Source organism: Cebidichthys violaceus, unplaced genomic scaffold (genome assembly GCF_023349555.1).
Source record: "Cebidichthys violaceus isolate CVI_PGR_0920_01 unplaced genomic scaffold, fCebVio1.0.p SCAF_10, whole genome shotgun sequence".
NCBI classification, from domain to species: domain Eukaryota; kingdom Metazoa; phylum Chordata; class Actinopteri; order Perciformes; family Stichaeidae; genus Cebidichthys; species Cebidichthys violaceus.
Genome location: NW_027176263.1, coordinates 5,727,853 through 5,872,031, shown reverse-complemented (window position 1 = coordinate 5,872,031; position 144,179 = coordinate 5,727,853). Strand labels below are relative to the sequence as shown.

At 41.0% G+C, this 144,179-nt stretch overlaps 7 protein-coding genes and 1 pseudogene across 14 annotated transcripts in view; 6 read left to right on the top strand and 2 right to left on the bottom strand.

The window, feature by feature from the left end:
- Nucleotides 1-45,265: 45,265 nt before the first annotated feature.
- On the bottom strand, nt 45,266-48,850 carry LOC137880826 (arginine vasopressin-induced protein 1-like). Of its 2 annotated transcripts, none has more exons than XM_068722372.1 (3): nt 48,389-48,850; nt 46,949-47,339; nt 45,266-46,831 (listed from the first exon to the last, which is right to left on the bottom strand). In XM_068722372.1, the coding sequence occupies exons 2-3, from the start codon at nt 47,269-47,271 to the stop codon at nt 46,570-46,572; spliced, it is 585 nt and encodes a 194-aa protein (XP_068578473.1). In that variant the 5' UTR covers nt 47,272-47,339; nt 48,389-48,850; the 3' UTR covers nt 45,266-46,569. The 2 variants fall into 2 exon arrangements, with proteins under 2 accessions (XP_068578473.1, XP_068578465.1); XM_068722364.1 differs by having other exon boundaries at nt 46,949-47,312; nt 48,389-48,849.
- A 387-nt stretch (nt 48,851-49,237) lies between these two features.
- On the top strand, nt 49,238-50,118 carry marveld1 (MARVEL domain containing 1). Its single transcript, XM_068722352.1, has one exon. The coding sequence runs from the start codon at nt 49,591-49,593 to the stop codon at nt 50,086-50,088; it is 498 nt and encodes a 165-aa protein (XP_068578453.1). The 5' UTR covers nt 49,238-49,590; the 3' UTR covers nt 50,089-50,118.
- Nucleotides 50,119-57,391: 7,273 nt separating this feature from the next.
- On the top strand, nt 57,392-61,662 carry LOC137880790 (phosphoglycerate mutase 1-like). Its single transcript, XM_068722325.1, has 4 exons — nt 57,392-57,683; nt 58,568-58,842; nt 59,601-59,781; nt 60,013-61,662. Exons 1-4 carry the CDS (start codon nt 57,545-57,547, stop codon nt 60,180-60,182), a joined length of 765 nt encoding a protein of 254 aa, XP_068578426.1. The 5' UTR covers nt 57,392-57,544; the 3' UTR covers nt 60,183-61,662.
- Nucleotides 61,663-62,116: 454 nt separating this feature from the next.
- Nucleotides 62,117-73,718, top strand: slf2 (SMC5-SMC6 complex localization factor 2). Of its 3 annotated transcripts, none has more exons than XM_068722293.1 (21): nt 62,117-62,244; nt 62,946-62,980; nt 63,937-64,583; nt 64,697-64,945; nt 65,268-65,313; nt 65,638-67,022; nt 67,126-67,205; nt 67,295-67,408; nt 67,506-67,673; nt 68,221-68,326; nt 68,476-68,563; nt 68,659-68,800; nt 68,909-68,996; nt 69,116-69,292; nt 69,614-69,708; nt 69,824-69,911; nt 70,015-70,137; nt 70,296-70,373; nt 70,622-70,708; nt 72,304-72,372; nt 72,462-73,718. In XM_068722293.1, the coding sequence occupies exons 1-21, from the start codon at nt 62,210-62,212 to the stop codon at nt 72,915-72,917; spliced, it is 4,356 nt and encodes a 1,451-aa protein (XP_068578394.1). In that variant the 5' UTR covers nt 62,117-62,209; the 3' UTR covers nt 72,918-73,718. The 3 variants fall into 3 exon arrangements, with proteins under 3 accessions (XP_068578394.1, XP_068578386.1, XP_068578402.1); XM_068722285.1 differs by having other exon boundaries at nt 65,635-67,022; XM_068722301.1 differs by lacking the exon at nt 62,946-62,980 and having other exon boundaries at nt 65,635-67,022.
- Nucleotides 73,719-74,460: 742 nt separating this feature from the next.
- Nucleotides 74,461-85,224, top strand: washc2c (WASH complex subunit 2C). Of its 4 annotated transcripts, none has more exons than XM_068722256.1 (31): nt 74,461-74,584; nt 75,766-75,909; nt 76,084-76,248; nt 76,426-76,494; nt 76,612-76,785; nt 76,901-76,994; nt 77,081-77,142; nt 77,240-77,296; nt 77,391-77,507; nt 77,636-77,720; nt 77,900-77,959; nt 78,086-78,207; nt 78,296-78,386; nt 78,478-78,531; nt 78,615-78,815; nt 78,920-79,068; nt 79,216-79,326; nt 79,881-79,973; nt 80,058-80,165; nt 80,262-80,369; nt 80,468-80,637; nt 80,791-80,908; nt 81,195-81,611; nt 81,702-81,830; nt 82,027-82,128; nt 82,288-82,362; nt 82,650-82,709; nt 83,181-83,402; nt 83,510-84,199; nt 84,301-84,472; nt 84,561-85,224. In XM_068722256.1, the coding sequence occupies exons 2-31, from the start codon at nt 75,766-75,768 to the stop codon at nt 84,704-84,706; spliced, it is 4,365 nt and encodes a 1,454-aa protein (XP_068578357.1). In that variant the 5' UTR covers nt 74,461-74,584; the 3' UTR covers nt 84,707-85,224. The 4 variants fall into 4 exon arrangements, with proteins under 4 accessions (XP_068578357.1, XP_068578349.1, XP_068578366.1 ...); XM_068722248.1 differs by having other exon boundaries at nt 78,083-78,207; XM_068722265.1 differs by lacking the exon at nt 77,900-77,959 and having other exon boundaries at nt 78,083-78,207.
- An 803-nt stretch (nt 85,225-86,027) lies between these two features.
- On the top strand, nt 86,028-97,446 carry zfand4 (zinc finger, AN1-type domain 4). The gene is made up of 10 exons (XM_068722239.1): nt 86,028-86,259; nt 87,860-88,164; nt 89,276-89,351; nt 90,039-90,106; nt 90,255-90,441; nt 90,792-90,942; nt 91,383-92,618; nt 93,090-93,141; nt 95,895-96,012; nt 96,596-97,446. The coding sequence occupies exons 2-10, from the start codon at nt 87,981-87,983 to the stop codon at nt 96,729-96,731; spliced, it is 2,208 nt and encodes a 735-aa protein (XP_068578340.1). The 5' UTR covers nt 86,028-86,259; nt 87,860-87,980; the 3' UTR covers nt 96,732-97,446.
- A 1,299-nt stretch (nt 97,447-98,745) lies between these two features.
- On the bottom strand, nt 98,746-105,083 carry LOC137877546 (uncharacterized; annotated as a pseudogene).
- A 3,245-nt stretch (nt 105,084-108,328) lies between these two features.
- The window catches only part of marchf8 (membrane-associated ring finger (C3HC4) 8), a 69,872-nt gene continuing 34,021 nt past the window's right edge, over nt 108,329-144,179 (top strand). The window contains exons 1-2 of one of the 2 annotated variants that reach the window (XM_068722219.1): nt 108,329-108,412; nt 126,262-126,470. In XM_068722219.1, coding sequence (XP_068578320.1) covers nt 126,363-126,470 — 108 coding nt within the window. In that variant the 5' untranslated portion in view covers nt 108,329-108,412; nt 126,262-126,362. Of the gene's footprint in view, nt 108,413-108,460; nt 108,690-126,261; nt 126,471-144,179 lie in introns of those variants that run through there. The other variant, XM_068722227.1, reaches the window with a different exon arrangement.

The window sequence follows — 144,179 nt, the reverse complement described above, 5'->3', positions numbered from 1 at the left end:
GCACATTTAAATCTCCCTTCCACAACTCTAAGACAACAGACTTATTAGTTTCAGCGTCTCATTCTTTGCCCGTCACATGTTGTGTCTGCATGCCCCTAACTGGCTGTTGCCGTCAGCAGGGGTGATGTGACCCTAAACGGCCCAGTAGCGACACATTTCCACTCTGTTGCTCTGCTCCATGCAGCAGGCTGCTCATTGTCAGAGCCTGTCAGAGCCTCCCTGTCAAAAATCATTGTCGCCATCACAATATTCAGCCCCACAGCCCTGGCTGGCATTTTAGACAGAGGATCACAGGCTGGCGGGTGACACGAGCAGCCAGACACATATGCAGCATATACAGCACCGAACACATCTGCATAAACACCAAAGTACTTTGCTGGTGTGCTAATTGTTTAAGACAGCGATGGGATGTTAAAGCAGCAATCTAACATCTCTGCAGAAATCCCTGACCTGTTTGGGTTGATTTATTCATGAAGGGCTGCAGGCTGACCTTTGACCTTGCACACTAACTATCCTGTTAAAAGGTCAAGGCAGCTGAACCAGGTGGGAAGTGAGACCGAGAGAATAAAATGTTCCGTTGTGGATCACTATTGTCACAGATGGGATACTAATAAGCTGAATAATTGGTACTAATAATGGGTAACGCTTGAGCTAACCCCTCATAGTTTAGAAATAAATGGGTTCAAATTTGTCACGAAACTTTTTTGTATTAATCACTTTAAATTCTGATAAGAAAGTTATAAAACTTAAGTTGGTTATTTCCATCATAAGACATTAAATAAGTACTTTCACTAGAGTCTACAGCCATGTTAGACGCTTTGTAGAGCTGCACTACAGTGAGAATTTGAGCTAAATGCTAACACCTGCATGCTAACATGTTCACAATAACAACGCTAACATGCTTATGTTCAGCAGATATAAAGTTTACCATGTTCACCATCTTAGTTTAGCAATTTGGCATGCTAACATTTGCTAGCTAGTACAAAGCAAAGTGCAGCTGAGGCTGATGGGAATGTAATCAGTGTTGTAAGTATTGGACAAATAAAAATGTTGGACTGATGCTGAAGCCAATATAAAAATGAGGGATCACCAAAGTTGAGGGGCATAAATGTGTGGTCCAAATTTAATGACAAGTAAAAGTCAGAGGATTACCAAAGTCATTAGGATTCATCCTCTGTGGACCATGAATGTTTGTTTAAAATGTCAATCCTTGCAAAAGTTATTAAGATACTAAAGTCTGCTGCCAAGTGGTAGACAGACGGACCACAATTGCCATCACTAGTAGGGATGCATGATATCGTGCCCGATAATTTATCGGCAGATAATGGCAAATTCATATTTTTAAATAAATAAATATAAATAAATATTCCGATAATTAAATTATAGCCTATAAATTGTCGGCTGATAATATGAAGCCGAATTGTTTTAGTTGACTTAACAAGCGCATCAGTATGCCCTTTGGTGGTATGCACCTTTAAAATTGGTTTGCGATTCGCCAATAAAAAGATTGGACCTTATGGACGCATAATTTTATGATCCTGTTTAAATTGTGCCATGAATTATACATTATGATGTTTGTCAATGTAAAAGATAATTTCGTATGTCAATTTTGCATTTTGTTGTATAGCTGTTGAAGTATAAGATTGTGAACATCCAAAATTAAAAAGACTACACACTCAAAAGTTGCGTATGCTCTATTTCTCGTTGAAGCTATGATGCTTGTGTGTTTCGTACTGGGATGTAACTCAAATTGACAGATTGTCTTGTTCGCTATTTGGCTTTCTGGCTGATAAAAAGAGTCGTGGGATAAAACGCATCAGGTAAGAGAACGCTGTTATGCGTTACACATCACGGCAGCATAAGTGAGTCCTAAATCTAAATCCAATCCCATCGGCAGATTTCAGAGATCCAAGACTCAGCAGTGGACCGAATGGTCGGAGTGACTCAAACAACAATTTGTGTTCAAGGTCAACTGAAATATTAAAGCTCGGTAAAATAGCAATACTAATGTCAAATACTGTGTTTACATGAAAGTCCCCGTTGTAAATGTGTGTCCTTTCTGCTTTTGTGGTTACATAATAATGAAATGATATCATGAGTAACCCTGACAGAGTGCTCCAGTATTTTTAACCTTGTTTAAAGCTAAAGACAACAAGGCTGTAGCTCCAGTCAAGCAGAGACATTGTTTTGGCTTCTGCTGTAATCCAAATCTGCCTCTTGCTGTTTTTGAAATGAGAATGCTTTGCCAATCGCCAGACACTCCTCTAGTAAAAAGCTTTTTGCTGTTCCTTCTCCACGGCTGGACAGAGAAGCTTTAATTAAAACTCTGCTCTGACTGTTTCACCTCTTGACTGCAACAGTGTGTGTGTGTGTGTGTGTGTGTGTGTGTGTGTGTGTGTGTGTGTGTGTGTGTGTGTGTGTTTCCAAGCAGATGTCTGTCAACGTGTGTGCAAATACAGATGTTTTTGCACATGTATGTATATGTAAATGTGTATGTCCGTGTGTACATTTGTGTTTGTGTTGAGATTTTAGTTTTGAGATTTATGTTTATTAGTGTTTGGGAAACTATCTCTTCCAATGTGCATGCCGTGCACCATAAAAAACTCATTACAAGATGCACACTCCACCTAAAATCTATTTCACCATCTGGAGACTTTCATGATAAATCAATCTTGTTCGTTCTACGGAAAAGTCATTCAATTTCAATAAAACGGGGCAATCTTCGCAAACCGCAGACAAGTTAACGTTTGATACAAAAAAAGTACAAATTTACTGTCGACCGAAAACCAATTTACCTAGTTGCTCCTTTGCTCCATGATGTAGTTGCCAGTTTGTGGCTAAGATTAAACAAAAAAAGAGTGAGTGTAGAAAGGGATGTCCCACAACACCTACACTCTTCCAGAGTGTAGGCTTGCAGAAACTGGGCCAGTGAGGCAGGATTTGGCCTCATACCGTATGTATCTGGGCCTCGACTCCAGAGGGGGACAGGCAGCGTAATAAGTCGGTCTGTCAGCTGACGGCTACATCTGATAGTTTCCCCCCTGTGACTACTGTCATCTCAGCATCCTGCTCCCAGGCTGCAGAGCGCACCCCAAACCAGGCATCTAAATCCGTAAGCAGCATGCAGACATACACACAGATACCTGCACAGACAGCCTGTCTGCAGCTGAAATTAGGTTGTCAAAGCTAACAGGCAGCTAACAGACAGCTAGTCAGGCGCTTTGTCTCACTGTCAACCAAATCCAATCAATAACCACAATTGCTGGAGCCCATGTGCAATGGCCTACACTTACTTATGAACATAAAAGGGGGAAATTGTCTCATCATATATGAAGTCAACATTTTTTTAAGGGTTTCTGTAATTCATTTATTTTTTCTCCACTGAGAAGACACTAAGGCTTAAAGAGAACTATGTTCGGGGACATTTTCGTTTTGACTGACAGGTGCTTGTTTACTCGCCGCTGTTCAGCTGCATTTAGTTTACTCACTCACTGTCTAAATTTAGCTTTCTGACAAGATGGCAGCAAAACTCTGTATGAAATCCAGATTAGGCCAGTACCATTCAGTACATACTAATCTTCATACTTAAAAATCTTAATAGTTAGTATGGGGGAAATGAATATGTCTCATCAAGTTAGACATTTATACAAAGAAGATGAGCATCAACAGACTGCGGCTTGTAAATGTGCTCTGATTTATACTTAAAGCAAATGTTTGAGTCAAATGTGTTCTGATCTTTCTGGAGCTGTCTCACCACTAAGTGCTATTTGTCTTAATCTTTTATCTAAAAGCAGCTGCTCCATTTTCTTAATTGAATTGGGGGGGTGGGGGGGGGGGGAGTCAATCAACAACACTCTCAAGAGTCAAAATTGCGTATGTTTACGGACATCTTTCAATTCACTTAATTTTGTCAGTTTTCAAGTGATAACGCTCTGAATATAAAAATCAGAATGAGATTATACCATCAAATTGTGACACAGATTGAACTTTAAAACGTCCCTTCAGAAACATATGGGCGATGTCAAACATACCATGTCCATGTTTTTCTATACGCGGTGCATATAATACACATGCTACATCTGGTTAATGTACCGAATGAAGATTATATCAACGCACACCCGTCCTGGTTTGATGACTTTGCAAACAACAAAAAATCCACAGTTTTAATCAAGAGTTCCAGCTAAGCAGAAAATTACCTTACAATCCCGAACACAGCCAAATTAAAAGGTGTGCACAGTAACAGAACAACGCACCAGGTTTTTTAATAAGTCAGCATTATGAGAGTGCAGAGAGAGAGAGAGAGAGAGAGGCAAAATGGGGAAGAGAAAGAGAAGGCCTAGCTGTAAAAAACGTCTGAGCAACAAATACAGATCCGTCAGTAACTAAAAAGACAGTGACACATCTTCTACTTTTTGGGGCTTTTGTACTCCAGCACATTACATTTGAATTTTTAGGTAAAGTGCTTCTGCTGATGTCCATGTGTAGACGTAATCATTCACTTAATTATTCACTACAAAGGATATGCAACCAAAATTGTGGTTTTATTTAAATTTGTCTAATTTTGCTGGAAACAAATTTTACTCATCTGAAGTGAATATAATCACCCTCAAATTAAAGCTGAAAGTCTGTACTTTGACCTCAGATCTATAGTTGTATCATTCAAAACCAAATTTGTTGGAGTACAGACTACAACAGAAATGTGCCACTGTGTCTACTGCTTACAGTGCTCACTGTTACTGAGCAGCAACAATGAAACTGTTCTCTGGAGCATATTATTAAGTCCATAACAAATGTAATAAAATGAATCATTACATTGACTCAGTGTGAAGCCCTTTACTATATGATGCATGCATTTAAGGCCTTAAAAGTAGCATGAAATGAATAATTAAACTCTGAAACGGATGAACCCTATGTATCTAAAGATATACAACCCCGCTCCTCTTTAAAGCAGAATATTAATGGGTCTTGGCCTCAATCAGCCACTGTTGTAAAAGTGAACCGGATGAGACGGAGTATAATGTAGAGCCATTAGAACACTAAAATGCACTTAGCCTTCATTAGAGAAAAAAGAGGGAAATGAGTGCATGGCAAGCAGACTCTTTTGTGCTGGAGCTGGGCCTGAGAGTTAACGGGCTGAGCTCCCCATGAGGAGCGATATATAATCTTTTAGGTCACAAACCAGAGGGCGGCTGTCATCACAATCACTGCGGGATAAAAAAAGAAGAAGCTGCAAGCGTTTGAATACACTGCTAATGCTAATACATCTCAGATCCCAAGGGTGAAGGATGTTATGCCCAAATCTGCAGCTGAGTTGACGTCGAAGGAAGTTGACAATTCGTACATGTGAATCACAAACCGTCAAACCAAAACAAGGATGCTGATTTGGTTTCTCATGTTATCCAAATGAAAATGACACTATTAAGCAAGATCACCTTGAAAAGTTTCCAAAAGATTGTCTTGTTTCAAAACAGTGACAACTGATATGAATGAAAACCTGCAGTATGGTAAACATCTTATTCATGCACTAGCATTCACGCTCATGTCAACAGAAAATGCGCGCGCACACACACACACACACACACACACACACACACACACACACACACACACACACACACACACACACACACACACACACACACACACACACACACACACACACACACACACACACACACACACACACACACACACACCATGACAGGTGCCATCTTTCTGAGTCAAAAGATCCTCAGAGACTAAATGTGAACACGTCAGCTTACAGGCATTACGGCTTCCTCACTGTTCAAAGCTGTAACAAGGTCCCCCTGACCTTAAACAACAGCTGCAGTAACATTGAAGCTGAACTGAATCTCATGTGTGACTCATTTTAAATGATCTTGTTAGACAATCGATTAATTAAGGTGTTTTTCATGCACTGATCAATTCTGTGACTTTTGAGCTATTTTGCTTTTAAGGTCTTCTTTCAGACTAGGAGGAAAGAAAACAGCCAAAATACACATTTAGGTTTTTATTTTGCTACATTGTCTATTTGCGTCTGAAGAGTTCTCCTAAATTCACCAAAAGTTAGCATTAGACAAAGGCTCATTTGCATATTTAAAACTTGTTCAGAAAAGAAGAGGCTAATTGTCTTTATCTAAGTTTGAAGATGATATCTATGAGTTAAACATTTTAACTCTTCTCGTCTATTATTATATAAACTGATTTTTTTATGGCTGTTGACAGTTGATAAGAAGAGATACCCAAAACCCCTCTAAAAACATTTGACTTACATTTCAACAAAATTAAACAAGAATGTTGAACCTGGCTTTATCCAACGTTCATATGTCAGATCTGGAAATGTATGTGAATTCGCACATTTGCCTACTTTACATATTTACACATAACATTTCAGAAAACTTGCTATAAAGTAATCAGCTGGAGAAGTATCCCAGTGAAATCTATTTGTCATTTTATTTTTTGCCCTATACACCAGTAGTGTCTCGCCTTAATGCAAATTCTTACCATAATTTGTACCACAACAATGGTAAAACAGCTCATCAGTGACAGCATGTTTGTGTGATTACATCTTCTTCCCAGAACACAAACGGCTAATTGCAAGCATCTTCCACCAATCAGGCCTTTCGTTTAAAGACAACTGTTTGCCAACAAGCAGTAAGCAGATGCATTCATCTGAAAAGTAAATGAGAGGCTCGTTACTCTGGCTCTGCAAATGCATCTCCATCTGAAAATTTGCATTAGACAAACACAGCGTCCTACATAGTTCTCAGTAACAGCTTACTTAAAAATGCTGAGCACGGAATTGAGGGAAATTGCATCATTATATGTGACAGGTGACTGAGCGGCAGAGAGACATGGAGGCAGGCGGACGGACGGGGACAGCAGAGGAACTGTTACTGATTGGACCGTTTACCCCGTGGGTACAAATAGCAGCAGAGAGCGAGCGTGAGAAGGGAAAGGAGAGTATGTTTTCAAATTACAGTTCTGGACACACACAGGTTTTCTATTAGATGACAGATGACACGCTTCACATGCTGCACACTGCAGATATCACTCAGCACAGCCCTTACCTCCTCCTCTCTCCCTCCTCCCTCCTCTACCTCACCCCTCCATCTGGCTACTGCTTCATTCGCTACCCAATTTTACCCCCTGCCATCCACCGTAACCACCGTCCCACATACATTCATGCATTGTCTATTTCTCTATCAGCGTGTCTTCCTTTCCAGCACTGAAGCTCTAGCCAGGTATGTTAATTAAGTAAATCGGATAGTCGCCTGCGGGGAAGCAGCGCAACTTTCACAAAGTTCCCAGTTAATTTTACCTTAATTTAATCAGCAGTTGCCTGTCTTCCTTCCTGTTGTGTGTGCGTGCATGGAGGGACATGGGGTGTGTGAGTCTGTGTGTTTCTGTCTATGCCTTTGGACAGAGTATTTTTTCTCCCTGAGCCGCATTACCAGCAGTGTGGCTGAAATCATCGATAATCATATTTGCCGCTCTCCCTCTTCGTCTGCCGCGAGCATAGATGTGGGACAGAATCAGCAGCAGGTTTCCTTCCCAGTAATCTCACGCCTGTGCTCAACTCTCCTGACAAAGAAGGCAGCTTAAGTGTTGACAAAGACTACTCTTCAGGGATGTGTAAGTGCTGATGAAGACACTCTGAAACTGACACTGTATATCGCCACAGAATTGCCACTCAAGACATTTGGAAATCTCAAATGTGATGACCTTGTCTCGTCTTGTCACCGCGGCTACTCAGTAACAACATGGACCAGGTGTCAGAGGTTGCTGGCCAGACAGCGGCATTAGCTCCACCATGCTGCCATGCTTGGCAATGACGGAACCCCCCCCCCCCGGGGATCCTGTGGCCCAGAGAAAAGGGTGTCACATATTTCACTCGCTCACAAGTCACCAACACATCCACACTGCATACCATTGTCTCAATGTGGTCCTTCACCCTGTGGCCTTGGTCCCGACTGTGTGAATGTGTGTGTGTGTGTGTGTGTGTGTGGGCATGACTGAGGTTCCATATGTGCCACAGATTTTAGAAGGACTGTCAGGTCTCTACATATTTATTCTCCCCTGACAGTGACCTTGCTGCGCTGTCTCCACACTGTCCGCCCCCCAAGTCTGAATGCCAGTGCTGTCAATCAAACAGCCTCCTCACTTCCCCCCAGCGCCACCTTAGGGGCTATTCTAATGAGGTGCATGTTGGCATTAAGGGACAAAAGGCTGCCTGTAGGGCTGTTTCGTACAAGGGAAGTCATTACAATGTGTGTGGAGAGAAAAAAACGAGACAGTGATGGCAACTTTAGTTTAGCCGTTAGCATTTATTTTTATTTTTAAGTAGTGTAAACAGCACATAATCAGAGGGCCTATGGCATAGTTTTGTACAGCTTTCTGTGTTTGAACTGAACAATGGAGAATTGGGACTCATTTTCTTTAAAAACATGTTTATGTTCATATTTCTTATAATAAAGTATTGATTGAAACCAGAAAAATCTAAATTGGTGTGCAAGTAAATGTTTACCTGCAGTGTGCAGGTAAACATCTCATCCGTCCATAACTATCCAAAGTTCAATTTGTTGTCACTTTGTCTCCTCTAAGACTCAATTTCTGCTGCCAAACGCTGTTTGGGGAGACTTGGCATGCATGAGTGTTAGTGGATCCACATCAACAAACGGTGAAACAGTGGTGCCAGCTGTTTGCAGTCCTGGCATACAGAGGAACAAGCTTCCTGGGAATTAGTGGTTATACTGTTCTCGAACACACACACACACACACACACACACACACACACACAATCAAATACGATTTACCATTGGACTGCTTCCCATTTCTCTTTTTTCTGATCTCTCCACACACATGGTTCACATGCATGCTCTCTCTCTCTCACACACACACACACACACACACACACACACCATGAACTGCATCTTAAAAGGTGGTCGATCAAACATTTAATTTTCCTCCAGTGCTGACAAAGGCCTCTCACCAGTGAACAGAGACGAGCCGTTTTTATCGACTGGCGTCCAGAGGGCCCCAACAGCTATTATAGCAGCAATGAGTGACTGGCCCAGTCAATAGACTTTCTATTAGTGGACTGCTCCCTCAGCCCCACGCCAGCACACGCGCGCGCGCGCACACACACACACACACACACACACACACACACACACACACACACACACACACACACACACACACACACACACACACACACACACACACACACACACACACACACACACACACACACACACACACACACACACACACACACACACACACACACACACACAGAGAGAGAGAGAGTAAGGAGGAGAGACTTGGGAGCTCTATGAAGGTCGGGGAAGGAGCAGCAAACCCCCTGAGGGAAATGTGTTGTGTGAGAGAGAAGGGACCATGCAGGAGACGATCAATAAGAGGAATAAATAGGCACCGACACCAGGTTCAGATATCAGAGACATGGAGCAACTCCTAAATACATGGACAAGTCTTTGTTCATCACACATGCATGTAAAAACAAACAGATTACTCCGTTATTGACACATTAGTGGAGGATGAATTTTATCCACCCACAAAGTCATGTTTATACTGCAGCCCAAAATGGTAACACATGACCTTCGCTCTTATATATAGTAAGCAGTATGCGAATGTGATGGCAAGGCTTTACTGACCTTGGTCCTGACTGCCCGAGGCAAATTTAGACTGATCTAGATGAGCTGTGAGGTACTCGTACTGCTTCGCTCTAACAGAGGGAGTAATAGCCAAGGATAACACCCACATTCATCTCTGAGCCGCTCTCATAATACCACCCATCATCAATGATGCTACACTGCTCAAACAGACGAAGATTAATCTGAAAGATTTGGAATGAGAGAGTGAGTCAAACCAACTTTGAATCAAGCTCCATGCATTGGAGTTTCAGAGAAAGTTGAGATACATTGTATTCTGTAAAATGTGCTCTCTAAATGTAAATTAAGTTGTGTCTGGATTCACATGAAAACACAGAGATTCAGATTTGAAATAACAATCTCTATATATCTCTAATAACTAAATGAATTTCAGATAAGATAAGATGAAACCTCATTCATACTGAGGGGAAATTTCAGTCAGTAAACTCATGGAACAGATTATCATGTGAATCATTAATAACCATTGTGGAAAATCAACAACAACAACTCTTGAATATATAAACAACTCTGTTAAAAATGAAGTTGTTGAGATAAATCAGAAAATTAACCAGAACATTTGTGAGGGATGGACACTATTGCACCTTACCACAATAAACCTTGGCTGAGTATCATCATTCATCTAATGTGGCTGTGCTAGCTAATAAAACCATATTTGGGTCCAATAATAATAACAATAATAATGTAAATGTGCCATGAATTCTATGAGTAATTTTCTCTTGTTTTTTGTTATTCTTTTCATTGTATTTCTATTTGAATCAAATCTGTTGAGAGAGAGAGTGAGTGTGTGAAGATGAGTATGAAGGTATGAAGTCAGCAGCCTGGCTCAGGCACACTTAAGGTGGGCTGAACCTTAAGGTGGACCAGCTATTCTCCTTTAAGTGGCCAGCCGCTCCTCCGAGTTGTGTTCAGTTCAACAATCAGAAAGTGAGCAACATCTGGTGAAAGGAAAACATGATTTCAAAGTTATTCGTAGAACTGTAGTGGTATTATTAAGTACTTGTATTGTTCCTCGGTATTGGCAAGTACTCAAATGTATCGGTGCATACTATTTCTTTATTTACTTGTTTGAATTAAAAAGAAAATGTAGCAGTTACTTTAAGGGCTGTTTCTCACTCACCTACTACGGATTTTATGCTTACAGAAGTTAGCACAGTATTTGTTAATACAGACAGTTATGGATAATTGAGTCACAAAACCAAATAATAAGTAAAGATTTAAAAAAAAATATGCAACACAAGTTTCTTAAATTTTGGAACATCATCCACTGTCATTACGTTACCTTAAAATTTGCTTTTGAATCAGGGTTCTATGGTATTGTGATCTATAGTTCATGAACATCAGACATTTTGGCTTGCCGAAAAAGCACAAGCGTTGCAGATAACATTAGAGGTCTGTTCAGTGAGCCTTAACAGTGCAATAGTGAGGCAGCTTGCACAACACCACGACTCTGAAACTAAAGCAGCCGAATAAACAACTGAATCATTTCAAACCCATCAAATTTAAACTCATGTGGGCAAAGCCAAAACATTTATGGTTTGACAGTGTAGCAGATTCAATGTTCATGCTCCATTGTGCTTTTTTTTTTTATCCAAACAATTCAATTAATAAAACATAATAAAAAGAAATGCTTCAGCAAAAGAGACAGAAAAACCCAGGGTCGAACACACAAATTGAGGAGGCGAAGTAGCCAAGGTCTTTAATAAATACATAAAAAGGCCTTGGCAAAAAAGCATTCATCTAAATCAAACATTGAGACTCAACATAAAAAGCTAACTATGTATTAGAAAAGCAGTAAGCCGTGACTAAAACTGTCAGAGGCTAGTGATAGAGAATAGATGTGAGCATTTGGAGAAGCACAGATCGCTGAATCGTTGTGAAGCGGCGGCCTCTTTAAAGCCTCTTGATCTTTCAGCGTTCCAGACAGATGACCAAAGTCTGACCAACGCTTTCAGTCTGAAGATGTAACATGTCAAGCTGGGATTTAAATACAAAGAAACAGACCGTTACATTTCAGACTTAATCTTTGTTCCTTCTGTGATGTGGTGCTTCAGAGCAATGACCACACTGATCATTGATGTGTCACTTACGACTTTTGGAAGAAAAAAAAAGAGCATTTCTTATCGTCTTATACTTAGAAACTGCTGTTTACTATGCAGCGTGTGAAGTGTTCACTCTAGTGCTGAAAATTGGAGCAACACAGCAACTTTGTTCTTGATGTAATTACAATGAATATGCATTTACTTTCAGGGCCCATGTATGTTCCTTTTACACATAATCGAATGGGGCAGCAAGGCAGCTGAGCACAAGGACAAAATAAACAGAAGCAAAATTAGGAAAGACGTAGAGAAAGCTTCCACTTTCATTTGAATAAGTTGTGACAGTAACCCAGAGCTCAGATGCTGTGTGCATACAGCTGCACACGGCACTAAAATAATAGTCCTCCTCAAAAATGAAATGCAGTCATCAGTTCAACGCTAAATAAAGTGCTTGAACCAATACATTCAATCACAGTGTCCTGAACTAATGATACAATGAGGAAACATTTGAAATAATTAGATTTGTTTAAGTTACAAAATATGTTTGAAGAAAAGTAATGAACAGTTTTTCCCATTTAAAAAAAGGCTAAAATGACAGCTGAGAATGTACAGAATGTAATGTTTGTCCATGTAAAAAAGTCTTTGTCAGATATTAGAGCAATCTATATTTGTGACTTGACTCCCACTTATTTGGACAGGGCAAGGGTGGACATAAAAGGAACTAGGGAGTACAACAGCTGCTCCTTTGCACTGAAAGGTGCCAGTTGAGGTTGTTTGGGAATCTGATAAGGTATCTATCAGATGGCTTCATCCAGAGGTTTCCTCACTGTGGGATGAGACTCCGGAGTAGACCCAAGGAAACATTGGAGGGATTACAAATGTCATTTAGCCATGGGAACACCTCCGGATCCTCCAGAAAGAGTTGTGGGCTACCTAACCTGCTACCACCAGGACCTGGACTCAGGGATGGAAATGGATGATTGGATGTATATCAAGAGGTTTTTGAGGTTTTCTACTGACTTTTAGCACAGTCTGAGTCTGTTCATTGGATGTGCCCAAATATCAAGAAGGCAATGTACTTCATTGCTTGTCCGGTTAGCTGATGGCAATTGTTGATTTCGCTCATCTGAATCCCAGAATAGAAAGCCCACCTGGATATGGAAGTCATTTAGCGCAAACCTGCAGAGTACGTCTTGTAGTTGGGTTAGAACAGTATACAATCACGTTCCCACCACAAATAAGCCGCTCAGAATTTATATTGTATTGTGTTCAGATCTGCCCACAAGAGCAAAGTGGAAAACACACCAGAGTCTGATTCAATCAGACTGAACAGCGCTCGTGTGATAACAGGTATTGGTTCTTGTGGCCCAGATCAAGTGGCCTTTAGTGGAGCAGCATCAGAAGGCCACTCCGAGATGGAACTAGTTCCAGTTCAAGGGTTAAATCTTTTATTTTGTTTGTTTGTCTCATACATTCAAAGCTAAGTTTCAACAGAACTGTGAGGTGGATGATAATGAGAGAATAAGAAGATTTATATTTGTCATGTTCATTTCTTTTTGAAATTCTCACCCAATCCCTTTGTATAATGTACATGGGAGCCTGGATTGACTCTGGTCTCAGAGGGGTAAAAAGCAGTGGTAATCTGCTGAGGTGTTTGGTACTGTCTATGTATTCAGCTCAGCATGATGACTCAGATATTTAAAAGGGAGAAACTACATGGGAAATGAGAAGACAGACAGATATCATGCCACCTGACTCTGGAGAAGAGTTTCTGTAGGAGGGCAAGGCTGAAGATTACTGTCAAGTACAACTTTATCTTCCAGGTTTTGTTCATTCAAGTGGCATTACTCAAACACTCGTATTATGGCAGAAACACACACACACACACACACACACACACACACACACACACTGAAGGCAGGTGCACAAATACAACACATTCTGAAGTGGTGTGATTGTCAAGACATAAAACATTAGCATTCAGATGGAATTCACACACCCACTAACAAGAACAAATCACACTGTTTCAAACACCATGCAGCTATAGAATTGAGTGAGGGAGATGTAATGTTTTTCATTCACTGGCGTGCTGAGAGGAAAGAGTGTACACACTCACTTTGTCCTCCTTTTCTCACATGAACACACTCTCTTACCTTGTGTGCATATCCCTGCAGGCAAAGACATTAGCAGCAACCTTCTGACAGCTTAATCGTGCTTTTCAAAAAAGTGACAGACTCAAATTAGAGGGACAAGTCAGGAGCACTGACTTCACACGACATTTCGACATGTCGATTTCTTATGCTTCATTAACGGCAGGCACCTTACCACACACACACACACACACACACACACACACACACACACACACACACACACACACACACACACACACACACACACACACACACACACACACACACACACACACACACACTTTAACCCCTCGCTTACTCTGTGTGCATGAAGCGTACTTCTAATCTCAAGGACGCTGAGCCCAGTGCTCTCACCTTTAGGTGGTGTAGAAGATTTAAGTTTTGTGCTTTAGAGGTTCATTAAGGTTGGCTTGTTATGTAGAGGGTTATTTAAGATCTCTGGGTGTTGGGACAGTGGTTTATGACCAGCGTGCCATCGCAGACTCGTGTGCCTTCAAACATAAAATCTAAATTTAAAAAAGTCACACAATGTCATCTCATAGCACACCTCATCACTTTCTCCTTTTAACTTGATGCAAGTTAGCACAAGTTTCTGCAAGTTTTTGCAGAATCATCATTTCAAGTGCAAAGTCAGCTCAAAAAAGGCAGAGCAGGACAGTTTGAAAATCAAATTCAGTTATCTAAATTCAGCCAATTTTTTGGGTTGTGTGGAAAATAACACCCAGCCAGACAGTGCCATGCATGTATTACTGTTATGATTCCCTGTTTTATCTTTCCTAAATCTAACAATTTAAACTATTTTCAAAGCTGACTTGAAAGCATCTATTCTTTAAAGTGATTATCTAATACAGGGTTTTGGGGGCTGAAGCTATCCCAGCATGCAGCTGAGTGACAGGCAACAGAGTACACCATGAGCACATCACCAGTATATGGTAGGGGTAAAAGATACATGATGATGCATTCACACTCGCATTCACAACTATAAGAAATTTTGATCTACGTTTACCTAATTTATGTCTTTGGACTTTGGGGTGAAAGTGAAAGGCTCTGATGAATCCAATGCAGACTTAGGGAATACTTTCTAAATCTAAAAAAAATAAACAACCTATTCTTTAATCCAACTGAGACTACTCACGTCTACTCTGTCATGTGCATTGTGGTCGGTCTCCAAACACATCAATCAAACAATGACAATGGGACAAAAAACTGTCAAATCCTGAGGGGTGTCATGGAAATGAATGTGGTTGATGACAGACTTCCCAGGAACACAAAGACGAATACAAAGAGTGCATATTTAAGCCCCGAGTGTAGAACCACAGAGCTCAGCTGTGACCACGGCACTGATAACATTGACAGTAGTTGGCAGTGCTGCTCCGAGAGGCATACGCCATCACTAATCGTAAATACCACCTCAGCAGCTCTCTCATTATGGGACACTAGCGGCTGTGCCCTGCTCAGGAAAGTTGGGGCTAATTATTGTGGGTGTGGGGGTAATCCTTGTGCTTTTGAGACAATTTCCAAAACCCAGAGTGGCTTGGCAAAGAGATGGGAGACACTGTGAGCAGCAGGGAGTGTGCACGAGTCGGTAAGAAAAGGCGTGAAGGAGAAGACAGGGAGGAAGAGAGACAGAGGGATGGAAGAAAGACGAAACATGGGCTGCAGAATAAAGAGAGAGAAGAGAGAGAAGAGAGAGAAGAGAGAGAGAGAGAGAGAGAGAGAGAGAGAGAGAGAGAGAGAGAGAGAGAGAGAGAGAGAGAGAGAGAGAGAGAGAGAGAGAGAGAGAGAGAGAATAATGGGAGGATGAGGCATCCACCAGATGGATGGGAGAAAGTAGAAAGACAGATATGAACAGGAAGTGAGAGCATGTGCCATACATGCACGTGCCAGTGCATGTGAAGTGTGTGCATCTGTGCTTGCTTGCCTGCTCTAGTGTGTGTGTGTGTGTGTGTGTGTGTGTGTGTGTGTGTGTGTGTGTGTGTGTGTGTGTGTGTGTGTGTGTGTGTGTGTGTGTGTGTGTGCACCAGACTGAGTAAGCCTCCCTTTATTTGCTGTAAGGATTAAGAGGACAGCTCCAACACATGCACATTCTCCAGCTTAACGTGGTGCCAGACTCTGAGGCACACTCACAACTGTGAGTCTGTGAAAAAACTGTACACACACACACACACACACTTGCAGAAATGATGAGCACATTCAACAACTCTTGTTGAAGGCTCCACCACAGGATCAGAAGTAAAGACAAAGACAGTTTAATACACGGAGTGGGACGCTTTGAAGGCAGAGACATACTGTTGACACTTACAGAGGGCTGCAGTGTGATTAGCATTGGTGTCCTGCGGGAATTTCATATCTCCATTTTTGAAATTCGGGGGCCATTGAGCAACGTTTCTCCTATCAGCTGATTCTGTGCTTCCCTGAGGCAGTGCCTGTGCTCCTGCATGAGGAAGCTTAACCCAGTATGGTCACACAGGTCAAACACTATCATACCAATTCCCTGGGTTTGAGTAGCTGCTAATCTCAGCTGGCTCGGGACTGGATTATCCAATTAAAAAACCCTGACCCCTGAAATGACCCACTCAGCACCAAGCACAGAAGCACATACAACTGCCACTATGAGAGATAAAAGCACCAGGATTGGATTTATTTGGGGGGAGAGAACAGGTAGATATTAGAAAGATTTTCAGTAATTACTTTCTGCACCATCTTGAAGATAACGTGGGTGAAATTGCATCTAAATTTGTTTTCTTGAAAAAATTATTTTCTGAAGAAAACTAAAATATTAAACATTTAGAGCTGAAACGATTAGTCGATTTAGTATAATCAACAATTAATCTGCAACTATTTATTATCATTGATGGATTATTAGAGTTTTTGGACTATTGGTCAGCCCAAAGAAGACATTTGAATCAACATGGTTATGAAATGATGGGCCTTAATCGCCATTTTCTGACATTTTTTTAGATCAACTAATTGATTAATCAAGAGAATAATCAGCAGATTATTCAATACTAAAACAATCAGTTGTAGCGTTACATTTTCACATTTAAAACTAAATCAATCACCACAACCATTTTGATAACCATTTATCAAGCATAGATGGTTTCTGGTTCAAGTTTTTAAAATATAAAGGATTTGCAGTTTTTCTCCATTCTATATTATTGTATCTGGCATAATGATTAACTATCGATAAAGAAGGGATTTGAAGACTCTTTTACATCTTATGGCCTGAACTACAATTGGCAATCCTTGAGATTTCAGTCCTGGCTGATTTCAATTTATATTTGAGTGAAAACAAAGGAAATGCGCTCAGAGTTTAGCAGTCTGGAGACTTGGGCTGCGTCCGACATTCCATATTAATATGCCATTTTTCAGAATAGTGTGCATAGTTCCATTTTTTAAAACAGCCTTCTTTCCGGCAATGTCGCCACAGACACCCATTTCTTAATACTGCAAATACATAAATAATGCAATACTTTCATCAGTGAGCCATAGGCTCACTCACCATTGTGTTGCCTTCCCCGGCGATAGATAGTAACTTAACAGACATTTATTTAAATGAAAATCTTCAAGATTGCCCCTAACTTAGACTAATCGTCAGTTGCAGCCTTACTTGTTATTCCACAGCCATGGGAACCGTTTTATTGAGCTTTCACTGCAACATTTGATCTTTGATGTTATCAGTGTGCAGCTTTACCAACTATGAAAGGATAAGAAAGACAATAATCCTCATAAACAACGAGCAGGCTGATTTTGTGTTTGTCACATCCGAGTCTTGAACTTCAGATGTCAAAGCCACACACTGCTCTGTTGATAAGACAAGCTGCTGTGGTTACAGATGGAAGCTGGTTACATTAGCTCTGAAGTCTGTACTTGAATGAAATAATTAAAAAAAAGTATGCAGTGACATCAACTAATAAGGAATTCCAATACATACCATCTAATCAATGTGCACCAGGCTCAAACTTCAAACATTTAAACACTTATGCTATTGGTTACATTATTAGTTCAACTTATTTATTTGCATAATTAAAAATTCCATCTCTTCTTGTTCATTATTTTCTTTTGGCCAAGTAGACAGCATCAGTCAACTGTGCCCTTGCTGATTTGATCAGAGGAAATTGTTTTCATTTTTATAATCAGAAACCAATTTCAGAGGCTTCCAACAGATTCACTGCAAGGCTGCTGCATGCCTTCACTGTGCACTGATGTTTGTTTACTGCAATCACTTCACAGCGCAAGAGATTTGTCAGTCAGACACACACATCCTCTTCACATAAACACAAACTCCTGTCTGTGACCTATATATCATTTGGCAATGCAGCAACTCCTTCACCTCAGAATCCAAACAGACTGAGCCTCTATTCTACCTCGTGGAGAAACAACATCACTGTTTGTAAAAGCCTTCCTTATATTAGCTATTACTAATAGATTAATTTCCCTTAGAAATACACAAGAGTAAAAGAGTTGTACTTTCTTCACTGCTGCCATTTCGGGACAATGCTTCTTCTGCGAGGCATTGTTGTACCGTGTCAAACAAATTAAAATTAAAATCAGTCTTGCATTGTCTAAAGAAGTGGATTGTTTTTACAGATATGTCCTTCAGCTGCTATCTGACCTGACTCACAAATTAAGAATAATTGAGTGTATTTACATAAAATCTGTGCAAAATGTAGAGTTGGTGCAGTTCCACGGTCTGGCAAGAATCTGAGTCTCATCTCATTGTACTCCTCACACATGCAAATATCAACGGCCGCATGTTGAACACTCAGCCCACGTATTCAAACACAAATTAAAAAAGGCACTAGGTAGAGTGCAAACCTCCGCCAATGCTGAACACTACACAGCAACCCAAAACAATTCATGAGTGCTCACTATTTGACTTCTGACAAAACAACGCTGGACTGAAACGCTTCTTGGCAGCAGACTAAAGATTCTCTGATGTCAAACTCCCCCCCCCAAGCAGACGCAGCACGATAGTAACGGATACGAAAGCGGTAACCACGTCACAGCAGCAATCCGATCAGTTGTTCTTTTAGGCCAACATTAAAGGATGAAAAATGTACGCATTGTGTATGTGAGCACAAATAGAAACCCAACACTCGGCCAAGGGCTCGGGCCCGATCACTGTGAGAGAGTGAGGAAGTTAGATGTGCGCATGAGAGCGTGTCTGTGATGCAAGCAGGATGTAACCAAAGTTTCCTTTAACTCAGAGTGTCACGCTGGCTTCTTGTCCCACACCTTTCTGCATCAAAGGCGAGCCAAGAAGAACAGACGCATGAGATGATAGGGATGAGAGCCAAGCTGCAAAAAAAGAAAAAGAAAAAAGAAAGACAAGGAAAAAAGAAAAACAGATGCAAAGCTTTCTCTATGATGGATAGCTTAACCTCTTTCTGTGACTACTGCCAATTTTAGAATCACGCAGAACAAATACATTTGCTTTATCCTCAAGGTCAATGTAACTGCAGCTTGATAATAGATTTGAAAATAAAGATTTTTCTTGGTAGTTTTTTGAAGAACAGCACAAGCACAATAAAAAAAGGTGAGGAAGCCTTTTTTGTATGAGACACACAAACAGAATATTTGATTAGAGAGCAGGACAAAAACGTGTGCACTTTCTTTGTTAAGGTTCTCCTGTGCCTTTGATTCAGCACCTTTATAAAAGATAGTATTGTAGTGAACACAGCTTGCCAAACTGTTTACAACTAGCTGGTCACAAATGAAGCTCTAGTGGAAGTTCAGTCAAAAAGACTATACTCTTGCATGCTTAGGCCCCTAGTTTACTTATCATACATCTGCCAATCACTCCTCATGCATGCTCACTCCTTATTTACAAATCTCCCTGTAGAGTCAAGACTGTATCATCACATATCTGTTAATAATAAACAATTATCTTTTCTTCATCAAACATGTCTCTCCTGATTGAATTGGAGAATACCTTCCAGCAAAATATGTCTGCCATTAATCCCTGACTTTCATTGAATGTCACACCGCTCAGAATGAGTTCCAGCCACCTCACAAAGCCCACAAATAAAGACAAGTTAAGGTTTCTCTGTTTTTTGGGGGTCAGTGCTTTTATGAGAGCAGGTTTTTGCCCTGGAGAGAAAGAGATGTAGGTAGTGGACCTTTGTACAAAAGAGCCAGAGAACAAATGAATAGAGGAGCTGAATAATTTAATTTGGAGAACAGAAATGTCATCTCAATTAGACCGTGAGATGAACTCAGCACCTCACACGCATACCCGTACACACACACGCCGAGTAGTATGTTGTGGGAAATAGAGGTGACCTGAGTCGGAGCGATGGATGAAAACATGAAAAGATAAAGAGATGGAAAGAGCCATCTGCCTCTCGCATTAGTGCATTAGAAACTGCAGACTGGCTTCAAGAGAGGAGTGCTTGAAGATAAAAAAAACAAACCTCACACGCTCATCACTCTCAACTGAGCCCCACACACTAGCGCATGCATGAACACAGACACCCACACTCACGTTGAGAGACCTGTGAAAGAATGTCCAGCCCTCCATTAACACGCCTCTATTTGACAGCTCAGAAACCACATTTACACCATCCCAGTCTCTCTCCATCCCTCCCCGGCTTGCAGAGCTCGATGCAGTACATTTTAGGCAGAGGGATGAGAGAAGCAACAGAGGATGAATCCTCTGATTAATGCAACTTTCATCTCTAATCCCTGATTCAAGCACCTGTCAAAACAGGAGATTTCACACGCACTTGTGAAAACCTCCACTTATGTCACACACACACACACACACACACACACACACACACACACACACACACACACACAAGGTGCATGAAGGCCACGGCATACTGGCTCAACCAATATACAGGACTGCACACCAAAAGACATGGGCTAAGATTAAAGGCTTTGTACAGAGGAGATAACATGGATTCACATCTTGGGGCCACGAGTTCACCCAGATGTCAAAACCAGCTGATCCTTTTAACCTGTGGCATTACTTTTACTCACTTCATGAATAAGTATTGACACCTTTATTTCCACTAGTCCACGTCTCATTAACTAACCTCAGGAGGTTGTGTGTGCAGAATCCCAGGCTCTGGGGCAGATTAGTGGCAGGTTACGTTGGCTTCTTGGTGGAAAGGCATTCACAACCCAGCAGACACATGATCTAGATCAGAAATGGCCTAGCACAACATTTAGTTGTGTGGGTGAATCATGGCCTGGCATCTCAACAAGCAATAGTGATGGGGAGTAGTGTGCTTCGTTGCTAGTGGTGCAACGAATCATTAATATGCGTTTCACATGCGTGCCGATCCGTGAGGGGGGATCCGTACGGATCACGAATCGACAACCGTCCTTTACACCACTATTTGTTTCCCTGCTCCACTAACCCTTACATCTGATGGAGACCCAGATAAGAATGCAGGATAGGAACGCCATCAGAAAGAGGTTAATGAGTATAGAAAACATGCAGGGCATTTACATACAGTTAAGCAACCTGGTTATTGTCAGCATACTAATGTACCGATTTCTTAAATGTCGTGAAAAATCTAGTTCAGGTTTAGTGAGTTATTTAACATTCTGAGTAAAACCCAGACACACACACACACACACACACACACACACACACACACACACACACACACACACACACACACACACACACACACACACACACCAGGAACATGAACTGATGAACTTTCGTGTTGGGGAAACATCACAGAGCAGCATTCTGGAAACAAAGTCTTGGACTGACAGATATTTCCCTCCCGAGGGCCGCAGCATGGATCAAAAGCACAGATGCAGAGATTTATTTTTACACTTATTGTTTAAGATGGTTGCCGTAGGAAATTAAAAGCCAATAAACAATAGTAAATTGAGTTGCAATTCTTGTTAGGCAACTCAGCAGAGATGTGAGAGAAAAACTCATTTATTATTTGTAAAAACCCAGAAGTGATATTCATTTTGCATGCTCAGGGTAAGGGTAATAAACAGAACGGTCACATCACACAAAATATTGAAATCAAGGTTATGAGGCTGCCAAACTGCAACATTATAGAATCTCAAAGAAACAAAACGACAAAGTAGAAGTACCACAACTTCTGTTCTCTGTGCTTTTTCCAGATTATGAGCTACAGCGGATGTCACACCATGTGAGGTGTTTCTCAGGGAGGGGGATGGAGAACAGGGGGGGGGGATTTCATGACTAAAACAAGCCCCCAGGCCTCTCCAGATGCCTCATCTGAATAAATGAGTCCTTTTAATCAATAAGTCATCTACCCTCTGTGAATAGTACTGAGGCTACACAATCATCCAGGATAAATACACATCCCATCTATACATGCTCGCATATAAAGACGTTCACAGTCGTGAGAGAAATGCAGAATGCCAAAATCGGAGACAACTGTTTTTATCATGTCAAAATCCCACAAGATAAAGCAAGGTCCTATTCATATGATGTTAATCAGCGGCTATGGAGGTAGTTTCTCACTGGGAACCATTTCCTTTGGATGATTTTCATTTGAAATCAAACCTTGTGAATAGGGTAGGCTCTGTTAATCAGAGCTGGAATTAGATACTGTATATAGTCTGGTTCAGTTAGCCTATGTGCTAAAAATAAAATCGTAAAATGGAAAATCTGACTTGTGTTTATTGTTTTTTATTATTTAACAGAGCACCTTCCTGTCCAATAACTTGTGATTTTAACACAAAAGCCAGCTAGCTCATTGACATGGAGCCGTCAGGTTGTCAAAACAGAAACTTTACCGGCGTAGTCTCTGTATATGAAAATATAAAAACATAATGAATGATCAACTAATAAACATAGTTTTGAAGCATTTCTTTAATAGATGTGTTTAACAGCTGTTACTATCATGTTTAAATGTACTACATGTTGAAATACAGTCATTGCATATTGTTGAATGTAAAAGTCTAAAAATGAATACTCAGTTTTAACCAAGACATGTTTTCAGCTGCACATCACAAAATCATAAATACTGAAACTTGCAAAGGGAAATTTTCCATTTAAGTTAAGCTTGGGAATTTTACAAAGTTTTAATAGTGAACTTATTTTGGGGGGAACTACACATAATAAAGCAAGTATTCCCATTTCATTCATTTCTAAAATGTTGCAGTGCACTCTTCCAACACGTGAGGGCTCAACATGATGGTCTGGGGCAAGTTGATTGGCTTGACTTGTGACCCGAATGGGGCCATCAACAGGCTGAACTTAACCCTTGATTTCCTGACAAAAACTAAAGAAAACAGGCTTTAGACGCACAGAGAGCTACCAACAGTAGTGAGGGTTGTCAAAGCAGCTGGTGGACAATCTGTCAGCTGCACCACTTCATGTCTGGACACAACAAGCAAACAACAACAAAAACCAGTGGATGGAAAATCAGATTTACTGGATCGGGTGCAATTTGCCAGCTTCCAGGTTTAGCAACGAATGATTAATGCACAAACTGAAAAACTGGTGACTATCTGAGCAAACCAGCCATCCTCAAACCCTGAAATTGAGGAAGTCATATGAATGTTTTTTGTTTTTGTTCAATCGAAGTTCAGAATAAGGTTCAATGAGTCAACTCATTTTTGATTTAAAGTTAAACTCAACTAAACAGTTTTTTTTATTATTAGAAGGGTTTACAATGATTCTCTTCTCATGATGATCAAAGGGTTGTGTTGATTATAGTGGTGCAACAGACCAGTGTCGATCCGTGATCGGTACGGTTCCCCCCTCGCGGTTCGGCACGCATCTGAACCGAGGACACAGTTTAGCGTTAACCATCACTGTGAAATAGAGTTTTACTGACGATCAGCCTGCATTATCATTTCCAGCTCCACTAGATTTAAATGGAGACTCTGCTCTTTATTTACCCGTTGCCATGGTGAATCGTAGTAGCGATGCTTAATTAGTAGCTTACATTCATTCTCCACACATGTACTTACTTAGAGTGAACATACTCAGAGTTGATGGAAGTATCTCTGTCTGAACAGCTGTTCTGAAACCCATAACTCAGAGTTACCCATCTTACCCAGTGTTACCAATACGAACCGGGACAGTTTCAAGGAACCAGGAACATTACCAGGAACCTGAAACAGAAGCAGCTGAATGGAATTCAGCCATCATTCATCTTTATTATTTACACATGTGCTTTTCCTACTTTGACATGTCATTATGTCTTCTGCGGAAAAGGAGTGTTTGACTGACAATTTCCCCAGGCAGGATTTACAAACTAACACCAAAATAAACCAGGACAAGGTGTAAACATGTCGAGAATTATTAAAAAGACGTAGAAGTGATCCAGCTTTGTTCTAAATATAGTTGTGGCTGGTAGTTTTTTTTATATTTCTCTATTATTTCCAGTTTTAAAAAAATGGTTGTTTAAATGACAGCAAATGAAGCATTGTGTTCGTGTTAAATCACTAAAATGATTTATGCAATATTATTTGAATCAGAATTGACCTTCACTAAAACACTTATATTCACCCTAATTGTTTTTTGATACTATGACAACAACAACAACAGAAATTGTAATCCCAGTGATTAAAAAACATGATTTACACTTTCACTTGATTATATATTCAGCAAATTGAAAAAAAAAAACTGTCACTGTGGAGAATGAATATTCCCCTCTTGGTGTTGGGAAGTTTTTTTCAGTGTTTCGGTGTTATGCGTCCATGAAACTGAACACAACTGATCCACAAGGTTGAACCACATAAAAAGCACTTACTTAAAGCACTTCATGCATCTCCTCATAATGCAGCAGCTCCATGAAGCCTTTTTGCATTTCATTCACCTTCAGTTTGTCAACTGGGATGGTGCCAAGGCTTTTTTACCTGCTGCCATAGAGATATCGCCAATAGTGCCTAAGTGACAGCCGCCGGGGAAACAATGGAAAGAGATGAAGAGGGGAGAAGGAGGAGGAAGAGGAGAGATGTGGCAAAAGACAGACAGTTTGGAAAGAGGTGACGGGACGAGCTTATTTCTCACTGTCTGTTCTTTCCTTCGAATGGCCAACAGGTGCAAGAGTGCGGCTGTCCCGAAAGACGGGTACGGACACCGAGGAAATGGAGGCTTGTGTCAAAATGACAACTGTTCACTTCTCCATTCTCATCGCTCTCCCCCCCCCCCTCCCCCCCTCTCTCTCGCTCACTCGCTCAAAGAAAGCTCTTTATAGTCATGAATATTTCATTTTCATACTTCTGCAAAAGAGAAGTGTGCCGTTTGTGCTTCCGCTGCTCTGCATACTAACGAGAAGCTCTTCCCTTTTTCGTGAAAAAAAAGAATCTTGTGAAGTAAATGGATGTGATGAGGAACGAGCATGAGAAATGGAGTAAGGGAGAGAAGGCAGGGGAGCCTCATCACTGAAATCAAATTTGCGCTCTGTACCACTGATTGAACAACTTTGCAGCATTAATCTCACTTTATTGTAAAGGTTGCCCTGAGTGAAATCCTTCCCCTGCCCAGGAGGGATGGGGAGTTTTAGATGAAAACTCACACCTCGTAAATCTCCAAGGCTAGTTTCAACAGTCTCGGCTTTGATTGGGAGCGTGCCCCGTCTGTGTCATGCACAAGGACGCTGAGCTATCTCCTTTTGCTTCACTAAAATTCAGGAGTTTTAACTCTAAAAAACAAACTTTTGTGCAGCGTCTGCAGTGCATCAATCATGTGTCAAGATGAATGTGGCCTTAATATTAAGTAAATCCTTCCTTACATCTCAGTAGAAACCTGCTTCTCTTGGTCAAAGTCATACCTTCACAAACTGAATAGGCCTTTATGTACAAATCTCTGAATGTAGGAGATTACTGATGGGATTTCACATCTGCATTTGACCCCAATGCAATTCATTGTCAAATTTTTCCCAATCTTTCTACTATTCACTATCATTTAAGATTCTTTTCCCCTCTAAACGATGTCCTTTAAATTTGCTCTTAGTCCTTTTATCTCTAGGATCTGTCTCTTTTCCCTGTACACTTCTTGCAAAGCACTCATCTTATTTCAGAGGTATTAGGAGTATGATTTATAAAACATCCAAGGACCCCCCCCCCCCCCCGTGTGTGTGTGTGTGTGTGTGTGTGTGTGTGTGTGTGTGTGTGTGTGTGTGTGTGTGTGTGTGTGTGTGTGAGGAGAAGACCAGCATGGTGCTGCTGAGGCCGAAATCTGTCTCTTACTCTTAATTAAACCCTGGGCTCCAGTGGCCCTAACTTATTAAAGACCCAGAGTATGTACCGCACACACACACACACACACACACACACACACACACACACACACACACACACACACACACACACCCTTTAAGCTCACAACATCCCACCTTTAAGCTACGAATGATTTAATGCATCTCAATATTTCACCTTCCGCTGCTGCTTAGTGACCCACTTGCAGAGAAATAAATTATTTCCTGGACTCATTTAGCATTTGCTCACAATATAAAAAAAGATTCTGCACGATGGTTACTGGGTGGAGTTTACAGTATTAACGGAATTTGTGCTTTATACATAGCTAGGAAAGTGGTAAAGAAAAACAACAGAGACACAGAGTATGCAACAACCTTAACTTGTAGAAAATTGATCATGGAGAAATTCAATGCTGTCTAGATGCATTTCCTCAACATATCATGTCCACTGAACACTGCACTGGTTTAGGTGAGTGAAAGATTGTCATCACGGTTAAATAATACAAATATCTATGTTCACGTCTAGTAAGAGGCACAGTGACAAACCATGCTACCAAAAGCAAAAGCTTATCCACAGCTCCTACCTCTCACATTAATTGATGAATGCCAGCCTCCCTGCTCTGAAAGCTAATGTTGCCATTTAGGTAAATCATTACTGCAGGAATACATATGGCCACAACGCATAGGAGACAGTTTTATTCAGAGCCCACTCCTTAATCCACCCACAGGAGACGCACATAATGGATCTACTGCCGCACACTGTACATCAAATACATTTTCCTTCTGGAGTAACAGTGAAACAGCATGTCGTAATATCCTCATGATCAGTTGCAAAGCATCAATAAGTCATTCAAATAACATCGATTCCAACATTCAAAACATCTATTCCCACATGAACCAAAAATGACTTGCACATTCTCTCTGCTTTACTTGTTATTGTATTATGAAAACAACAAACTAATCCACAATCTCTCATAGAACGCTGTTCACACAGAGCTTTTCTGATATTATATTGATTACTGGTTTAATGCAAAGTAGCTCTCAAATCAACACTCAAATTATCCAACTAAATACTCTAACTCAACAAGGTGAACGCTTATTTAATCTCATAAGGCCATCCTGAGAAAGATAATGCAATACAATGAAATTACTGAAAGTGCCCACACACCGTAAGTATCCATATATCCATATCTATCCTTGAAACTATACAACAGAATACAAACACACACACACACACACACACACACACACACAAACAAAAACACACAAAACTAGAGCTGCCCTGATGTCCACTTCATCTCTGCAGGGTCCATGTTTCAGACCTAAATATAGGAGACGAGGTTGCCAACCAGAGATCAAAAACACACACACACACACACACACACACACACACACACACACACACACACACGTAACATTTACCTGACACTGTTAATGTTATGACATCCATGCTGTTTACCATCACACTATCACACAGTGCAAAAACACATCTAGAGATGCTTTAATTAAGGTTTTCATTTGAAGAATTAATTCAGCAGCAGCGGACCATCAAATGAAACTTCATCTATACACACACACCAGTGAGTCAGTCACTATACATCTGTTGGCGACACCTCTGTCAAACCTGAATTACACTGACAACTGTGTGCACAGACAGCCAATTAGCATTAAGCATTAATCACAGAGACAAACCGACTTTTGCAAAGCTCATGAAAGCAGCAATACACATTGAAACAGATGGAGCTGACTCACTTGAAACAAGGTGTTGGTTTGGTTGATACTGTCGTCACGGGTTGACGTCACTAACAGTGCTACTGTTAACGTTCGCAGGCGTCATCATCAGCTCGAGAGTCGCGGGTTGAGGTTAAAGTTACTCCCACCGCCTCGCTGTCACCATCCTCCTCAGCTGTACTTGGTTGTGTCCTCGTTTACTTCTTTCATTTCTGTAGCTAGTATGATTTGATTTGGTTAGCCCGCCGTCTGAAATCAACCAGAACAATTGATGTGCTCGTTAATCTGTGCGTGCACCCTGTGGTCAGAGTAACAGCAGAGACTAGGTTACGCAGGTGTTAATAATCAAATTAATGATGGCTGAATTCCATTTAGCTTCTTTTGCTAAATGGCTTATAGTACTGGGACATTTTAATAGAACAGAGCTGCTGTTAATGTAATGTGGAACACCTGTGCTTTTCCTGCTATGTCAGTCAAAATGTCTGCTGTGAAACAAGCTGAGAGGGGTTTGAACCTGGTTTGAACAGACACAGCACGTATTTTTTGTTTTATTATCTGCCAGAATATTCATTCTGGGATGTGCAGCAGCTTGTGAGTTATAATGAAGCATATACTACATTAGGTAGTCCATTGTTATTTATAACACAGCACCTGTCTAAACCTTTTCACCAACAGGCATCTTAACTGTAATGCAAGTGACTATCGTAGCAACCTCAGGTGTAATTAGTGAGTTACATGATTGCTGGGCTTTTACGCAGGCACTTAAATGTAATGGATTCTTGTCATTATAGTTGCCCAACACCTGTGCTTTCCTTGCTGTGACAAGTGAAATTGTCTCCTGTGAAAAAAAGTCTAAACAGTCAAAAAAAAATCCACTCAAATTGATCAGCATTGAAAAAGGTAAACTATGTAAACTACCACTAAATAGGTAAAACTACCACAATAAAGACTGAAATAAAAGTGTTTCAAAGCCCCCGTTCACTGCATCGTTCACTCAGCCAATAGGCCGACATTAATGCTAATACATTTGAAGGTCGTTATAAAGCCATCCAAAACGCATGGAAATTAATCTCTACCAGTGCTTACAGAAATCACTCTAACTTTTCAGGGGGTGCTTCTGATTATATTCTCTTGTTATAATTGCCTTTCAAAATAAACTTTTCCCCTTAATATTGACCCTCTGCTGGATGGCTTGTCATTCAGATAGCTTGAGGCTACCAGGGGCAGCTGTTCTGTCGAAGCAAGCTGATTTGCTCTCAACTGTTTCTTTTGTTTTTATTCATTGACAATGCAGAATAATTAATATAATGAGTACAAAAACTGAGGCCTTCCTCTATGAGCAGTTTTTACTGTCTAACCTCGTTAAACTGGTGAGCAAAATCAGGTGCAAGCAATCAAAATCAAAGAAACACTGATGTAAAGTAGGGCACATACATGAAAAGTTTCAAAGGAAAGGGTGTGCCAGTCTAAACAATCTCAATCACATGTTTAAATAATATATTCATGTTTGTGAACACAAATTCTAATTTAAATTTAAATTTAAATGTAAAGTATAACCCCTCCTGGGCTCGTCAATAATAACCTCAGCTCGTTTATAAAATAAATAAAAAAACTCCATTCCAGGAATAACACAAACACATTTTAGTATTCATTAAACTTCTGACAGATTTGCCGGCTCTCTGTTGAATTCCACTTTCTCAATTTAAAATCAGTCGCCAGAGAGAGTCGGGCAGACAGAGTGTCAAAGGCGGGAGAGGAGACGGAGAGACAAGGGATGGGTCCACAGGGGAAATTGACAGACCCAAAGATGAATCATATTTGCACCGAGAATGAATTGGCCATTTAGCTCCATGCGTGCTGTGCGTTGAGCGGCTATGTTGTTTGTGTATTTACGTCTGTGTGTTTGTGTGTGTCATGCCAGCGCTAGAGGAGACAGCAGCGTTTGCCCTGTGACGAGGCCGTGCAGATTGGTGTGAAGTGAGAAGCCAGTTCGGATCTGCGTGGCAGCACTGTGCATGTCACATTGGATCTGATGGCACTGAGTAAAAGAGGAAACAGCGGGGCCGTCACATTTAATAGCCCCTCTGTTCTGCTGATGACAATGGAGGGATGAGTCCAGCAGAATACACACTCTGTCCACTAGGACAAGCCAGAGGTATGGCCCTCTAGTGCTGCACACAAGGTGAACGAGACCAAAGTCAGGCAAAATACAGCTGTTGTGAGCAGTGGTGGAAAGTAACTAAGTACAGTTACTCAAGTAATGTACTGAAGCACGCTTTGAGGTGCTGGTACTTTGCTTGAGTATTTCCTTTTGATTTGACTTCATACTTCAATAGAAATAATTACTTGACAGATTTTGCAGTCTCTAAACTACAATGAAGAGTAGAAAGTAGTTACAATTCGCTCCTCCTTTGTTTTTCACATACAGATCGCCTCCATACATATCTAACAATATTCTGCTTAGAAAATGAACTGGTCGTGTGAGTTTTTCCCCCAAAAAATGTTTTTTCCTTTCTCCCTCTTCCCAGAACTTGTGATTTGTCATCCATTTTTCATTTCAGGTTAAAATAAATCATTTGAGAGATGCATTTCTATATATCCAGTATTTATGATAGGCTTAACTGTCAAAAGTGCAGAGCTGGGGAATCATGATGCAATTATGTGAAAGCTCACAGCTGTCAATCACACAAAAAGAGATTGAGCTGGAGTTAGAGGGAGAGACGAAAAGATGGAGAGACTGATCAAAGAGGCATAATGGAGGAGGATAGCAGAGAGCATCAGTTGTTGTGCTTACTATTCAGATATGTACAGTGGAAAGTAACAGAATGTGAAGGTCTGAAATGAGGCAATGGGCCCTGCTGCAACGCAATCGCATGCTGGTGAAAAGAAACCACCCGCTCTGCCCTGCTGGTGTCATTGATCAGACTCAATCTCACTCTGATAGTATAAACACAAACTGACACGAGCTGCAAATGCATTGTCCATAAACTTTGTTTCATAAATGTCCTTCACATCTAAACTGTTCCTATTCTGCCCTCAAACTTGTTTTTGTTGTGTCCTCTTGCTTGCTGCTGGCTGCAACCCTCTCTGTGATTAAAGTTGTGAATAAATGGCTCCAGCTCCTGTCAGAGAGCTAATGACAAAAGAAAGTTGAGTATTCATGTTTGTTTGAAGAGCCGTGGTGATGCGTGCCCTCGTCCATCATTTGATGACATCACGGCCACTACACAGACAGGGGGGACATTGAGAGTTCCTGCTCTGCCCCAAAAAAAACTCAGAGAAACCCCGGAGATTTAATTAATCATCATTTCCCACCTGCTGGTTTGTGCTCCTCTCTCTCTCTCTCTCTCTCTCTCTCTCTCTCTCTCTCTCTCTCTCTCTCTCTCTCTCTCTCTCTCTCTCTCTCTCTCTCTCTGAAGCAGTGACGTGCGGTGAGGTTCGTGGCTGGTGAGGCACTGACACTACATAAGTCAGATTTACAAATATATGAACCCAATAGAGTAGCTTAAATCACCAATTGGCAGTTTGCACATTGACTACTGGTTGTTTTTCATATTTCATATCAGCATTATTTACTCACACATAGGTAAGGTACATATTTGATTCCACCGGGAGCGTTTCAGAAGCGGAGCGCTCGCAGGCACCACCGGCGAAAATCGTAAAGAGAACAACAAACACATAAAAGGTTACTTTACCTGTCTGACGTTGAATTGCTGTTGATTTGGTCATATTTCCTTGTTTTTTGAGACATTTATAAGCTTAGATATAGAATCTTACATTTTTGCAGTCAAAACAAAATATAAGAAGAAGAAGAGAAGTGTAGAAGAAGAGCAACGACAGAACAAGCATAAACCCGACCCGTGGGCTCTCGCACGCCCTCTTCAATGAGGCAGAGTAGTGTTTGCCTTTCTGTGCCTTTTCACTGCGGTTTAATGTCAGATCAGCAACACTAAATATGTTCTACACAGACATGAAATACATTACCTATTCTATGGAAAGAAATTCCATAGAATAGGTAATTCTACAAATATTACAGTGGTCAACCCAGTTTGTGAGGGATTCACAATCTGAGGTGAGGTGAGGCTCGTCGCTGCCTCACCTCTCGTGTCTCCTCTCTGTTTGAACAGGACATGCGCAAATTCAGCGATTTTGATTATAAAAATGTTTGAAATGATTGGAATCATACAGAAATTACATGTATCAGTATCACAATATTAATTTTAATTTTATTTTATCATTATTTGTTTTTTACTTTTCATGATGCCTCCCCTGACAGCACGTCCCTGCTCTGCAGCCTCCCGTCTCTCTATCTCCGAAATGAAACCTCACATGGAAAAACTTCCCGCCGAGTGAGGTTGGCATGTTGTGCGCATTGGTGTAAAAAAGAACCAGCCTGCGCGCATGCATGAGCAAACCGGTGGATTCACATCACCCAGGCTGTGAATACGAGCCATGAGTGTGAAGCAGTCATTTAAACACACTTCTCAGGCAGAAACCTGGATCCGATTCAAGAAAATGAGGACTTTGAGTGCTCAGAACAGGAGAGAAGCTAAACACGAGAGGAAGTTATTAGTCATTGCTAAACATAAATAGCACCTGTCATCTGAGCGCAACGGTTTAGTCACAACATCAATATGCATTTAAGTCTCATTGGCTTTGTTCTTCCCACCGCATTAACTATGAGGACAAGCAGCAAGAAAACCAAATGCGAAAGTCAACCCAGTTGTTGTCACCTGACCTTTCACCCGGGCTTTTCTCACCACCACCTGAGAAACTAAAATATCCATCACATGTGAACCAGATCCTCAGGGTGCTCCCCTGCATCCATCGCTCTACCCTCTCGGCCTGTGGTTTCCGTCTCCAGTGCAGAACCAGACTGAATAATTGAACAGTTAGCAGAAGATTCATGAAAAGATTGGCTGCCAGAACGCGCTCCGGGGGAACGATGCTCAACACAACTCTCCAGAAACTGTGAGTGAAAGCAACAAACTCATCCATATTTACTGTCGCATCGCTGTACGCTTGGGGAGGGAGAGGGCTGTGTACTTCAATGTATGAAGGTACAGGTGATCCGAATTATATAATACGCCACATTAGCTCTCCTGCTAAAGTTTACCTTATTATTGATTTACAAACATGACCACATGTTAACCGGCATATTAGTATTCTGTCCTACAAAACTGACATGTGCTGATGTCCTCAAAAATTGACACAGTTCTGTTAAACTGGCTTCTCCATTACAAAAACATGTATCGGCCTTTCTATTGGCCAGCACAGAAAATTCACAGGTCAAGGACACACAGCCAGGAGATCCCACCAAGGTGCGGATTTAATTTGAAGTGAATGGGAGAAGGTCCATGGAAAACAATGCCAGCTTTCTTATTATAATCTGTGCCGCTGAGAGTTGCAAAAAGTAAGCAGTGATTATGAGGGAGGGATTGAAAGAAAAAGTGGGAGGAAAGAAAAAGAAGGGACAGCGTGTAGAGAGGGGGCAAACATCTTGCCACCCATTTGCTGATATATTTGTTCCTCTCCTTCTCTCTCCTCCCCTCTGTTTATACCCCATGATCAAAGTTTGGCCCCCTGAGTCTAATCCGCAAATAGCGTGAAAAGCCGTGTGTGGAAAGCACATTTTAAAAGCATTGAACTTCAGCATGTTTCTTCTAAAGATTCATAGAGTTTAATGAACCACAGTCAGGAAACTAAATCATTCACACACACACACTTTCAGTATATTTAAAGCAGATCTGGTGTGAAATGCCACAGTAATGGAAAGGTGTCATGACCGAAATGTAAGAGGAGCGAGACATATGGACAGAGAGAGAGAGAGAGAGAGAGAGAGAGAGAGAGCGAGAGAGAGAGAGAGAGAGAGCGAGAGAGCGAGAGAGAGAGAGAGAGAGAGAGAGAGAGAGAGAAGTGGGAGTGTTGACACCGTCATTTGATATTTTGGCTTTGCATTTGAGAGTGTGAAGTCAGTCAGACAGAGTTACTGCCAAAGTTTAAAGCTTATGACGTGTGTGTATGTTTCTCAGTTTGTGACATTGTAAAAGATATTTAAATAGGTCACACTTCTGTGTTTCTACGCAGAAATATAAGAAGGAACAGAATCAGCCATGGGCTTTATTCAGACCAGTATAATGGTTGGAAAGCAAATTATAATGAGAAACTGGAGGAACCCAGATGACCTGGCAAAATTGGCATCAAATGAACTAATATCTTCTAGCTCGAAGGACAGGACTGAGAAAATGTGGCGAAGTGGGAAGTCCTTGAATTACAGTGTTAATGTAGACAGATCTTGAAGTACATTTAGATAATGGTGTAGATTAATGTGGGAACATGTTATAATGTTTCGATACAAATTCCATAAAATATTAATTTAAATAAAACAGAATAGTTACAGGTTTGCCAGACTGATTAGGGAAATGAGGAGCAGGTGTGTATTTGGGAGTGGAAATTCAGGTGATTGAAAAGGCGGAAAATGGGTTTCTGCAGGGCAGGGGGGAGTGGCTGTATCTGAAGTGACAGAGGACTGGGACAAGTGAGAAAGTCTGAGGGCATCTGGTGGACTGATAGAGAATGGCTGTGCAGGCGGCTGGGCAAGTGGAGGGACTGAGGACTTTTGAGTGACAGTACAAATTTAAACTTAAGAAAATGTACTGGAAAAAAGAGACCAAGTCCACACAAAGAAAAAAACATTATGATATTAGCTTTCAATAACACCATTAAAAAGCATCCAGTCCTTCACAGGATGGCTTGTTTCTATAAAGGGCGACTTGAACTCATCTGACAGCACTGTGGGGACGCACCTGACAAAAACAGTGCTGCTTTAAATGATTTATTCACAGAGCATACAAATCTTATATATTTTTAATTTTCCTAATTTGAAGACCTACCATCGGTGAGAGAGCATGTTCCCTGATGCTCATGCTCAAGGACACGTCTTCAGTGGTTTCACTAAACTGTTGACTGGCACTAAATCTGGGACTTTTGATTTATGCAAGTCTTTCATCCGCACACTCTGTTTATAGTCACGTTATATTATCGTTAAAGAGCACAAACTCCTCTCACTTCATTTCATTTTCTTTTTTATTTGTGAAGCAATGTGTGAAAATCAACAATTATGAAGTCCTAAGTAGACTTGCCATTGACTATTCAATGCAACATTTCTGTAATTGTGCTCTGCTCATCAGCCGCCTACTTGTTACTGCCATCATTCGCACACTATTGTGTTTCAGGGTAGTTCAAAAACATTCAATAACCATCACAAAATAGTCTCTTTGTCTGTGTTGACAGACTGAATTGAACGTAATTTAAAAAAATGTACGTCTCTGCGAATCTGATTACGTTTTAGAAGTAAAAGTAATTCAAGCGCTGTTTGAAGTGAGGCCCTAGTTATTACTTGAGTTGGTCTGAACACAATAAAGAGACATTTTCATAATAAACCCAAATAAACGCTGCAAACCTCTTTGTGTAGAGAAGTTGATAACTGCTTATGGTGAAAATCTGCTACCCCTTGTGAGATGACAGCCTCCTCCAATCCCTTCAGTCCTCATTTCACTGAACATCTCCTGCTAATGTCTTATAGGCCTATATGATATCTGACTCTAATAATTGATTGATGCAGCTCACTAAGAGCTACAGATTAATATAGTTGTCATAATTAATGCAAGGATACATTAGAGTCATCTTTAAGTGTCAAAACTAGATATCTGATGCATTAAATCACTCCCACCAGAGATGATGCATGTTGAACTGGAACATGACCTACTCTCTTTCCAAATGATTCTCTAAATGACTGATAAAAAAACAAACAACAGCAGACTTTCTAACAAGGCGACACAGTTCAGTTCCAGCCCTTGTCTGTCAGTCATTTATTACACTGGACACTTTTTTATCTTCTTAACAGATCAGACCACTCACAAACAATTATATGTATCGCGTGTGACATTCTGCCAACCTGGGCCATTTGCTGTTGTTTAAAAGCCATTTTTAGCACCAAACACCCACTTGTCTTCTACACTGCATCTCAAATAAGTTCTCTTTCTCAAAGTGACAATGCCTGCAGGGAACCGTGCTCAGACATATTTGCATTTGTAGCATTTGAATTAGCCCCTTTGAAGAGAGTAATGTGAATGCAAAGTGATGGCGAAGGAGAAGTTGGCAAAGGTGCAGGCTTTCATCTGCCACACATGTTCTTTGTGTCCTCACATCGGATCGGGGAGAGTTGCAGGCCTTCAGGGGTCTTTTTCCATTAAGGATCTCATTCGTTTTAGCCCTCCATCACGTCCTCCTTAGGAGCTACAGGCCGACTTCAAAGCTGCTGGTGGAAACCGTCTTAACTGGGTTCTACACTTGGGCCTCTGCTGGCTTAGCTTGTTATAGAAAACACACTCACTCTCAAATATTTGCTTTTGTTCTTATTTCTGTATTTTGTGAGAAGTCTGTATGTGACAAGCAGAAGGTTCACCTGCATGTGTTTTAATTTACTTCTTAGGACACAACAATCGTAAGAGCTATTAGCAGCTCTGTGTGGCTATACTCCCACTACATGTTTAAACTTCCAGACTTGCCTATGTGTTAGTTTTGCCCATGTAAATATGTTCTTTCAGCACATCTAAGAGCTGTAGCTCTGGAGTATACTATGGAGGGATTATGAGATGACAATGATGCCGTTAATCTTTTTTCTTTGTTCTTTTTCTATTTTTTCTTTCTTTAATGTTTGTCCCTGTATAATGTAAGTGTGACTTTGATGTATATACAGGGTGGGGATGTTTAAAAATGTGAGCTAGACAAAAGAAATATTTGATGTATTGGTCCTATGCTCTGTCTGATGGTGTACAGAAATACTGTAAGGGGAGAAGGGAGATAAATGAAAAACAAAATTCCCGGAGAAACTGCTTTTTATGGTAGCTACTTTATTCTTTTACCATAAAATGATATCCCATAAAAGGAAAAAGAAGCAATGAAAATGAGCCACCTCTCTCACCCCATCACTTGAGTCTGCCAGTAAACACTTTCAGTTTCAACTATTCAGCTCCACTAAATCATAAATCATCATACCAACGGAACCACTGCAGAGCTATTTTGTACTCACAAGAGTTCATGTTTATGTTTGGATGAATTTGTGTCACTTGGTGGTTAGGTCTGCATGCATGCAAGCATCCACACACTGTATGTGTGTTGCAAAGTGTCCCCATCGCTGAGGATTTGTTGCTGCGACAAACTCAGTGAAACTCAAAAAGGTCACTGAGCAAACTGCCTGTCCTGTGTTATGCGGTGCTCTGTCACATGTTTAACAGGTATCATCCCTCTCCACTGGAGAAAACAAAGCTGAAGGAAGGCTGAACTGTCTTATATAGCATAAGGGTGTGAGCTGCATGATTTTAAAGATGTGCACTCACCCATGTTACTGCATGCGTGCTAACAAAGGCACCGAGCCTGCATGCGACTTTCTTCATTAACTCCAGGTTACTCTGTGGATACTGTGTCACTGGCTCTGAGGTCTGTTTTGAAATGAATTATTCAGATGTGCTTTCCCTCTTAGTTCCAACCCAGTGGTACATGTTAATATGAAATTAGTCCCACTTTACCCTGCTGATCTTTATGTGCACATGCTGTTATTGCACATCACAATAAACCAGCCCCTGCAACCAGATCTCTGAATAAATCAAGGTTGCATCATCTCAAGTTGTGAGTTGAAGGGATGCTGATGTCGTTTGAAACTATTAGTGCCGGGATGCAGTTAAGTACGTTAACTATTCACCTCTCCATGTTTGAAATTACCACAAAAACAAACACCATGAAATGTAGTGTTCATTAAAGTAAAATAACACAGGGATCATGCACTCTGTTATTTTACTATGACCAATTTGCCTCTGTTTAAAATAAATCTCAAGTACAGTATCAGAGTGCCTCTTTTTTAAATCTAGCTTGAGCTAAAGGTGGTGAGGCTCAGGAGCGTGAATGTGATTGAGGGTTCTTTCTGCCATTAGCCAGCTTGAGCTGTCCCATCCATGAATCATATATATTAAAACCCTGCCTTTTTTGTCCTTCCATTATATAATTTCATCTGTTAATTTTGTAATTGAAGAATTTATTTAAAATCAAATAATTTATATCAATAGCTAGCTGTGCTTTCATCCTACTGACTCAATTTAATGATTGCTATGATTATTACAAATATAAACAGTGCTACTACGGGTGTGCAATACATTTTTCGACCGTCTGTGCTTTGTGAAAATTAAGCTCTAATCTTGAAAGTGTACAAGCTGGGGAGGCTGATCAGCTCGAAAAAAAAAAAAAAGTGGCTTGGTATTCCCGATGACCTCAGCAGCATAGGGCTCTACGGCAAAGGAGTCCTAGAGCTAAAAGTGTGCCTAATTAAGACTGGAGATAATGCTAACTGAGTCACATGATTCATTTGGAGCCCAAGCTGCCCCACATGTACAAAATGGACCCAATAGGAAAGATATTCCAGCAGGCAAAGGTGCCGCTCAAACACCTGTTCTGGTTTTTGAAAGTGTGTTGTGACCACTGGTGGCATGTCAGGTGGGATGAGTGTGTGCCGGAGCTATGTTTGAGCTTACTATACAAACAGTCAGGGATTTTCCACAAGATATAACTTTTGGCCAGAAGAGAATGTCAGGCATGTCATTTATATTGGTGTGCATATAGGTTTACAGGACTTGTTTGGTCAGTTGTGGTGTCAAAAAAGCAGAGCATCACATCACCACAGATATGTTTCTCATCATCTTTACCACCAGTGAGTCAATGTGTCTTGACAATGACAGTTTACTATCTTAAGTTACACCAAGAAGTTTTTTTCCCTCTACTTGCTCAACAGCAACATTGTTAAGAAACAGATGCAGCCGACGTCTGGGGCTTAAGGAGTGATGTGTTCAAATACAATACTTTTGATCTTAGATACTGTATGTTCAAGACAAGTCTGTTATTAGTGAATCATTCAAATACTGTTTTGAGCTCTTTATTAAGGGTTGCAGTGATTTCCTTTACTATTGGTGCAGACATATAGAGTGTTGAATCATATGCATATCTCACACTCTACAAGTCTGGGTAAAGCAGCACCAGAAAGTCACACACAGACAAGAACGGGATCAGGCCCGTTACAACCGACGAGCTAAACTGGCACCACTGCTTCCAGGCGAGCGGGTGCTCATTCGTAACTTCCGCAGGAGGGCCAAAGGACAGTTGACCCCGAGATGGACCCCAGAGCCCTTTGTGGTGGTGACTCAGCTGATGGAGGGCCACCCAGTTAATGTCCTTCGGCCAGAGGGTAAAGAAGCACCAACACGCATAGTGCATCGCAATAATCTCCGACTGTGCCCTTTAAATGATGTCACACAAGAGTGTGAGGTTCTTGTTTTATACCAGCAATAAAAGGTAATTCGACTGTTAAAAAAATGAAGCACCATCGGAGGACTTTAAATAATTTATCAAAACTAATTAAAAGAAATACCACGGAATAAAAATTTAAAAGAACAACGGTCCAAAGCTAAAATAAAAGACAGCCATTTAAAAAATGATAAAACTCAATAGATACAACAAAGGTTTAGAAAATGTGCATTAAAATGGCAGAAACCACTAACTTGTACCCAGGTAGATAAAAAGAGTTAATTAAGTAACGCACTAATGACTGTCCTTGTAATTCGTTACTGGACTCCAAATGTCTCAAATGGGTCATAAAATGCTTCAGAAAGGAGAGTGTTCTACTCATGTGCTGCCTCCATGTCACGTCCGACTCGTCCACTTCTGTCCATCCGGTACCTTGTCTCGGGTCTTACTTCCACTCTTCCTCCCCGTCTACCGTCCATAAACTTTCCCAGTGGAACAGCTTTAACTCCACGACCCAAACTGTGGTGTTTGGGTCTCTCCAGATCCTCCGGCCACCCTCGTGTCTCTCCTCCCTGTCTGTTCCTTGTCCGTTTCTTCTCCCGCACCTGTTCCAAATCAACCTTGAGCCACAATCCAAATCAATATGAAATGTCAAAAAAACAAATACATGCAATGATAACTCCAAATATAAAACTACTAGAACCATGCACACACACACATCAAAACCAATTTATACCAAAATGTAAAATACATAACTACGGATATAACCTAAACGGAGTAATCAATTAAAACATGCACATATTGGGATCAAGTGAATAAAAACATAGAATGTCCCACCTTGACACATACATGGCCACACATGCTTCTTTAACAGCAACTGGAAAATCTTATACAAAAATAGAGACGAACAGTGATCCAAGCACGGAACCCTGGGAATCCCACATTCTCTGTCTTATATTTGAAAAGCTTTTGTTAAAGAGGAACATCTGTGTTCTATTAGTTAGATTTTCTCTCCATCATTTTGCTTATAACGGGTAACAAGCTGACTGGTCTGCTGTTGGATCAGTAAAGATAGTACGGGCCTCATCAGGTGGAGGAATTACCGTAGCCTCGTTCCAGGGAGGAAAAAGATCTCCTGGAAGTAGCTGTGGGAAATGCGCAGTCAGTTTCACCATCAAGGCTGCCTATGATGTCTTGCCATCTCCCAAGAATCTCAGCCAGTGGTACGGAGAATAGCCCACCTGCTCCCTCTGCTCTACACCAAGAACACTAAAAGGCATCCATGCCTCACTCAAGGCAGATACACCTGGCAGGACAACTAGGTGCTACGCTGTCTTGCAGCTGTGCTGAGAAGTCGGCGGATGAAAACAAACGCTCTTCCTTCCCCTTTTATCCTGATGTCTGACAGCTGAATTTCCCCCAGAAGGTGAGGGTCACGCCAGACTCATCAGATCAAGGCATGAAGAGGATGCTGAGATCGTGTCAACCACCCTCAGTACAGACATTGTCCTATGGTCGGCCTCTCTCCATCTCGTTTACACCATCGAGCTTACAGTGCCCTGGGAGGATGCAGTGCAGTAGGCCTACAAGCACAAGAAACAAGGTTCACTGAGCTAGCAGCCGATGCTCAATCTTCTTCTTACCATTCTATGATCAGAAAAGACGAGTACTAAAAGGAACAACTGCATCTCTAATGTGGGTTCAGAAAAAGTACAAAGAGCAAAGCAGTGGCACAACCACCTGACATGTGACCCTGCATATTAAGGTACAATGAGGCTGCTTTTGAATCCCTTCCTGCCCTGCCGCTGCGAATGGTTCAAGCTGCTGGTGTGGGCAACATAATCTAATATGATGTGATGAGTAATTGGCTACGTGTTTCTCCTCAACCCAGAAGGCAGCAAAGCATGAAGGCAGACCGAAAAGTCTCAGATGTGGAAAGCAGTTTGACCTTGTGCATACATATCGAAGGCACCGGGGTTGCAGTATCAGTTTCATTTCATGACCAATGCTACAATTTCAGCTTGAAGTCTTGTTTTCATAGCCTCAAGGAAATTTTTTTTTTTTTGATCAACATCAATAGAGCAGTTTTCATTTCTAAAGAGTTTTTCTACGTAAGTCCCTTTAAATTGAGTAAACTGAAAAGGTGCTGGCCCTGGTTCAGCAGGACTCTCTTGTTGAATCATGTTTGATGTTGTGCGTTCACCTCAAAAGGGGGGCAGGGAGGAAGTGTTTTGAAACTGCAGGAGAAAGCGAGAGCCCGGGTTGTACAATACTGAGAATAAGAACAAAGGCACACAATGACACAGAGGAAGGAATAACAATGAGTGCCGTGCCGCAGTGTTGTGTGATTCTAGAGTGGCACAGGGGTTGTGTGCGTGTGCGGGTTTGGGATTATTATCAGAGCACGAGGAGCATGTACTGTATATATCATTTCACTAATTACTGTTCCACGCTCTAATTACAATGCAGCAGGGACAGATTCAACTCTCAGATCCTTGCTCGTGTAAAATCTCCATACGGCTTCCCTTGTCAATCATGCACAATCACAGACACAATCCCAGAAAACCCAGAAAAAAAAGCATGTTTCTTCTTCCCCCAGTCTTTCTTTTGGATATCAGATCTGCTCCCCGTGTTCTCCGTACAGCTGCCACTCCTCTCTTTCTTCATCTTTTGTCAGCTTTACCTCGACTCACCCATGCTGAGAAGTCTGGAAAGCAGTACCAAAAAATGAGATAAGCATATTTGAAATATGAGAATAAGCTTCTGTTAAAAAGGACATAAAACACATACATTATAAAAAGTTACTGTCTCTCAAAAGCAGTTATTTGGCTGATTTAGGGGGCAGGCTGCAGGATAAATTGAATGCTTGATCACCAAAAAAAGAGGATTTAATCAAGATGCAAAGTAAATGTTAAGTTGATGGTCCACTGCAGTTTTTGAGGGATAAACTTTAACCTGGGCAGCCAGCTTCAATCAAATTCTGAAGAAGCTGACATGAGAGACATGATGCTGCAGACATTTGTCATAACAAACACCACAAAAGATCTGAATAGAAATGCATATATTTCACTGCATAAGCCCTGAAAAAAGCCTGGATAACTCACTTTATAATCCTGTATTAATAGGTGTGGACAGGAAAAGGGCAGAGCACAACCTGCAAATACTTTGTTTGGTTTTGGCCAAAATGGCAATTATTAACCACAAAGGACTGAACTGGACACAGAATGTCAGAAATGCATATCATTTACAAAACCATTGCACAGAAATAACATTTTTCATTAATTACTAAATTGGCCTCATGATTTTAGAAGCATAAAGAAATTAATTTATATGCACATAACTTAGAAAAGTGCTAAGATGTGCATGTTGCCTGAAAGGCAACAGTGTACCACAAAGGAATCTCAGTTTGCCGCCACGCTGCTGTTGTTCACAGAACTATAATAGCTACAAGTACAGAAGTCAGCATGACTAGATTCTCTCTGCTACTCTGTTATAATTTAACCTAGATTTAGATGCTGCTTTTTCTCTATTCAGTGTGACTCAATGCAAAGTTTTGATTTCATTCTACAACTAACCAATAGAGTGAATATTACGAAGATGTCTAAAGGCGGTGATTCTCCAAGGTGTTAGTCCACTATCACCTCATCAGGATGAACTTAGGTTTACAGAACATCCTGGTGAACGTTTTCACTCATCTAATAGTGTCTACAAGAGTCTTACAGAGTGACTGTTTTATCCATCATCTAAGAGCTTGGTTCTCCCCACAACCCTCACCACCATAACCAGTGATGGAACAACTATTCAGATTCTTTACTCAAGTAAAAGTAGCAGCACCGCTATGTAAAAATACCCAAAACACACTCATACCACAAAGGCCCTGTATGTAAAAAGAAAACTCTTTCAGTGAAAGTACAGAAGTAGTATGCTAAATGTACTTCAAGTACTCATTTGCAGATAAATGGCTCCAGTGACTGATGTATTATTAGACTGATTTGGTTGTTAGTGCAGATGTTGCATCTGCACTAACAACCAAATAATGGATAAGCAGCATTTTACTGTTGAGCAGGTTGAGGTGTAGCTAAATATACGTATCTACATCATATACAGTTAGGTAGTTTAGTCCAGTGATTGTGTTATGATTAATGGGATAAGAGAGAAAAAAACATTATACTTACTCAAATATGTGCTTTATTGTGAAATACTAGACCATTTGACCTCTTTGGGCCTCAAACTGTTTTTTAAAGTAAACTAACTGAGAAGTCAAGAGGGCTCTTGACTGGAAGTGGAAATGTTAACAACTCAGTCACATCCAAGTCTAACAAGTGACCCGGAGTACACACTGCGTCATCTTTAACACTGCATTGTGAGCTTATATGTTTTGGTTAATGATGTTTTGATGCTTTTAATGGTTTTATGTGAAGCACTTTGAATTACCTTGTTGTTGAAATGTGCTATACAAATAAACTTGCCTTGCCTTGCCTTGCCTTAATGTCAAATCTTAATTTAGTGACTATAGCTGCTAAGTATATGTAGACGAGTAACTAACATTTCCCACTGAAATGCAGTGAAGTAGAGTCAAGTAGCATAATATGGATATTCTCAAGAGAAGCACCTCAGAATTTCCACCACTGAACAGTGAAGAATGAGCTGAGGCACAATGAAAACCACTATTCCAGCTACAACTACATTACTGCTGGATCATCATTCCATATCTATAGTCATAAGATTTATGGTTGAAAAGTTAAGATAAACTATATGAGGTAAAATGAGGTTTTCTGTGCAATGAGCTTACTTTACACAATAAGGGGAAGCTCAGCGCTTTGAGGATTACCTGAGCCAATCTGCTGCTTTCTCTGCACTGAGGGAGTCTGCTGAGGTTTCAGGACCTTATAAAGCTGCCCTACAGATGCCTCAGTTTGCCATTGCACCAGTCTGGCACTGCTGAGTAGATCCAGAATACACAGAAAGGACTTTGTCTCCCAGATTGCCTGTGAATCACTTTGCATCACCCAGGAGGAGATGGAGGAAACTGAACATCTGGTGGATGCGAGGTAATCCTAGCCCAAATATGCAACTTCACACGTCAGTCTAAAAGATAATGATCTACTCAGTAGTGCTTCCTCGTTTCTCTTCTTGCTCACCTGACTGGGCAGTAAGAAGAATGGACAAAGTAACATTTATATTGCATTTACAGATCAGACTTGTTGAAATAAACCAAAACAGCTTCTGAACCTCAAGTGGACAGACAACAGGTCCGTACAGTCTAATATATTGTTCAGTTATAATGCTGCCTGATGGTTTGGACATTAGCAGTGGGGTTAAAAGCTTTAAAACATTTCTAGACATCAGAACATATTCAAGTGATTTGCTAAACCTGTCAGAAGTTAAACAAGCAAGAATCAACATGATCACTTATGCGTCTGTTAAAATGAATCTGCATTTAAGCTCACAATAACTCTCTGAATTTGAATACCTTTCCGTGGGAAAGTCTGTGCTATGCATCACGAGTATGAACCTTCCCTGACTTAGTGTAGTGGTTTGCTTTCCCAAAACAAAACCTTTTGTGCCATCTAGTGACCACAAGACCAGTTATACACAATAGCATCATTACTAGACGTGACCACTGGAGGGCAGCATTTGTTTCTAACACAGCACTACTAGCTGTTACTCAGCAGTCCTCTCTCCTTTTCCTTTTTTTGCAAAATGTAATTTCTTAGGGCATCTTTGAGTGAGAAGCAACTGGAAACGGATGGGAAAAAGGAAATGTGTAAAGCTCTTCTATTCATCAAAAACAGATAATGAGGTGTCCTCGAGCAAGGCACTTAACAGGCAACTGGTCCAGTAGAGCTGCTCAGTGGTTAAAAGTGGCAGACTGTGGTGCAAGCTGCAGGTCCTGGCTGTGAATGTGCGTAACTGGTTTGTAAAGATGCAGGACAACAGTGAAAATGAGCAACCAAAAACAACAGACTGATGAATGCTTTACTTATACTATAGAACTAGATGTTTATTGTTAAAAAGACTGCAATTCAGTAAACATATGCCGAGGTATTTTCATTACTTTGTGAAAATATTTTACAGATTTAAAATAGTCACGGTGTTATAACTTCATAAAAAAATTAATTAAAAAAAGACAAACATTCCAAAGACTCACTTTTTTATTACCACATATTTAAAAATGACACAAACAGTATTAGCAAAAGAATCCCACCAGAAGTCTGATAAGTTTGATGACACAGGTTTTCACACCATGAACATTTTAACATGATTTTACTTTTTCAAGAATCCCTAGACAGCGAGGGTCTATTTATCATTTTTGGTCTCTTTTAACCACCAGACACTTCACTTTCAATACCTACAAACCAGTGTGTGGCAGAGGTTACCCTTACATGTTGAATCTTTAAGTTTGAGTCAACATCTCTGAATGTGCAGTAAATGGACATGTATTTCTACATCTCATGTCACCTCACATTGCTCCCATTGCACTTGTACCCGATTATACTGTTGCGTAACATACCACACACATAACCAGGGACATACAGTAGCTGGTAGAACAGTTGATAAGTTCATCCACAGTGCAGGCATACATATTAGAACATCAGTTATCTCAGCATAGTAGGTCAGAGGAAGATGGAGCCAGTGACTTTTTGCCTAATTATTCTTATTCACTTTCTGATTTACACTACAATACAATACTACTTAAAGCAACAGTGTGTAGCATTTAGAGTAATCTATTGGCAGAAATGGATTATGATACTAATAAGCATGTTTTCTTAAAAGTGTGTGATACGTTTTTGTTACCTTAAAATTAGCTGTTTTTTTATCTAAATAGGGGGTTGGGTCATCTTCACAGTGTATGCCATGTTTGTACAGGAGCCCATAAGGGACAACCCAAACACTGGCTCTAGATCGGGTCATTCACATTTTCACACAGAAGTTCCAGTTGGTGGCAATCTGCAACCTCACCGCTAGATGTCACCAAATCCTTCACACCGCACCTTTGAAAGTCACGTCACTGTCCATACTTATCAGTATGCATGATTAGTGCGAGTGGTGGGATGCATTTATGAAAAAACATAAGGCAGTTCATGAGAAGGTAACCACAACATAAAGTTGTGAGATAACAGGAGTCATTGAGAGTTGTGTGCTGCCTCCATTATTCAGGTTGAGATGTGTCTGCAACAAGTAACAGTGCAGTGTCAGCATACTGCCATCAGATCAGTGCCATTAAAAAGCACAGACATTACGACATCATTAGAAACTATTCAACCTGCAATACAATTTCAATTGTAACTGTTGCTTTTCCATGAAGTGACTTCAACTTAGTTCCAGTTTGTAACACACCCAAGCATGATTAAGGACAGGTGAGCAGGCTGAAGTGCTGGTCCGCTCTCGCACAAACAGTCTTTAAGTCAGTTTTTGCATCTCAGAGGTTTTGGTCAAGTCAGTGGAGTATTCTGTGGAGGTATCTCTCAGGGTTGTTCTCTCCTCCTCTCCTCAGTCCTGAGCTGGTTCTGACTGGTCTCTCCGAAGTCCCTGCAGGGCCCTGGCTCTCAGTTAGTACCCCTGTGGCCCCTGTACCTCTTCCTGTTGTCCCTATGGAGGTGTGTCGGCGTGTCTCTGGACTGCTGTGTGGTCCTCCGGCCTCAGAAACACTCTCCTCCCCGGGATCCTTCCCCTGGCTGCTTGGCGAGCTCTCTCCGATCCTGAACATAAATGTTGTTGAAAACAATATGGATGCCACATAATATAAAAAAGTCACTATGATGAATGATCTGAATGTATATGAAATTAAATAAAAATCACACCAGCAGTTTTGCTACCTGAGGTGATTGAAGGCTCGTAGCCAGTGTGAGCCCAGCACCTCTCTCCCGTTGGCCCTTAGTCCTCTCCGGTGACTTCGGGCCCTCATTCCTTTCAATGCCTGAGCCAGTTCAGCCTCATCTCCGTGGCCCCAAACCAGCTGGGCCCTCTGCTCCGCATCTTGATCCCCCGCTGCCCTGAATAGTCTCTGGAGCTGCCACAGATTCACGTCGCTGAAAATGTTCGCAGAGCCAGCCTTCCTACTCCTCCTCTCAGCCAGCCGCCACAGCGAGGAGGGGCCCGCCACCATGGAGGAAGGAGGGGAGGCGGGTCTGGTATCCATCCGGAGCAACACGGGAAAAGGTGGAGTACACTGGCTCTACTCTGTGGAGAAGTCGGTAAGAGTTTCCACTGGGATGTGTTTGCAAAGAGAAAGACGCTTCAATGTAAACAACAGAACTTAACAGTACATGAGTGCAGACTGCGTCACAACACCGCTGAGCTGCAAGTCTTCTGCTCTGACTTTTTAATCCTACTTTAAGAAGTGAGCTGTGCTTTAAAGCCCATTAAACTGCAGATGGCAACTTTATCTTTCTTTAGTCACATATGGTTTTAGGTGGGGCACTAACAGATAAGGTATTAGCTGAGGGACCAAGATCATGGCTGCATGTAAGTCATTATAAGTCAAGTATATTTCACATTTCTTCAGTGTAGATATCTATCGAGTAGAGAGGACAACAATATACCACATCACAAAACAACTTATGAGCAAAAATTATCATTTTCCTGAGCCACCTGATGGGTACTGTTTCATTTGACCTTGCTCTATAGTCACATATGGAAGTATGTGTTGATTATAATGTAGTTATTACATGTATTATGTACAGGGTGCCTTAATAATCTGTGACTTGCATTGCTATCTTTGTCTAACTGGAAAGAGGACCACAATGGAAATAAGTGATCTTTTAACTTTCTTGTGTTATCCTCGACATTTCCAATAAATAAGTATTTGTCACAGTGTATTATCTGTTTGTATATTGGATATGTCAAATACATAAAATAACTCCAATTCTAAATTTACTAAACAGTCAAGGAGTTAGTTGAGGACATAAATCATTATCATTGTGGGATGCAGCTCTAAAAACACAAAAAACTTACACATTCATAGACCTATTTTTTTAAGAAGCCTAGTTTAACGTTAACCACGCGCCACTTGGCTAATGTTTGCATAACAAAAACACAATGGTGCACAGATACCGGATCCCTTGCAAAACTAGGAATAAGCTGCGAAGAGTCTCTGTCAAAAGAGAGTATGAAATCGCCTTTGAACGAGACCTATTCGTGGTCCTGGACGCACTGTACTGTACAGTCTGTGCTGGGTTCTATTATGCTGTGGGTAAAAGGCAGTAAACAAGAATCCCGTGAGAGTCATGAGGGGGAAAAAAAGGACTTCTGCTTACCCAAAGATTAAGTGGTGTGTTTCATGCGCTTTGCTCCTACAGCACTCTGCTTCGCTGCTTGTCTTCTATGAAATCTTCCACAACACTGAAACGTAGCGCAGATCAGTCAGTTTCACCTGCAGACAATTTCTGTCCTTGAGCCGACGGTCAATCACAAATCAATGTCGTCAGATGACCAATGAGGGTAGAGAGATCCTCTGGTCCCTCCTGTCGAGTTTAGGAAACAGCTTGTTTTCTCGACCAATCACAGGTTTGGGCGAGAAGGGAGGGAGGAGGTGGTGGTGGGCTCCGCCTCCTGGCCACGTAGGGTGTGTTTGCTAAAATCCATTGACGTCAATGAGCCAGAGGCTGGCACAAGAAGCGTCTGTCAATTATGTGAGAGGGACGTAACATGTGAGCATCCCGCGCAGAGACAAACAGGATGACGAACAGGCTCCTAAACAAATCACTGCTTCTATGTTGTGTGTCCAGTGTACAAAGACACATATTATATTATATTATATCAGATTATACTCATAGTATACATATGAAAATATTTGTTATTATTATTATTATTATTATTATTATTATTATTATTATTATTATTATTATTATTATATTTGTGTGTCTTTAACTGAAGTAAGGAATGTGCATGTATTGTTTCAGTTAAAGACACAAACATATTTTCTACATGTTGACGCATTGAAGCCTAACAATGATTAGCTACGCTTCTGTTTCGCTGTCTCACCACATATTGACATATTTCATACTTCACATTCATAAAGCCTCCCTTCACTCCGAGGAGAGACGTCACTCTCCCCAGGGGATACTACTCCACCTCGGAGGAAACACACGAGCAGATGAGCGGACATGGACGAACCCGGCAGTCCGGCAGAGGAGGAGCAGGCTTTGAATTACAAGCCGCCCCCTCTCCATCACCCAGCCCCCCCGACACAGACGTTACATTCAACAGAGGAAACGGAAAAGACGAAACATACAAGACGGTTTTTCATTTCAAAACCCCGGGGCTGTGGAAAGAACAGAGAGTTCCTTTTTAAACCTAAACTTGTCCACTTTTGGCCTCATAGTCAGACCAAAAAAAACGGCCTTTCACCCCGTCATTCCCACTTTTTGTGCATCTTTTCCCCAGCTGTTTGCAGCTGGCAGAGAGCACCCGCCCTGTTCGGGAAAAAGGGACCGAGAGAGACCGGAGGAGGAGAGAGATGGCACCCCAACCTTCCCAGCCGCAGGTGAGGAAGAATATCCTGAAGTTCCTCAAGAGTTTTTTGGGACTCATCCGGATCCTGCAGATTGTGTTCGGAGCCGGACTGTGGGTCACCATCGCCGCCAACAAATACGAAGGATCCATCCACTTCGTCCTGTTCGTCGCAGTGCTCTTCTGGCTCCTCACCCTCGCTCTTTTCTTCCTCACCCTGCTGGACAAGCAGGACCTGGTCCCGCTGCTGGGAGGGGAGCGCTGGTTGTCCACTAACCTGGCGCACGACGTGGCCGCCGCTGTGCTCTACCTGCCGGCCATAGGTATCATGATCTACAAGACGGATCGCACCTCGTACTGCAACTTGGAGCTGTACAAGCACCTCTGTCTGTACAAGGTCTACCTGACGGCCGCCGTGTTCGCCTGCCTGTGCTGCCTGGCTTACCTCGCGTCGGTTATTTATGGGGCGTGGAGGAAGTGTCGGGGAGAGCAGACGGTCATCTGATGAGACTGAGGAGGGGGGTCCTACGGGGGGGGGGGGGGTCCACAGCAAGATGAGGAATAGTTAACTTCACTGTAATTTAACTCAACGGTTACTCTAATCACAGGTTTGTCTCTAGTGTCTCTTCACATGAAGCAAAACAAACATCCAAAAATCACTCTGTCAGTTGCTGACATGAAAATACCCAAACAGCTCTTGGCACAAAGGCCACCCATGGGAGCCTGATTGGAAATGTTGTTAGGAGGACCCGAGCATTGTACCCTTTTAGTGATGCACAGGTGACCATTCCTCCACCTCTTGGATTTTCCCCTAGTAATTTAATGTAATTTTCCCTCATAAAGAATCATGATATTCCTGTAAGTGCATATTAAAGTGGGGAAGTATATTCAGTGTTTACAATACAATGGCCTTAACACACATGTGTAGATTTGTGTCAGTATACTGAGTAACTGTCCATCTAAAACCTCTCATAGGATTTTTTTTTTCACAAGGGGTACTTACCTTTTTTTTAAAGTATATATTTTTATGTGTTTACGTGTTTTTTATGACAGCAAAACTATACTGAAGCATGACGGACTAAAACACTTTTGGATCTCCTTTTGACCAGCTTTGTTTTTATTTTGTCTGACTCAAACTTTGCAAACCGTTTTATCAGTGCCTTCTGTCAGAATGCTGTATACTCAACAAGGTTGTGACAACAACAACCCAACACGATGGGTGTGATTGGTGCTACATTGTGTATGCTGAACAAAAATATTCCTTAAGTTTTCATTATAAAGCCAAAGAATAAAGACCAGTAAGTGTGAGCCTGTGATACGTTTATTTGGTTATGATGATATTAGTATATAGAAGTGTTTATACAACCTGCTTGTTTTGTTTGAGTACTTGGAGTTCAATTTGGAGAAAGAACCGGGCCACTTGAACTGTGCTTTTGGAGGCTTTTTTCAAATGAAACACAGATTTAGAGGGACTAGTCACGGACGGCCTCAGGAACTTTCTGTTGGGAGGTAAAAGCCTTGGCCAATAGGCAGGGATCATTTATGCTATGGCACTTGACCACATGAAAGACATACGTAGATCCCTAGATTTATCTGAATCTCTAACAGAAGATGAGAGAGTCACTCACACACTGACAATGTGCTGTGCGATAGAGAGAATGTGAGTGTGTTGCATGAGAGTTATCCTACTGTGCGTGTGTGTGTGTGTGCAATAATCTGGGAAGAGGCTTGTTCTTACCGGAACAGTCTGTTGGGGTTCTGGAGGTGGGCTGACGTTCAGCCAATGAAAATGAAGCCAAGCAGTGGAGATGATTCAACGTCTCGCTTATTCCTGTTTTCCTGTTCTTGAAAACATGCTGCAGACAAGTTGATTAAACAACACCCAAAGCCCTGCTGTGGCAACTCTGTTTGGTTGCCTTTATACAGTCAGTATAACAGTTTTGTAGTTCTCTGACAGATTTGTGTTTGTGCATTGCACACTTGCTGTTGCTGGCATGGGGCATGTATGTAGTGAAAAAAAGCTGCAGATTACTCACACATAAACACACACTTTTCCTTTTGGGGCATTACGCTTTCCCCTTGTACCCCTCAAGAATGAGGTGAGTTATTTTTGGAAAAGAGCATCAGAGATCAAATGTTGCTAGATCACAGCTCCAGATTCACAATCAAGACTCAAAACAAAGGCCACAGAAATGCAGAGATTAGATTATAAAAACAGCAGTTTTACAATACAATTATGAAACTAAAAGAGGTAAGAAACATAGTTGTATTGCTTGCCGAGAATATCTGCTGTTATCTGATTCATATACATATCCTTGACTTAATTAGTGCTTACATTTTAGAGGCAACGTGACCTCAAAAAAGTGACCATATAAAGACAGAGACAAATCAAACTGCAATCAGTGAAATGTTAAAATTCTTTGTGTCATAGTATTTCATTTGGGTATTTTATTCAGTAGGTACTTCCATGAACAACTGTAAAGTATGTCATCCCTGTGGCACCGGCCTTTCTAAGCAATGGCAACAACAACAATACAGTGCGTGTGTCGAGTGCAAGGTGGCCACAGATACAGAAGTGGAGGGGTTAATGTTAACCAGCTGCAGGATATAAATCTAGCACTTCTAAAGGAGGAAAGGAGTCCCCCCCCCCACCGACACACACACACCACCCACCCTCTCCCCCTCTGAGACTTCCACAGAAGAGTTGTCCTGTCCACGTGTCAGCGCCTGTGGAAACACACTGCTGTATACAACCAAATGGAGACCATACACAACAGCAGTGTGCTGCATAAACAAAGCACTGAATCCAGTGATTCAGTTTGATATTGAAAGTAACCATGGCGAATCATTGAAGTTTTGGATGACTCAAGTTTAGCGTATGCTGACAATTAAGGCCAGAAAAGGATTCTCCACTTTTACCCTGAAAGTCTTTTTGAGCCTACCACATGAACTGGCTCTGTATTATTACGAGGCCCTCAGTTTATAGATGTCACGTCTGTTTACATTCGTCATTTTTATGTATGAGCCTGTGTCACATCTAATCCTCAAACATCACATCCATGTCCAAATAAGAAATCTGTATAATCACAGGTAAAAAACATGAATTTGGAATCCTCCTTTGTTACCTCCTGACACTATCAGAAGGGTGTGGGCACCACACGGCTGAGGTTGTTGTTTGTGTTTCCGGCTACACAGAGAGCAAAGACAGCCCAGACAACTTGGTATAAGGACATATAGAGCCAGGCGCTTCTCTGGAGTGCCAACTGTGTGATATTTTTTTTGGCAACTCAACCAAAGAGACATTTCCTGTATGCGTGCTCTCCCACCAGTCTGCAAGCGACCGACCGTCCAATATAGCCATCATAACCCCTCTAAATGGTTCCTCTTGCCTCCCTGAAGGTACAGCAACGTGCACACTGTTGCCGTGGACTGATGTCAATTCACTGCTGCCAGGAAATCAAAAAGTGTTGTCAAAAAGAGTTCTGATGTGAAAACGGATAACAATGACATGACTGAATGTCATTAAATCACTGGGGAGGTATAGAGAAATGGTAGGAATGTTTTTTATCCCTCAACAATTCTGAAAACCTTGCAATTAAAAAAAAGCATAATTTTATAATTTTTGCCTCCCAACATAGTGGTGTACAGAACACAATGAGTTGGTTGATTGGTTGCTTCAAGATTTATTATTATTACAAGAAGAATTTATTTGATTCTGTCATAAACAACGTGCACATGTAAACGACTCCAGAACTTTAAGTCGAGATATATTCCTAAAATGTTTCAAATGTAATTGATGGGGACAAACTCCACAGTCCTTGTTTGCAAAATGTTATTCTTTTAAACCAAAGCTATTATGAGGCTTAAGCAGTCTGAGTTAGTCAAATTAAGAAGTGGGTGCTTTCCAAAGTGATGTGTTTTTTTTTTGTGCAAGACTTCCTCTGTAGCTCCACTGAAGCTCAGCAATGAAACACTGTCTGGAGAAACACAGGGGAAGATACCAGCTTGATTTGAGTAACTGCTGAAGAATCATATGAGTTCCAGATGAACTTCAGGAAGTACTTTTTCACAAGAGGACTGTGGCTTTTGTCCCAAATCTAATAAATAAATTTAGGAGGAATCTCTTCACAGCCAGTACACATACGAGAAACCGTTACAGCAAACTAAAAACCCAAGCAATCAGCTTTGTTTTAAGACTGACTACAAAAAATGTGAACCTATCCTTTAAACCTTTTGTGTATGCTCAGCATTATCCAAGAGGAAATGTTCATATTCAAAAAACACCAACCCTATAACCCACACTTTTTTTCACTGCGCACAGACCAGACTTTCTCACAGACCTAAGCCTGGTGTTACACAGTTTACCTAAATTCTGGGAGATTAATTCCCAGTGGAAGCGCTTCATCTAATCCCCTAATGTGTCTGCCTCTTCTTTTTCCCCCAGCTGACAGACCTTGTCTCCTGCCTCATTTGGGAGGCTACATGTACGCACATGAAAGATGAAAACACAGACACATGCACACAGCAGCGCCCTGTTAACCACTCTTTCATCAGATACTGCTGAGATGCACATTCCACTGCAGAGGAGAGGGAAAGATGGGAAAACAGATGGAGACTGACTGACAGAACAAGTGAATGAGCAGAGAAAAAGCAAGATGCAATGTGTCAAAAATGTCCTTACATAAAGGTTCGAGCAGGAATCGACACAGAGATTGACATTTCCTGTCTGTGTAAGGCATGAATGGGCACAGTGTTCCAGGCCATGTAGTTTGCCTCTGACACTCTCTGGTCTGTAGTTTCCTGACATGGATTACTGATTCCACATCTGTTACAGCAGCTTTTGCCCACACAATACTTCTGAATGGGCACAGTGTTCATATGCTGCGTGAGGGCAATGGTAGCCAGTGGTGGGAAATGATGATAGCTATTTATAGAGCCTTGAAAATACAGCTGCTTCCTTCACTCTGCCATGTTGTTGAGAGTGCTTCACAGAGTGAATGAGTCTGACAAAGTTAGAGAGAGAGGGAGGTAATCTGACATCTTTTGTCATTCATCACCTGTAAATTTTGCCTCACTAAAATATAATGTTAAAGAAGGAGTTAGAAGTGAAATCCAAGATGAGACACTCCCAAAAGGGAAAGTTCTTTACGAACATTACATCTTTAGAACGGTGTAAGCCAACACACACTGTGAAGTAAAACAAACATTCCTTTCATGTGCGGATTACGGAGTTCCTGATAATCACTCACATGGCGACTGTTTCCCAGCACCACCTTTCTCAGAGAAGCCCAAATTATCTCTGTTACGTCACACTGCAGTTGTGAGGAAAAACAGCCAATTAAAAAGCATATTTTCTCTTATTATATCCCCTTACTTCATTCTGGTCATAAAATTAGCTAATATGTCTCAGGCTTCTACGCATCGCATTACTTGATAGATTGGTTTTCTTACACTGCATTGTCAGAATAATGCAGAGCAGTTCGGTAGCAACAGCAAAATAAGGTCAAAATAACAATGTTCCATATCTAGAAGAAGAAATGTAGGAAAATCATGATCTAAAGGTAATTAGAAAATCCCATTCATTTAAAGGCTATGGCTCATTATTATGCAACTGGCATATCCAGGCATAGATATAACATTTCACTGTGATCCAATAATTCCTGACTGCTGAAGCCTATAAACTATAATTAAATTGAACCACTAGGAGGCGAAATAAGGCTGCACTAAACATGAATTCTACTATTTCCAATTTGTTTTATTGCTAAGCTTTTCATTTATTTATCTTATTGTGACTGCATACATGTACTTCTATGCATTATTTTCATTCCTCCATGAGCCTGTAGAACAGATGGGAATGTTAAGTTAAATATGTGTATCTCTGCCAGCCGTTTACTATAATAAAAGATAACATGATACATATAATGCAAAAAAACTGTAAGGTGCTCTTCTAACGGCTTGATGCATCTCAAACCTATAATTTGCTTCAGAAGACAATAGTAATAATCTTCACTATCACCTGTTCAAACCTGTACCTGATACTGAGTATCTTTTGGACAGCAGCTAGAAGCAAAAATCCGCCTTCAAGTATAATACATTGGCCAAAACAATCTATTGTGACAATAGCCCATTATGTCAGATGAAGGCAGTGGCACACATTTGTTAGTGTTAAATAAGTCTATGTAGCAGGTCATATTCTGTGCAATGCTCTAATGCTATGCCACGTAATAAAACAGTTACTGTGCAATAGCTTGAACAAGATTTGGTAATGTGTCAAAAGAAGTTAGATCATTTATCCCAAACACTCAAGTGATTATATGTGAGCTTGCAACATCAGAATGACTGGAGTCACACTGAGGGCAACTGAGACATTTTACCTCAAGAGGCACTGACGTGGTTGATTTGCTGTTTGTTTTCCCCATTTTCCTATTGAGATATATTCTTCTCAATTAGCTGATACAACTCAGTCTAGTTTGTAAAGTCTGTTTGAAAGCTCCAGAAAAAGCTAGTGAGTGGACTTGAGTTGGGTTAGTTTTGTCAACCCACTCTTTGAATGAACGTTCATGTTTACCATTAATCAATTAAACAATTAAAAACCCTTTGAATTAAATCTAAGAGGCCAGAAAAGCAAAAGGACTGAGAATTTCCCCATTTAACTGTTTTGCTCTCTTGGAGTTACCCTTATTTTATCAAATAATATTTAATTTGTTGAGTTGTCTTTTCACAAATGCATGTGACTACTGTCCCATGCAGAACATCATAAGTGCTTTGTATATGAAGTTAAGAATGAATCTTTTCACATTCTGGGTCGAGGAAAATGGAGCTGTGTTTGGCCAGGGGGGGAAAACAGAATCATACAGTCAGTGTCATAAGATGGCTGCAGAGGGTGGAGTCATCTCCTATATAAATGTGCAAATATACCGTATTTGCAAAAATTCAAATATTTGTGTTACAAACAAAGGTTTTGTTTGTCAATATATAATGCAAATGCAGTATCTACTTCAATAAAAGCTACTCCACAAAGAGAGTACTGCTCCTTCCTTTCATCACTGATATCTGCTTAAACTTGGATCTTTATTATGTGATCTTGTATTTATCACGTCACGCACCTCGCAATCTCTCATATCTCCCCCTAGTTCTTTTTTCAAATTTACTGTTTCGCCTCAAATTTTTATTTCTTTAGTACATCTCTTAAAATGCATTACTTGACTGCTGCTCATTTGCAACTATGGTGTTTTAAGCTGTTAAGTGTTACATTGAACTACAGCAGTAGTTCAACGTTTTACAGGCCAAGGTCCCCCCCTACAGATGGAAATGAGGAAAAGCAACAATTGGTTCAGCTGGTTGTTCAAATAAGTAAGCTGGTCTTAAATGTGTATCTAGGTCCAAATACCTCCTTGAGGGGTCAATACGGAATATTATCAGCTGCTTTATTTATGCTTTGATGTAAGTTTTCAACAAACTTAGAAACTCAGACAGATAGATAGAGAGATGGATAGATGGATATATATATATATATATATATATATATATATATATATATATATATATATATATATAGAGAGAGAGAGAGAGAGAGAGAGAGAGAGAGAGAGAGAGAGAGAAAAAGAAACAGACAGACAGACAGACAGATAGATGTGGTGTAGTAGAGAGACACAATAAAAAGTCAATAAGGTGCAATGTACGGTATGAAGGTCAGGGAACAGTCCTCGCCGCTGACGCCCACCGCTGTCATTGGTCAAGAAATGAACGTCATCTACTTTAGCGGAATCTCATTGGATGTGAAAACCAGGAAGTGGAGCAGTAACCAATCCAACGGATAAAAGAAAAGTCCTCGCCGGTCTGACAGCTAACGAATAGACCCATCGTGTTCTCTTGAGTGGAGAGTTGTCAATTTAACATCCTCTGCATCCAATCCTAAACGTTGTATAATTGACTGTCATTTAGGTATATCATCATCGATCATGGCTGCCTACAAGTTAGTGTTGATCCGCCACGGAGAGAGCAACTGGAACCAGGAGAATCGGTTCTGCGGCTGGTTCGATGCAGATCTCAGTGAAACCGGGGAGAAGGAGGCGAAGAGAGGTGGACAGGCCCTGAAAGGTGAGGAAGAACTGATCCACTTTCCTCCCACCATCATCATCATCATCATCCACTGTTCTGTCTCTGTATTACTGTAGGGCTGCACTGCGAAGCTCCGATTGCATAACGGCCTCTGCATCAGACCCGCTGAGCGTGTCAGGAATACGTAGAAGATGTGCAAACGTGCAGAAGTGATGCCTTTCATGAAGCTGCTCCGGTGCAGTGCTGTTGCAGGGCCAAAGAGCAGAAAGAATGTAGAATTTCTCATTAAAAAATAGGATCCTTTTTAATGGTCCTCTTGGTCGTTTGACCCTAGAACAGCCTGCAACGAATGATAAATACAATACTTTGGAAGGCAAAACAATGTGCACAGTTGCAATCAAATTTCTTAATTTTCTAAAATGAACATCTTGCAGCTGACTTGCTATTTTTTCAGCAGGCGAACAGGAAGACATCACATACGAGACATAAAGTCCACTACTCTGAGAGTACTCTCATTAAATCAGAATGCACTGTGGCTAAAGCTGCCTGCAACCATTAGTTGATTAATCAATTAGTCGAAAAACAGGAAAAATGCCAATCGTGTTCTGGTTCGAGCTTCTCCAATGAGATGTGTGATGTAACATTCAATCGACTAAACAGTGAGAAAGTCATTTGTGGATTAAATAATAATGAAAACAGCCCTAAATGTGGTCTTGTGTTTTCATTTAGGTTTGAGACTGCGTTGCTTCTTTTTAACTCTGCATAGTATCATTTGTAAGTTATGTTTTATGCAACAAGTGCATACTTGTTGTTCTCAGAAGGTATGAGGGGGGGCTTCTAAAAATCAAGGCTGTACAGAAGCAGTCACAGTTTACAAGTGGTTGCATTAAACTTCAGTGTCTCTCCCTCTCTGAAATTTACAGATGCCAGCTTTGAGTTTGACATTTGCTACACCTCGGTGCTGAAGCGAGCCACCAGGACACTATGGCTGGTCCTGGACGGCATTGACCAGATGTGGGTGCCAGTGCATCGGACCTGGCGGCTCAATGAGCGTCACTATGGAGGCCTGACTGGGCTAAACAAGGCTGAGACGGCCGCCAAGCACGGAGAGGCTCAGGTGAAGATCTGGAGGCGCTCGTTTGATACCCCACCTCCTCCCATGGGCCCAGACCATGACTACTACAGTATCATCAGCAAGGTAAGATATGATGTCTGCAGTACATTCACACAACTAAGAGCTCTGTTGGAAAGAAATTATCTTGTACATATTGACTAAACTAGCTGCACACAGGCATAACAAAGAAGAGGCCTTCTATAACTGATCTCTGCTGTCAGGCCCTGTAACCAGCTGTGTCACCATGAATTAATGAAATCAGCAGAAACGACTCGAGTGTTTGGAGTGAAAATAGTAGATTTAAGGTCTTTTTGTCCACAGCACAGCCAGCTTGAATATGAACATGTGTTACACGCACAACAGTCGTACAGGACAGCCGTACTACACAGCGGAGTTCCTAACCATTTAGCAGCATGTGCCCTGATGTTGTTACCTAATAGTCTGTCGTAGGTGGGTTAATATATGACCGGTAGAAATGATGTCTGCTAGGTGCAAGTTCAAAGTTCACAAACTGATCAGAATTCTGCAGAGGTATTCAGAAGTTAAGATGCAGTAACCCTAAGCTGGCTGATGGTGGCTGTAGAAACTAAGTGATCAGCGACATGTTGATGGTGTTATAAGAAGAGTGTCATAGCTGATTCTTTCATTCCTGCAAATGACAGTGAACACGTCACCATATTGCTTGAAGAGTGAAGCTCATACTCGATGCATTTAGGCTCCCAAATAAGTGTACAATAAGTCTTGATGGAAAAGAGTGAAAGACATATAAAAGTACTTTTTTAATGTCTCTATTATATGTCTCTGTTATATATTTTTACAAATTGAGATTGTCCTCCCTGCAGGATCGTCGCTATGCAGACCTGACTGAGGACCAGCTTCCTTCCTGCGAGAGCCTTAAGGACACCATCGCACGGGCGCTGCCCTTCTGGAACGAGGAGATCGCCCCTCAGATCAAAAAGGGGAAGAGGGTGCTCATCGCTGCCCATGGAAACAGTCTGAGGGGGATTGTTAAGCACCTGGAGGGTGGGTGGCATTATGAGATATTCACCACAAGCAATAAGGAAATTCAAGTTGTTTGTCGAAATGTAGTTTACTTAAATTATATCACAATGATCCAACGGTGTGTTGTCAAAAGTCTCAAGGTGAGATGACAATAGTCAACAGTGACGACGCGTTTATAATGAAAAACAACAACCTGTAACTTCATTAACTTCTGTACGTAACTGTTCTGTTTGTATGTGCTGTCACCTGTAGGAATGTCAGATGAAGCTATCATGGAGCTGAACCTGCCAACAGGCATCCCCATCCTCTACGAGCTTGACAAGAACCTGAAGCCCGTGAAGCCGATGCAGTTCCTGGGAGATGAGGAGACTGTACGCAAAGCCATGGAGGCCGTGGCTGCTCAAGGAAAGGCCAAGAAGTAAAGACGCAGAAAAGCCCTCTTTGTGTATGACAGTGTAGGTTGTCCCCAACAACTGATCGCAGTTCAGTGTTTTTGCTAAATTCTCACTTATTCTAGATTGTAGTACATGATGAGTAAACTGTAGATTGTTGTCAAAGGCGACCTCACTCTTCTTGCACAGTGCAGGGATAGTAGATGGTGAATGATCAGGATATATTAGGGTCAGGGGAGACACAGCTCTCAAGAGATTGTAAATATTGTTTTGTTAAAATGGCCAATTAATGTGACAACCTCTTTAAGGTTCAGAGTTTAAGGTTTCATTTATTGTCATTGTACAACACAGGGTTGTACAACAAAATGCAGTTTGTAGTCTCATTTTGCTACATGAGAAAAACACAGAAAAAAGCAAAACTATTGTGTACTCTTTTTTCCGATGTCGATGAGTATATATCTGTCATAAATGCAACCGGGAGCTACCGGCTGCCACATTTACATGCGCTGCTGTAAAATAAATCAGTTCCTGTACTGTGCCTTTAACAGTCAAGAAGGTATAGCGTTCAACTGAAATGGATAGCATTGCTGACAAAGGCATTTTCTTTTCTGTGTACTTGAATATTTAAGTAAAATTCCTTTTAATATTCAAAATGTATTCAGTTTGCTTACGCTTAAACTGAATGTCTCTATGAGATACTGTTTTTCAAATGCACTGATGGTAGTGAGGAAGTTATACCAATGTGTGTCTGAGCATACTGTCTTCATCATTAGCTGCCCAGGACAACATTATTATTTATTGGATCCGATATTGTATTCTATTATAATTTAATTTAAAGAAAGGGACAAAAGATGGACAACTTAATTTCTATACCACTTTTTAAAGCAACTCATTGATGCATTCCATTGATAATAAGTTCCCAATCTCTTGAGAGCCGGATGGGACAGTTGGGACAACTAAACAGTCCTTTTCTCTTATTGTCTCTGTATATGAATCGTATTTGTGCCATGTCTTTGTATGTTGTTGCGTCTTTGTTGAGTCTGACAATTTGTATTTTTCTCTTTGTGTTTCATTAAGTTCAGTACAATTTAAATGGTGGCAAACACTGCATTGCTATCAGCATTGCACTGTATAAGGGATAAATCCATTATTTGGATTATAGCCTTCCCAGCTTCACAGTACTATTGTGAGGCACAATCAACAGAAGATAAGAGTTTTAAATTGAAACATTATTTTTCTTACTCTGTTTGGCTGCCTTTGGTCTGTCTTTGCCTCTTGGTGTCATAGTATTTATGTGCCTCCAGCTCCTATTCCTACAGTAAATGCCTACAGCTGCCCTTACTGCCTGATGAGGAAGCAGTGGTGGTATTTGGAAAACCGTCTTGATAGGATTTTGTTTGAAACGTCCCATTATGTCCTACAGTATTTTTCTTTTCCAAATGTAATTCCCTCTGTGTTGGTTGTATGTATCTGAACTCTTTGGTGGTAATAAATTTACAAATCAAATGCTGATGTGTCTCCTTGTCTTGCTGGACACACATGTAGATATATGGGTGGGTTTTATTCCACCCAGCGATTTGAGTTACATGCCAAAATCAAGTCTAGCTTGTGGCCAACTATTAACTTGCCATGACTCATATTTACTTACTGACCAAGTTTCAGCAGGCTTTTCTAAGCTGATCAGTTTTACAAATGTACTAGTATTGGGGGCAAATATCACTTACCTTTATATCAACAGCGTAATTATAGTGATATTAAAATTGTGAATTCATAATTTTTTTCTGCAACAAAAAAATGATATAATTAGTTTAGAATCAAACATTTAATCAACAAAAAAAAAATCTTCTGTGGGAAAGTTAAACCTCAGTGCATTTTGGTGGAATTTAGAATTAATTTAGAATACTAAATTTAGAATACTGCTGAACTCCAAGGTCCACAATGCATTTCGCGTAACGTTGGTCGAGTCGACTGCAGGCGGGAGACGTTCATATTGCTGAAATGATTTTAACATTGGAGCTCTGAGTCTGTTGTTAAAGACAGTCGGACTAAGCCTCAAAATGAGAAGAGCAACAGAAAATCAAAGAAACACTCGGTGAGAAAACCCAAAGACTTTGTTTGCACTTCTAGGCTAAAGCACGTTGGCCAGCTAACGCTAGCTAAACAGAGCACTTCCTGAAACAACGACTTGCTAATATTCTATGTTATTCTATGAACCAGGCACTGTGAGTAAGATGTATGTAAGGTTGCGTAACGTTAGCTACTGTAAGTATGGATGGCTGTTACTGTTTGCTTTGACAGCGAGCATAGCGTTATGTAAACACTTGACGGTAACTGTCATATAACTAGCTAACAAATTGTAAACACGCTGTTCATGTCGGTTACCTTGCTAGCGTTAGCCAACGTTACTTTTTTTTACTAGTTGCTAGCATAAGCACTACCGTACTAACATGTTGTCTTGTGTTACTTTGTGAGCATTTGATTATATTTGAGATATTCAAGTGGTAACGTTACTGTTGATATCATGAATTTATAGACACTAGTTAACCCCCTGATGCACTCGTGCTGTTACAAACGTAGCTGCACGTGATTGGTAGGAACTGACGAGCAGGTGTCTTCCTTGTGTTGGCTGTGGCAGTGCTAGGTATCGTGCTGGGTGTGTCGTTTCTGCAACACTTCTATATCTCTTTTATTTTTAAAGCCGCACTGCTAAGTTGCATTTTTGTCGCCTTGGTGACAACACTAACTTTGATGATCTAAACATGATCAGTTCCTCCTCTTCTGGCTTTCTTGCAGAACACTTTCAGAATACTTTCCCCCGAGGAACAAAGGTGGGTCAAAGTGTCCCTATACTGCACCGTCCAGTGCTGCTGTCTAGTAAAATAGCAATGTATTTCGCTCCATTTACACCGTGATGCTTGCCTTAACTTTTCATGGTGCATTTTAACTTTATTTAACCAAAATAATTGTTTTTTTAAGGGTTTTGTATTACTGTTGTATAATACAACACCCTTGCTATAAATCCGAAGAACATAACATTTGAGCAGGGCAGTTATGGTTATGTTATGATGTGATGTGTTTTATTGTTACTAATCGTGTAGTCATCTGCAGACTCCAGTAGAGCTTTGGTTGTGGAGATGATTGTTTGAACCTTTTTTTTTAAACTTAATAAGTAATAACATATCTGTATCTTCAGACCCTTTTCTCCCCTTAGGGTAATACCAAAACATTTTTTAAGGTTTGTTAGCTGGTAAAATGTAGTTTTTAGTTGATTTATTGAAATAAATAGTTACAGTTGCAGCAACCTAATTTGGTAATGATGAACAACAACAATGTAATCAATTGAATGCTTCCTTGATTTAAAAAGAAAAATAGAAACAGCATTTACTGGAGGCAAATCTTATTTCAGCGTGACAACAATATAAAATCTAGACAGTGAATGAAATGACACAAAGCTCTGTGTAAGACAGGTTCTTTGCCTTCCTTTTGGAGCACATTCACAACATATAATTATGCCTGAGCATTAATTAGTGATGACAACATATAGTGGAAAGAAGTGATGGAACTGGTTCTCCTCAAATATTACAAGGAGAAGAACCTCCTTGTGTCTGGCAGCATGACAAAGAAAAATGTCATCCATCTGATGGAGGGGCCACAGCTATAGTGTCATGGGCCCTGGCTGTTTGACAGATGCCAACATGTCAACCTGTACATACTTGAGCATTTTGAGGCAACAAATATTTTAGACGTAAGATCATAATGCACAAATGTTTCTTTTGTGTTCTAGTGAACGACCTCGTATTCCAGCAGCGCTCCCCGCCCCATTTCACGTCGCTTCTCCAGGAGACTCCAATGAAACCCTCACAGCTCCCTAACTGGCTTTCCCACCCACCTCCCAGGAGAATGTTGCCACTTCATAGCCCTGAGGTGTGCCGAAGGGACACACTAGGCCCACCACGGTACCCTCTTCCGCCACGGCACCTCCTTCCACCACGGCACCCTCCTCCACCACGGCACCCTCCTCCACCACGGCACCCTCTTCCACCACGGCACCTTCTTCATCCTATGAGACCAATCCATTCTCCAGGGTTTATTCCAAGCAGCCCGACTAACATTGGTTCCCCAGTGAATAGGTCTCATCCCCTGGCAGGGGGCAGACTGCTTCCTCTGCAACACCAACACCATCCACCTCCAGGGTCTCTCTGCTCATCCAGGTCTGTTCCAGTCAGCCCGACTAACAGTGGTACTACAGCTTGTAGACCACAGCCCCCGCCCCCCGGTACCTTTCACCCTGCATCTCCTCAATTCATGAAGGATTTAAGTAACCACTCCTCGTCTTCCCACATCAGGAGAGATCAAGAGACTGAATCCAAGCACACTTTGTCTTACTCTGGAAGTAAAAATGTAATGCCTCAAAGACAAGCGTCAAGCAAGGTATTTTTTCATGTCATTAGTGAAAACAGGATTTGTTCAAATAGTAACTTGAACTGCAGAATAGCCTTCAAGTGATTTTGAATTGTTGTGTCTATTACCATTTACTTTGTTAGGATCAATCCAGCGATATGAGGGGTGCCATACATACTATCCAGCTCCACAGGCCCCCCATGACCCCAACATTTTACACCAGAAGTGTTCAAGAAGCTTACCCAAGGCCCCTCTCAGACTCAGACCATTGGAACCCTGGGAACAGCCAGTGGTCCTCATGGAGCTACCAGCCTTCTCCCAGTACCCACGCGTCTGACAGGAGTAGTGCTTCCAGTTTACCCGTCATGCACAGCCCTGTAGCCCCTTGCCAGGTAAAATTTGTCATTTGTTTGATCTAGTTCAGGGTTTTGATAGTAGACTTTGAGCTCTTCATTCCGCAAAAAGCCCAGTCTCAAACCAGGGTTGTGGGGCCAAAATGAAGTTCACTCGGGCAGAGCATAGTGTGTGTTTTTCTCAGGCTTTGTAAACAAAGGTTCAGGTGGTATAGCTATGGTAAGTTAAAGAACATTTGCCAGAATTTTAGCATGTGAGTGTGCTAATATTTATTATTCAACACCTGACCCAGGTGTTGCTTGGTCTTTTGATTGAATGTGATGCATATTATTGCTGTTTTTTCTGTTCTTTTTTTTTTAGGACCAACAACATAAACGAACACCTTCAAGTGAAAACTCAATTCCAGGTAATGTTGTCAATTTTTCCCCTTCTCCTTGTTGGCATGTTATCTTGTTGGCGTTGCAGTGACAACAGGCATCAGGTGTTGAGTTTGTAAATGTCATGGACCTGTATGTACTGTCAATTCACTTTACTTGAGATGATTGATAGCACTGGGAATGTCAACTGGTTTGGCATGTCTTTAAAAAGGGATTGATATTCTCAGTAGCAGATTATAATTTTTACTTAACCATGTTTCACTACAGTCCACCATAACGGATTAAAAATGTTGTAAACATTGAACATTAAGAAAAGAAAGTATATTTTTAATGTATTTTTCTACCTCCAGTAGTGGATTTGAATTGCACATCTCAGAAGAGGCACATGGAGTTCGAGGTCCAGGACGACAGTCCCAAGAAACTGTGTCTTTCGGGGATGAACTCTGTTGGCCACTCACACAGCATCTCACTGCAGTCTCAGCCGTCAGCGAGGCATTCTTCATTCCTGGAACTGTCACCCAAAACCACGAATAGCCTTCTGTGCACAGAACCAGCATGCGGCCAATCGACGTGCTCGGAACTGTCGTCCACATTGAAACCCACGCAGTCGTCCTGTTCGACGCCGTCACTCAAACCTTGTATAAAGAAACAACCATCGATGGGAGCAAAGCAAGCCTATATAAATTCCACCCAGAGTCAAATTCTGACGTTGATAGAGTCAAGATCACCTTCAAAAAGTCCAGGGGAAGACGGTTTGAAGAAAAAAAGCAATGAAAATGATAAAAGGGACAAATCCAACTCTTTGTTCTCCTTGGAGGTTCCACAGAAGGACACAGCCGGCTCACCTCATGTTCACTTTGGCAGCCACCAGTCTGTTCATACTCCCCGCAGTACCTCAGGCTTAACAGTCAAGACCGTGAGCAGAGGTGATCCCATGGAGGAGAGCAGAAAACCGGACAGTAGCCCTCCCAAACCGTCCCCAAAAGCAAATGCTACTTCTGTGAGTTGTCGCATGGTGGAACGGAATAAAACTGCCCGTCCAAGAAGACCTGTTGCAATCCCGAATGATATAGATGAGCTTTTCACCCCTGATCCCATGACCTACGTCGTCAGCTCTGGCCACAAGACTGCAAAGCCTAAGATGGCTGGGATCAAATCCCCCACCTCAGAGAATGGCTACAGTACTCCAGTTAATGACTCCTCTTGTCGCAAAACTAGTTCTCATGCAGTGGACGCCAAAGTGTGTTCCTCGTTATCGGCACAAGTCACCATGCCAACTGTAGGGTTAGAGCGGGTAAAACTTGAAAACTTGAAATACACCTGCTCAAAAAACAGCCCCGCCACTTCTTCAGGCAGGCAGCTTAAGGATGAAAGTTTTAAATCTGACGACAAACGCACATCTGTCCTCCCCAACAATGTGAGAGCCTGCGCTTTAGAGACTGGCCCCACAACTTCTACATCTCATTGTTCTCAGTCTCCACTGCTGGAGAGGTGGGCGAGTGAAGGGCGTGGTGCAAAGTTGGTGATTGAAGAGGATCCTATAGATGTGGAACTGGACCTAGGCCTGAGCTTTGCATTAGATTTGGATCCAACCCAGAGCTCCCATAGCAGCGAGGAGGAGCAGCTCCTCTCCTTGCAGGAGATGATGGAGCGCGTCACCAAGCCTCCAGCTACACCAGAGAAGGGAGCCTTCTCGGAGCCTAGCACACCTGGACATCACAGCTGCCAGTCAAAAACTGTAAGCTTGAAATAGCGTGTCAATATTGAACATAAAGTTATAAAGGTATGATCATCAACTCACCAGTAACACCATTGAGTGTTGTCGGTTGTGTTTCCCACAGCAGCCATTGCCAACCATGAAGTCAGGCATCTACAAAAACAATCTCGACCAGATGCTGAAGGAAATAAACACCAATAAAAGGTAAATTATGCAGAAAATATCATTCCCTTTACCTTTTATTTTGAGCTACAGTAGCAGTTAACTTTCCCCACATTGTTTTCATCCATCAGAGCTAAAGAGATGGAGACAGAACTTCTAACTGCGTGTCAAGAGGACCTACTGAGAATAGCTGAGTATGAGGAGGCTGAGGAGAACCGGGAAGAGGGCGTCTCCACTGAACAACAGTAAAGCATGCAGAAGCACACAGACTCAGCATACTATGTCACTGGCACACAATACTTCACTAATCTGCTTTATTACGTTTTGTATTTGTTTTTCTAGGGAATTCCTGCAACGCTACTCTTTGATGTCCAACGCGATCAGAGAAGTGCCTCCAGGAGAAGCAGTGTTCAACCTGGAGAAATTTGGCCGGATCTTCGACCACGATACGCTGCAGCTCAGGCGATGCATGGTCAGTCCACAGGGGACGGCACAGAAAACGCTTCTTTGGTGAGTTGTGTTTGGATATACTCGTGAAGGTTCAGAGCAACAGCTCATTAACTCTAGACCAGAGTGCCGTGACTTTTGATATTGGTAGTCAATGTCCCCAGGATCCTGATTCTTGATCATTCTGGTGTTCCTCTGACCATTCATCCCTTCCATGTTGAGTGTAATATATATATGTATGTATGTGTGTGTGTGTGTGTGTGTGTGTGTGTGTGTGTGTGTGTGTGTGTGTGTGTCTATATATATATATATATATATATATATATATATATATATGTATATGTATATGTATGTATATATATATATATATATGTATATATATATATATATATATATATGTTAACTTTTTCTGTTTTGGACACTCTTTCCGCTTTCCTCTTGCTCAACCCTCAGTGAACTCGTATGCACACAAGAATTCTTGCACTTTATACACTTTATACTGTGGAGTGTAGTGACCGTTGCAGGCTATATTGACCGTTAGCTTTAGACCGTTAGTTTTGCTAGTTAATTATTTCCTCTAATCTTTCCCTCTCCTTATATGTCACTACAGGTCTAGTCCTGCTCAGCTGAGACTGCATGTAAATATTGGATTGTTCCAGGAAGCTTACGACTGTCGCTCGCCCTGTCCAACTCAGGTTACCCGTTTCCTATTCAAGGTAGGACACACACACACACACACACACACACACACACACACACACACACACACACACACACACACACACACACACACACACAGCATGTTGGTAGAGATTTATGTCCAAATGTCTGAACTTTGGTCATAATTCTTTGTTGATCCTGTCAGATGATGTCGGTCCATAGTGAGAGGCTGCTATCTGAAAAGATACTACAGGCTCTCTGTGACATCGCCTGCACTGCTGCTTATCAGATAGGTCAGTGTTTTGGTATTTCTTATATTTTGTATGTCCTCACTATTATTAAGACATGTTAACATGTTGGTTTTGTTTCTGTGTGTATGCTTCCTCAGTGAAAACTGGAAACCAGCAGTTTAAAGTGTGGGTGCCCAGTCTGGCCGATGTGGCGCTGGTTCTGATGAATATGGGAGTTGCGTTTGTTACTCTCTTCCCTTTTGAGAATCTGCAGCCTCCATTCACTGAGGGAGATTTGCTGTAAGTTGCTTTCCTGTTCATTAGATTACTCATTCATTTCCTTGTTTCCTGTGTAAAAGCTTAATAAATAAGTTGTTTATTTATTGTTGAATTTCTGTGTTTGTGTAGGGAGGACATTTATATCAAAAGTGAGAGTCCCTCCAGTAACAAGGAACAGGACACTTTCCCTGAACACAACTGCAACAACATCTTGAAGGTGAGACGCACACGAATGGCTGTCATGTCTGCAAGGAGGAGAGTTTGGCAGAGAAAGCACAACTTCTCCATTCAGATCATTCAGTTCTTGGCTGTTTTGTCCTGTGTTCTCGTCTGCAGTACCTGTCTTACTGTATGGGCCTCTGTCCACGAGTGTACAGCGACGACGAGCTGCTGCTGCTGCTAACTGTGGTGGGAAAGGTGGGCCTGGACTCACGGCTCCTCCTTCAGGCTAGTACTGAGCTGTACCCTCTACAGTACAAAATTGTCAACAACATCAAGGACTGGAACACCATGGTCAGTTCACGCATGCCTCGGCTTCCTTGAAATTCTGAATATTTACCCTTACGTGGCAAATGTGTGCAAAATCATGTAAATGAATCTCATTTAATAACAATGCAGTGCATTGTTTTCCACTGTAATGCTACACATCAGACAAAACTCTTTAAATGTTAAATACATGTTTGTAGTTTAGTTTTTAGTCACAACTTGCTTTGAATCATTTAATTTGGCAGCAAGTTTATAAAATAACATGATGTAATCGTAGTATCACAAGTTAATATTGAAATGTTTTTTAAATTGAATGAGTTATTTATTATTTCTCTAAACTGTTCTCAGCTGCCACGAATCTGTATGGCCCTCACTGATCTGACAGATGACCACCACAACATGTGCCTGCTGGTTCAGCTGCTGCCTGACAACACTCGTGGAAAGTAAGTCTTTTAACTGTTTTTCTCTGGTCTGCTTATCTCCATTTTTCCCACACAATCAGTCCTTTTTTATTGTATTGTATTGCACATTAAAAAGTATTCTCTTTTGTTGATCTAGGCAACTGCGTCGACATCTGTGCCTGTCCATGATCTCTAAGCTGTTAAACGGAAATTGTACTTACAGACCTACAGAAAAAGAGTTTCAGGTAATCTCGTTCAGTGTGAAACCTATACAAATATCTTTTAGACCTCAGCAGTTGAAAAATTTACATTTATCTAAATGACTTTCTCTCACGCCGCCATGCTTAGCTCTCTGAACTGAGGCCCTACCTGCCCCGTATGCAACCCTCCACGCTCCTCCGAGCCATGCTGAGCTCCTCCGGCAGGAGTCAGAAAGACAAAGAAGAGGACATGACCACCTTAGACCAACAGGTGAGCATATGCCTGAACTTTAAAATGACTTTATAGTTGTCTTGTTTCGCATGTCTAGTTTTTTTTTTATTATGTGTAAATAAGCTCAAAATGTAATCTGAATGATATTGTGAATGCATTTCTGATGCAAGTTTCTTTCCCTTTACTCTGTGCCTCAGTCCTACTACCTCTGCTATAGCCTTCTGACTTTAGCAAATGAAGCTTCCAATTATCAGTTCTTCCCAGCTCATCAAAAGGTAGGAATTAATCCCCTTTTCTGGTTTGAAGTTTTCAGCCGCTGGTTATTAATGAGCTGATTTATCAAAGTCTGAAGATGGTGGTGTGTGTGTGTGTGTGTGTGTGTGTGTGTGTGTGTGTGTGTGTGTGTGTGTGTGTGTGTGTGTGTGTGTGTGTGTGTGTGTGTGTGTGTGTGTGTGTGTGTGTGTGTGTGTGTGTGTGTGTGTGTGTGTGTTAATGCGCCTTGCCTTTTTCTTCTGACTCTCAGAAACAGCTGCTGTCTCTGTGCTCTGAGCTGGAAACACACGTGAAGTGTGACATCAGAGAGAGTGAGAAATGTCTTTACCGGAGCAAGGTGAGTTTCATTTCCAAAACTGTGATCCAGATGCATTCTACATTTTCTACAATGCCATTTTAAAAGGTTCTTCAGCACTTTCTGAATGCTTTCAAGTTCAATTTTGTTATCATCCCAAAGGAAATTTGGTTTGCAGACAGCCATTAAACACACAAATAAGTGTGTTAATTATCAACAGATTGTGCCTGCCTGGCAATGCCTACAGTGATAAGAGGAATAAGAGAAATTTGGCTCTAAATGCTGAAATACAAAACACAAGTATATGAGTGACATCCTCAACATCTCTACCTGCATGGTAACCAGGATTGAGTCGACCTACCTGATGTTCCACCTGCCTCAGTAGTTCTTCTTTAACCAGTTTTTCCAAAGCTTTTAACTAGATTGAGGTCTTTCACGTTAATAGCCTTTCTAACGCTACATGGATGTCAGTGTCGGCAGTATCCCTGACAAAGTCACGCAGTCGATCCGTCACATCACAGAAATTATTATTGTTAAATCTCAAGTCAAAGCTGTTTGCGTCATTAAGCAGCTGCTCAACAGGAGACACATTAAGGTTGTTGTGTTCGAGTTTGACCCGCCTCACTTTTTGGTGCAAACATCATTACTGCATCCTTATTATTGCTGAATAAAAACAATAATTGACAGTAGGGCTGCAACTAACGATTATTTTAATAATCGATTAATCTGTCGATTATTTCTTCGATGAATCGGCGGGGAAAAGGCAAGTGAATAAAAACGTGTCTTTAGTCTTGCAAACTATTCCACCCCTGCTTTACTACTGTTATTAACGAGCTAACGCTAACTTGTCATGCTTGTCAAGCAGGATAACGAGTAAACAGCAGCACCAGGAGAGCTACTGGAGGGACGTTACGTTCCTCACTTCAAAACGGAACAACAGTAGGATTCTGTAGTGACTAACCTGCTGTTGAACTCCCTTCCTCCTCCTCAAGGACTCCAACATGTTTACGTTTTAGGTGCTGAATCATCACCGTGGTGAGTGGCGTAATAATTGCGCGACGCAACGAATCGATAATGAAGTTCGTTGCCAACGCTTTTAATAATCTATTTTAAGCGATTTTATCGATTCGTTGTTGCAGCCCTAACAGTTAAAGTTATATTTATATTTGGAAATATACATAATATCCAGATGAGGTTAGATGTGATAGTCATTTAGTTCACAAATTGCATTTAGGTTTTGTTCCCGGTTTTTGCTGATTATTTTCTTAATTAATCAATTAATTGCTTAGTCTAAAAGATACCAGGAAATAAATATATATATATATATATATTTATTTGTTTTATATCTTTAGATCGCTGCTATTGTTCGACAAAATATTAAATTTACTATAATAGAAGACAATATCCTCACTATAGGACATGGAAGCAGTGGAGTTTTTTTTATGATAAGTTAATCAATCATTGCTGACTTGGCTTCAAGATGCAAGCCAATCGTTAAAGCTTGGATGTGCTCTCTAGAAGCTGTGTGTGTGTGTGTGTGTGTGTGTGTGTGTGTGTGTGTGTGTGTGTGTGTGTGTGTGTGTGTGTGTGTGTGTGTGTGTGTGTGTGTGTGTGTGTGACTACCCCTCTCCCTCCAGGTGAAGGACCTGGTGGCCAGGATCTCCACCAAGTGGCAGATGCTCCTTCAGAGGACCAGGCCTCTCCATGTACAGTATTCTTATACATACTCTTATATCAACATAAAGTCAAAAGATTGTATCATTCTTATTTACAATTCTATATTTTCCTCCTGTAGGGCAAGTTGTATGATTATTGGCAGCCTTTGCCTGTCGATACACTGACGAGCAGCCAAGAAGAGCAGGAGATGGACAACAGCGATGATGGAGAGTGGCCTGTGATGGAGGAGGGGGAGGAGGAGGAAGAAGAAGAGGGAACCAAAGAAACTGAAGAGGTTTTAATGATTGCTGAGGACAAAGAAGAGGGAGACAATACAATGGAGGACACGCACAAGACAGGAGACGACGTGAGGCCAGAAGAAATGGTGGGAGACGATACGATGGATTACACTCACGAGACGGGGGATGACATGAGGCCAGAAGAAATGGAGCTGAACCAAGAGATGGAGCCTGAAGTACACGAGCAAATAGAGGCTGGTAACATGGGGTGTACTGAGGTGGAGACTGAAAATCAGTTAGAGACCAGAGAAACTTCTCACCACAACCAGGTTGCAGCGTGTGATTCAGTGTCATAGAGATGTTGTTCATCATCAGCTCTTGCCTTAATGTTAAGCTCAGTTTGCACTATTTGCTTATCCCCCTCTACCCCTAACCCCCAAGTTTCATTGTCAATACAAATACTAATTGTATATTTATGAATAAAACCATTTTAGGAGAAAAGTTCATTTTTGGTTTGTGTTGCATGAAAAGCAAAATACTGTTTTACTATTATGTCTCAACTTGTGAAAGTCTTATGTGAATGACTTCCTGCTGCGCCGCTGTTTTAACTCCTTTAGTTGTGTGTGTATATATTTCTGCAATAGAGTTTATCTTTTACATCCTTCTTGTCTTTCAGCCATGTTCATTTGTTGAATTTAAGTAATTCCTTGCTTCAAAATCGACTTGATTATTAGGGTTTCTCAGCCGGTTTTGTTTTGGTACCGACAGTAGTAACTGCAGTAGTCTGGTCATAGTAGAGAAGACACGGGCATCACCAATAACAACCGCTCTGTTCTTTTCAAATGTCCCAGTAAGTAGTGACGCTGTGACTGAACTTGAAGGACTCAAATAGAATTCAGCCATAATTAATTTTAATATTTACACCTGTGCTTTTCTTACTGACTTGTCAAAATGTCTGAAAATAACTATTCAATTAACTGTAAATATGGTCCACATGCACATGATCTGTTTGTTGATTTCATGCTATAATTTTACTGTTTTGTTGGATGTGTGTGCACTTTGTTAAATTCCCCTTTTGTGAAAAATATTTTTTTAATGATTGATACTTTTTTTTTATAGCTGTTGCCAGATGGAGAAAATAAACTGTTTACATAACACACGTTGAATTTGTTAAATTCTTTGTTGCCTTTTTATAATAACGTGTCGAGCACAATGTAGTCTACTCCCCCTAATGTTAGCAATAGTAATACATTCGTAAGAGTCTAACTACTATAACAGTTAACTTATTTGTGATCGTATCCACAACTTGAAAATCCCAGAAATCAAAAACCACAGAATTTGATCTGTGTCGGTCCTGATTGCTGTGAAAGTGATGGTTGTGTCGTCCTACTTTGGGTAAAGACACATTGAGACAGACTCCAGATATTACTGTGGTCTAAATTCACATATCCAGTCATTATGTAACTTTAGTGACATCAGTTGGCTTGTGTGTTGATAATGTGGCTTTATATATCTGATGCAGTGAGAAGCAACAGCGTATTCATTTAAAAAGTGTATTTGATTTATCTCTGTTATTTAGTAAGATACAATGTACGAGTCAGATCTTGACAGGTTCAAATAAACTGATTAGACAAATACTGCATCCACATATTAAGTTTATGAATCACCATTGATGAACCCCACAAAGAAGAGTACGTCGTTTTCAACAGTATTTTGGTGCAGATGTTATTACAATGTCGGGTAGTTCACGCTGTTATTGCAGGTATGAGTGAGGAGTCAAAGGTATCTTCGCCTCTTTGCCTCCTTTCCTCGTTTTCTTGGTTGGTTCCACTCCGCCCCACTTTTCAACGGGTTGCTATGCGACGCTAGTCAGGTGACTGTCTGCAGACAGAACATGGCCGACCTGTCAGAAGACCAATGAGGGAAATAGGCCACATTTAGCATAATCGATCTCGGGTTTTTTTTACGTCGTTTCTGACCACAGTTGACCGTCGTGGACAGCAGTGGACCGGAGTTGTTCAAGGTAGGCATTAAAGCGCTCATATTCGGGGGAGATGTGTCACTATAGTGTCGCCTGGAGCAGCTCACAGCTAGCGGTGGTGTTGGCTAGCTAAGTTTGACTAGCTGCTAACCAAACAGAATACTTTAAGTATGTGAAAGCTCGCAGGAGGAAGTAACATTAAGACGTCTCTTTAGTCACGCAACATTGTTATCCTCCGCTAATTTGTAACCTTGTGGTATTGCTAACGGCAAAGCTAATTTGTCGTATCGGAAGTGTAGCAGTTAAACTACATTAGTTAAAGGAAAGATAACGTTCCAAGTTAGCTAATGCGTAATGTGTTGTGTGGTATTTCAGTAACTCTTTAAACCAACACAATGAGCAGGATATCAGGGCATCAACACTGTGAATGTACTGTGTCATCACTTTTTGGACTTGTTCTGTTGACATTGAATCAGGACTGTGTTGGAAACTATATTCCAATAGGTTGTGACATTTGCAGTAATAACATGAACACATACAAAAACATTGAGATGAAATATCTTCGTGCCTAGTTTATTTTATAGAGGGGAGGTTTAAACCTTTGACCAGACGGAAGCTCTTCATACTGGTTGTTTAGTTGATTGGAGGCAGTATGTACGATTTATGTGGCCTCTCTCTGGAGGAATGCCACAGTCCTGTCACACATCTTACTTTCTCTGTTAACTATTCTACTCGTTATGTTGGAGCTAAATACTGGTTGTCAGTAATATGAAAGAAAACCAAGTTTTGGAATCCTTTTTGGAGGAACTTAATGAAGGGCATTCATGAAAAATAGTTCCTATATCCCAGTGATATTACTAACTGTACTGCAACAGTTTGAGGGGAGTTGTTCCAATCTTCATTGACTATATGGAGCAGCTCCGTAACTTATTTCTAGATGATATCATCACTACAGTTTATGGTTTGGGCTTGTTTCAAATGTGCAAAAGACAGCTTGTTGTTGCCATTTCAAGTTGATATTTATTTCCTCCAACAAGCTTTTGTATTCAGTCTATCAGCTGTTTACATCAGACAGAGACTCATTCTAATCATAGACTGTATGCAAATTAAAATAAAACAGATATGTGAGCCATGTTGTTAAGTAGAAGAATTTCCTTTTAAGTGGAGTTTTCCTGTAATAATTAATTAATGACTGACTACTTCATTGAGTGATCTGGTTGCAGATGAGCGGGTTGCCAGAGGGATTAGCAAATGGCCCAAGCAGGAGTGAACACCTGGGGAAAGATGCTCAAATTTGGGAGAGACCCTGGACTCTTGAAGAGATGCGGCAGAGCAGTGCCAACTGGTCCTTGGCAGCTGACTCAGGAGTAAGTCAAAAACTTTGTTGCCAGCTTACAAATAAGCAAAGTAATTCATCATCATCTGTTCTCAAATAGTCCAAAAAAATCCTGCAGAAATCTTGAGTAGTGGAGGAGATGCTTTGGTGTAATGAAAGGAACTCTGCAAATGTCTTCATAACAGGGTTTTTTTTGCCTTCACAGCTCTTCCTGTTCCTCCAAGACTTCTCCCAGAGAATGCTGTCAAAGACGCATGATATTGAAAAGCAGTTGGACAGTCTGATCCGTGACACCAAGGCCACAGATAGCTGCTTGAACTCAGTCTTTAACGACTTCCTCATGCTTTCCAATACACAGTTTATAGAAAATGTAACGTATATAATAATTCAAACGTTTCTTTTTCTACTTCAGTATTGCTTGTTATACTATAACTGTGACAATTTACTCTACTTGTTTGGGTACTTTTGGAACTAAAATGTTGCAGATTACATGATGTAATCTTATCTGGTAATAAAAAACATGTTTTTACTTTGTGTCCGGTTACAGAGAGTGTATGATGAAGAGGTAGAAGAGACTATTCCCAAGGCTGATGCTTTGGAGAAGCAGCCTGAGCAGGTATAAAGAATTCATCCTTCCATGGAGCACAACACTGACCAATATGGCCACAGTATGTGGCACACATTATCCACAAGTCTTGCATCGCCCTGTGAAAGCCCTTTTTTTTCCCTAAAGGAGAAAACTCGGGAGCAGAAAGAGGCAGCGTTGATCCCTAAGATGCAGGAAGCAGTGAACCATGGTCTGAGAGTCCTGGAGTCGGCCTTTGAGCATCTGGACATCAAAGCGGGAAACTCTGATTCAGAGGACGAGGAGGTCACGGACAGAGTGGAGGCCATCCTGGAGCCCAAGGTGCGTTCTAATTCTTGAAGCAGTAATTTATGAATACTGCAGTAATGCATGTGAACATTCATGTTTACATGAATGTTATTGATCCTGTGTGTCTGTTTTTGGACTTATCTTTTAGGATCTTTATGTGGACAGACCACTTCCATATCTGATCGGTTCCCAGGCCTTCATGGAACAAGAGGACGTTGGACTTGGTGACCTCTCCAGTGATGGTAATATTCTCATGGCAGCTTCCTCAGGCCCTTCTATATTATACTGTTTATTTTTCCCTCATGTATTTGCGTGATTCTCTTTCCAGAAATGTCTATTGACAGTGACAGAGACAGTGTGATTGAGAGCGAAGATGGCAAAGAAGCAGTTGTAAGACCTTTTCTTTCACATTATTTTTCAAGGTTACTCATTTTGCATATTGCCCAGGTAAAAGACACTTCAATGTAAACATTTATTTATTCAACAGCATTCAGATGATGACTTTAATCAGGAGGAGGATGAAGGTCACAATAATATTAGGAAGGTAAGCTTGGCTGCACGCCTGCTAAAACACATAAAAGATTACATTCAAGCTGAACAACTCAATCATTTTGGATTCTCTTCCTGCACTCACTCAGAAGTCATCCATGTTGAGTTATGAGGAAGATGATGAAGAGGAGGAGGATGAGGATTCTGACATATTTGGAGAATCAGACAGGGATGATGATGATGATGATGATGATGACAGCACAAAGGTATGCCTCTTATAATACTGAAGACATATGTTTTGTGAATGAGTTGTTAATAATTTCAGTCTGAAATCATTCATATATGATCTTCAGTTTGTTTATCTGTTTGTTTGTTTTTATTATGTCATATTCAGAACACTGGCCCATCGTCTTTTGCTGATGAACTGGCAGCCCGAATCAAAGGCGAACCAGTTCACAAACCAGAAGGAGATCGCGCATGTAAGTCCCAGTCATTATCACCCAACTGGCAGTACATCATCTCCCTTTTGTTACTCCCACTTATCACATTTATTTTAAGGAAAACGCAGCGTCAAAGTTTATATTTGAGATTTAAATTCTGACATTGTTGCATGTGCATGCTCATGGTTTTGTGTGTCTACCATGTCATGTCTTTGAAGCATTGTCCTCTAAGAAGAAAAGTAAAAGCAGGAAAGAACCAAAACCTGCAAAGCCACAGGGTAGGACTTTCATCCATCATCAGAACAATTCAAACTATTTGTTTGATTCTGCATGAGTTATTTACACAGCAGGCCCATTGTTCTCAGTACGCTCCTCAATACTGTTTGTGTACATTGTAACAGCAGCTGAAGAGGACAGTGATGACATGTTCAAGCCACCGAAGATGGATGATGATGACTTCTCCCCATTTGGGGGGAAAAGTGGCCTCTTCAGTGGAGGAAAAGGCCTGTTTGACGATGATGAAGAGGTATATTAAACTCAATGATAATTCAGTCCCGTAAACTCTGGACTTAACCAGAATTTTGACTTATGCTGTATTGTGTTATGTCATTCAGGGGGATCTTTTCTCTGAGGCTCCAAAACCTCCTGGGTCCGAGGAAAAAAGGGTGCTGAATGAAAGCATGAAAAGCACATCTCGAACTGCAGGTAAGACCTTAGCTTTTCCAGACAAAGACTTATACATAAGATCTGTCCAAACATATAGAAGATTAACACGTACCTTTTTTTTCCATTGAAGAATCTGACAAATCTGCAAAGAAGATTCCAGCAGGTGCCGTTTCAATATTCCCAGGTAGAAGCATTAACTTGTATGATGGCCGATATCAAGTTCTCGTCTGCTTCATCATCCTCAACCAAACGACTTTCTCCCCGCAGATAACAGCCTGTTCAGTCCAGGGATTGGCTCTGATTCAGTGGAGAGCAAGGAGAATGGGACTCCGGTTCCTAAGACCAATGCTGCCTCCAAACAGGTTCCTACGGGAGCTGGTTTCGGTGAAGGAGGAGGTGGGCTGTTTGATGATGAGGATGAGGATGATGACTTCTTTAGTGGTAAAAGCCTGACAAAGTCTGACTCTGGTAAGTGCGTGAGAGAATGGGACCTTCAGTGTTGCAGTCCAGGCTCAGGTGGTATCCTCCCCCCTCAAACCCCCATGTGTTGGTTGTGTTTCCCTCTTTTTCAGCTGGACACAAGAAGCCCAAGAAAGCTGTTGACCTTTTTGATGAAGACGATGACGATGGTGACATATTCAGTGAGAAGTACAGTGCACCAGCTCCAGCACAGAGCAAGAAGGAGGTGGTGGAAGAGCAGGTTAAACCACCTGCGAAAAAGGTAAAGATCAACGTTCAAATGTCTGAATGCGGTTGAACGTAACATTATGATAGTTTAATGGATTACATATTGTGTTTGGTAGATCAAAATTATGTTTTTGTGGCCTGTAGAAGAGTTCCTATGTTAATGATTCATTGTTGTGTTTAGATGCCAGCAGGGGCCATCTCTATGTTTGGACCCGGGACTCAAAGCTTGCTCAATGAGGGCCTGAAGAAACGTCAGCCGTCTACCAGCGAAGAGTCTGAAAAATCTCTGGAGGTCTGAATACTGTCTAACGATATACTCTGGACCAAATCCAATTTGCTGTGTTTTCACAAGCAAAATGACAGATTTTGACAGAAAAACACCAAAAAGTTGTTTTCACTGCTTCCTAAAACACCATCAACTGGTTGTAGGCCACAGTATATATATATATATATATATATATATATATATATATATATATATTTATTTATTTATTTTTATTTTTTTTTTATCTACACCGTTTTAGTTTAACGGTGTATTCACATTTTGTTTTGAGCTCCTCCACAAGCTCATTTATCAGGCATGGGTGCCATTAAATGAACAGACCTAGTTGCAGTCAGTATATTGATGTTTGCTATGAGCGCCATATTCTAGTGCAGTCTGAGAAAAGGCCAAATTTGATTTAGTTTAGAGTGCACTGCTGGCCTTTACTCTCGTTGATACAGTTCAGTTCTCTTTGCTCAGTACCAGTATTTCCTTTCAAGACTAAATCTCATATTTGTAAAAAGGAAGTTATAATTTAGAAAACTATTTATATTAATTTTTCATCTTCACGTTATGCATTTCAGAATGGGCCGGCTCTAGATGCTGCTAAGGCTGCTGTGAAGCAGACTCAGAGACCCCAGATGAGAGGCCTCTTCTCTGATGATGAAGACACACAGGTACGGCTCTCAAATTTCACTAGAAAAAAGTGATAACAGCGATAATACATTTAATTACACTATATATGCGTTTGCCTTCCATAGGGATCTCCAGCTATCTCTAAGAGCCAGTCTAAGCCTAAGCCTGAGCCTACAAGCCAGGGCAAAACCAGCAAGGCCCCTTTGTCATTGTTTGATGATGAGGAAGAAGAGGTGACAATAGTAAACTAATATTTCACACACTTGGACAAACCTGAATTACGCTTTTGCTGTGAGTACTTTACAATAATGTGGTTCTTCACCTTGCAGGATCTGTTTGCATCTGCAGCTAAGTCTAAAGCAAAACCTAATCAAGCTAAAGCCTCCACACCGCAACTCAGTCGAGCTGTGTCCAGCTCCCTCTTCAGTGATGATGAGGTATGAGACGACAAAAAAAGTCATATTTACTGCCGCATGCCAATATGTATTGGTGCCTACAATGTGGTACATTGTTTTCCCAAACATTTGAATGACAGGACCAGTGGGTGAGTTCTATAAGTAGCGCAGGGAAGCCAGAGGTAAAGTCAGGAGGGATGAAGCCCAGTACCAGTGCCCCCTCCAGTCTCACCAGTGCCAAAATGTCTCACAAAAGCAGCCTCTTTGATAATGACGATGATGACCTGTTTGCTCCAACAACAGAGTCAAGGTATGTACACTTGTGAGGACGAACAGTGCAAAAACATACATGCTCACTTTTACAATTGTATTAAAATCACTTTAACCATAGTTTTTTATTTGTATATATATTGTATTGCTCTGAATTCTTACCTATCCTCTTATTCTGTCGCTCTTCACATAGTCTGAAGAAACCTCAGAGAGTCGCTCTCTTGTTTGAAGATGAGGGTGATGAAGATAAAGGATCTCTCTCTGGCATCAAACCTGCTGTCAACACAAACACTGCAGCCTCGGCTGCTAAAGTGAGTGCGCTGACTTTGTCCCGTAAAAATAATCTTGTTTTGTAACTTGCCTCCAGCGGGCTTTAAAAAGGTTTAACAGGCTTAAGGGGTGAAATAATTGACTCATTCCCTACAGCAACATTTAGATCCTTCAATTAAACAGAAAGCACCACATTAGAAAAGTTGGCTCTAGGAGTTTCCCCAACAACAGTGATATTTAAACCTTTCTTCTGTAATACGTACATGTGTGATTTGCATTTTCTCCCACACTGAGATTAAATTATTATACAATACCTGTATTCTTCAGACACCGGCTGTGGCCTCTCAGTCGTCCTCCATGTTGGAGGAATCGGAGGAGGTTGTAGTTTCTAGGACCGCAGCACAGGACAAGCCTTCAGAGCAGGAGAAGCCTGCCGCAGAGACCCCTGAGATCCGATCAGCGCCCTCGCCAGAGATCAGCGAGAGTAAAAAGAAGCCTGCTGGAGCAGTCAGTCTTTTTGGAGGCATCAACGTTCTCGCCAACAAGCAGACAAAGAGCCCGTTGGATGAAGTCGACAATGATGACAGCCTCCTCCCTAAGGACAGCCCACCGCCCAATATCAAGAAGGAAGAGAAAGTCAAAACAAACGCCGTTAGTCTGTTCGATGATGAAGAGGAAGATGAATCGGATTGGAATGAGCCGATATTCACACCCAGTAAACCCACCACAAGCAACACACTAAAGGTTGGTGCGAATAGTGTGAACAAATGGTTCAGGTGCATTGGTGTGCTGTTTCTCATGCAGGCAAGGTATAACATGTGTCTTTATTTTCAGCCTACGGAGGAGCGACCGCAGGCGACAAGCACAGGTGTGTTCCAGGATGAGGAGCTGCTGTTCAGTCAGACGCAGCAGAAGGACAATGACCCAGATGTCGATCTGTTTGCCTCTTCAGGGAAAGCTGCAGTCAGTATATTAGATATTCTTATCTGTTTGTTTTACAATGTTCAACTCAACTGCATACTGTGTCAAAATGTTTAGTTTAGTTCATTTGATATTTACGTTGTAGTAGTATTAGAATTATAACATCCCTTTATGCATAACGACCAGATGCAGATGTCTTTCACAAGATGATTAGGATACATGACTGTTTACTTTTCAGAGCTCCAAAGTCAGTTCAGTGAAGCCGGCAACACAAAGTCTGTTTTCAGAAGATGACGAGGACGACCTCTTCAGCTCCATCAAGTCCAAAGCTCCTCCTCCGGTAGAAATTTGATTATTTTGTAGTGATTTAGAATGATGCTGGATTCCTGCTGCCCTAACATTGCATATTACACCAGCTGTATAAATAGCCATTCGACTGAATCACAAAATGTATATCAGCGGGAGAACTTTCATCTCTCTCTTTTATTTTTGTTCTCAGAAAGTAGCAGAGAAGCCCAGTAAACCTAATGACAGCGCACCACTAGCAAGTCCAGAATCTGTATCCGAGACTCAGGTGGGTCTACTGCCAGCGTATACTCCAATAATATGATGGACAGCTTTTTTTCTTTTTTTTTTTTCTTTGAGTCATAAACAAAACCTATATCAAAACCGCATGGACACACAAATGACTGTGTGTCCATGCGGTTTTGGTATAGGTAAAATTTTTGCCTATATTAGCTGTTTTTCTTTAAAATATGTTTTGATATGTTGTGATAGACATACAGTGTTGTTTCTAGATGGAAAAACAAGAACTGCCTTCATTGGATTAAATTCTGAAACTGCTGTAATCTGACCACACAGAAACCTGCACCAAGCCCTGTAAAACCTAAAGATTCCTCATCAAGGATTGGGAAACTTCAAGTAATATTTTAATTTGTATTGAATCAAAAGTCTTCATTCTTGACATTTCACTCTGATTCCTCCTCAGAAAAGTCTCTTTTCTATTTTCTCTGACACAATTTCTCTTTCAAGGTGTCTTCTGTTTGAGCTTTTTCATATTCCAACTTAAAAGCTTGGCTTCGATACAGCAGCATGACTACCAGAATGAAAATAATTATCTGTTTTGATTTAATTTTGCTAAACTGGAAGAATTTGCTCTTTCTTTCAGTTTCATAAGATGTTATTGCATCTTGCTCTTTCCTCATTTCCATCCGCAGTCCTGTTTCGAATGATCTTCTGTTCTGAACCATCTCCATGAAAAGAGAGCAGTTGTAGATGTGTACTTAGGTGGAAGGTCTGTTTAAATAGTCTTTGGTCGCTGTTAAGGGTCCATTGTGTCTTTTTCGCCTTGAGAAATGATTGTATTGGTGTGTCTGATCTTGTCATATTCAGGCCAATCTGATGATCAACCCCGCTGCGTTGCTCCCTGGTGCTATCCCCAGTACACCAGGGGCTGTAAGTGCACTCCCTGGCATGGCTCCTAGCTCCTCCTCTGGGGGGTCCAGCCTGAGCCCCAGCCCTGCCACAACTCCTATAGGAGCCCAGCCGGACCTCCAGAGAGGAGTGAACTTCGACACCCCAGTTCAGGTTACAACACTGCAGAGCGCGCACAAGGTTGGTTTATGATCCCTGGAGAATTCAATTTGTTATCTAATAGTCTTTTTGTTGCTTTTACGTTTTTTGTACTTTGATATTGTGAGCTCAAATCTTCTGTCATGCAGAGTCGTGCCAAAGGTTCTGTACAAAGGAGACCCCAGTCCAGAGCAGCGAGGCAGCAAGCAGCCCAAAGTTCTTCAAAGGTTAAAGAAGAGACTGATGGTGGAGACGTTCTTGGGCCCAATCCGAGTCTGTCTGGTTTAGCTCCGCCTCCACCAGAAAAATCCAGCCAGACGCGTGCCAGTCCGATATTACCTAACTCGGCTGAACCCGCTGCTCTGCCCGCCTCCTCACCTTCTCATTCACCTCTCTCTGAAGTCTCCCCAAGACCGTCGGTACTGAAACTTCCAGTAGCCACAAACACTGGAAAAAAAGACGCCAGTAAAGACAGCAGCAGTACCAAGGGGCTTCCGTCTTCTGATGAGGAGGACCTTTTTGGCTCTGATGGTTTGTTCGGGGCCACCTCAGTCACTAACACACCCTCCACCAGACAGACTACCAAGACTACACAACCTCAGGCCAGTAGTGGGGTGGGATTGAAGAATGACAAAGATAAAAGCACTCTCCCATCCATCTTTGATGCCAACACGGGCGACCTTTTCCATAAAGTCAAACCACGGTCAACAACAAAAAAAGCCACTGCCTTTTTGGAGGAAGATGACGACGATGAGGACATCTTTGGAGTGAGCAACAGCTCCATGAGTAGTAAAGAAAACAAGAACAGCAGTAGTGTCTCAAAGCAGGACTTCTTCCAGGTATCTTTCTTTTACATTGATGGTAATACTGTCAAGGTTTTCTGTGCCATCATAAAAATATGTTTTGTGTCTTTCCTTATCTGCTGAATTTTTGTTCTCAGGATGAAGTTTCCACCGTGCCTAAAGTTCACAAGAAGCACAACGAGAAGACCCTCGATGCCAGCTTGTTCGATGACAACATAGACATTTTTGCTGACCTGACGGACACTTTAAAACCAAAACAGAAGTCCAAGACGAAGGGAGAGACCAAGTCCATATTTGATGATGACATGGGTAAGCATGCAGGTATTCGTGTTTTTTAAAGCAGATTTTTGATGCTGTCTTTAACCAGATATTTTGTCCATCTCTTTGTTCTTTAAAGATGACATCTTTTCACCAAGCACAGCAAAACCAGTCACGAAGGCTCCGCAAAAATCAAAGAAAACACCACTCTCTCAGGAGACCAGTACAGCGGCGGATTCAAGCAACATATTTGACGATCCACTTAATGCTCTCGGTGGGAACTGAACTGTTGTTTCATTTTTTTGTCAATTGGATCGCTGAAAGATTGGAGATCGGATTCACTGTTGATAGAGTATTTATTCATTTGAAATCTTATAAATACTGGGGCTTATTTTTTGGCAGATAAAGATTTTCAAATGAAAACTACCAAGCATCTTCTGGCAGCACTTCCAAAATCATCTCAGTATCAGATCATATAATGTAACAGTTATTACGTACTGTTAATCTTTATTATACATATTAGCACTTTATAAGCATACAATATGCTTAGCCTCAAAGCCTGCAGAAATTAACAGTAACTTGTTTTGTTTGTTTTGAAGATGTTTATCCTTTTGCTTTTCCATGTTGAGATTCCATGTCTTTTGATTTGTGCCAAATTATGGTTATGAGAAATCAATTTGTTTACTTACTGTCTTAGGCATTTTGACAATGTTTTTATTAATAAGAAATTCACCAATTTCTTAACTTTGGCTGTGATGATAAAGGAAATTCATTTTTAATAACTAAAAAGAAACATATTTTAAGCTATCTGAAATGTGTGATTATTTCCAAGTCATTCGTCCTGATGTCTTAGATCATCTGATGATTAGTGTCTGATATGAGCAGGGAACATTGGATCTGTAATTATTACACTATTTCTGTTTAATTTTTGGATGATTGAGGTTTTTGTTATTTTGCCTAGGTCGGTATTAATAAAGTAAAAAGGGAACAATTTAAGCTTATTGGCATTTAAAGAGAAACCCCCTGTTTGTTAAACGTTCTATAACCTTCTCAACAGTAAGGAAGGTTAATAAGTAAAAGATTCCAAAACTATGAATGCATACTTTTTGGGGTCATAAGGTGAATTTATTGTATCTGTTTGTGCCTTAAACATGGCATTCACAGCCTTTTTTGTCTTGTGTATAGGACTGAGACGTTTCTGCTGGCACAAATTAGCTCCCATTTCAAAACAGACATATTAGAAACGGTTCAACTTTGCTTTTAAATATGTTTTTAATGGTGTATTTTAAGTGTTTTAACATTCACTATTCATTTCTTCTTAATGAATATAAAGACAGTCAATCATTGGCGGCCAAAAGTTTAATATTAACTGATGTACGGTGAGTTGTACTAATGGTGTTTTATTTTTTCAGGCCTGTGATAATTTCCGATTATAACGACTACTGTGGCAGAAAAATATGATTTTTTCACAATTTGATTCCAAATTTAGGAGGATGTGAACGTGTCCGCCTTTGACCCCTCGTGTCAACAATTGGACAACGTGTTGTCCCGCCCACTACACCATCCGTGGCGCCGATTGGTTCCTTTGTCTGTCAACGAAATTAAATCACAAAGGTGTTGTTCGACCGCTTTTTGACAGGTACGATGATGTCGCCGACCAGCGGACCACGGCTACCGACAGCGGTCGACCGTCTACTTCGTTCCGTGTGCAGTATTTAGGGTGACTGTGATGAAGTGCTGCAACGTTACAGTCGACAGCTAACGTTACACCGGACTGCTGCAGAGGACCGGAGCCGACAGATGTAGCCTAGCATCCTGCTAGCTCACCACTGAGAAAGGTTAGCCATTGTTTGAGTTGTTGGCTAACATGGCAACGAAAGCTAACTCAAGTAGCGTCGGATAGACGGGTTTTACGACCGTGTTTACTGCATAAGATACTGGTGAGCAGGTTTTAATAATAAAACGCTGACGTTAACTAGGGATTTAAACTGCCTTGTGAAAACTGGTAGGTATAAATGTGACTTGTGTGACCTTTTCTTTGCTAACGTTAGCCGCTGGAGTTGTATTGAGGCGAGTTTAATCTCCATTCATCTCAGGCAGCTAACGTTGACCTAGTTTCTCTGGTGTGTGTCTTCTGCTGTTACTGGGATGGTGCAGTCAACTACCGTTAACGTTACATCTGCATGACGTTATAGCGTTGCCGGTAACATGACAACCTCAGCGTTTCTTTAGACAATGGCCTGTTGACAGCCCTTAAGTCCCTGAATGGATACACCTCAGGCCTCGTATGCTATCGAGCCGTCAATCAGCGAGACAGTTCATCTTTAGTGTTATTCACCTGTGTGGGCATGCCTGGTTACCTGAGCTCCTGTCAGGCCCCGGTAAAGTGGAAAGATCTTAATTTAAAGGTCTGTGTGTAATACGTGCTCTAGACAGCAGCTCGTGGTCAACTGTAGCTCCAAAACACAAAGGGACCAGAATATATATTACCATATATTATTTTGGGTTTCAAGGAGAACAACTGAAAACCTATTTTCTTCTGTTGTTTCTGCACACATACAAACCAAAGTAAACTAAAGCTCCTCTTTTTATAGATTAAATAAAGACATGATTAGACTAACCCGCCTCTCGTACAGATGACATTTTTGTAAGACGCTGAGTCAAATGACACAAGCTGTGATCTGTCAAAGGCTGCCTTCAGGCACAGGACACTTCATACCTCTGATGGGCTTATGTAACACACCTGATCCCCTTGAGTTTTGGCCAAGGACTTAACTGCTGCACTACATTTTTTATGAGAAGGTTGCACATGTCTGCTGCCACTGATACACGCCGTTGTTCTAAAATAATTGCACATTTTCAGTCTTGCTGACAGATTTTATTATATATATATGTATATGTGTATATATATATATATATGTATATATGTATATGTATATATGTATATGTGTATATATATATATATATATATATATATATATGTGTGTGTGTGTGTGTGTGTGTGTGTGTGTGTGTGTGTGTGTATATATATATATATATATATATATATATATATATATATCTATATATATATATCTATACGTATATATACGTATATATATATATGTGTGGTTCACCCAAATAGATTTCCATCCACCCAAAAATTTATTTATGCCTGCCTAAAAAATGCAGTTGATACATAGGTTGATTAAAAAGTCTGTCAAAAGGGTGCAATCAAGAATGACTTGGCTATCAGAGATTAGGTTGTGAATGCTATGTGAATACTAAGCTGATTGGCAAATGTCCAATTTCGGTGTATAGACTATCATAAATATGTTCTCGACCTGTGGGATTCACATACAGTATGTTTAAGACTCTTGATTGCAGGGAATGTTTAAACTAATCAAACCTTTTTGAAAAGTTCTGATGATCATACCATGCCTTTGTTTCTCCTCACAGCTGTGGTCGTCCTGCATGATGTGTGGCAGTTGTGAGCTGTGCCTCTCCCCCTCTCCTTCATCTTGGGCCAGTCCTCCCATTTAACCAAATCTACCCAGAGTCTCTCGCCCAGCCCGCCAAGATGACCGACAGGAAGGAGCCACCCTTTTTTAACGATGACAGCATGGGAGCTTTTCACTATAAGCTCCCTTTCTATGACACTATGGAGCTCTTCATAGAGACCCTCACTGGGACCTGTTTTGAGCTGCGTGTGTTGCCCTTTGAGGCCGTCATTTCAGTCAAGGCAAAGATCCAGAGGCTGGAAGGTACAAAGCACACAAAAGTGTAGTTTGCATGTTTTAGTCTGCTATTAGAGGAATAGTGTCCATATGTTATAAGTCAGGATATTGCACTGATTGAGCCAGCAAACTATCAGTTATTTAATAGACCAGGAATATGAGGAGTCCTTTGTTTGATCATTTAGTATCTCGTGAGGTGAGTTGCTCTCTGTTTAACTGCTCTTGGGATTCAGTTTCGTATCTTCTAAATGTTTTATATTGTTTGTGCTTTTGACTTCATCAGTAGGCATTCAGGATCAGAGCTGTTCACTATGCTAAATGTAACTTTTATTTATTTATTTATTTATTTATTTTTAAATGCCAATAATTGATAGGAAGAAAACTCTTAGTTACAGTTCAAGTTCATCTGAATTAATTATCCGTTAGTTCTCATTTATTCATTAATTTTCGTCTAGGCTGTCCTCTGAGGTTGCTTTTTTAAAAATGTATTAGATGAAGATGATCTTTCATATCTACATTCTTTGCTGCTGTTTTCAGTTTTTGGTAAGAAAGGACTCTGTGCTCTGTCTGTGAGGAGGTGTGTCAACCCAGCAAAGTGTGTTTGTGATGGAGAGCACTGCTCCCTCACTAACACTGGCTCACCTCCAGCGTCGGGTCAGTGAGTTCACTACGTGGGCACAGAGAGCTTCCTGACTGTGAATACACTCCATCTCATTACGAGGAGTGGCTCTACAGAGCGTTGGTAGCCTTTAGGCTGTCATCCCTCAACTGGAGTCTTATTATTTTGGTCTATTTTGCAATAATATTAGATACGATGTAGACATATAGTAGTCTAACCAACCTCATGTATTTATCAGTTTTAGCTGCAAGATGAGCTGTCTTTATGTTAACACTAGCACATCAACAAGTAAAAAAATGTATAAATTATTAATGCTTCTGTTCTGTCATTTTCCATTTTTCAGCAATGACATAGTTCTGTCTTTAGGGGGCAGACATGAATCATCCTTAGTGTGGTGTGGATGCTTCTGTTGGCAGCGGTCCAATCGTGCCTGTCTGTCATGTGTGAACTTAGTCTATGAAATATGAACCGGTCCTTGTCAACTTTGCTTGTTTTCTGTATTCTACTCTGTCTGTAAAGGTATCCCTGTTGCCCAGCAACACCTTATCTGGAACAACCTGGAGCTGGATGATGAACACTGTCTTCACGACTACGGGTAAATCTACTCCTGCAGAGCACTGACACGGAGGCAGAATCACAGACAACGAGCTTGTTAAGACACATTACAAGCAATATGTTTAAATTCACCCCGCGTACATTCAGAGTCATTTTACATGTGCACTTTAAAAGCCTTTCGGCTGTGTTGGTGACTCAGTTCAACATATTGTAAATGAGCCAGAGATGTAGAGGCGGATGAGAACAGTGACACACTGGTCATATTCAGAGAGCTTGTCCCTCCACTCTTGTCAGTTTATGAGGTGCAGTTCTCACCCTCCGGTGCACTTCTGGCTGCATATGGTGATATTGTTCTGGGTGCTTGTCACTTAATTTTCCACATGAACGGCCTCTAGTGAGATCTTGCTAGACTCGCCTATCAAGCTGCAGCAAGGAGTTTTAGAAGCGAGAAGGTCCAGTAGACAATGAAACATCTGCTCATCAGGAACAACTGTTCCAGTGGAATTACCAGTCATGCACTTAAGTTCATCTGGAAATCATTCTGACGCTTTGAGTGCTGTAAACTTTGTATTAGAGCGTCTCCCCTCTGCTTCAGAAGTAAAGCATTTAACCCTAGATGTGAATATGGGACTTATTTCCCTCTCTCCCATTACAATTACATACACTGTGGAATGCATTACAATACTCTCCACGTATTCTCCTTTATTGATCATCAGTTTGTTTGCAGTATTGCAGAGGGCTGCACTTTGAAACTGGTCTTGGCTATGAGGGGAGGCCCAATTAACACCAGGAGAGGTAAGGAAACTACCAAAGAAGTGGACTTGAGCAGTTTTGCTTTTTATCAAAAGTTTGATTTTCAAAGTAAATTCCCAAACACATAATCAAATTAAATGTACGGTTTTCCTGTTTTAACCACAGAACCCCCTCTCTTCTTCTTTTTTAGTAACTATTGATGATCCCATCAAAGAGGTCACTGACCTGATGGAGAGCACCAAGGAGGAGGGTTGGGAGAGAAGCCCGGCCAACAAGCAGGTCACGTTTGTGGTCTATCGAGAAAATGACCAGCTAAACTTCTTCCGAGTGGTCGACAGGGGAGACGGCACCCTGACCCCTCTGTCTGAATCCATGAGGTTGGGATATTGTCAAAATGTCCTTGTTGTTTTAAAGCACAGTTATTCTATCATTATATTATCTGTCCAAATGAAACAATGCACCTAAAATTAATTGGGCCAGGGGTTTGCTCATGTTCATAATCATTTAACATACAGTAACAACAAAGAGGCTACTGCATTAGGTTCTGAGTATTAAGCACAAATGGAGCAAACAGGATAAATTAGTATAATTATCTAATTATACAGCCAGTGTGGAGTTGAGTACTTAACATTGATTAATCAGTGGTGGTTGTGGCAGCCGAGTTCAGTGAGCAGGGCCGCTGAAGAGACTGCCGACAGCTTGGTAAGAGTGTTTTCATGTTTTCCAGCGGTGGCTCGGTGTACAACGTGTGTGCAGAGGAGGAGGAGGAGGATGGAGAGTGTTCTGCCACTACACTGCAAAGCCTTGAGAACTCCATCACCATGAACAAAATGAAGCTACTCAAAGCCAAGATGGAGGACATGAACCTCAACAAGAAGGTTGGAAGCTACTGGGATTACAGAAACCTGTTAGTTGTAAAGCCTATCAGAGAGTGCAAATGTGGCCTCTACACATTCATTTTCACATTTTTAAATATTGGCATCTTGTGAAAAACAGGCATTGTCGCCTTTTCTTTTTTTTTCATGGCTGTATTTTTTATCAATAAAATAAGGAACCAAATGGTGTTGAATATTTGCACCACATGGAATCGTGCTTTTCATAATCATAGACTAAAAATGGTAGCCTGCAACCATTTTGCATAATGCAGATGTACTGCGTCAAACCCTCATTTGCATGTGTTTCTAAAACAATAGAGCTTTTCAATACATTAAACTGTACTGGCCCTTTTTTACATTTTCAGAATGGGAAAAATACTGCAAATGTACAGTACATTTACGAAGGTGCCGCGGTATAATCTGTCTCTGTCTGTGTCCTCCAGCCGAAGAAGTCAGCTAAGGTGAAACCGCGCCCCCCCGTCAGCCCACACCCCTGCGGTGGCTCTCTAGGACCGACCAGCACACGACACCACCATCGCCTCTTTCGCTCGCTCTCCCAGATAAACCAGCCTTGGCAGTCAAATGTACAACTACCTCCAATCACAGACCATGAATCCATGGACCCCTTCCCGCTCTCTGCTGCCGCAACCTCTGCCCACTTTTCTATCCCGAGACGACCCCCTCCCGCTTTCCCGTCGCCATCTTGTTATATGCTTCAGGAAGAGGAGCCATGGGAGACGTGCCCACCATTTGCGAAGATCCGGCCCCCTCCCAAAGTGTCCCGGTTGGACATCGGCAGCGCCAGGTTGATGAGGGACTGTGTGTACCCTCAGCTCCCTCCACTGTGTATCAGGGGCCCACCTGAGGCCACCTTTGACCCAGCTGAGCCTTCGGGGGAGGCTGTAAGGCTGAGTTTGTTGGAAGAAGCTGCTGGACTGATGGTGCCAGCTCAGCCTGGAGCTCCGTTTGGGGAACTGTTGGACCCTCTGAGTCTAGACGTGTTCACCCAGCCGGAGGGAGGTCGTCAGTCGCTCGAGGTTGGGGCTGCGCACCAGTTGCCGCTCTCCCCATCCCCACTTGGTACCTGGACACTCGGGCCAAGTGATACTCTCACCAGCAGACGTGATAGGACGCAGCGCGCCACACCATTTCATATCGGCTCCCCCTCGCCATTGCCCGTCTCCCCCACACCATCAACTTCTACCAGACCGCTGCCTCTGGCTTTCGATTCCACTCTCTCCTGTTTACTGCCCAACCTTCAATCCCAATCCTCAGCACAGGTGAAGCCAGGCAGCACATCCCCTCCCCCCTTCACCACCATGTCCACTCATCAGCCAAGCATTCGTGGTGTTAAAGTGGAGTCACCTGGCAAGAGACCAGAGCTTATTTCCAAGAGGGAAGCGAGAGGCATCACTAAGATGGCCAACCAAGCCTGGAAGGAGCCAGTTGGGTCCCTGAACAACTCTGAACTCTTGGCATCTCTCTCCGCAAGGGCTCCAGACAGCATCAACAGCCGGGACGGCCTTGGAGAGAGTCTTGCGTTGGCATTGCCCCCTGCCACGGCCTCAGGACCGGGCAGCCATGGCTCCAGGCTGCCATCCATCCCGACCAACAGGCTCCTTCAAGATGACCTGATAAGACAAATGTCACCGTTGCGCCGAGCAGCAGCCTCTTACATGGTGAGTGCAGAGAGGTGTCGGCGTTAGCTGCCCAGATTGGATTTGTGGAAAAGCTTTTAATCCCCAATTCATAGTTTATTTATTTTTTATTATTTATGCTATAATTGTCACAGCATTGTCTTGATATGACATTCACTGAATGGCTGAAGTGACCTCAATCTGGTTTGTCAAAGTGATTCAGATTGCTTTGTTATTTTTCTAGAGCAAAGCACATAATATGATAAAAAACAGAATACCCAAACATTCCTTCTCTTGTTTATATATTTTGTTAAACTGCTGTAGTTGCACTTCATCAGACATTAACCCATATGTGACACGGTGAGGTAGACTGTATGTGAGGTTCAATTGATACAATGTGAAATGATGATGGATGATTCTAACTGTTTATAGATGATTCTAACTGATCATTTTTTCAAGAAAAAGCACTGATTGCATTGATTTGCTCTAAGAATATTTCATTTATCTTCTCAGGCCACCACCCCTATTGCATCAGCTGGAGTCATGACACCATTTGGGAGAATAGGTAAGGGAGACACACAAACATCCAGAGGTTGTGTCACACATTCTCCTTGGCTGTGAGTCTGTGATTCTAGTTCCATATATTGTCTTTATCTTCTCACTTGGAGCACCAAGGCCTTACGATTTTTCCGTCACTGTTAAAAATGATCGTAGATGCAGTTCTTGAGGTGCAGTCGCATACAGAGAGGATGCTGTTATGTGAACGCCTTTAATGCATGTTGTGTGAGCGCTCCAACAAAGCACCACAAGGGTTTTAAATATTCATTATTTCTTCAACTGGAGTAGCAGCACAAACAGAAGACGCCAGGCCTACACACAAGCACACTCGCATATTTATGTCGACCACTAACATGCTCAGACTGTTCCCAGAGAAAGAAATAAGGATAGATATACATCATGTTTTGAGTCAAGGTATTCCTATTGTCCTCTAGTACTGGAGATTTGTTTCCAGTGTTTCCCAACGGCTGAGAATTTGTTGATGATGGCCAAAGAATCGACTGCTGACATTCAACAACCCTGACTCTAGTGTTCACACCTCCATGAGTCATTCAAAAAAGATTAATTTAGTCCTCAATAGATTCATTTTAGAGACACTCTTGGTTGCCTTTACCGACTCTACGCACCTCCACTTCTTTCCCTCATTCTTGCACATGAATAACCATGAGTGTTGGCAGATTATATGGGAATTCTTGATAAACTATATATTTTCAGTGGGGTTCATGTCTGGACTCTGAAGAGGCCATTCAAGGACAGTCGGACTTAGATCCTCTCTGTTATTGTCCTGACTGTGTTGTTGTGCTGAAGAGTGAGTCATCCCTCCACTGAGAGAATGCATGAGCTCCAGACTATTATTTCCCCAAGGGTCTATATTTGACATCATTCCTGATTCCCTCGATCAGGACATTCCACTTCAGTGTGATTTAAAAATAAAAAAAAATAAAAAAAGTCCTCTCAATGATAACGCCGGATGCTTTACTGCAGGGATGTGTTGGCCACCTGTAGGCCATACCAGACCAGAGAGTCTTTTCCCTCATACTTGTTCTTGAGTTTTATAAGTTGTTTTTGTGACCAAGGTTGAGCAAAATAAATGAAATGCATCTAAGATCAGTCCGGTCATAACAATCTGAATGCACACAATATGTAAATGAGGCCTTTCTGTATTTTTGTTTTGTAACGTCACTTTGTCACCATTGGATAATGTGTCGGAAATATTGGAACGTCCCTAACTGCACTGAAACATGTAGTTATGCTAGTAAGGCTTTATTTTACACGTCAGTAATTTCCTAATAATTTCCTGGAAGTACCTGTGTAATTTGGTACTAATTATAGAGGAAATATAGACTGTGTTCAGTTGGATAGTTTCCAATAAGAAATACATTATTAAAATAACAATTACTACCTCATAGTTCTTTCAAGGAAACTTCCTTGGAAATTAATTGGAAAGTCCCGACTGTTCTGTATTGCAGATCTATTGTTCATAGAAACATTGGGCTCCAGTTTTGAAAAACATTTCATTGTTTTCCATTACAGCATTGGAACCTTTTCCTCTGTCATCAGTGACTGAACTGCAGAGCAGCACAAAGAAAACGCAGTCAGTGTTTGAGTTCCATGATGTCCCAACACTGCTGCCCTGTACCTATCAGACCCGTATTACATGAGTCGGATTAGGATTGGGACAACCCTTAATTAATATTCATAAAATTCAAGCTACTTAACAAGATCATGTGGAAAATGTGCTTGGTTCTGAATATATTTGAACCCTCTGTATGGCAGCAGATTAAAATGCAGGAAACAAATCAAAATCCAATCCCACGCCCAGCTGCTTGACAGTGAGCTTCCTGTACCTTCATCGGTTTTATCTGTGTTCTTGTATCCCCATGGCTCACTAAACCTGCCACGCTGCATGCTCCCACAGGCACCGTTATCACAGGCACAAGCTGACACAAACCAGGGTTCCTTGGCTTAAGAAATGAACTGTTTGTTTACTCACGTATTTTCCTAAATTCTGACTTGGTAATGGTTCATGTGACAAAGCCTGAAAATGTCCTGAAACTCATTTCAAACAATTATCTGGACCTTTTCAAGAATAGTGGCTTTTGCTGCTGTTTACATCTAGTTCAATTGACTACAGATATTTTAAATTGCACACTTTGTCCTAAACCGCGCTTGAAATGTATTTTCAATAGTAACAAAGAAACCCTGGATAAAAAGAATGAATGAATGTAACAGTGAGAACGCTGTTTTTGAGGGACTATTTCCTGGCCGTTTATTCCTGTGGATATCCAGTGACATGAAGCGTAAAGCATGAATTGTGAAAGTATTGAAATTATAATAAAGAAACTTAGACAAAAAAAGTGAAATGCTGAAGACTTGACAGGTTTTTAAAAAATGTGCAGGGAGACTTAAAAGCACATTGCATTTCTGGTCACACTCCAGTGTTTGATTTCACAGCAGGTGTTTTGCCCTTTAACAGCTGCTAAAGAAAACAGCTGCTTTGGTAAGAAGAGGGAAGTGCAATTTTCCTCCCTTATGTGAGTTGATCTAACCTTTTTATGGCGTCGTGATTACTGCGATGGATCTAGCTTATTCAAATTTGAAGTTTGTGAAAAGTTCAAGAAAGCAAAAGTTGCAAAAATGTTTCTAAAATCTCCAAGAGAACCAATGTGTGGATTAAGAGAAACTTCTTCACTACACGATCAGATATTCCACTCCGGATCCTGTAAAGTGTATAATAGAAAATGTTTCTTCTATTCTCAGGCACTCCAACATACCACCTACCTCCAGTCAAGGGTCCCACAGGCAGCAAGAAGAAGAGCTCAAAGCATTGCTTCCTCTGTGGAAAGAAGACTGGCCTGGCCAGCAGCTACGAGTGCAGGTAAAAGAGCCTCCAGCGCTTCCAGCGGTACTCACTCACCCACTCTGCTGGCTGACTCCTAATTTCATCTCCCCCTATTTGTCATTCCTGTCCTCAAAGCAGCCGTTTTTTAGTAGAATTTTTTTTTCTTACCGTTTCATCGTTTTGTCTCTCGGCCATGTGAAATATGTCTCTGTGCGGCGCTTGTTCTGCCACAAGTTATTAACATTGTCAAAGTTTCTACCCTCGACATGAATCTGGATCACCTCCCTCTCCCGGGTCTTGTTACACCCAGAATCTGACACAACAGTGCGTAACGGAGAGCTCCCAACAGTGTTCAGAAGACTAACTGATGCTTCTGTGATTAAAGGAGTAATGTAATTCACTCAATATTAGTGCTTATAAATGAAATACATTACATGACTATGAGTGAGTAAACTCTCCATCTGTACTCTGCAGAATAGCCAGATGATGTGTGCTGATGGAGAAACTGAATGTTTTTATTTGATGACTGCAAGGTCCTCTAAAACGAACACACCGTAATAAGTGTTGTTTGTAGATCTTTGCATACGTACCTTAATATGTGTTTGTTTACATCTTCCAGGTGTGGTCACAACTTCTGTTGCACCCACCGCTACGCAGAGACTCACAACTGCACTTACGACTACAAGGAGGCCGGACGGAGATTCCTGCAGGAGACCAACCCTCTGATCAGTGCTCCCAAGCTGCCTAAGATCTAGACCGTCCAACCCGAGCAGAGAGAAGGAACTTATTCACCACTGTGTGCTTTTTATATCAGCCAAGTTTGCTTAAAAGATTTAGATAAAATATTCTGTAAAGCCAAGTGTGAACAAACAAGAGGAGACTGAAATGGCAAAGAACTGAGTATCACTTCTTGACAATGTGAAGATGTTTATCTTTTTTTTTTTTAATCAGTTACCAAGTTCTTTTTTCTGTTCTATAAAAAAAGCTGTGCTTGTATGTAGGTAGTTTTTGCTAAATATATCTGCTGCACGTTCAGACATATCTATTTTTAGTTTTGTCAGCCTTTTTAAAAAAGGATGGGACCGCTGATGACTTTTCATTCGACAAGTCTTTGACAGATGCACTTTAGAACTATCATATTTATACATTTGACTTTCCTTATTGTGGAGGGGAAGGATACTTACATTTCTGTGTGTGTGTCTTATAAAGTGTTCATGTTGTCACTCAGATTTTTATATGCTTCACCTCTAAATGTCTTTCTTACATGGGCACATACATACAGACATCACTAATGACATCTTTCTTAAAAAAAAAAAGAACAGTACACTCACCCATTGATGAAATACTTAATATTTATTCATGACTAGTACTTATTTAAATTCAAGGTTGGTTTTTAGAATACTAAGTATGCAATGTGTGTAAGTGAATGTCAGTTGTAATGTGTAATCCCATCAAGTAAACTGTATTAGGATGGGGGGGGGGGGGGGGGTTGTGGTATTTATGTCTACAAGTAAGTTGCTTGCCATAAATAAATCTTTTGTAAGTCTTTTTTTATTGCTCAGCTGTTGCAAAAATGTTTAATGCTGTTATAGTATCTACAGGAGTTTGATCTAATAAAGTTTCTTTCCATACATACTGTACATCACTGACTGGTACGTGTCTAATTATATTTCCAGTTGACTGATTATTTTGTTTATTTTGTCCTGCTGTGATTTCCTCGTTTCCTTGTGTCCTCAGGCCTTGCTGTTTGGGTTCCTAATTATTTGCATGTTGAATGTTTGATCGTTCCTGCTGCTCGCCCTTAATAGTTCTCCTCATATTAATGTGAAGTAGGTGAGAAACTGTGCTTTTCATCACTGACTAATTTTTGTCACATTAAAAAACATGTTTTCCTGATGCAGACCCAAGGCTAGTTCCTTAGCAACAAGCTGAAATAGTTGTTGTACCTGTTGAACACCTCACTCTTCAATTTCTATCCAGATATGGGACAAATATAGCTGAAGACAACTTCTTTCATTTGCGCTGTCACCATCTCAAGATGGCTTTTTATCTTCTTACTGGGATACTATCTGCTCATTTCTGTTCCTCAGCAGGTTGTGCGTTATAAGAACCACAACAAGTTAACGCCCTCAGTTAAAAAAACAAACGATTGTGATAGGACTGTCCACAGATGGATTGATCCCTCTGGGCCTTCTGCCACCGGCTCACATTTTGAATTGTAATGTCTTCATGTTAATTTTGTCAGCGAGAGCACTTCAAAGCTGTGGTTTGTTTATATGGACACATGCAAAATACAAACTAATGGGAGTGGAGTGCAGATAATGTATCATAAATATGAAAACATTCTAGAAGCCAAAACAGGAATATGTTTTATTTCTTTGGTGAGTCACTGAGTAGAAAGGCTCAACTGAAAAGTGGAGGCGCTGCTCATTATACACTTTGCTTTCACTTTGGATGGTGTTCCTGTGCAACAGACGAACCCTGACCTGAGTCACGTCTCTGTGTTTTTATCTTCACTTTCCTCCTTCATGTTGTCTGGCTTTGATCCAAGATAATTGGGCTGTAGCACTGCTGGCAGATAAATGCACCTCAACATGGAGAGGGTTTTTTCTGATTGATTGTGCTCTGATTTGTTCCAGTTGTTGTACTTTGCATCTCAAGGCCATGTGTTTCTCCCATATTTAAATAAACAAAAGCACAAATAAACACTCGGCCATCAAAATAACATTCTTTATGTTTGGGTCATATCTACCAGAAATACAAAAACGTACATTTAGAAAACATATACAACAGGCACAGTGAACTGCAATAACCACAGAATGTATTGTACAAAAAGGCACGTGCTTTAGTCACTAATCCTCTGAAAACTTGATTTATTGACGTCATCTTTACTACAATAAGTGCCATGTGGCTGGAACGTTGGAGTCAATGTGCTGGTCAAGAAACATGTGACCAGACGCAGGAAATGTCAGTGAAGAACATAATGTGCCACTCAGAGACTGTGTGTAGACGTCATCGAAGCCCGCCTGTTAACCGTCTCATTTCTCTGTGTAGTCGTCCACACTTTCAGCTTCATCAGTGTCTATGCCAACAGTCTCTGTTCGGTCAGTAACATACCGATTGTCCTCAAGAGTGACATCTTTTTTACTTGGATCTGCACGCACATCCGTTTCTTTAGAGGGTGTTTTGTTCGTCCTGAATATCAGAATCTCTTGTGATGCCACTTTTGTGATTATCAGGTAACTGACTGGGCGTGTGGTAGTTAGTGTCAAAGTCTTTCCCATCTGTTTGATTGAGGTGAGTTTGTAAAGTGTCAGTGGAGCTGCTGAAGTCTGAGATCTGCTCCTTGGCTGTATCAAAGGACTCGGTGAAAATACTGTCCCTGTAAGACTGACTGGTGATGGTTTCTGTCTCAGACGCCACAAGAGGGCCATCTGCATCAAGATTATTGTGATTATCTCCAATATTAGTGTCTGGACATCCATCCTCCGTGTCTCTGTGAATTATACCAGTCCTTGGAAGCAAGTTATCGTCACATTTTTCATTTTCAGGTGAAGTGAAAATGCAGTTTGTCTTCAGCAAACTTTCCATACACTCCATATCAGCACCAGAGTCCTCGTCCGTCTTTTGGCCTGGCTCCATGACTGCATCCTTCATGTTCTCCTCTCCAACAGCAGCACCTTCCTCTCCAGCCAGAACTCTCTTTGGACTCTGAGCTCTGTCTCTGTATTCTCGGCACAGCTGAGCATCGGGCATGTGGTTGGATCTCAGCCAGCTTCATGTACACCACATAGAGAGCCTCTGGGTCAGCATAAGTACGTAAGCATAAGTACGGAAAACACGTCACAAACATATCTTTCGAAGCTCAAAATGACTCCGAATGATGTTTATTTATAATAATTCATATAATATGTACATTCATTTCAGAAACATAATGTATATATTCTCTTTGCTCATGCAAATGCAAACACAGAAATATAGTCGGCTCCTGTACTTTCAGTTTGTGTAGAGTGAGATTTCCCAGTCTGCAGTACACCTTGGTGTAGTAGCGAGCCTCCTGCAGGGCGGGCGGACAGAGGGACACTGACTTGAGGTAGTAGTTTTCTACCAACTCGTACTGCTGCAGGTTGTAGTAGACTGTAGCCAGCCGGTGGTAGGCTGTCCTCTCATTCACATGCACACCTGAGGAAAAACAACAACGGTCCGTGTTCACAAAGTAGTTCTACTTTATTGTTAAAAGTGATCATGAGGCACAGATTCTTGGCTACGCTTGACCTCTGCCTACCTGCTTTGTCGGCGATGTGAACAGCCAGTGTTGCGTATGCAGAGCCTCCTCCTGCTCTCCCTGGTTCATTAACAGCTCTGTCAGTTTACTCAACAAACAACTCTGAATGGATGTCCTGGATTCTCCGTGCAAATGGCAGACTGCCATCCTGCAAAAACAGTTCTACTGATTTCAAAGAAAAACATTTAATGGAATCAAAATGAAACGTGTCAGAGTGTATCATGGGAAATACTGCACCATGACATTGCAGCTTTGTTTTGCATCCTCTTACCCTGTAGAAAAGGCAATGAAGCCATTTGGTTCCTGCAGCCTTCAAAGTAAACATCTCCTGTCTCCTCGTAGATACTCATTGCGAAGTGATGGTTATTCATCCTCAGGGCTGTCTTCACTGCTGCCTATTTATCAAATCATATTGTCGATCAATATTGATTGAACATTAGCGTGTCAAACAAACCATGATTGTCAGGGACTTTTTAAAAAACAGTGACTGAAAAGTGTTCACCTGCAGGTACATGTCAGCTAGTTTGTCCTCCTGGATGAGGAAATAGATGCGTCCCACCTGCAGCCAGGTCTCTGACTCTTCCTCTCTCTTGCCCAAATCAATAGAAAACCTCAGGCTCTGCTTGGTACAGTCCAGAGATTTACGAGATGATCTGCAATCCAGAATTGAGACTGTTTTGGTCTGAAACCAAAGACGTTGTGGAGGGGATGGATAGAGAATAAGAGCAAGAGGGAAGGAGAGGCAGAAACTCACCTTTCGGTGTTGAGCGAGAGGTAGAGGCTGCTGAGGATTTCCAGATACTCTCCCTCCAGTCTCTTGTCCTTCAGCTCTCTGGATACCGACAAACAGTGCTCATAGTAGACGATACTCTGGCCGTACAGCATCATGTCAGCATACACACGACTCAGCACCTTGGCCACCACCATCCGACCTTTAAATGCAGCAAGTATGTTAGCTGTTTCTGCTGACTCTAAATACACTGACACTGAATAAGAAGTATATAAAGTTGGACCTTTACTGTACAATTGGCATGGCTGATATTATGAGTAAACTTTAGATCATCACAGATACATTTCTATGTTTTGAAACAGTTACATAATGTGTCCACCAGGGGCACTGAAACATTCATTTTCAACAGTAACATGTCTCTTTCGCATCGCATGTAAAGGCATCAACCAATCAAGTTGTGTGGAGCGTACATCTCCAAATGTACACTAAGTGTATAACAACATGGGGGCTCCTCAGACTGAACCAAGGCGGCAAACTTTGATTACACCTTTAAAGCTAAACAAAGGAAACGTATACCATATTCACTAATTACGTTCTTACCTTTCACAATAAAAAGCCCAACTTTTGGCACGAAAATAGGGCCAACTATTCCTTTAATATGTTAACTTTACCACTGTACACATTATATGTTTCTGGCATGTAGTGCAATTGGTAGCCCCATTTCATAACAGGCCCTGCTGTCCTGACTCTTCCTTCTGTCTTTGTAGCTCCGCCCCAGCCAAAGGTAGGTCTGAACATGCTCCTCGTCGACGGGACTTTCCCAGAGCTCCAGAAAAAGATGCAGGGATCTGGGAACTCAATCAGCAGCACAATAAATAACTCTTTGTAAACTCTTTCTACATTTGTTGAGTTCCCTGGGGAGAAACGGCAACGCTGATGTCTGACCTGACCAAGAAGCGTTCTGTCACCAAAGGCTCCCCCACATCCAGAGCCACATATTATGATGATAAACAGAGGGTTGGAGGTTAATAGGGGCCCAACACTACATTGTTGACAGACTAATACAACCATTTACAGTATCATTCTCATTTCTGTAAGGCTACAACAATTATTTTCATTATAAATTCAGTCACAAAATAGTGAAAAATGTAAACCACAATTTCCAAGCGCTCAAAGCGTCATCAAATTTATTTTGTCCAACAGTGTGCGACAAAGATATTCAAACTACAAAAAGCAGTACTGTAACTGGAGAAAAGAATTGTTGCTGATTAATTATTTAGGCGACTAACTGATTAATCATTTTAGGTCTACATTTTTCTGTACATTTCTCTATCAATTTAATTGTCAAAATTCTGAAATGTCAAATGTCAAAATGATGAGATTAAGTTATTCATGAAAAACTATTATGATCATCAAAATCTAATGTCAACAATTATCATTTTAATTATTACTAAATAAATGTCAAACTTCATTTTTATGGAAACAATATCTCACTCAAATTAAGGCTCCTACTGAGGACTTCTTACATCCTGACAACGACTAAAGACTCACAGAGATCTTTTAAAGCGACACAACTAACTTCCATCATGGAAAATGTGAGATTTGAACTCTTTGAAAGTCGAAGGTGTTTTCTGTTTTTTACTGTCGAGGCTGTCTCAAAATGGCGGCCTCAAACTACTGATGATAATAAGTTAATCTTTTGATGTATAAAGTAATTCATATCACAAATGTATATCACCCAGCTCCCATCTGGGACACACAGTGGTATTGTGAATTCAAGAGTAGCCATGAGTACAACTCTGAAGTACTTGAATTTCCTTCCAGTAGATTTGTGACATTATATTTTCTTATAATTTTGTGGTGGTTTCATAGATTTGATCTGATGTATTTTTCTCTTGTGAGATGATAAAAGTACAACCCAGAGTCAGAAAAATGTGGGACGGTATGTTACATTCAAATTAAAACTGATAACAGGGATTTGAAAATTATCTTTGACCTGTGTTACATTGAAAACAATACAACAGCACATTATTTCATGTTCTACCTCATGAATTTTATTGAAAAACCCAACCTGTCAAAGCACATATATTTTCACATTAATAAACATGTTAACATATAACATTTGTTTGGAACACAAGTTTCTTTTCGTCTTTTATTCACATTTGGATGTGTCTCTGTGTCTTATTTGCTTCTGAGGAATGTAGATTGTTGTCATAAAACCTGGTAGGCTCGGCCCTCCCGAGGATCTATACCTCATAAATTGGTTTGGATTGACACTCAGATGAGGTGTCTCTTCTCTGTGAGTTTATCCAGGCCTTGTAGTCAATTGAGGGTTTGTCTCTCTTGTCACAGTTTCTGGAAGAAGTTTTAAGAATTAAGATGTAGTTTCATCATCATCCTCACTATCATCTTTCAATAATCTTAATATTCCTACATACTATGTGGGAGCGATAGCTCTAGATATATGTCGAGCGATAGCTTCCGTTATTTCCAAAGGTATGTCATTTGCCCATATCACCATGGTAAACAGTGACACACACGCATGTGTTTCTATGAAGCAATAGCTGCTCTCAAGTTCAAGACTGTCCATCACAAATGGATTCAATCCAAGAGTATGAATCTCAAATGCAGAAATGAGAGAAGCGATATCTCAAATGAACCTCAATCATACTACTGGTAATATTGGCGTATATACGGTATATTGCAACGTCTTCGGGCAACAGCAGCCACACTGTCAAAATGTCTAGTGACATTTTCTAGTATTGTCAGTGTGAGCATGTTAGCATTTAACTGAAATGAAGTACAGCCTCACAGAGCTGCTAGCATGACTGAATTGTTTTCTTTTAACCACAATATTATAGAGGCTTACTTTAGATACCCAAATGTTTGCATCCTCTAACCTTCGCTAATTGAGGATTTCTTTAAAAAAAAAAAGCTTGTTCTGTATGTCCTGACGGTGAACTTGATGCTAATTGCTGTCGTGTGAGTAAATGAAAGAGTGAGTAACCCCAAATTGTGTCTATTTTGGCCTCTGGTGCTGCAGCACACAGAAAAACACAGAAGACACGAATGTCTGTGCTACTCCAAATGACTGAAAAGAGTTTAATGTGGCTCTGGAGGAGCTATGTCAAGACTGACAAGAATTGTGACATCCCCCAGGTATCTCAGCTTGGTCTTGGAATCTACACATTTTTTATAACAAGCCTACATTATAATGGGAGGCCTGGAGTTTGAAAGACGCGGGTGTTTACAAGTGTGGGAGGGGGCTTTAAGAGAAGTGTTGAAATCAGTGTTTTGGAGCCTAAAAGTAAAAAAAATCTCAGCTTCTGCTGCTTTAAATTTGACCATTGTTTTCTAAATTTGTGTCTACCGAGTCACCAAACTTTACGAAAGTGCAATACTAGATCACTCTTTCAAGAGTGTACTCTTTTCATTCTCATAACATTGTGGGGTGTATACAGGTTTTGTCTGAGTATTTGATTTGGTTTCCTTCTACTGTTTCTTCCATGGAACAGTCTTCTAACTGTTCCTGAGCAGAGTGACACATAACAAACCAAATGTTTTTCTACTTTTTGTTTCAGGATTGTTCAGCTTGCCTCTTGCACCTCTGCCAAGTTCTAAGCCAGATACACCCGAGGGTCCCCCATTTGGACGCAGAGTACATCAAAACTTAGAGAGTTTTGTGTTAAAAGTAACTGGCAGAGAACCCACGAAGAACGAATATAGTGATGTTATAGTTCTGCAGAAACCTCAGCGTCCTGGGAACAACATGAACTAGGTCACTTCTACATGAGACAAACACATCTCCCATCAGCCAAGCAAACAAATAACAAAATATCATAAATCATACTCGATATGACTGGGACAGACCGGAGAAAAAGGCTGCTACACTCCGTTAGCAACGTACTACCTACGAACATGCAGCATGAAAAAGCACGAGCGCCTGACGGAGATTACGGACATAGTTTCCATTTCTCTCCCCGGTAAACCATCGCAGAGATATTCAGCTTCGAACACAAAAAGTCACACAGCTTTCATCGAATATTGTACTTACTTTTGGTCGAATCTCAGCGAAAAAATGGAATATCTCCGTACTTCCAACGCATGTTTGTCCAGCTGCTGGTGCTCCGTGTGAATCCGTTCGATTCGTGTCTCTCCGACACTCCTCGGATTCTTGGGAGGGTTGGAAGCTCAGCAAATCAGATTTCAGAGCTGGACCTTTTTGAGCTTTATTGGCTAATAGTGCTGTCAATCATCTAGCTTTCAATTCCAGGCAATTCTATTGGCTCCTACGGTTCGAAGGATGTCTCAATGGTGAAAATCGGAGAAGGGGGGGCTGAGATACAGCCCTGAACAGAGAGTCGAAGCAGGATTTGACCTTAAACTAAATAACTAAAAAGGGCATAGAAAGAGCTTAAAACACTCAAAAAAGGTCCAATCTTCGGTCTATTGATTCAATGAACATCATGACTGATACATAGAAGTGATATAGAGTGTTTTTGAATTTTAAAAATACTTTTTTATTCAAATATTGGAGTATTTGATCAGTTTTCTAATTTGAAATGCTCTATATTTCATAAATGTTTCACTGTATCTATGTATAGCTGTGTATATAGAGCCTATATCAGTTGTTCTAAGAGCCCAGCATATTAAAAGTCTTGGATACCCATACTTTCCAAAAAACAATACCCTAAAAGTGCTGTTTTTCAAGATCGAGCTTTTGAGTTTTCCAAGTTCTGCTGTGTTCCATCCTTATCTTATGTGAACCAGTAACATGTATTCTGATAGTTCCATGATTTTTCTCATCTCAAAAATATATAAAAAAAAAATATTTTTTTTTTTATTTTTTTATTTTTTTTTATACAATTAATTAGGTATTTCTTATCTTTATTCGAGCTGAGGCCTGCAAATAGGCCTCGTTTTTAAAAGGTTTTAAGTCTATCTTTTCCACGGAACGAAAAACAATGGTTTTTTTTCTAAACATATGGCTTTTAGAAGAAGAAATACAACTCAACGAGGCTGGCGGTGGACATATCCAATACCAAAAAGTGTACAGGACTGGAAAGGATTTAAAAAATAAATATATATAATACATTGTAGGTTAATGCGTATCATTTAATAGTATTCATTTAGTTAAATAATCTCCACGAAAGGCCTACAGACTAAGATTTGTAGTGCTGTAATCAGGATATGCAGTCATTAATTACCACCAGACATTCAAAATTGTGCAAACTCTTAACTCTGAAGTTTGCATGCACGGCATAAAGAGGAACAGTGATCACAAGTTGAAACTAACCCACAGGAATGTGACAAACATAAAGTAACCATGAAGTTTGAAAGATATTTGCAAATTTAAATGCAACTGAATAGTTGTCATCAAGTATTTATTGCATTTATTCCAACGGTATCGGTGCCTTATCTGGAATCAAAACACAATCCTTTTTCACTGAACCTTAAGTGTTTTTCTAAATAACTTCTGGGTTTATATGAGTGTCAGTGCTGGTAAGTAATGTGTGCACAGGGCCGCAGGGACCAAAATACGGGACAATCAAGCACGACCAGTCTGACAGGTTCACGCAGGTAAGAAAGCAGGAAGGACACACACTGAGAAAAACTTCACACTTTGAAAACCAGGGGTAATTTCACCCCCTCCTGCTCCCCTATCCTTAAGTCCTGTAAATGTGGTGAAAAGGCTGTTTTAGTATCACCAAGACAGCTGTGTTCCACTTGCCTGCCTCTCTGCACGTTCACCACAACAAACCACATCCTAATCTTTCCATGCCACGCAGCAAGACAGCCTGTAGCCTATCTCTCTGAAGCAGAGACACATGCATGACAAATTGGCGGACTCACTTCTGAGGTGCCCACTTCGTCCAGACAGAGCACAGAGGCGCCGTTGTCCCATCCCAAGGACGGAGTGGCGGACTGTGCATCAGTAATAAGCTCAAACACAATGTCAGGTTTCACAGCGATAGAGCCAAGGCTTTGAGTCAACAGAGGATACATTCCCTGGTTTAATAAGTGAGCCTCTCCCAACATACTGCACTGTGAGTGGGGAGCTCTTTTGGAGTAGTTACAGCACATTCACTACAGTACACTGCAGCCCATTCATTATCTGAAATAATGACCATTGAACCAGAATATATTAATACAAGTTGACTGGATTGGAGCTGGAGTTGTTCTCTATAGGCTAATAACAAATCTGTTATGTAATTTCCATAAAATCTAATGTTTATTCATTTCTATAATGAGTAATCATCACATGATTTTGGGGAAATACATTTATTCACTTCCTGGTAGAGTTAGCAGAAAGACTGGAAACAGGAGTAAAAAGTTAGCCTAGCTCTGTAACTAATGGTAACACAATCTAGCAGCACATCCAGAGCTAATTAATCGTGATTATTAATCTATGTTTGTTTAATCTTTCCAAAAACTAACTTGTAAAAATGACACTTCTGGGTTATGTCCCGGACTACTTCTTAGTAAGGATGAGTATCTTCCTGGAGTGTCCATTGGTTGCAACTACTCAGAGCCATGAAATAGTCCTAACTGTACATACTCATCCTGTGTTTGTTTCACTTTCTCTTTTGAATGAATTAAACAAATGATAGTGTGCTAATAATTAGTGGGCTTTAGAGGTTCTAGTCTGTATATTTTGTTACCTTTGGGCAGAGCCAGGTTAGCTGTTTTCCATTACCGGTCTTTGTGCTAAGCTAAGCTAACTGCCTGCACTTCTGGGCTGTGGAAGCAGCAGCTTGCCAATACACACCTCAAGCTGACATATAGCAACATTAGCATGCATTTGGAGACGTGTCCACCTCATGAATATTAGTCCAATATTCACTATATCTCTTTCTTTCTTTTAGGTTAAGTTACATTTTGGTGTCTAGGAAGTCCTGACGAACATCTCTGGCTCTTTAGCTGCACCATTTTTTTTTTTTACCGTTTTATGCTAATTGGCAGATAGTGCACCATCCTATAATTAGAGTGAGTTTATTTGATTTTTTTTAAACAGCTGCCTGCTGTAGATGTGGTTGTTGAGAGCTGCGAGACTGAGGTCATATAGTAGCATTAAATTAAATTTCATCAGAATTTGGGGAACTGGAGAGTTGGCTTTTGCTCTGTGGGTCAGCAACACCTTCACATAGTCAGGATAACTGATATAAAAACATTGATCAAGGGAGTTTTAAATACCAACATTGTATTTACCATCATTATCATCATCCCCATTATATTGGTGCTACATTGTTCCACCCCTCATTGCGCCCGCGTGCGCCGCCTGTCCTTTAAATTCATTATTTCCCTTTGCGTTTTTTTTCACTCCATCTTAACGCGGAAGTCGGTGACGCACCACTACGCACAGCTGCTCAGCGGGGGCAATGAAATAAACAAAACGTCGTCATTCGGTGCCAAACACAGCGGTGAGTGTCTTTTTGTCTCTGTTAATTGGAATATGGAGGAACATTTGTTCCGATGCAGCTATGCGTCCGTCCACACTCCTCTGTCTCCGCTGCGCCTCTCGCTTTATTAAATCCAACCGGAGGCGGCTGACGGTCGGACGGACGGACGGACTGACTGACGTGCGTCTGGACTGTGCTGAGATGTGAATGTGTGAGAATTTGCGTTTTTGTTTATTGCCCGCTGTAGAAGCCGAGAGAGGGTCCTGGGCGACGGTCATCGTAGCCGTTCTGATTTAAGGTATGACAATTGAGTTTAATGTCAGCTACTGGTGCGCTCTGCAGCAAAAACCAGCAACGCGTTTGCTTCTGCTTAAATTCCTGCTGCTTGCAATGGATTTATTGCCTGGGGTTTGTCCATTAAACGTGTGTTTGTGACTCCAGAGAAGACGTAACGTTAATATTGACTGTCTCCGAGCAAGTCTTTGTTAGTCTTCCCCGATCCTTTGTAACGCTTGAGGTGGAATAAGAAACGGAAATACAATGTGTGGCACTCTGAGGTGATTTAAGCATTGTTGTATCAGATTTGTTGTTGGCATTTCTTCACATCGTTGCAGTCTGGGATGTTGTAAACCTACATTGTCATGCATTTAAATCCGAGGTCACAGTGCGATGCATTGGTGGGTCTCTCCCTTCTTTACCATGTATTGATTTTGGATGTTAATTGTGAAATTTGCATGATGGCCCACAGCATATTCCTTTGCCCCACAGAGCATTTGCTAATGTATTTTCACATTCACTGTAGACTTAATGTTTGAGGTGCACTGTCCGGCCGGATGTTCCCTTATTATGAACCATAATAAAGCCAAGTAGAGCCCATGGCTGCACTGCTTCCACAGGCGACTGCAGCCGGAAAATATATAATACAAATGTGTTTCTAGTGTTATATAATCAGCTTGACATCCACAACACATTTCGACACATAGTTGAAACTGTAAAATGTTGCTTAGCCTGTTAAATAGTAAATAGTATTTGTACCCTTTGCTGCCATCAGTAAATTATAACAGTGGCTCTCACATTACACTCTGTCTTCTCATTGGCTGCAGTGTAGTCTCTGTGTGTGTATTGCAGTTGCAGCTTGTTAAAATATTTTTTTAAAGCAAAGCACTCTTGTGTACTCTAAAGCGTTCTGTCCTCGCTACCATTTTGTGCATTCCTACCGTGGTATTTTAATTTATTTCTGTGGGAGGGCGAACCTTTCACTCATCTTCATTCCAAGGTAACAAGTCTATATAGGTGTCATGTCAAAGACATCTTCTTATTATACAACCTTTATCATGATGCAGGCTTCAGTGTGGTGTTCAGCTGCTGTCAGGATTAGAGAGAGAAGCAGCTGTTTCTGTGTTTGCGTTACATCACTGTAGCCTTCGGTTGTGTCTTTGACATCGTGGTGAAATACTGAGGGCTTGTTGCGATAAGAAGCCTCATTGTCCCGTTGGTGTCTGTGGAGTGTGCATGCACAGACTTGCAGAAAACACAATGCGTATTCTCTCTGTCAGGCTGCGGTGTAACCAATCCTGCCTCCTCACATGGGATTACAGCATGTAGATTGGCTTCTTATTCGCATAAACTCTGTTTTCGTTTCTGACACAGTTGAGTGTTTGAACAATAGCGAGGGACGGTGGCCTTTTTTGTAGGCAAGCAGTTGGAGCTTTAATCTTGGTTTCATACGTGGAGTTGAACAAAGGAAATATCTTGACTTTGAACTAAATTAATTGGGAACTATTTTAATCTACAGTAGCAGAAATAATAAAAGCAAAAAAGAAAAGTCTTCCTTTTTATTCATGCGCTGATTTGATTTGTTAAAGTTTTCATGTTGAGTACACAGATACATTATATTTTTAGTTGAATTATAGCAATGATATCAAATGTTCAGGGTTTTATTTATTTTTGTTAATAGAAGACTGTAATGAGTACCATATAAAGTGATATTCAATTGTCTTTTTTCCAAAAGATGACCACACTTGCACCAAGTTATTTTCAGTATAAAATCCTTTCACATGATTACATCCTACACTCCCTTATCCCTCTGGTTTCCTCTTCTTGGCATAGTCTTCCTTCATGACCGGCTTACTTCGTGCCCTCTGACAGGAAGGACTTTGCAGGTATCAACGAGCTTTCTGCCGTTATGAGAAATCTCATCTATTCCAAACCCTGAGCTGTCAACAGACTCTGAAGTCGTCAGTCGTCCTGTCAGGACCGACTGCAGGGACAAATGACAAAATAAAGTCACGATTATGATTCCAAATGGGAGGAAGAGGGCGACGGAGACTTGCTAAAACTGCGTGTGAAGGAGCCTGCAGTCTTAATGGACTGTGCCATTGTGCTGGCAAATTAACTCATGCTTTCTGTCTTCAGAGATAGGTTTGGAGGAAAGTAATTGGAGGGTGGAAAGAATGCAATCAAAAGTATCCGAAGGCTCCAACAGTAGCTTTCTGCCAATTAACTGCCGTCATTGTTTGACACAATTGGTTGTGATGGTGAAATGTGCCTCCCACAATATTTTACACTATGGAACAGATGATATGTTTGACAGCCCCCATTGTCCCATTCTATTGAGGTTTCAATCAAATTCAATTTAACAACAGCCAAAAACCTTTTGACTTGCAGAAGAGTTTCAGAAAAAGGTTTCTTAGCTCTGGTGCACCCAATCTTCATCTTAGTTTTGGCTAATTAGTTTGTTCCAATAGCTGATGAATTTTTCAAGCCTAACCAACTGTTTTTTTGTTTTGTTAAAAGTAATGGTAATGCAGCTAATGATTATTTCCAACATCAATTAAACTGTTTGACATTTTCTCGACTATTTGTTTGTTTCCCAGAGCCCAAGTTGATGTATTCAAATGTTGTGTTTTGTCGAACCAATAGTCCAAAACCCAAAGATATTCAATTTACTATCATAAAAGACTTAGAACAACAATAAATCTCCCAACTTTGAGAAGCTGTGACTAGTGATTTTATTAGCATTTTGTTCTTGGAAAATTAACTTAAATCTACTATGAAGAACTTTCATTTTGTGTTGATGGTCCAGGTGGACAAACGCTTTAGTGTTTCGGAGCAATAGAGTCACTTTAGAAAAGCTCTTATTTAACTGCAGCAGGGTCCTGACAGTCTGCCCCACACAGTCCTGGTTCTGGTTCTTCCGTGCCTCCTTCTCCTCCAGCAGCGTGGTGTTTGCTTCTAGCGGGGACCGGTGGAGCGGCGAGGCAAGGTTCTGCTCCTGGACAGAGCATGGATGTATAAAGAGAACTGGATACAGTGTCGGAGGCGGCGCCTCTTTCATTCGTGAGAAAGTTGCTGAGTTGTGCATGAAGCGAAAGAAGTTTGACTTCGTAGTATACAATTCATATGAAGATACCTGGATCTGCCAGCCATCTTCCGTGTTATGGGGCCCATAGAGCAAGCGCACTAGCGTTTCCTTAAACCCCGCTTCTCAGCCCTCGGTCCAGCCTCGTTCTCGGGCTCATTGACATAAACGGGGGAAGGAACAACAAACGATCCTCTGAGTAACAGGCGTCTATTTCCCGATGTAAGTCTATAGGACAAAGTATTTTTGGGTCCCATGGCATCATGAGATGGACCTGGAAATTGTAATTTCATCGTTTGGCTACGATACAACATTTGCTTCAAAGCCTGGCGCTCTACCTGGGGGCTTGGGCTGGAGGAGGAGTAGCTGCTGCCGGGCGCAGACCTCTCCACCCCCACCAGAGCTCCAATTGCAGGCCGAAGGCTGCAGCAAAGACGAATCTGGGCTGATCAGAATAGAATAGGACCTGATGACAGGCATTAAGAACATCCACCATCACTACATGGAAATAGCTGGTATTCAAGCCGATGGTCTTGTTTTCTTATGTAGGGTATATGAAGGCATCAGTATTAAATTGACAATTATTAATAACTAGTTAAAGTTCCTTGTAGTAACTTTAACCAATTATTAATATTGGAGCCAATTAGCCATTAACTCTGGATAAAGGGATAATGGTCAGTTAACCACGTAACTTGTGATTTGCAGCCTATTCTGATCACCAGCACTGTTCTTTAGTCCTTATATATTTTTATTTAAATTTATAATGTCAACCCGTTTCAAAATGGCACCTGCAGAGGCCGTTCTCTGACTCACACTGCATCTCTACGTCCGTTCCTTACCCCTGTCTCCTTGCACCATGGTGTTTAATCTGTAAAAAAATATTGATTGCATCCTGCAAAGGGACAGGAAATGGATCCAGACAACAAAAATTCTGTCCTCATACGTATCCTGTTACGTACGGGGGTATGTGCGTGCGTTATTAAGAATGTGGATTTTCCGGGACTCCTGTGACTGTAAGGAAGTTGGCACAGTGTCAGTTGTTACCTCACTAGACTTCCAGTTTAGCAAGTTTTACTTTTTGAATTGATCCTCGGCTGAACTAATTAAAAGTTTATTAACGATACTGGCACCATATGGCTATCACAAGGTTTCCGGTGCCTCGTAGACTCCGTGCAGCTGTCCCATACTGCCTTTGTTATCTGATCCTGGACTATAATCGTATGAACGCGTCCCTTGCTAGTCTCGTGGTATCGGCCTCTGGCTGGGCTGTAATCTTCTAACATAATAAAGGTATCATACTGTGTCGTTTCTCTTTGCCTCCCGTGCACTAACTCAATCCTGGCCTGCCCTGCTGCTGGGCCCCTCTGTGGCTGGTCTTCGTCTGTAGGGAATATAGAGTATTGATCCAATGTAATGACTTCCTCCTGTAGATGATGTCATACACCTGTGTGAACTAAACCTCACAGGGATAATGCTAATGGCTATAGTTAAAACACATTGGTTATCGAACAACAGGGTTTATATTGACATTTCTTACAGATCTTAAGTAGCCTCCCGCACTCAGACTTACAACTTGTATGCGGTTGTATATGTGTGTGTGCTGCGCGGGTGCAATGAAATGATAATGTAAGGGATGAAGAGGAAGGGCGGGGCTCGACAGCTGCTATACATCAGCCAAGCAGAAGTGCTGACTCAGCTGAATGGACCGTGGGATAGCACTGCTGCAGGTAGCGGGCTATGGTTGATGATGTCATTAGGGCTTTCACAGTCTCCCAAAGGTTTCTGTCTGCTCGTGGCAATGAAGCAAGAAGAGGGTGTGGAGAAGGAGCCACAGCAGTACAATACTGTGTGTTACTGTAGCAAGACACAACACACAATGGTGCAATTATGAAGGTTTATGCGTTTGACTTTGGTATATCGATTTTTATACTGTTTGTGGTTTTATATTCTGAATAATACTTAACTGTTCTGTGCCCCCCTGCTGCTCTGCTTAACTAGTGGCTGGATAGGGATTGTCTTTTGTTATAAAAACATCCAAGACCAGCTCATCCACTGTGTTGTAGTTCCCCACTGTGTGGAAGCATATCCTGGGTACTATCAGGAGTGCAGGCTAACATTAGCAGCTCTGTCCTACTATTCATGTGTTTGGGGGTCAATTAGGTTGAGATCTGTAGACTGCGACTGGCATAGCATACAATTCACATCATTTCCATGCTCATCAAAACCATACAACGAATGTTTTATGGAAGAATCTGCATTCATTCTGTTTTTCATTTTGTTTCTTCAAGTCTTGCCCTTAATTTGACACCTGTCTGTCTGATTCGGTGGACTGACTGCAGAAATGACAGCCTACTTAATCAGCAGTGTTGACAGTGGCGTCTTGAAACTGGAACAACTGAGAGCAGGGTGATACGAGAGTGTGGAAATAGGGATGAAAATTGTCTTCAAGTTCCACATTAAGAGCAGAAGCTGTGCGTCTTTTATTTATATGGATGTCTTGTAACTGTCTGACAGTCTCTCCGGTTGCAATGTGACTACATTATATTTGTTGTACTGTATATAGCCGCTCATATTTATTCAGACTGCCATGCAGACTGTTCAGCCTGCATGACAGGACATCAAACAATATTTGATGTAGTTTTTGAAGGCTGTGTGACAATAATAAGGAATCAACCAATAGAAAAAATATGTAGCCATTTTATTATAATATAATTCATAGTATGTTGAACCTGTTTTTTAAAAATTTGATTCATAAGAGTGTGCTCATAAGAGTAAAGTTTCAAGCTCTCTCTTTTTAGTCTTTTAAACTATTTACATTTCTGTCAACTATTTTCTACAGCACATCGAAAGCCAGTCAGCTGTCTATTTTCATTACATTTGTTGGAGTAAAAACTAATGTTTTTGACAGGTACTCCATTATAGCAAATATGTTTCCCGAAATAATTTAATTTATAAGTTTGTTATATTGTTTGGGCTAACTGGAAGAAACACTGTGGATCTGGCCTCAGCAGCAGCAGCAGCAGAAGCAGCAGCAGCACTGTGGCTGGGCAGACAAAGAAAATAGTTAACATGTCATTGTATTGTAGTCATGGATTGTCATGCAATCTTTGGGAAGTTCCGTGCAACCTCTTGATTCTTTTGGGGTTTTCTTTCCTTTGGAAAATTACCAATCCACCATTTCTGTGTGTAATTCACTGGAGTGCTTGTAAACAGAACATATATAATCAACTGCTTTAGATGTGGACTTCTGCAAAACAGCAAGGAGATCCCAACGGAACAGTTCCTGCTGTCATTCATTATGAATATGAAATTAGGTTTTATAACTAATGACTTTTCTGTTGTTCCCCATCGATTGTTTCTGCTTATGGTGTTTGCATTGTTGTTGTTGTTGTTGTTATTATGAAATCTGCTGCTTGGAATTGTGTCTATTCATGACTTGAATCTCATCAAACTCTACATTCATGTCAGAGACGGTCCCCTTTCACAGCAGCAAAGATAATTCCAACTCTAAATTGTTTCTGTGCCTGAGAATGCAGCACTGGTCTTTAATCATTTTAAGTGTGTTGCAGTTAATAGTGATTTAAATAATTAATTCATCCTGTTATTGCTTGTGCAAATTAGTTTTGTAAACATAATGTCATGTGGAAGTTTGAACTAGGTTTTCAAGCAATAAATTAGTTTGTTTGACAAATATTGATTCAGCTGAACGAATGCAAGTTTCTGTGTATTTGTACAGTTGTAAGCTGGTGTGATCACATGGACAACTGTGGTAACATTCAAACCATTCAGGTGAACAGCTATAATGAGGGGTCAGATGGGACAACTGACTTTTCTTGGTAACTATTTGCATAATGTGTGCTGTGGGAGGGATTGGCTGCTCTATTATGAGGCTGACATGACAAGACCTGCTGCTGGAGATGACATTTTTAGGAGTTCAAACGGGCAAACGTGGTTATGATGGCTCTGTAACTGCCTCCCGTTTTAGCCTCTTGGTTTGAAGACGATCAAACTGCTGTTTGACCAACAAACATTGTATTTGTGCGAGTCAAACGTGTAATCTGTGCACATTGGTAGATTTGTTTTGTCAGGATGTACGGCATCAAGGTTGAGTTATTTTGGTGCCACGTTGATTATTCCCATTACAAAGAGATGAGGGGTGCGTGTGGAGGATGCTTGGGCGTTTTGTCAAACCAACCTGACATTCATTAATTTGTACCGTTTGGATATGGTTGCTGTGAGGAAAAGTAGGAGGGTGAGGATTTAAATCAAGACATGTCTTGATGTATTGAAGGTTGTGCGATGAATTACCCACTCTCCATTTGTGCACCATGTCTCATCACCCCAAACTTTGATGTATGATCTCCAGAGGCACTAAAAATGTCTTGCAAAAACATGTATTTTCCACATTCCCTGTATAGTGGCATGCAGAAAGTTCTGGGTTTTTTTTTTGCAGAGGTTTCCCAATGTTTTTGTAAGTAGAGCTAAAACGATTATTTGATTAATCAAGTCAGTCAACAGTATATAAATCAGCAATTTTGATAATGATTTCATTGTTTTTCAAACATAAATGCAGAATATTCTCCTGTTTCAGCTTCTCAAATGTGAGGATTTTATGCTTTTCTATGTCATAAAGGCTTCGATATTGAACTGAATATCTTCTTGTTTACATGAAACAAGCTTTTTGAATTATTTTACTGTTGTCTGAAATTCCAAAATGAATCATCAGTTAATCGAGTAAAGAATAGATCAGCAGATTACTCAATGGTTGTGATGTCAGTTGCAACCCTAAATGCAGGTGAATGTCTTTTTGTAGTTTGGTGTGGTTCTCAAGTCATTGAAGAACACAGAATCAATGTCCCACTTATTGAGGATAATCCACAGACCTGGTTGTGAACAGTGTTTATTGACTTTTTAAAGCATTTTTTTCCTTTTTATGAGGTAGAAAAGAATAGAGTTGACTGGAAATGAAGGCAGAGAGAGGGGGAATAACGTGCAACAATTTCCTCAACCAGGCTTGAAGCACTTCCTGCTATAACACTACCAGCTTTTAAACCCCGAGGCCTTAATGCTACCATGAAACTGCTTTCTAATGAAGAAATAGTCCCCATAAAAAGTCACTAGATAAGTGAGAAAATAAGTCTTGTATGCTTTTATGTAATAAGGGTGAACTGACCTTTTAAGATTAAGACGTATTCTCTTCCACCAGCTTCAATATTACGTTTTACTGAATTTAGCGTTTATAGTTATGGGTGAACTAAGTTGTGACATTTTTCAAGTGTAAGTCTCCCTGGAGTCGTGGATCAGACTTGATCATCTCATAGCAACAGCAGGTATATTGTCGAATTGATTACTGTGATAAGTCTTGCGATAGTCTGTAAGCGCATAGTCTTTGTTGCTTGCTTTATCGCGCTTTTAAGCACTTGGAGGTAAAAAAATCTGGCTTTTTGGCGTCATTGCAATACTTAACATGCAGTATGGATAGCATCTATAAACATAATACTTAATATCTCAGTGAGATATATGAGTGAGTGTGTGTCTTTTCCCTGTCATTCATATCATTTTATTTATTGCAGATTTGAATTGCTCATCAATGACAAAATTGTGTTTTAGAACAACACAATGTTTTCTGCCATTTCATATGAGTGGACACCCCCTTTTTGGAGTGAAGCAGTCTGTCTGCACAAGCAAAAAATTTAAAAATTTCAGGAAGCATGTCCTAAAATTATTGCAAGACCATCAAAATAGTTAGCAGGTTTTCATGAATATTGCTAAGTGGTTTTATCTGCCATTTTCATTACACACCGAATAAGGGGCACGACTGTACCGTTTGGGAAGATACCTCAGATCTGGCAATTTAAAATAAAAAATGACAAACAGAAATCCAGTAGTGTCACACTTCACCTGCTGGTGCATCTTTTAGTTTTGGCAGTGCCTCATTCAAATTAACAGCAAGTGTCCTCAAATCTTTCCTCAATAACTTATAATAACACCAACTTGACCTGAAGCACTCAGCCGAATCAACAAAGAGGGGGCTCAGTGCAGTCTAGACCTCAGCGCTACTGAGAATGTGTCATTGATTGCGTTTTATTTTCTTGTGCCAGACAAGTTTTTTCAGATGTTTGCAAAAATGATTGAGTGTGATTTTCCCAAGGCTAGTGTTAAACATCCAGATGCTGCACCGCTGTATTCGCTCACTACCGTGACTCAATTTGGATATCAGCTTTGGTTACGTTCACAAAATGCAAATGTAAATCTGTACCTGTGGGTTCAAGTTTGCATCTGACCTGTGTGCATTTGTCTGCTTTCACCTAAATATCCTCTAACTACAGGCTAATTGACCCTTCACTAAGTCCTGCTCTGCTCTATACACTCTCATACAATTGTTTCAGATTTTCTTCATTTACAGGCTGGTTTTGTTGATTTCCAGCTTGTCTATATTTAACGTTGAGTATAGTCATACTTCTTACCTGGAGAGGTTGGAAGGAGATGTGCGTTTCTATATATAAAAACCTTTAGCATAGTACTTTAGCATATCCTTAACTAGTGTTAGTACCTCTATGCTACTGAAGATATACTGAATATATGCTGCTTCTGCATTTAATGATTGAAACGGGGAATAAAGAGCGACCCAGCTTTACAGGAACAGTGTTGTTCCTTTTTATTTCATTGTCTTCTGTCTCGATTACCAGGAGATGTGTTCACTTCTATACTGTGATCTGTAGGCTTCAGCTTCTATCTTTATCTTCTTAACCTGTTCCCACTGCTGAATCAGTTTTGACATCCCGGATATATGCTTCAAACGCATATTGTAAAATGTTATGAAAAATAGTTATTCAGGGAGTACATTTAGTGACAGTGTGGGCTCCACGGTACCTCTGACATCTTGATGGAGCAGCAGCAGGGTGTTCTATGTTCTACTTCCCCTTCACAGTATGAACTGAACAAAAGAAAAGATACACACTGCATACTCAGTGTGTATCTTTTGTTGAGTCTATCTACAGTGTGTCTAACAATTTCAGTTCCTGTCTCCACATTCTGGATTTTTGATGAGCTTGCACTTTTCTCGCCTGCTTCATTCTGCTCCTCCAGCAAAATCAGTACTTATCCTGCTTGCATTCTGTTTACACTCCTTCTTTCCCTCATCTTCGCACACATGAGGGACACAAAGACCTGGACAGCATCATGACAAACACCTTAAGTTTTCTTTAAGTTAGCCATGCGTTTGATATAGTGTTATTTTTTTGTTTTACTTAGTATTCAAATTTATTTCTCTCCATTGTAATGTGAGGTTATTGGAGAAAGAATAATATTTCCCTGTCAACAGAAAAGGATGTTTTTCTAATATTTAATTGAATCTGAATCTTTTAAAATATCCTATCAAATCTATTTAGGTTCAGCTTTCAACATTTCTAAAACAAAGTTATAATTACCCAAAACTGATTTGAGATTAGTAATCGCCTTTTTGTTGGATGAGAAGGCATGAACACTGCCGTTTTTTGTTCAAAAACAATAAACAATAACCATGTTTTAATTTGCCCTTTGGGTAAGGTACTTAGGGAATTAGCGTTAATTAACTACAGGCTGCAGCTGATATAATCTGCTGCTGGCTATGTTTGCCATTTCAACTGGTGAAACAGTTATTGTTGGATAGAACATTAAGCAAGCAAGCATGCCTGCTGCCTGAATATTTGATTTGTTCGGACTATAGTGAAACGTTGGTGTTTTTACCGACCTGTCCTGAAACCAAATTACAAATGTAGAAATTGGACAGATGGACACGGACAGAGTTTTGGAAGTTAACACACAAAAATGCATCACTTAATTTTGGGGCTGAAGCTGGAGGAGTCTCTGAATGAAGTTGTATACCTGTATGATGCTGCATGTATAACTTCTTTCCTGTGTCATCCTGAAACCGAAAGAGATCAAACAAAACTGTTCTTCTTAGAGCCTGTTGGGAAATAGTTGTTTTGTGGACCGTTGAAGGCAGTTCTATGGTTTTTTGTTGCATCTGGAATTCAGTGATCAGCCTCCTCTCGTCACTACACTGGTCTGAGGAATTCAACAAGGATTCATTGAAATAATTGTGACTAAATTAAGTAATTAACTTAACTTTTAATGGCCCACTTCTGTAAATCCAGGGCAGAGTCACTGTGTTTATTCTGATAGCGGTACTGAAAGTGAAACGTTTACTGTAAATGAATGGATCCTCCTTCCTTTTTTTTGAGTTTTACAGGAGGGGAAGTTTCTCTGGGTGTCATGTGTGCGTAGTGCACACTTGCTTCTATGTCACTCCTTGGGTCTCTTTGTCCCTTTCGACTCTGGCCTTCCTTGGCAGCTGAGAAAGAGTTTAAAAAGTGAAAGTAATTTTGTTAAATGGTGGTAAAATCCCAGAAATGTTGGCTTGTCTAAAAATCATCAGTTCCTGCGTTTACCCTGACAAACCAGTATGTATATCCCAGACGTCTGTTCAGAGCTCATTTCACCAACCGCACAATTAATCACATCTAAATTGGGACTCATTAGCATATAATCAAATGGGACCGCTAACGGAGGCATTATGAATGCAGAGAACTTATATATCCGATGCTTTTGATTAATCCTGCATATAGGGACAATAGGCATGGAATCATTTAGGAGGCAGAGCAGAAGTCACAGGAATATTCAGACCGCACTGGTGTTGATAAATGATGCAGCTACATTTGAACTGACAATGAGCTTAAAGAAATAGAATTATGATAATTTATTCCCAGTGTGTTATGAAAAAAAGTGTTCAAGTAATCACCAGGCGTCAAGCTCAGTGCAGCACAGGGCTGTGTGTTTGTATTTCTCTGCATATTATTTATGGATTTATACAATGTCTGTGACGGTTAAATTATCTCCCAGTTTAAGTTTGACAGTTACATTTTTTTGACAATTTATCCAAACTCCTTGAAGAAATGCGACGTCAAATTTGATGGTGTGTGTGTGTGTGTGTGTGTGTGTGTGTGTGTGTGTGTGTGTGTGTGTGTGTGTGTGTGTGTGTGTGTGTGTGTGTGTGTGTGTGTGTGTGTGTGTGTGTGTGTGTGTGGAAGTGAACTGCAGCAGGCTTTATCAGAGGAGTCCATCAGGTTGTACTGACGCTCTGTTAGTGTGTGTGTGTGTGTGTGTGTGTGTGTGTGTGTGTGTGTGTGTGTGTGCGCGGTGCGCGTGCGCGTGCGCGCTGGCAGGGTATTAAGTCCAATCACTGCTGCCAACACAGCTATAGGATCTGTGTCGTGATGAAATTAATGCCGCCCTTCTCTCCCCTAATTCTCAGTATTGGCACCGGTCCAACCTGCAGGCATATTTGTAGCATTTTTTATTTTTTTTTTATAAAAAGTCCTTCCTCTCGTAAAAGGATTCAGAGACAAAGTGACATATCCCTCAAGGGAACAGCAATCAAACCAAGAAATTTAATTTACAAGCGTTGCACTGCACCTGCCAAATGAACACTGAATACTGTGGAATTGTCTTAATGAGGAGCACTCTGTGTTACTGCAGTGGCTACGATAGTCAAATCAAATCTTTTTTTTTTTTTTTACAGTTTGCAAATTGTTCTCTCTGAAACTGTATAATATCGGCACAAAATCACAGATTAAGAGGGACGACTAACTCTTTCCTTTGGTAATGACGCTCACTTCTAGTTTAGTTTTGCACAATTTAAAAAATACACATGCATAACGGAGATAAATAATATCTCAGTGCAGCACGAGGCAGAAAACCCACTGGGCTTATTTGAAGCTTCCACCTAAATAATGTTCAAATTTCACCACATTATAGAGAACCTAAAATTAATATACATAGGATATGACTACGTAATATTAATCCAAAATATAGTTTCAATAGCTGTTTAACTTAATCTATCTGAATTGTGCTGTAGGTCTTTGATAACCACCCAGCCCTCCTTTAACCACCTACTATAGCTGTAGTGCAGTATTGTCAGGATTGATTGATACACAGCAGAGTTTTTCTGCCTGGCTGCGCATCAGAACCAGAGAACGGGCTCTCAGCCATATCACAGGTCTGATCTGACAGCAGGGACACAGAGGGTTCTCCTGGCGTACTGAATAACAGCAGAGATCAGCTGAGTGGAACGTGGAGGAGACTGCACTGTGATTTACCTGAAGCAGGAGCAGAGAGGAGCAGAGCCTAGTTGTGTTACTTAGGACTAACAGCAGCTAATGGAGCCTTGAGCAGTTAGCGTCAAGTAAAGTGGGCTACAGAGGTCTGGTAAGCTCAGAATCATTAATTACAGGATTTTGACGAACAGTTAACATATGATAATTTCCCCACAATACAGTTTTACTGAAAAGTACCCTCACTAGTTTGTGGTAAGTTGCCTATCACCTGTCAGAGGTGCATCCGTTTATCCAAAGCCGTCGTCCCCTTAACAGCTCACACTGACCCCTGGTCAGCGTCAAATTGGAACCACCGGAGATCTGTGATTGGTTGGAGGGATGTTGGATTTGTAGACACACACACACACACACACACACACACACACACACACACACACACACACACCTGATGATCTTGCATCGAAGGGACCTTCTGACAGCTTGATTGACAGTTTTAGTTTAGCTTTATTAATCCTACATGTATCCTATTCTCTATTATGTATGTATGTATGTATGTATGAATTCATTAATGAAAGGAATGGGAGAATCCTAACGGTCAATCCAACACATCTCTCGCCCCATTAGTGCGTCCCCTCAGTTCAACACAGGCCGTCGGCTTGAAACGCAGTGCCAATTAAGAGTGGAGTAGAGGGTTTTACTGCAGTTGTTATTCTTTCGATGTACATTAACGACCTCTCTGGTGCAGCAGCAGTTTGTGTTGTGGCCGCAGTGATGGATGTTGTTTCATCGGACTGCTGCAGAAATATTTGAGTGAACCACAGCTCTGAAAAAGTAGTGCACGCAGACCATCTTGATTTATTTTCTTCATCCCTCTTGTTTACTTCACAACACGGCTCGGGAAATGACACAATAAATGCCAGCATTGTAATTAATACAAACGTTTGTGAGTGAAATAGAGAAGGAGCTTTTAATGATGTGATGATGCCCTCAAGCCCTGACCCACGCTCATTTACTGTAACTCATTAGCAGCACACCATGTGACTCTGTGCTCTCTACCCATCAAAGTGACCTGTATTCTGGAGCCATGGCTCACCAACTCGCAGTAAGGTCACACAATGGCCGATGATACTGTATTACTAAATGTTACTTTACTGGCTTTGTATTCAAATCACAACACCCACTTTACTTTTATAATAATCAAGACTGGCTCCTGAAGGAATCAAGGCGTGCAGACAAAAAAGAGTTAAATGATTACTATTGGATGTTAACAGTCGATCCTGGATTTTTGTGCCGGCGACAGCCCAGGCCGTTACCCATGCTTCTCTCTGCAACTAGCTGCCATCCTGCCACAGTTCGTTGTACAGAGCGTGAGAAGGGTTGTCCAAGATGGTTTTGATTTTGTCCCTCGTCCTCCTCACCGCCACTGCCTCCAAACTGTCAAGCTTTAACCTTATCACCTAGCTGGCCTTCCGTAACAGTTTGTTTGGACGACTCGCCTCGATGCCGCCACCCCCGCACACTTCAGCAGTAGCTACTACAGACTGATAGAAGATCTGCAGAAGCGAGTGGACACTCATTGATAGAACCATGCAACAGCATCAAAAAGGGTAAATAACGACAACATAAGGCAACCGTTTCACAATCAAAGAACACGTTAATTACTCAGAGCATTCACATAAGAACGTAGCACAATCGGAGGTGTAAATATTTTTACATTTTTGGATAGAATTAGCTGTTTGCGACTTGAACCTCTCCCTCCCTCCAACAATGAAAAGCAAACAACGAAATCAAACTAACTGACATGATCTGTCTGTTGATCTCTTCTGCTCCGTTTCAGTACTACGGACGGTGCCATCAATGTAGAATTGCACCACAGCAGTCAGTGGGAGTGGGTGACTGTGACCAATATTGTACAAGTACAAGCTTTGAGGAAAAAAAAAAAAAACATGATTACAATTCAAGCTTTTATTCATTAAAATGTAAGGCCTATACCAGACTCCATGTCCCCCCTGGCCCCCCTCTTCTGTAGTCTATGCCCTGAGGTAATTGTTTGGGTTCACCCACTTCACTTCCTCTCCCTGGATGACAACCAGGACAGGGGGGCTTCTGTTCCTCTGTTATTCCACCAAAGGCTCATTGGGTTTGCTGATATAGAGCTTCAGGTGATGGTCGTTGCACAATGTGACGAAGCTTTCTATCAGTCCACGATACTCCTCTGTAAACGATAGTCTCTCAGGCCGCATGTTTCTCACTGGAAATTGTTCACCGTCATCATCAAACATGTCCATGTAGTGAGAACTTCACTATATGACTCTGGACAGGCATGTAAACTGCAACTTGACTGGTTGCTGGAGGCATACAACCGCATGGTGGTTATCGTAGTTATTAATGATTTTCAGTTGCTAACACATACAGCTACAATGGCATCATAACTGGCTTTTAAAAATACAAAATGGAGGTTGAGGTTTTGGTTGAAGACCAGTCGACAAAGATGAGTAATCTTGAAGAACTCCTCCACCATCCTCACCTCTACAAAGGGCTCGCTGCCTCCTGCATTACCTCGGTAAATCGTGCCCTGCATTGTCGAATATGCTTTTTTTTTTTCTCCTCTGGGATGTTGTGCTGTGTAACTCCTTTTGTTTCACAACAAACAAACACGCCGTGGGTTTTTACTGGCATGTGAATCAGGAGTTCAAGACAGAAATGTCAGTCGTGAGTGAACTCTTCTTCTGTGCATGTTTTTTTCTTCCTTTGTGGTATTGAGTTAACCATGCTACTCTATAAAATCAGTTAGATGAGCTGCCTCGTCAAGGTTGATGTAGAGATGGGTGACAAAGGAGTTGTTTGTTTGATTTCAACCAACTTGCTACTTGAAGTCTTTTCAGTAGTCTTTGAGGCTAAACAGTAGGAGTACAGAATGTATCAATGTTAATCTGTGATGTGAACAAACATTTAGGGGTGCTAATGCTCTAAACTAACAATAGTCATATATTTGTTTTCAATTTAAAAATGTTCCTGCAATGAAGTATTCAATGAGTGCGGAGGGGCTTTCTGGTTGGTCTTTATTAAAAAATATTATCCCCCACCCTCTTTGGCACTGAGCTGAGACTGCCAGCTGTTGCACAAGAAGCTCATATGACCGCTGACTGTGTGTGTTTGTGAGATCATATGAGCATAATCACCTCTCCATCTTGATAAATACTTCTTACAGACAGATGAACTGATGCGGCAGCTCTGGCCTGAAGCTTCTTAGTGGACCTGTGTGGCATTCTCAGTCCAAAGCCTACAACCCCCCCGCCCCACCCTGCCATCAACGCTGGTTTCTGATTACTGCCATTTCATTGACCTCCCATCTGTTTGCTTGATTTTTGGTTTCTTAATCCTGTCATTTTCATACTGCGGAGCTTGAGGATCTGCTTGGCAAACGGGCCTGCGTGCAAACACGGACACATACACACGGACTAGTGGTGAGGAGCTGAGGCTTAATTGCTGTCAGTGGCAGTACAGATGGCCGCATTAACTGAAGTTAAAACAACCCTTATGTAAAACCTCTTGTGTAACTCCCCAGGACAGCCCTATACTGCTGCCGCTTTCATGACTCACCACATGACTGAACCACATGGACCATTTGTTCTCTCTTTTGTGGAAATCATTTTCGGTTTTTAGTAAAAAGTGAATTAATCTTGCAGATCATGTTGTGATTTATTACACACTTCGGCTATTACACCCTGTGCTTGTGCTATTCTGAGACATTCTGTGGAAAATCACAAGAGACGACTGTTCCTTTGATGGTTTGAGTTTAGCTCAAAATGTCTTACAATGTACTGTCGGTCAGCAACAGGAAAAGTTCATGGGCCTGCTTTTGTGTGGTTCATGATTTAAAGACAAAGTAAAAAAATCCTAAATAATACAAAATCATCCATTTTGATTATTCTTTTGCAAACATTCTATGTATCCATTTTTGTCTTCTTATCTCCTTATCCCACGTACATGGCGTTTCTAAATCTTTAGTGATAGAAATATAGATTAGAATAGAACACTTAACAGCTATAAGAAATAATGTTTTACTATTTTTACACACAAATACAGCAGAAAATGTAAGGAATAAAACTAATGCATTATATTTACATGTAAAGTGATGAAGCTGTGCCACTTTCATTTCATCGTGCTGACTTTCATTTCATGTTTGTTATTGTGGACTTCCTCCAGATGCAGTGAGATAGAGATAGAGATATATATATATATATATATATATATATATATATATATATATATATATATATATATATATATATATAGAGAGAGAGAGACACACACACACACATATATACACACAGTATTATTTGTTATTTGAATGTGATTTCAATTACCTCGTAGTTAATCTCCATCTGTCCTCTCTGTGTCCTCTGCAGGGCAGTGCGGACAAGGTGTCGCAGTTCAGACCATCATGCCCTTTGCTCTGGCAGCAGGACAGGAAGTGTGTGTGTGAACGTCCCTGGTTTGCTCTGCTGGGATGAACATGCCACTGCACCAAATCTCTGTCATCCCCCGTGATGTCACCTCATCGCGGGTGTCAGGCAGTGGGAAAACTAAGGACAAGGACAAGGACAAGGACAAGCAGGTATGTGAAGAGTTAAAAGGCTGGGTATACAGCTGAGTATTATGGGCTGGTTTCATCCCATAAAGTGTAGTATTTATCCTACAGAGAAATTCTATAATAGGGGGGTATGATCTTAGCCCCGCAAACGGACTTGTAGACTAATCTCATGTCACACATTTTATTTATTTCCTGCACATCTCCCAAACAAGTCCAGTAGAGAGAGATAAAGGAGTAATATCGAGTGAGTCTTGTCCATTGGGAGCAAAACAGGAAGAAGTGTGACATTGCTACAGAGCGACAAAGTCCGCCGAGGGATGAGGTCGGGGTGGACAATGTGGTAATGAAACAAAGGATTATTCATCATTCATAGATAACAACATTGCTATTTCAAAATCGAAGAATAGGCCTTAATTTAACATTCAAAGCACTCGCATAACAACATCAGAGGGCTGGATATATTTTGAATTTGTGAGCAATTCTCTATAATCAACTGGGGGAAGAGCGACAGCTGTTTGCGACTTACATCTTTCGGGATGAAAAATGCCATTTAAACCCTTTTTAGATCACCTACTTGTGAGTACAAACCAATTTCAACCAATAGTGTCATGATGTCCATCGCACTAGACTTTTAAGTCCGCCCACTTTCTAGTGGTCCAATCAAATGTGAAAGATTTGATTTACACCCCTCTTGTTTCTGTACACTGCTCAACCAATGTGTTGCACTGTGAAATACGTCGCAGTACAGAAGCTAAAGACGCTCTAACTCCCGTTTCACTGGGACTTTAACCTTCACGTCGTCACATAAAGCAGATTTACTTTTCAACCGTGATTAATAACTCATTTCAGGCACGGACAAACTGGCGCCATGTCATAAACTGCTTATATGGGTCGTTCTGCATGTAATGGACTGAGGATGTATTTTGTTGTTTTTATTTGGAGGACTTGTCGAAAGGTTCTCCATTATCTCTTAGTGTGCATATAGATTGCCAGGAAGAATCCAGGAAGAATGAAAATACACTATTCATGAGTGTATGCACACATTTAATAAAGTTGATGACAGCCTGTTTTTTCTCCCTCCAGAAAAAAAGTACAGGCTACCATTCATTTTTATACACATTGAAAAATAGCTCCCTCAGTTTTTACCACAGCGAAAAAACAACTTCAAATTGGTCTTATGACAATTTTAGATTTATAATTGTTGCAAGTGTGGTGACTGTTTCCATAACGGCACCACTGTAAATTATGCTCTACTGTCACTCACACACCCACTGGAAAAACATTGTTGCCAGATGCCTTAAAAACTATATCATATCGGTTCCTTTTTTGTTTGTCTTGCCATTGTTTTTAAACTAGGTTTGGCAGTGTGACATTTTTATTTTTACAAGACATCTCTTTGTTAAAAGAACCTATTGAAAGACTGGCTTAAATATCAACTAGACGTAGACAAAAGCAAATACCTTAAGAGTTAAAGGGGGTTGGCAGGTGGAGAAAGTTACCCGAGCTGTCCTGTAGTCATTCACCAGAGAACAATCAGGAAGTTAATTTTTTTTAACGCCAGGGGTGTCAATCCTAACACAGCGACATAAATTATGCAATACAACATTTCTCTCACAAACAAATTAGTTCTGTGCTGCCTTTGGGTTGAGCAGAGGTTTTCGTTTAATGAGGCTGGTCAGAGTCTGGTCTGCTTATCCATTTGTGAATAGTGGTAGCCGACCAAATATAGGATTTTGTAACTTTCATGGGATTTTGTAAATCGTCTCTACTTCAATTTTGCAAAACAAATTGGTAAAATAATAGTAAAATACCAGTCAGGATAGTTGCAAAAAAGGTCTAAAATACAGGCCTCAAGCAATCTATCAGGCCTAACGGAAGAGGATTAGTGCCACATCTGAAAAGTTCATCTGAGCCTCTCACAGATTTCTGATTTAGGATTCTGACTTTATTCTATGAAATCTGACTTTTCTCAGAATCCAAAGATTACTCTCAGATGTTTAAAGCTCTCACATCTGGCCATCATTCAGAATAATCAGGACATTTATTCGATTCTGCGATAGTTATCACTTTTAGATTTGTCAATAACTAATAAAGTCAAGTGTCCCATCAAAATCAGTTCTTGGTCTCACATGCACCTCATCAATCTTTACTGTCTTTTGTCCCTCTCTGTCTCTGTACTTCACTGGCATCAAACATCACAGTGAAGTGCTCTCAGAGTGCAGTTTCTTTTTTGAGCTCTGGAACAAAGCGAGGTGCTAAGACAATATGTCCGTAGGCTGCCCTTTCTCCTCGGCCTCGTCCACTCACAATAGATCCTGGGCACTAAGTGCAGCAGCACAGGTGTTCTTAAGAGGCTTCTTCGTGCTGCATATGGTGCTGTGTTTCCGCCTCCTGTTCTGTTAAACTGACTGCAAACAAGCTGTAAACTGGTGCTGACATGTATTTTTACTTTATATATATATATATATATATATATATATATATATATATATATATATATACATATACTCACTCACACACACACACACACACACACACACACACACGTACGTCACTGTTGATTAATTTACTAGCCCAATCTATTTCCACTATGAGGCTCAAAATTCTGCCTTGTCATTGCAGAAGTGAAAGTAAACTGGGATTCACTCTGAACTAATTTAATTTCTTGCAAATTCTTCAGTCAAATACAGGTGTGAGTTTGTGTAGCTGAAATATCTTTTTGTACAATGCACGGTTAACAGGATTAAGGGGTTTAAACTTAAGAGCAGGCGTAGCAAGGTTACCTTAGTTTGCTGGGGAATAAAAGTGAAACTGTAAGCTGTCAATGTCTGCGGGGGCGTTTGGTTTCTCTCTGCCGCCATGCTTGCTAACATTGTGAAGATCGAACCCTGCGTCTCTCTGCTCAGCATCATTCTCTCCCTCCGTCTGTCTCCTGCTGGCTGAGCCTCCCTTTTCCCCCCTGAGGAATAAGTGGATAAGCAGCAGCAGCAGCGACTCCCGTCCTCCCTGTGGAACCATCAGCAGAGTAGAGAAAGAAGAAACAGAGTGTAGGAAGAGAGGAGAGAGCGTTTACTTTGAATGCTGATTAGCTTGAGAGCCCTGGAGGTGTGCGTGTGTGCGTGCGTGCGTGCGCCCAGAGTTTAGTCACAGAGCACAAGCCCATCTGGCCCTCTTAGACAACACAACTGGTCTTTTAGCGCCTCAAGAAAAAGAAAAAAAAGCAGAACTTTCCTCTACTTAGAATTCAGAGTTGGTCAGCTGCTCCTTTAGAAAGCAACACATCTTTAACTGTTGCTGGCCCTTTACTTGCCTCTCTCCTCCAGCTCCACTCAAGTTCATTTGTCTTTTTCAAAATCCTCTTTGGGTATGTGCTTGTGGGCACTTTGTCTGTGCACTGTGGGTCCTCCCCTTCAGAACTCTTGTAGATAAATTGAGGTTTAACAAATATTTTTAAAACGGCTTCAAAAGACTTGGAGAGCTAAAGTTTTATTTTGTTGGGGGGAAAAAAATAAAAGTTCCCTGACAGCTCTCAGCATTGCCAAATAATATGGTCAGATTTATTTGAGTCTGGGGTTTTTGATAAGGTGAGCAGCGATTGAATTAATTGAATTATGCATGAGTTGACAATAAATTAACCTCTGGCACAGGTTGGCAGGTAGGGAAGGAGAACGTCTTGTGGTATATCTGAAAAATGCATACTGACTGAGCTGCCATTGTTTGTTTGTTGATTATCATACATCTTTAACCCCAACAGCAATGTCACTTGGTGACATTTTTACTGTAAATATATAAATATATATGAGATGTAACATGTGATTATTGTATTTCCAGCAGAGCTGAGAAATATAGCAACGCTTCAGTGGACACAGCTGTAGCTTTCATTTTCACATTAACACATGTCACACCAACGTGCATGACCTCGCTCACACTGATATTATATTTATCAGTATATCTCTATATCTCTGTGACTGCGCATGCACTGAACACTGTGATACTTGATACCCGCCCTTTTGATCCTGCATGTATTTTTCATGAAAGCACAGAGAGCGCTGGAAGCTTTGTCCTTCAATAAGCGTGTGTCAAAGTTCAAGGACAGTTATAATAGCTGCAGAGCTCCTCTGCACTGATCTTGGTTCTCCACCCAGCCCACCTTCATCAAACACTGACCACCACAGCATCAACACAGCATCAACACGGCCTTCAGGCTGTTTAATGTGTCTGTCTTTGCTGATTTAATGAAGCGCTTCTCGTATAGTGACATAACTAGTTCACTTGAAATGGCGTTCTTGCACTTTTGGTGCAGTTGAAGCTTTTTGGCTGAGATGGCAAATAGCAGGGTAGCCTGTTTACACCCAGCACTACTAAATCTGAAAAATATAGTCCAAAAAATGTAGGTTTGATTAAATGTGTTTAAAGATATTTAAAAAATATGTTTCTGGGCCTTGAGGCAGAGAAATCTTTTCCAAACATTTGGTGCATCTAAACTGTCCAAATCATTCTCTTCCAGATTGCAGTGCCCGGAGGCTTGCAAATGGAAATGCCATGATAATCACCCAGAAAGCCTTGGGGCTGGCTAAACTAGGCATGAAATGCTGAATTATCAGGAGAAGAAGTATTTACATATGTGACTTGAGTACATTAGGACTAAACTTAAGGTGGTCACTTCTAGTTGGAAGCAGAGGGTGTTTATTTTGCTGACTTCAAAGTTACAAATACAAAAGATTTTGTCATATTAGTGTTTTTACTGGTGCATTCAGAAATGATGTGTTGGTGTTAATCCATTTAATATTCAGGTTACACAAATGTAAAAATGTGTGCACATATTTTCTCCCCTTCTCACACACATAGGTACATAAAAACACACATACACAAGCCGTACGTTCATCCTGGTGTAGATGTTCTGAGGCCAAACGGGTTCCCCAGCCTGTCTACTAAGCAGAAGCTGGAGAGAGAAGATAACACTTACGCAGAATGGGATTCTATTTATTCTGGAAGATGTTTTCATAAAGGTATGAATGTTGTGTGTCAGCAAACTAACCTAATTTGTGTAGGCCTCTCTTGGAATTCAGAAAGATTAACAAACTCTGCAACACCCCGTCTTTAGCTGTTGATATACAGTAAATACAAAGTTAAAGAGTAAATCTTTTTCTGTAGGGCTTCTGTGTACTGGCAGTAGGTGGGGCTGTAACTAACTTGATTTGATGAATTTCATTAGCTTTTAAGAGATCTGTTATCTTTTTGATATATATTTGAGTTTATTAAATGTCAAAACCTAGTGAAAGTGCCCATCATAGTTACATCTACACATTGTTTGTATTGTATGACCAAAGATATTCAATTTACAATGATAAATAACAGAGAAAATAACATTCTCACATTTGAGAAGCTGAATCCGCTAAGTGTTTGCCATTTTTGCTTGATGCATCCAAGACTATTTGAATAATCGACTCATTGTTTCAGCACTAACTTGTCGGACCAATAGTATATTAACTGCAGCACATTAACCCGCTGCTGTTATTTTTCTTCCTCTTGACTCTCTTGTCTCATCATGCAAGGACGTGCAGGTACATACAAACACATCCCCATGTCAGCAGCTGGTGTTGTTAGTCAGCCCGTCTGTGCAAGACTTGCTCGAGTTCCCCGGAGGACCCGGCTGCGCTGAGCCACTTGAGGTTGAAGTGCGAAAAAACTTCATTAAATGTGAAAGAGCCGACATGACGGCCAGGACTTTGAGGGCCTTGAGAGTTGTAAGGAAGGACTTTGCTTCCTTACCTTCTGTGATGGCTCCACAAGTTATTTTACTTTGTTTGGGAAGCTCTGACACTCTGTGCTATATTTAGTTTTATATATGCCATTACAATTAACCCGTAACTGCAGAAAATAGACATTGAGAAGCAGTGACGTGCGGTGAGGCTCGTGGCTGGTGAGGCACTGACTCCAGTCAGATTTACAAATATATGAACCCAATAGAGTAGCTTAAATCACCATTCAATTGGCAGCTTGCACATTGACTACTGGTTGTTGTTCATATTTCATATCAGCATTATTTACTCACACATAGGTAAGGTACGTATTTGATTCCACCGGGAGCGTTTCAGAAGCGGAGCGCTCGCGGGCGCCACCTGCGAAAATCGTGAGATTCCGCGATAATCTGTGTAACAACCACGGATGTATAAAGAGAACAACAAACACATAAAAGGTTACTTTACCTGTCCGACGTTGAATTGCTGTTGATTTGGTCATATTTCCTTGTTTTTTGAGACATTTTTAAGCTTAGATATTGAATCTTACATTTTTGCGGTCAAAGCAAAATACAAGAAGAAGAAGAGAAGTGTAGAAGAAGAGCAACGACAGAACAAGCATAAACCCGACCCGTGGGCTCTCGCACGCCCCCTTTATTGAGGCAGAGTAGTGTTTGCCTCTCTATGCTTTTTCACTGCGGTTTAATGTCAGATCAGCAATACTAAATATGTTCTACACAGACATGAAATACATTACCTATTCTATGGAAAGAAAGGACATATAATAAAAGTGTCTACAAATATAACAGTGGTCAACCCAGCTAGTGAGGGATTCACAATCTGAGGTGAGGTGAGGCTCGTCGCTGCCTCAACTCACTGTCTCCTCTCTGTTTGAACAGGACATGCGCAAATTCAGCGATTTTGATTATAAAAATGCTTGAAATGATTGGAATCATTCAGAAATTACATGTATAGCACAGATCAGTAGAGAAATATATATTTTTTATTTTATCATTATTTGTTTTTTATTTTTCATGATGACAGGTGAGGCTCTGCCTCCCCTGCCTCCCCTGACCGCACGTCCCTGTTAATGAAATAATTGCAGTCCCCTTACTGCTCTATTCTAGTAGGCATGGCATGATCTTGTATGATAGTAAAAGGAGAGTTTGCTTTGTATCCAGTGTCAGTGGGCACTGTGTGTATTTCAGCTCTCAGTTTCAGAAGAGCAGCTATTAGCAGAGGGAGAGGCATTCAGAGGAAACTGTGTCTTCTAATTAACCCCTGCCCCATTGCCTTCCGCCCACACACGCATAGACACACTTTCAGAGCATAACTGTTAAATAAGAAGGCTCAGCAAGCTGCTTTCAAATGTTCTCTTTGGTAAAACACATTTACAAATGATAATCTCACGATTTAGAATGTGGGATGATTTATAACCTAATCTGACAGATGTATGGCTATTAACCTGTTAACCTACGGAAATGTGTTCTGCCTGTCACACACAACAGGAACAGAAAGTACACCTGAACACAAAAAGCTCTCGGCTATGAAAGCCACAGATTTTTGCCAGAATAAATTTAAAGGAACCAATTCAATTTTTACATACAGTTACCAAGGTGCGTTTCTCAGATTTTGAATATCTCTGTTGTAGAATTGACTGTGGATAAAGTTCACAGAGACACAAGTGAAGAGCCAGCAGATAACCAGAGACCGACATGCAGACTGACAGAGATGAACAAAAAAAAACACGGATGAAGTTAATGAAATTATTTCCAGGTGGGAGAAATAAAAGGCTGCGTCTGCCGCTCCTCTCTCCTCTTTGAGAAGCTGCTGCCTCAGTCTTTGAGTGCTTCTGTCGCACTTCTGCTCACTGGAAGGTATCTCTCTGGGGAGTCTCAGGAGACCGTTTAATTGAGACTGTGACATGCTGATTTGGCTTCTGTGACTCACATGGCCCTGAACATTCAGCCACCGCCAGCCAGATCAATGGAGGAGGCTCTCTGAGCTCTCCCACAGCGGCCATATTCATCTTCCCGAGGAGACGCTGCACATGTTCCCCTCACAGCAGCTTGTTCTGTGGAGTCTGACACACAGTAGCTGCCTGATGAATGCTAGTTTTATGCAGCCGTACACCCCAGCTGTGTAATGAGTCTGATAGGACTCATAGCTCTGTCATACTGTATTGTGGTGTTCAGTTTATGGCAAGTGCACAGGCACATAATAATTCTCTTGTGCATTAAGTGAAAGATAGTGAGCAGTCAGACGCTTTCCAGTAAGATATGATGATGAGGTTCCCAATTGTTTTTCATTTAGGGGAGGAGGCAGTTTAGGCAGAAATACACACTAGAGTCTCTTACAATGAGACTGCATCTTCCTTTTGTCCAATCCCCATCACTCTAAATGTCTTGATCTGTCTTTCTCCAACTTCTCCTCCCCTCCCTCCTCCCACCACCTCCTCTTTTTCATCCTCCTCCATCATCCTCTCATGGTGTTATCCAGTGGAAGATTAGCGCAGTTAATCTCTCCGCCTATGAATTCACTCCTGTGACCACACCGTGAACTGCACCTTGTTGCTGTCTGGGGAGGCAGATGCCCAACAGCTGCAGAGGTTGTCTCAGTTACAGACTATTCTCACATGTCTGTATAAAATGCCGTGACTGCTTATACTGTAATTCTGCTACCATGAGCTATAGGGCACACATGGGGGGGGGGGGGGGGGGGGGATGATTCTTAGTGCAGTCTATGAGTAGAACTAGAAACTACCCTCTAGATATTTCAATGTCGATCCTAGTGACTTTGGTGATCCACTGACTTTGTGGCAAAACTAATGACCCATCAGCCTCAGCTGGGCTTGTGTTCACTGATAAGCAATTAGCAGATGTTAGCATATTAACATACTAAAGTAGAGATGGCTAGCATGGCAAACATCATTCAGATCTCAACTGTTAGGGGAATGGGTACAATGTTTTCTATTACCGATTGGAATGATGGCCAAAACTATTTAAATGAGACTTATGTATTAATAAGCTGTTTCTGCGTCAGTTTTTTGTGTATGACCAGAATGACATGACTGTGACCTTGCACCACTTTACTGAAAGCCTTAAATAGTGGAGTAACCAGTCATTACCTTTGATTTAGGCTTTGGGGACTTTTTCTCAGGATGGAACAAAACAAGACCGATTTACTCCAGTTGTTTATGCTGTAGACAAGAGAGCCAAAGAGTGGAGGCGATAATTAACATCTGCAGAGTCAGTCTGAGAGACTGGAAAAAGAGCTGATTTAGACTTGTTTGAATTTAAAGATATCAGTTAAATTTAGCCAGATGTCATTCTCGTCTTTGAGTAAATTGCAACTGTCAGCTTTGCACATGTTTTCAAAAGTTAAGGTGCAGCTAAAATCTGTGGAACTAATTTTAAATTGAAAATGAAAGCAGTCTAAAGGCCACTGGTAATATTTGCACAATATGTAATGTGATATTTGTATAAAGGAGTGGCGTTAAAAGAAAGAAACAAAGAAAACATTGTTTTCACCAGTCACTAAGACAATAACACTTTATATTTATCCTTGGCACACATGGCAGAAAGGAAACTCATAGAGTATAGAGTAATATACAGAGTAATATATATTTGTTGCCCATCTTTGATGTGCTGATCATCTGTGATCATTAGTAACTCGTTTTTTTTTCAGATCATTTATATATAATATTGTTATTGTAGGAGAGGTGCTAAATAGCAAAGTAAGCTTTCATCCCACATCATTCTTTCAAAAATATTGAATCTTTGAATTAAATGGACAAATCAGAAAAAAACTCCATTAGCTTTGTTTCTAAATCAACGGTGAGAGCCCCGTTGTACACCAAGAACAGTTATCTAATAGACCAACCTGCTACTTTTCCTCTATTGTGCTTTACGGGGGGGGGGGGGGGGAGATATGTTCTTGTTATATTGTAAAGAATGAAGAAAGACAGCATCCACAAAGAGCTCTCATAGGCAGTACAATACCAGATGTTTGTTGCTTGGAAATTTGTGCTGCTTGAAGCCCAGAGCACATTCTGAAATCGTATGATCCACTTACAGCAGGCAGACAGCAAGTGTCTCAACAAAGATTCATCTTATGAGGATTTTTTAGAGAGATGAAATCTACTGTCTCAAGATCAGTGCTGTACTCTTAGACATTTTTAGGCACAGAGAATTTTATGTAAATTAATTACTATTGCAGTAAGTGTTTGAAACTAATGTTGCCTTTTGACCCTGAATATACTATTTTTCAATTGTTGCACCACTGGACCAGTTCATGATAAAAGAGTAACCGATGAAGATAATGGCAGCTGGAGTCATGATGCCATGTATCACAGGTCATAAGCCACTTTTTAACCCATGAAATTGTGTGCACAGTACTTATCTTATCCCTCTTCCACCTGTGGACAGTACAGCTGCATGAATGCAGCAACATTATACCTGGTCTCATGATGAGGCGTTCACTGAGCTCTGCAGAGTACCGACAACTGCAGCCCGGCGTTCACCTCTGCCTGCCAAGAGGAGAAATTGTGTACAGATAGAACACACTGAACAAGCACAGAGAGAGGGTCCAGGTTAGAGAATAAGAAGATAAGGTGAAAGAGAGGACAATTACGCTCAGTTGTAAACCGCTTGAAGGAAGTGAGAGCGAGAGAGGAGCATGTTGTTGCTGTAGAAACGGAGCAAAGACCAAATAATAGTACTATTGGCAGGACTGGAGCATCAGAGGCAGAATGTGAAGAAGTAGCCTGCTGTCCACCCCAGCATCCCTCAGCTTTGCTTCTGTCAGAGCTGTCAAACGGTTTATGTGCCAGGAGCGCTGTGGTTTCCCCACTTTGCTTTAGGTAGTGGTCTCTCGAAGGACCAGCGTCCTCCGCCATCTAAACCAATGTCCTGATTTCAAGCCTTTTGCAAGGGTAACATGAATGAGAAAAATGTTGTCTCTGTGAAATTGAGGTGAAGTCCATTTGTAGAAGCAGGAGCTGTCAGTCCTTTGTCATTTTGATTGATGTGTTTATCTGAACCCACGGCACCTTCCACACATGCCTAAGGAGGCTGGTGGCTACTCCATTATCTGTTGCCTCCGGTCACGCTGTCAGGGGTGACAGCAATCAGCCTGTGTCTTTTGAATGCTTGCATGCACGAACACACTTTTTTACTCTTGCAGGGCTGTTGCCTCCCTCCGGCTTGCTAATAGATTATGATGGTGCTGTATGTGACACAGGAAAATCTCAGGCCACTGAAACAAGAGGAGCATGGGGGTAATCCAGGCAGAGAGGCTGTGTCATCGCCATGAAAACTACCTCCCAAGGACTTTGTGGAGCTGCTACTTATACCAGCATTGTCTTTTGACTTCACACCACAAGGAATCCTTTAATAAGGTTTTATGTTACAGACTGCACCTCTTAACCATTATCCAGTTTAAGGTTAACAAACTCAAATTGATATCTTTGGCTCACACACAGAAGCACACTGCTCATATTAGCACTAATGTTTGGGAATGCTTTGTACACACTTGCACGTGCGCCCAATGTTTGTTTCAGAGTTGTCCACCAAACCAGTTGAGGCCAGGGATGCAGTTGCTCAGCTTCTTGGAAGGGGAAAAAGTGTTTAGATGTTTGAATGAGAGAACACATTTATCTCTCCACTCTGATGGCGTTGTCACATTATGAATCTGTTAAAGCAGCGCATGTTGAGCATTATCTTCAAAGCACATATGCAGTCAATCGTGACAACTGATAGTGTTTGCACATTGTTGCCTTAAGTGCACACACTTAAGACTTGTTTGTTTTTGTATATTCCTTATTTTAAATGGCATGTTGGTGTGATTTGTGAACTTCCTCAGTTGTTGACCCTGAACAGAGTCCACTGTGTTTAAGGCTGCACACACTGACTCCAGGAAGTGTGCAGATCTGGGCAGGGGGAAAGGATTTTTCTCTTGGATTGGCAGCAAACCTCTTGGTGTGTGTGTGTGTGTGTGTGTGTGTGTGTGTGTGTGTGTGTGTGTGTGTGTGTGTGTGTGTGTGTGTGTGTGTGTGTGTGTGTGTGTGTGTGTGTGTGTGTGTGTGTGTGTGTGTGTGTGTGTGTGTGTGTGTGTGTGTGTGTGTGTGTGCAAATCCAACAATACAAAACGTATAGACCGCTGTTGGTCTCCCAGGGAGTTGGATTACTCCGCTGAACAAACGGCTGAAATTCTAGCTGCAGAAAAGGGGCACTTTGTACAAATGAGGAGAATGTAAAAGATGCTGCTTCCATAAAAATGTTATCTGTCTTCTCCTGAGGACATTTGATATCTGTGTTATTCGCTGGTTGACATCTTTTCTCCCAGCTATCTCTCACAAATTCTAAATAGCCGCTTATGTCTCTGAAATGTGCAATACAGGCATGATTATTTATCTAAGTGGAATTAATATGTAATCACCACTTAGTAATTTTACTGCAAAAATGTGAATGATGCATTTTTAGTTTTTGAGCTTGGAGCACAGCAGTCCCCAGTTTGAGTTTTAACATGAAATGTAATTCTTGTGTGTGTCTATTTGAAGCAACTTCCCTCTTTAACACTGTTTACTCTGGGCTGAGCAAGCAGCCCACAAGGCTCTGAACTTTAAGGAAAGGTTGTTGAACTTGTTGTAAGGCCTTCAGTTTGATGAAAAGGGGAGGGATGGAACAAGCGGTGGGAAATTGCTATAAAAGCCAAAAGATGTCATCAGGAAAATATCACCATCTGCTCCCTCTTTGAGAGCTGATTTCAGTCCCACTTCATGTGGAAACAGTGCTCTTTAGGATGATATTTGTTTAAAACTGTCTGCACACAGACGGAGAGCTGACCAGACAAATATTGACAGGGTGGAGTGAGATTGGAAGGTTTGCGTAAATTGAGTCGGTAGAAAATGAAGATGAAATGTAGAGAGAGGGGGGGGGGGGATGTAGAGGAGGATAGGGAATGGCAGAATTTCCGATGGCAGCAGTGGGAGATAGAAATGAAAAAAAAGTAAAGGTTGGAGTGTGGACCAGCTGGGAGCGATTGGATTTTGACTTCATGCTTATCACTTCAAAAGACCGGCTGTAAAATGCAGTCTGCTCCTTTGCACACCTTCCTCCATCTCTGTCTCTCTCTGTCTCTCTCCTCCTAACCCGGAGGTGAAGTGGATCATATTGGCGAATGGGAGGCCTAATAGTTAAAGGTTTGTTACGCTGGGCAGTTATCTTTCACAGAGACAACCTCGATGCCCCAAGGAGCTAGCGCATTCAGCGCTGCATGTAAGCTTTGGCTCTGCGCTCCCCTTTACTTAATGTGAGCAGCAGTGGTCATGGAGGCATGTGAAAAATGCTACGTCAAGCTTCAGTTCAGAGACAGCTGATGTCTACCGGATTGTGGTGTTTGGATGTTTGAGACTACAGCAGAGGAGAGTGATGCGTTTAGTGTGAATAGAGCGTCTTGTTTCCCTGGGGTGAAGGTCACATTTCCTGTATCTTGTAAAGAAGTCAGCGTGACTCACCAAAAACCATCAATCCTGTCATTATGTTGAAATACATGAATAACATTGCATTAGTCATTACATTTTGCTGTTGGACATGCATAATTCTCTTATTAACTCCTATTTTGGTAAATTCCTAATAGTTTTGTTTGATTTAATAATTCATTTCCTATTCACTTTTGGGCAACCAACTTTTACCAAAGGTTTAATAGAGACTGTGTTTAATTGCTACACTTTCAGTTAGTAATTGCAATTAAATGCTAATATAGGATAACCAAGAGTTAGTCACACAATTCAACAGATGTGAAGAATATAATATTAAATGTAGAAGAAGAAGGAGGAAGTTTCTCCATAAAATTGCTCTACTATTCATAAACAAACTAAAATAACAGTATCAGACTTTTATCTATTTTCTCCATCATTAGTACCAAATGTTATAGGTCTTGTCATGAAACTTTAATTAAATATTTGTATTATTATCAGGTAAAAATGGACCCGTAAAATAAAGCCTCACTCTTTCGTCCCCAATAAAGGTTTTGTTTTGAAGTTGAGTTGCGCCTATGTACAGGACCAGGTCAGCAGAGGGCAGTAGAGCAAATAGTGTATCTGAGCTTCGAGTGCCTCTCTGTTCCTCTGTCCTTGCAAGTCCAGGGGATTGGACCCAGCAACTGCCTTCTAATGCATCACAACACTCGCTCTTGTAGCCTCCCTCCAAACCAGTACAATGGGTTGTCCATGTCTGTGGTGCACCCTCAAGACAGATTTACCAAAATGTGACCTGTTTTCACCTTAAACTTTGTGAACTTTTTTTTGTAATGACAAGCTATAAGAGCTCCCTTTTTTTTTTTCCCTTCGGAGCGTTTGAGCATTTTCAGACATTAAAAATGCAAATGTACCTTTCACTGAATTGCAGGCATGATGCATGTAAGACGACTAGCTTTTAAATGTAAATTGCTGCTGCTCCTCTGGACCGCATTTACAGTATCTGGGAGCCAAATGAGACCAGAACCTAAAAATGGTGATTGGAGTAGGTGGGTTGGGGACAGATTCATTGCTCCATCCTTCATCATTAGTACACGGAGGTGGGCGAGAAAGAGGATGTGTAAATCCAAGGTTACTTGGTTCAGGTAGCTGTAGTATAAAGAGTGAATGGAGTTGCAGCCCACTGGTACAGAACATTAAGGCATCTCACGCTGGAAACAAGCTAAATTGGAAAGAAAAAAAACTGAATCTGAGTAGATTCTGTTTAGTGCAGTCTTTTGTTCATCTGCAAAACAACACACCTCTGAGGACTATGTCCTCTAATAGTAGGACTTAGAGGAATTATTTATACTTCCTCTTTGTGAAGTTTGCCTTTCTGTGTAGAGATGTTTCTGTTCAGCTAGTTCAGAGATACAACAGTTCAACTTTGTGCCATTTCAACATTGCGTCACTGCTGTTTCTCCACATAATAGCTAAGACCTTTCACGGAGGTTATGTTGACCATGTTGTGTGCTGTGGGTGAGGCAAGGATGGAAGGTTCGGATGAGGGAGCTTTATACCCCCAGGCATGTTTGTGTGCCAGGAGCTCCACGCTGAGGGTTCGAATGCTTCTAGGAAGCTGCTTACAACCAGAAAATCCTAATCAGATCCTTGAAGTGCAGGAAAAGTAAAAGTGCAGCTGTGGTCGAAGAGAATATTATTGTATTCTGAGTGTGTGCATGTGTTTAAAATACCCCAATTCTTATATTTGCAATGCATACTTCTCCACCCGTCTAGGGTAAATAATGGGGCACCATCTGTTCAACAGCAGGTGGTGATTGATGATGTCATAGCTAGTTTCCTTTATTTTTAATACATATGTACACTGAGGTCATTCCTCTAGTGATGCACATTTATAGCAAAAGCTCAGCACCAATGAATTTTTTGAAGAGATGGCTGGATGGAGTATGTCAGTCATTTTCAGACAGCCTTTGAAAAATATTCCGTTCTCCTTTCCTGCAAAGGCTGATGAGGTCTGGGAAATTGAAAGACAGAGACATGAGACTGCTATTGCATCTTATTTGAAAAAAATACAGGATAGCAATTGTATTTATCTTTATCAGGCTGCTGATGTTTATAGGAGACGGAGCTAAATCCAGACTTGGCCTGCCCGATGATTTTACTTCACATAATACTGTTATTATCTTTAGTCAGTAAGAAGAACTTAGTAAACTGTGTACATTTGTGGTCAATCATCATTTTGAATTTTAATATCTGTGCTGGTGTTTTAGCCGCTTCTGTTCGTCTATCTCGTGGTCGGACCATCTGATGCCGGAGACATCAGCTTGATAGTAGAACAGCACAATGAGCTCTTCCATCGTGTTAAGTTAGAGAGATTCTCATCGTACCTATTTGCACTGCTGCTGCAACTTGGGAAGTATTTAGGATTCATTGATCCATGCTACTGAAAGTGTTACGCAGGGTCTACCTCTGTCGCTAGTTTCTGCTGACGTCCCTGCTCCTCATAGGACCTAATGCACTGATGAAATACTAATCTAATTTAGAAGGTTATCATTAGCCCCAGGTGCTGATGTGGAGACTGATAAAGTCGATGCTTCAGTCTGCACAGTGAATTCTGCAGGTGCTTTTTTTTTTTTTTTTTTTTTCCAAACACTGATAAACCCAGTTGCTGGCAGATGTTAAAGAGAGGGCTGTGTTGCTGCTGACTAACGCAAATCTTTAATGTGATGTTTGTGTGTGTGTGTGTGTGTGTGTGTGTGTGTGTGTGTGTGTGTGTGTGTGTGAGATAACAAACATAAGCCAGGACCTCAACCCTCTGAGAGGAAATCATTAAAAAGCCTAAGATCAGTCTTTTTAGCATTGACCTGCAGTTTGTGGTGCTTTACCTTCCATATGAGATCCAAACCTGCGGGTACTTTTGAATGTTGTAGCATTGTATTGGATAATGACTATGTACGGGTGAATGTGCTATTCTAGTGAGCTCTGGCTCAAACTTGCCACAGACTGATACACTTCAGTATTGTCTTTTTGAGATATTACAGTTCAGTCCCATGCAGCCTCTACTCAGTTGTTTAGTACTACAAGTGCTCTGATAAGACACTGTGACCCCGTCTATCACCACATTTCTTTCAAGTACAGTGTGTTATGCTCCATGCGATGACAGTGAGTCACTCATTAGTGATACAGAGCTTTTTCTTCTCTGTACTGAAGTCTGCAGTCGGGAAAACACTAGGAGACTGTGAAAACAATAGACATCACAACTGACGTTTGCAGATTGCACTCTAAAGGGAAGAACACTACGTTCAGATTTTCCTCAGGGTGGACAGATTGGACTCCAGATTAATTAAATTAAACATGACTGACGTATAAGTTGCAGCTCAGACTTGTTTGAGGCCAAACCTGGAGGTGAGCGACTCAAATCCCTATTCCTTGAACATTACAAAATACTGTAACGTGTGCTGAACTGAACAAAGGAATTGACATACTGTATATTTCAAAACCTTTTTTATTTATGAGACAATTATTCTAACGCAGAACAAATGATGCATATTGTTTTTCATTATGACCAGATGTCGGCCCTCCTACATATTACAGTATATATGGGCAACTCAAGGCTGATGAACTGCGTTTACTTTTTTGAGTTTGCGTGAATGACACCCATGATATCCACCTGTTGTCCCAATTGATTCAAGTCGAGTCAACTATAGTCATATAGCAAAACTTTTGAAAATGTCCAAACTGGACTTTTTTATGCATCTCATGAGTAAGCCATGTAGCTTTTATATCGTAACTTAAACATACAAATGAGTGCTTGACGTTCTTTCTGGACTTCAAACGCCGTTATGTGGCCAAATCAGTAATGAATTCATCTCTGAGTTGTGCGTTTAGCAGCGTCCTACTCCTTTTTTGTTGAATGAATCATCTATTTCAAATGTTTTCATTGGGAACTTAGTGTTGTAATGATCCCCTCCTACATCCTTAGTTACTGTTTGCATGTGCGTCATCTTGCCACCAGTGTGAATGTATGAATTTTGTCTGTTAAACACAGTAATCAGGTGGCATGCTCCACAGTTCTGTCGCCAACTCAGCCAGAAATAGCCTTTGAAAGTGTGGCTCCCTGAAACTTAATAGTTATCCCCCCTCCCCTTCACCTGACCGCCTCGCTGACGGTCACGTTAGCTCACAGCCCCTTTCCACAAATGTCCATCGGCTTTCACAAGTCGAGATGGATGTGCTCCATTGGGTGCCAAAATTGAGAGATGGTGAGATATTGGGCAAGAGTGAGGAGAGCCACAAATCAATAAAGCTTCTACAGTCAGCCTCTTGTTATTTTGTGAATTGGTGGCATTGTGTCGTGTTGCCGCAGTGATGGCCCACTTAATGTTTGTGCTTGCGTATTCTGGTCTGAAGATTATGTACCATGAATACACGAGGCTCAGAAACCATCCTCCGCTGCATTACACAGATATGTAAATGAAAAGCAAAGCTCCAGATCAAAGCGTTGCATACGGTTAC

Bases quoted from the DNA above. Each gene is read 5' to 3' on its own strand.
- zfand4 (XM_068722239.1), top strand. From the start codon at position 87,981: ATGACCGACAGGAAGGAGCCACCCTTTTTTAACGATGACAGCATGGGA. The intron at 88,165-89,275 runs GTACAAAGCACA...CTGTCTGTAAAG, and splicing joins AAAGATCCAGAGGCTGGAAG to GTATCCCTGTTGCCCAGCAA. The intron at 90,442-90,791 runs GTTGGGATATTG...CATGTTTTCCAG, and splicing joins CCTCTGTCTGAATCCATGAG to CGGTGGCTCGGTGTACAACG.
- LOC137880790 (XM_068722325.1), top strand. From the start codon at position 57,545: ATGGCTGCCTACAAGTTAGTGTTGATCCGCCACGGAGAGAGCAACTGG. The intron at 57,684-58,567 runs GTGAGGAAGAAC...TGAAATTTACAG, and splicing joins AGGTGGACAGGCCCTGAAAG to ATGCCAGCTTTGAGTTTGAC. The intron at 59,782-60,012 runs GTGGGTGGCATT...TGTCACCTGTAG, and splicing joins GATTGTTAAGCACCTGGAGG to GAATGTCAGATGAAGCTATC.
- washc2c (XM_068722248.1), top strand. From the start codon at position 75,766: ATGAGCGGGTTGCCAGAGGGATTAGCAAATGGCCCAAGCAGGAGTGAA. The intron at 76,495-76,611 runs GTATAAAGAATT...TTTTCCCTAAAG, and splicing joins TGGAGAAGCAGCCTGAGCAG to GAGAAAACTCGGGAGCAGAA. The intron at 81,612-81,701 runs GTTGGTGCGAAT...CTTTATTTTCAG, and splicing joins CCACAAGCAACACACTAAAG to CCTACGGAGGAGCGACCGCA.
- slf2 (XM_068722285.1), top strand. From the start codon at position 62,210: ATGAGAAGAGCAACAGAAAATCAAAGAAACACTCG. The intron at 69,709-69,823 runs GTAAGTCTTTTA...TTGTTGATCTAG, and splicing joins CCTGACAACACTCGTGGAAA to GCAACTGCGTCGACATCTGT. The intron at 70,374-70,621 runs GTAGGAATTAAT...TCTGACTCTCAG, and splicing joins TCTTCCCAGCTCATCAAAAG to AAACAGCTGCTGTCTCTGTG.
- marveld1 (XM_068722352.1), top strand. From the start codon at position 49,591: ATGGCACCCCAACCTTCCCAGCCGCAGGTGAGGAAGAATATCCTGAAG.
- LOC137880826 (XM_068722372.1), bottom strand. From the start codon at position 47,271: ATGGATACCAGACCCGCCTCCCCTCCTTCCTCCATGGTGGCGGGCCCC. The intron at 46,832-46,948 runs GTAGCAAAACTG...ATTTATGTTCAG, and splicing joins CGAGCCTTCAATCACCTCAG to GATCGGAGAGAGCTCGCCAA.